Genomic DNA, 115,421 nt, shown 5'->3' on the forward strand with positions numbered 1-115,421 from the left:
AGGCCGACGCCAAGCTATGGTCAAGGGTTATTGTAAGGGGAACAGGTTCAACATAAAAAACAGCAACATCGCTGAATCTATTAATTCCGCACTGAAGCGAGCAAGAGGATTTCCGATTCCGTTCCTGCTGGAGTTCATAAGGCAGAAGTTAGGAAAAGGTATTGGAAAAGGAGACAAGATGCTTTGAGTCTCCCCACTGTACATAGCCGGGGTGTTGAATACTTGCTTGCGATTCGATCAGAGATAGCGGATCGATGACGGTCGAAACCAATTGATGGAGTGCGTTTCTTTGTCAAAGGTGGCAAAATGGACTGTGTGGTTGATTGGAACATGTAAAGTGTGATTGTGGTGTCTATGGAGTGGAGAAAATACCTTGCTCTCATGCTATAAGCAGCTGGACACACATGCTGGTGTGCATATCAGACACACTTGTATGTCCACTTTACTCAAAGGAATCATCTGTATGCAGGATACTCAGAGAATATATATCCTATCGTGTCACAACATATTGAGGAACGAGAATGCTTCTCCCAACGTAAAGCGTGGGTCCGGGAGAGCAGAAGAAATCAAGATGGCAATCTTGGTTGGAGCTAATCTAAGGATGAGAGGACACAAACCCAGGAAGAAACACAGGCACGGAGATGCTCAAACTGCAAGGAAACTGGCCATACGAAACCACAATGTACAACCCAGTTGACTAGTTGTCCAGACGATCTAAATTTAAGTCGTCCAGTCTTGATTACCCGTCCAGACGACTAATCTAAGTCGTCCCGTGTTTCGTCTACCTTCTACGAAGTCGTCAGTGTATTAGACTACCTTCTACTATCCCTTCAAGTATATTTTTTTTAGACGACCTTTTTACGAAGTCGTCCAGTGTATTTAAGTCGTCCAGTGTTTAGACTACCTTCTACTATCCCTTCAAGTGTAATTTTTTTAGACGACCTTTTACGAAGTCGTCCAGTGTATTTAAGTCGTCCAGTGTTTAGACTCCTTCTACTATCCCTTCAAGTGTATTTTTTTAGACGACCTTTTACGAAGTCGTCCAGTGTATTTAAGTCATCCAGTGTTTAGACTACCTGTACTATCCCTTCAAGTGTATTTTTTTTAGACGACCTTTTACGAAGTCGTCCAGTGTATTTAAGTCGTCCAGTGTTTAGACTACCTTCTACTATCCCTTTAAGTGTATTTTTTTTAGACGACCTTTTACGAAGTCGTCCAGTGTAATTTTATTTTTAGACTACCTATTTGTAAGTCGTCCAAACCTTCCAGACGACTTATTTGTAAGTCGTCCAGCTGGAAAACCTTCCAGACGACTTATTTGTAAGTCGTCCAGCTGAAAACCTTCCAGACGACTTATTTGTAAGTCGTCCAGCTGGAAAACCTTCCAAACGACTTATTTGTAAGTTAGAAAATCTATACAAGTTAGAAAATCAAATAAATCATACATGCCCCACAAACATACAAATAGATTTGTGTAAACAAATAGTTCAAATATACAAATAGATTTGTGTATACAAATAGTTCAAATATACAAATTGATTTGTGTATCTATACAAGTTAAAAAATCTATACAAGTTAAAAAATCTATACAAGTTAGATTTGTGTATCTAATCATACATGCCACAAAACATACCACCATCCTCATTATCTTCAGATGCTGATCAACAAGCTCCGTCCATATAACCAAAGCCATATTATCCCTCATAGTCTTCGCATTGGACCTAGCAAAGTCTTTAGGGCTAAAGGGGACCCCAAGAGCATGACATTCAATGTACTTTGCAGCGTACACGCCACAATCACCATTGTTGGCCGTGGGTACATCTTTCAGCAGTCTCTCATATGTGTATCGCTCCAACCCATGCATCTGGTCTCCGCACTCCACAATCAGATAAGGGACCATCTCGAGAAAGGCTCCATTATCTCATCCCATCTTCTGGTATGGTAGTTGAAGGTATGCTGTCCCAGACGACTATGTGCCTCTTAGGGATCGATATCCAAATAGCCACCCAATGTTTGTTGTCCAAAGTTCAGTGGCGCATAGATATCATCAATGTCCTCCCCCCACTTCTTGTTTGATTGGCAAAATGAAGGCATTGATCCGTCATACAAACTCGCCGCCCCCACTAGGTAGCATTTTTCCTAAACCATTGTGATCAGACGACGATGCTTTGAAGAACAGATACTGTTCTCCAAGACTGGTAAAGTTGTGATCCAGGAAGCACATTCGCTCCGCTCCGGAAACATTGTGGGTTCTCCTTATACCTCTGCCTCAGCACATTCATCCAAGCATCTATATGCTGCATATAAAATAATACAAGTTAGAACCTTCCAGACGACTTACAAATAAGTCGTCTGGAAGGTTTTCCAGCTGGACGTCCAGACGACTTATTTTGTAAGTCGTCCAACTGGAAAACCTTCCAGACGACTTATATATTTACAAATCTATACAAAGACAAGTTACCAGACGACTTATTTGTAAGTCGTCCAGCTGGAAAACCTTCCAAGACGACTTATATATTTACAAATCTATACAAAGACAAGTTACCAGACGACTTAAAGATAAGCAGAAGACTTACTACGTCTTCCAGCCATGCTTTGGATGTCCGGAGTTTTTGATACCACCAAGTTGGTGATGTACGTGGTTTGTCCTCTTCCTTAGTGAAATAATCACTGCAAACAAAAAGCAATCAGTTTTGGTAGACTAAATCAAGCTATTATGGGTAAAGCAATCACTTACGGATCAGTTTCAACCAATCAGCGAGCTCCTTCATCTTAGGTCTGTTTAGTGTGGGAAATGGATTATACTTTTCCCACTCTAAGGAGTTTCCTTCTCTCTGCCGTATAAGGAGATATCTGCGTGGGAGCAGGTTTTCTTCGTTCGTTCACTCCTTGCAGCGCACAGAAGCAGTGGGAGCTGTTTGGTCCAATACAACCAGGCTCGGTTCTGAAACTGGAACGCTTGGATCGGTGGAAGCGAAGCTCGGTTGTTGATCGTTGGAAGCGAAGCTCGGTTGGTCAGTGGAAGTGAGAGGAACAATCTCTTTGGAGGTGACACCATCTGTTTATCCTCCGGCAAGATCTTATATACCGAGATCGCCTCATCTGCTGTATCCTCCGGCAACAATCTCTGCAATAAAAGAGAACAAGTTAACCTGGACGACTTAAATAAAAGTTGGGAAGAGGATTTGATACTAACCTCTTTGGGCAGAGGAGAAGGCTGTTTCTTTTGAGGAGAAGGTTTTTTCGTTTGAGGAGCAGGCTGTTTCGTTTGAGGAGCAGGCTGTTTAGTTGAGGAGCAGGCTGTTTAGTTTGAGGAGCCAGGCTGTTTCGTTTGAGGAGTAGGCTTTGCCTTTTGAGGAGTAGGCAAAGCTAATCAAAGACAACAATAGAAGTCAGAACACAAGCTAAATCAATCACGCCTTAATTGTTACTCCAGACGACTTAGTAGACGACTTAAATATAAGTCGTCTAGAAAGTCGTCCAACTGGACGACTTAGTTGACGACTTATATTTAAGTCGTCTGGAAAGTCTTCCAAATGGACGTACTAAGTCGTCCAGGTTGAAGACTTTCCAGACGACTTACTTACAAGTCTTCCAGTAGAAAATTTCAAGCGGACCTGATTAGTCGCAGAAGGAGTTTGAGTACTCGTCATTGTGGTTATAGATCTGAAAAAAATAAACGTGAAACGGTGAGAATGAGTAAATTGAAAGAGACAACGTTTTATGTTCATCTTTTCCACGAGTTTGATGACTTACCGGCGTTAGGGTTTACAGAGAAACGGCGCTACGGTTTACAGAGAAGAAGCGGCGGCGCTAGGGTTTAGAAGAAGCGGCGGCGCTAGGGTTTAGAAGAAGCGGCGGTGCTAGCTAGTGTTTAGAGTAAGCGGCGGTGAGAACGTTGGTGAGCACGGTGGCGAGGGCGACGGTTTGTTCGGAAATAGTGGAAGCGGGGGCGCTAGGGTTTAGAGGAATCGGCGGCGCTAGGGTTAGAAGAAGCTGCGGCGACAACGGTGAGAATGAAGTGAGATAGATAGCCGACGTTGAGAACGATGGTTGTTCGGAAATAGTGGGAATTCGAATCGCCTTTGATATCGCCGGTGAGAGAGAACTGTTAGGGTTTCTGTTCGCGGAAAATGAAAAAAAAAAAAAAATCACCTTATATATTGGGTAAATAATCCGGTTAGCTTTAAAAGTACATTGGTAAACTTTAAGGTTTGGTCCGGTTTAGACGACTTATTCTGGCTGATAATGTACATCAGACGACCTAATATTTAGTCGTCTGGGAACAGAAGACTAAATATTAAGTCGTCCAATACCCTAAAATGAACCCCTAAACTAAAATGACTAAATTAACTTACTAACCACGTTATAAATCAAATTATACTTCAATAGTGTTTACTATACACAGAAATGAACACGCCTAGGTAATTTTAAAAATTTTCAAAAACGGTTTTAATGCTTTCCAAAATCTAACCCTAAGAACACATACAATACTACAACATATGTTGATGAAACATAAACTAAAGAATATCATGACTCACTACTTTCACTCATCTGGGCTGAAAACAATTGAAATTTGTTATATATTAATTTATATCTCTTAAGACATATGTTAATTACATAATTCCAATTTTTCACTTATCAAAATATTTTTTACAAAATTTTTAAATTATGTTTAAGAATAACTGTCCAGACGACTTAAATTAAAGTCGTCTGGACGACTTATTTTCAAGTCGTCTGTTTACAGACGACTTGCGAGGGGTAGAAACGTAAAAAAAAATCCGTTTTTTTGTTTGTTCACAAGGAGATAGTTGTAATTTCAATAGCCTTTTAGGTTAATTTTGCCTTTGACCCAAGTTGGGGTACTCTTTTGGGTTTGACTCCAAGTTTTGAGTCACAATTGGTAATTCTCCCTTAAAAGATTTCCCATTAGATAATAATATAACGCAAATCTAATATGTTATCTAAATACAATCTAATCAATAATAAATTATAAAATCATGAAAAAATAATTTACGAAAAAATGGTGCTACGTGATTCATACATTTGTGGGCGTGCCCAAAAGTTATAAAGCTATTGAGATTATAAAAACTTAAATAATTTCGATGGCTGTTGCTATAAGCATGTAATACAAGAACGACAACACCAACTACAAATAATTTGGATAAATTAATAGATAATTAATTTTAATTAAATGGGCATGCATTAGTTGGGTATTACATAAGACATGCACCACTTAGCAATAATTGAGCAATTATTACACCTAAAAGTTTCTCACATTTTATAATCGAATGATAGCATGTATATGTATATTTAAATGGGTTAGTTCCATGCAATATGAATGGGAAAATAATTTCAAGAATTCTAGCTAGAATATGATGATCCTATCTGGTAACATGTTCATCAAGGCATGTATACTTAATATGAAAGACTGGTTGAGCTTATTTTTTAGAAGTCTACATCTAATAGCCAATGCATAACAACTTGTATAAATCGTGAGAAAACCTTTGAGATAAGTAAATAATTTAACCAAAGGGATTTTGGGTTAGTGCCTTAGTGGTACTTAGAAACCTAATACGGTAATCCGCAGTTGGGTTTCCATTAGCCACCGGAAGATTAAAAATATCGGTATTATCGGGATTTATAGAGTAGTCGATTGGTTTGGCCTGCCAAATACTGTGATTAATTAGAAAAAGGATAAATAAATAATCATTTACTTTTGTGTGTTATTTCGCAAAAAGTATTGTCCAAAATAAATTTGTAAGTTCCAAAAGTATTAGAATAAGGTTTTAGGTTTAGAAAGATCTGCATCTATTTCTAAAAATGAAGAAAGTAAACATTCAAAAATCAAACAGAGAGATATGATTTCATTACCTGTTGTTTTATTCCATTCCATTTTGCTGTAAATTATAATATTATACTATTTTATTAGAAGAGTAGACACGTATAAACAAATTGAATTGGTATACCAATTCAAAAGCAGAACTACAATAGTAGAATTTAACTAAACTTTAGCTTGCATCAGTATTGGTAAATTTATTAAGAGCGGTCTGTCTGTACAGTGTACACAACTAAAATAAAATAAGTTAAAATATTACTCTAAAATGTTTTACTTGTTTCAAACTATAAAAATGTAAATATTACATAAAAATTAATTAAGGAAACTTTTCATATTTGCCATTTTTTTACATATCTCCCAAAAATAAAAATCTCAAATTCGCTTTTCAGTAAGGAATTAAAAGACAATTACTATTTTACTAAATTGTTTATTTAATAAAAATATATTAAAAATCCAAAATAATAAAATCAAAAATATTGTTTTAACTGTTTTTCGAATTAAAAAAATGTCTTTGAAATGTGTAGGTGTAGATAAACTTTATAAAATGTAACTTTTATGTATATCTAGGATGATAATCCTAAATATGTAAGATATCTTTCAAAACATTAGAAAATATCTTAACATTTACACCCAAAAAAAAAACATTAGAAAATATTTTCTAAATTATATATCTATAAAATTTGATATTCATTTATACAATATTTATGAATATTTTTATTTTTTAATGAAGATATATTATACATATTTAGAAATATTTTTTAAAATTTTAGAAAATGTTATATATTCAATAATGATTTCATAAACATGAAACACATGTCAAATACTGAACAAAAATTCCTAAAATTTAGAAATATGTTATAACATATTAAAAATAACTTAGTAAAATACATATAACTCAAATTTAGTAAGGTATATATATATATATATTATATTTATTTATAAATATATACTTATGAAGATCTTCCTGAACACACATTCATGAAAGTAATTTTAAATATACATTTTATGGAGGTTTTTCTAACTTTATGAAAATATTAAAAATATTTATCAGTAACTTCTTAAATCTTAGGTTGATATTAAAAGTATTCAGTAATTATTTTTAAAATATTTATACAACTAAAATTCAGAAAGATATCATATCTATTTAAGAAAGTATATATAAACGTTTTTTTAAAATCTAATTGCTTGGAAATAAATTTTCTGTATTTTTGAAATTTCTTAGAAATATTTAGAAAAATTTGAAATTTTGAAAAAAATCAAAAATAATTATTTAATATATTTGTAGGAAAGATGTAGAATTACCACAGTACAACTTTTACCCGTTTTCTTCCACAACTCTGTTATCAGCTGGTTGTCCTGATGCTCTTCTGTCGCCACAGGTGTCTCTGTGGGGGAAGATTGGGTATGTAGACGTAGAGCGTTCACATCGTTTTTTTTTATTTTGTAACAATGAATCCATGGACATGTACTTGATATTCTCCATCACTTAGTTTAGTTTGTTTGCTTGTAAAAGTGATCTGTGGAACAAGATAATATTGTAAATAACCTTTAGAAATGCTATTTTTAATGAAGTAAACAAACAAAGATATTTGTATTCATTAATTTTTAACTATAAATAATCCTTTAAATTCCATCAAAACTATTTTACAGATTCTACTAACAACATTTCTATTTTCTAATAAGATGGAAATTTTAAAATTTATAAAAATGATTGATTTAATAGACCTTGGTTTTCATATTACATACAATAAGGATAGATTTGAGATAAAAATGAATTTCTCAAATATCCAATAAGTAACTTAACTTGTTTCTACAAATATTTTAAATTTCCAACTAATAGTTTAAGTTTTTAACTGTTCAGATTAGAAAATATATTTTTAATCAATATAATCAGTGAGGATAAATTATTTTAAACAAAAATTTGACTTTTTCAACCTTAATGTATTAGTTAAACAAATGTAAAAATAAAATGCATGATCAATAAGTAAGCCATAGAGAAGTGTTGAAAACTTTCATAATTTTTTGAATCTTTTTGTTATTATTTATTTGTTGAAGTAGTACGAGATTTTAAATCGCTAGGTGTAGACACAAAACAACTCTATAAAAGGGTTATATATATATCCACAATATTTTGAAAACTAAATTTATTTTATAATTACGTATTTGAAAATCTATAGCTGTTAAACTGAACAAAAACCAAAATAAAAATAAATTAGATTCAATCAGCTAGACAAAAAAAAACTAACATTATTTTAAAATTAAAAATAACTTCAAATTTAAAATCCATTTATATTTTCCAATATTTTATATAACTTTAACTAAAACTGATAATAGTTTGAGCTCACTTGTTAATATTTATATGGATTTTTAAATCAATATTCTATATTTTCTGTATTTGTTTTTATTTTTTACTTTCAATTTATATAGTTTTGCTTAAATAATGATAAAATAATTTTATAGGTTTATGATACCGCTTGGTTCCTAGTGATCTTGTACTCATTATTTTCACCTCCATAAAACTGGCAACAACACATTTATCATATATGCAAGGCACAAAAAAAACTAAGTAACATGAGTGAACTTAAGAAGATCTTCCCATAGATCAAAATCTATCATTATATTATTGTAGTGATTCTTCCATTATATTTTTGTGAATTATAATATTATATTATATTATATTTTATTAGTAGAATATATACATGGTATAAATAAATCGAATTGGTATAACAAATCAAAAGTAGAAATAAGATTTAACTAAACTTTAGTGTGCATCTAATCTTTTACTAATTTAGATTCCTATTTTTATTTACTGATAAAAGGTTGTCATTTAAATTTTGGACCTATACATATCTATTTATTAAATAGTAATATTATTGAAATCTAATCTATTAATTTATAGTTCTATCTAAAATAACTCAATCTAATTAAGAATATTTGGAAACTAAAAAAATGACCTCCTAAACTACCTACTTAAATATCACATACTAATTATTGCTATTTATATTATGCTCACACATGGGGAAATTTAATAGAAAGGTTTGTTATACTATAGGAGTGAGTGTTTGACAAATGTTGAATCCATATCATATTTTTATCTATTCACTCTTCCATAATTTTATATGTACACTTATAGGAATGAATCCTACAATTTTGGTTAAGAATTTTCCTAAAACAATCCTAGAAAATACATTCAAAATATATGTAGGTTTTAAAATGTTACAAATTATATTGATAATGGAAAGTTAACGATTTTGAAAACTTTAGTATAAAAAATCTTAGAACATTATGTATATATATATATATAATATATATATATATATATATATATATATATATATATATATAATATATATATATATATATTCAAATATATAAACACGTAATTTATCCTATGAACTGATAAAAAATAAAAAATCTTGGCATCATTTCTATATAGACTTATTTGAAATAATAGATAGGACACTTTAAAAAATTGGTTCTTAACAACTACACAAAGTATAAGTTTAAGAAATAGTCTTTGTAACCACTAAAATGTATTTATTACTTTTATTAAATTTTGATAGTTTCGCATTCATTAGATAAGTAACAAAATCAGATATGATCGATCACTACATTAGTGACAAAAGTATAAACAACTAAACATCTAATCTATTGGTTTAACATTTAAAATAAGTCTATTTGCCGATTTTATAAATCAAACAACAAAAATAATATAATCCGCGTTTTATCGCGGGTCAAAATCTAGTTAGTCTTATTTAGAGCGTTCTATACTATATAAACACAGCTAAAATGAAATAACTTGAAAGTTACATTGTAAGACAATTTTAGATATCTTCAAACTATAAACATATATAAATATATACAACATATGTCTAAACTGTATTTATTACTTTTATTAAATTTTGGTAGTTTCGCGTTTATTAGGTAAGTAACAAAATTGGATATAATCGACCACTACGTTACTAACAAAATTCTAAACAACCAAACATATAATCTATTGGTTTAACATTTAAAATAAATCTCTTCGCCGGTTTTATAAATCAAACAACAAAAACAACATAATTTGTGTTTTATTGCGGGTCAAAATCTAGTTAGTACTATTTGTGAATTTATTTAGAACGTTCTATACTATATAAACACAGCTAAAATGAAATAACTTGAAAGTTACATTGTAAGACAATTTTAGATGTCTTCAAACTATAAACATATGTAAATACAACATAAAATTATATCTATAATTTATTAAAACTGGAACATTCTTAACTTTGACCCCTACTAACCATGTAATATTTATTCTTTTGTGCCATTGGACTTACCAACTAATATAAAATTATATGTACAACCGTTATTACTTTTTATTTATACTCTACTTTATATCCATAGTTATAGGAACCCACTTATTTGACAATCCTTCTATATATAAGGATGGTTATGTTTTTAAAAAATCATTTTCTGGTTTAATAAAAATCGTATGGTTGACATATCTATATTATTAAAACATAAGACTCTGTTTTGAGATTCTTTTCTGTTTTCAAAATACTTACAAGTGTACACCTCTATGGTTTCCTTAAAAATCTCATCAACCAAATCGTTTATCATTAATCTCCTATATATTAATAGATAATATTTTAAAAAATTGTAACTTTAAATTTGTATTAATAAAAAAAATAGCATTGCTTAGGTGTCGCCTAATTAGGATGTCAATTTGGCTTACGTGGCACCTTAAGTTAAGTTTAAGCGTACCCATTGGGATACAAGTTGGGTATTTTGAATTTTTGGTTCTAATTTTTATCACATCTTAGGTCTTATTCTGGTAAATTTTAAGCATGAATCAGATTCGAATATAAAACATCAGTATTGGTTCAAATTTGTATCACATCCTAAAATCTATAAAGTAACAATACATCGTTTGAATTTGGATTATATCGGTTTGATTCGGTTCAGATATATCCGAAGTTAAATCCAAATTTTAAAAGCAAAACCTAAGAAATAAATACTTACTAGATTTTGACCTGCATAACCGTGTGGATATTTATTTTCATGTTTATATATATTTGTTTAATTTAATTAGTATATACTTTTAAGATTATTCATATATTTAAATGTTTAAATCAATATTTCAACTACAATAATTTTATAGTTTTCATGCTGTTAATTAACTAATTATTTCAAATGATCACACATATATATTGATTCTTATTATGTATTTAATTTTTCCTATTGAATTTGATTTTGATGATTAAAAATGACATGCTTGAGAATTATTTTATATTTATTTTTTTTATAATCCCGACCTGTAACTCAAAGTGGTAGATTTCCTTGAGAAATTTGTTTTGTTTATTCAGTTTGTATAATAAACTATTGTATATATAAAAGTTTAAGAAAAGTTATTTTTTATACATGTATTATGTAGTATATTAATGTTAAACAATTCTACCAACATATTATATTTTTAGAATAAATATTTTATATTTATGAAAATAAAATATACTAACTTATCAATTTAAAATAATTTTATCATATTTAGTTCAATATAATAGTTTTAATTAAAATGATAGATTTGTTAGAAATGACATAGTTCATAATTATTTTGTATTTAATTTATTATGATCTCAACCCGTAATTCAAAGTTCTAGATTTCTTTTAGTAATTTGTTTTGTTTATTCAATTTTTATAATAGATTATTGTATATATAAAATTTTAAGATAAGTTAATTTTGTATACATGTTATATGATTAAACAGAAATGGATATTGCTTTCCAACAAAATCTTTTTAAAATATTTGTAAAATGTATTTTTGAAAAGTAATCATTTTAAATGGCTATTATCATTACAAAATTTATATAATTTTTTTTGTTTATAAATCAAAACTAAATTAATTTAAATATCTTATTATATTTTATGATAAATAAAATTTAAATTAATCAATTTTGAAAATAGATTTTGAAAATATTCTGAAAAGATTCTTCAAATATTTTGTTAGAATTTTCTTAAATTAATATTTATTTTTATTTTAAATAAAAATGAAGATATTAAATGATATTATATTTAAGTTATGTGTATTTTATAAATCTTCTAAATAATGGTCCAACTTAAAATATCACACATGAAATGAAGTTGTAACTTCTATTTTAATATAATAGATTTATATAGAATTGTTTATTTAAGATACTTATTTAAAATTTAAATACTTATTTTTAGATATCATTTCAAAATAAATATAAAATTTAATATTTGAAGAACATATTTTTATTTCAAATAATTATATTTGTGATTAGTTTAGATATTAGAATAATTGTTTTTGGATTTTTAGATTTTTTGGTTTTTCAGGTTACCCGTTCAGATTTGACTAATAATACATCAGGTTCAGATATGTTTTGTATCATCCTACAAGATCTATTCTGGTAGTTTTTAATATCAGACCCGTACGGATGAAGCTTTTAGGTCTTGGTTTGGACTTCAGGTTACAGATTGTATGCTCATGCCTACTTTAAATAAAGAGAACATGAGATTATGTAAATTTTCACAAAAAAAATTATTATGCGCTTAAAAATATAGTTCAGGTACAAATATTATTAATTATTTATGTTAATAACTAAAAATAAAAATAAATGAATAAAATATACCTTGGTATTTTTCAAACTTGATTACATATTTTAACATCTTATTGTCTCTATTTGTGTATCATTATAAAACATGATTACATATTCCATAATTGAAATTGTTACCATTAGAACATTTAACATATAATAATTTGCAAAAATATGTTTATTTTCTAATATTTGATTTAAATATTTTAATGAAAACTATAAATTTAATTTTTTCAGAAAATAAATCAATGTTTTGAAAGCACGGATCAAAATATAATAATTTATTAAAAAGAATCGTTATTAACTTTTACCTTTACATTATCCTGAAATATTACCTTTGTGACACTGAACTTACCTTTAAAAATATATATCCAATTATGTAACTATAACTACTTTTATACGCTGAATACATAGGGAGTAACCTCAATTATGGTTCTACACTAATCGGGACCGCTTCTCACAATATCTAAAAACTGTCGACTGACATTAATTTCATAGCGTACATTTTCATACAAGTTATAGTTTTCTATAGACCACAACATATATAACATATAATGCTATACCCTCCTATAATTCATTTTTTACTAAATCATATTCTTCATGTTTGATGCAACAATATATTATCACTAAATACATGAGGTTATTCACCTAACAATCCACTTTCAGTTTTATTCCTAACATATAAATATTTAATAATCAATACAAATAATTAGTTTTGCATAAACATAAAGTCTGTTCTGAGATGACTTTTCTTGGTTTTATAAATATCAAAGAGGTGAAACATGTAGAATTTTTTTAAAAATTTAAAAAAAAAATATTAAAAATTCTAAATATCACAAGTTTATTAAATTTATTTAATATTAAAAATACATGAATAATTTAATAATTTTACAAATATTTTCAATTTTGTGGTTTTTAACGGATCAATCAGTTTTGGATCATGGGTTAGTAACAGATTTTTGAGTTTTTTAATCAGATTTTTAATGAACAAATTTCTCATTGAATCCAAAGTGGACTATATACGGATCGCGAACCTACCAATTTGACAACTGGTTTGTATCAGATATGAAAATTGTTTTTAAAGATAGATTTCTCAGATCAATCAGTATCAGATTGCTGATTAGCAATGGGTTTTTGGGTTACAATCAGATTTTTAATTAAAATAACTTTTCATTAAATCCAAATTCCAGTCGCCAGATCTACGATCTGAGAATAGATCTGTGCAAATATGAAACACTACTTGAAACTCCAACATTATAATAGAATAATTTTTCAATTATTTGTTTTCTAATAAAATGTTATAAATACAAGCAAATTTTATCGAAATGATTAAATTAAATTTGCGCTTTGAAATTGCAGATCAAAATCTAGTTCATATAGTATAATCTATAAAATAATATTTATGTTTGTTTTATAAGGTTTTTTGTTAGGAAAATATGCACACTATAAAAGTGAAATTTCCACATAATAAGATAATAAAATAGTATATGAAAATAATATTAGTTCATATATAACTCTGCAAATAGTAATGAAAATAGTAAATGTTTTTAATTTATTGGTTTTATTTCATTCCAAAACTGTCGGTCATGTATTTATGCATATGTTCTGGATCACTAACAAGATCACCAGATCACTAAATCGACTGTAGTTAACGATGAATCACAAATATTGATTTACATAAATACAACTGAATATTTAAATTTTTGTTAAAATTTCATTTCTTATTTAACTAATTTTTTTAAAACAAGTTAAAAGTTATGGTAGAATTAAGATAATAAATAACCAAATAAAAATTATTATAAGATTAATGTAACATCTAGAATAAACCGAAAGGAAATATTGTATAAATTATCAGTATTGAAATATATTAATATTAATTTAAATCACATCAATTAATTTTAGTTCTTTAAATCATAATTATTTTTCAAGGATATAATAGAAGTTTTATGAAAATTCGAATAACCACAAATCAAGTTTAGTCATTGTTATGTACAACTAAATATGTATTTTAAATTCAATTTTTATTAAAACACTATAGAGTTTTATGGATTTCTAACCAGCTAACCAGTGCATGATAACAGATTGATGGCATGTTTTCTGAGTTTCAGCATATTTTTAGATAACATTTTTATTAAATTCAAACCAAATTATAGACAAATCACGAGTTTACGTAGTTGACTACAGATCAGACTCGCATATTTTAACATTGATTTCAATGATCTTAAAAATGTTAAGAAAATAATAACTACACTAAACACTGATTAAAGATGAAATGCGAATAAAAATAAATGAGAATATATAATCAAAACAATTATATATATGATTACATATATAATTAATAAAAAATTATGTATAAGTGTGTATTGACAAAACACAATTATACATTTTGAAAAATGAAATTTATACAATATTATATTTTTAATATGTATATGTTTGAAATATATTCCTGTATCTTTAAACCTAAATCAAAATTAGCTCTCTTATTAGGAAAAACCTGCATAGATGAAATATTAAAAATCTATAAAAATGATTAATTCTTGGATTTCATACTATTTTCAAAAAGAACTAAATACAATAAAAGATGAGAAAATTTGGAAAAATACATTTAGATAAGATGATATTCTGAAAACTGCACCATCTTTTTATTTTTTTGAAAAATATACTTCCTACATGTGAAATGACAAAATTATCCAATTTTAATTTGTACCTAGCTAATATCTAAATTAATAATATTAATTTAATACAGAAAACTAATAAGCTTTTAACAACAAATCAGTTTATTACTTTTCAAATAGTATTTTTGATATCAAAACACACATTTTCAGCTTATCATCGCAGTCCACTACATCCTTGTTTATAGAAATTTTTAATAAACAAAAGCAAGCAGTTAATGATACAAAAAGTCTTTGTTATGATTTGAGGATTTCTGTTTATAGGACGAACACACATGAAACAAACCCATACAAAAATATGAAAATCAAACAGTGTGTTGATTATTTCTTTTCTCTTTATCCAATTTTACTACCACCTTGATCAAGAATTCAAGATGAAGATGATATTTTGAAAACCTGTGCACATGGAGCACTAGGCCTGGGCATTCGGGTCGTCGGATCGGGTTCGGGCCGGGTCCTTTCGGGTCCGGGTCTTTCGGGTCTAGGAGTTTAGGACCCGATAGGGTAATTTCAAATTTTCGGTTCCGGATCGGTTCGGGCTGTACCGGGTCCGGGTCGGGTCGGGTCTTATATAGTTGGACCCATTCGGGTAACTAGAATTTATCGGTTCGGTTCTGGGTCGGGTTCGGGTCGGGTTCGGTTCGGGTTCAACCTAAAAAATACCTAAAAATACAAAAAAAAATCTGAAAATATTAATATATCCGAAAATATTTGACATTTTATTTAAAATTTGTGTTTTTATTATATTAAAATATGTATATATACTAAACTATGCGAGATAGAACAATAGTTGGTTGTCTCCTAATGGCTGACCCCTTTGCTATGTAGACAAATAACCCGTCTTCGACTCCCCATTGATTCATTTTATTTAATTTATATTATTAATTCGGGTACCCGCCGGGTTACGGGTTCGGGTCGGGTCGGGTCCAAGACCCGCGGGTCCTCTACAACAAGACCCGATAGGATAATTTGATCGGGTCGGTTCCTACCCGGACCGGGTTTTTTCGGGTCGGTTTCGGGTCGGGTCTTCGGGTCCGGGTAAAATGCCCAGGCCTATGGAGCACAGTCATAAAGAAATTGTTGGAAATAATTTTGATGTACTCTTTCATCATTCTTAAAATATAGGAATTGTCTTTTCTTTATATTGAGATTGACGAACTGCCAAAGCAAAGAAAACATCAAGTAATAATAAGTTGAACAATTGAAATAGCAGCAAAGATTAGGGAGAATAATCGAAAACAGAATTAATAATAATTTTATTAATTATACTTTCAAAGTATTAATTATTTACATTTGTAATTTTAGTAAAAATATAGATAAAATGTCTTATCACTTATGTAAAAGTGTAGTTTTCCAAAAAATAATTAAATAACTAGATTTCGACCTGCACAACTGTGCGGATATTGATTTTCATTTTATATACATAAATATTTGGATTGATGGTAAGGTAAAGAAAATCAAATGTTCAGAATTAGAATAATAGGATTACATGTAATAAGGAATCAAATAATAATAAAGAATCAAATATATTTTTTGAAAATTTTTATTTTTATATTTGAATTTTTTTTAAATTTCATTTGTTTAGTATTAATTTAATTTGATAGAATAATCTTTTAAATAAATTAAATATATAGTTATTTAAACTTAACATTTATCAATAGGTCATGTTCAATTTTTAATAGAATGGATACACATATTTAAATTTAATAGATGCCAAAAATATATCCATATTTACTGTTGATATTTAATCTATTAAGCATAAACCAAAAAAATATAAAAAATTAATTTCGTTCATTTTGCCAACCATCAAACTAATTAATGTTTCTAATGATGTACTATATAATTTAAAACATAATTATTTTTTATAATCTAGTAGCATTTGTAATGTTGGTACCACGAAGTTTATTTATAAAGTAACTAAACTCTGTTATCAGTCCAATAATTTTATAATGAAATGTTGTTAAGATCATCTATAAAACTATCAAACAACTCTTTATTAAGAAAATAAATTAATAGCAAACAACTATACATGAATTAATAAATTAATATATAATATATTAATATATAATAATATTTCATAACTAATTTCAAAATTAGTTAATATATTTACATATAATCTTTGAAAATTAAGATCTTGTTAAAATCTTTTAAAAGATTTTTTAGAATTTTAAAATATATATTTATATTTAAAATAAAAAGATATAAAAAAATATTATGATTAAAGTAGTTAAAAGATTATATATATTATTAGTCTTAGTAAAATACATTTAATAAAAATTAAAGGATTGTCAAAACTAAAAAAATCACACATGAAAGAAGTCATGATTTCTGTTTTAATATATAACTAGATTTCGACCTGCACAATCGTGCGGGTGTTGATTTTCATTTTATATAGATAAATATTTGGATTGATGGTAAGGTAAAAAAAAAAGCAAATGTTCAGAATTATAATAATAGGATTACATTTAATAAGAAAACAAATAATAATAAAGAATCAAATATTAGTTTGTTAACCAATCCGGTTTTGTATGAGTCGATGGTTATATTAGAAGTAATATTTATATGACCATATTATTAATAATAAATAAATGATAATTGATTTCATATGAATTGAAGTTGTGATTTCTGTTTTAATATATAAGATATTATTAATAATAAATGAATAATAATTGATTTCTAGTGAGGTCCATTTTTAAAAAAGTCACACATAAATTGAAGTTATGACTTCTGTTTTAATATATAAGAGATGTACTTTTCAAAATTTAAAACATAAAGATGGTATTTTTAACAAGAAGTACTAACTTGTTTTACAGATATTTTAAATTGCCAATGAATATTTTAACTGTTCTAGATTTGAAATAATTTAAAAATCAATATAGTCAATGGATATAAATTAATTTAAACATAAATTTGACTATTCCAACCTTCATGTATTAGCTTGGTTTAAAAAAGCGCTCGCTTTTGGCGCCATGGCGCTAAGCGAGGTCTGGCGATGTCCTGATCGCCTCAACACCTCAAGCCGTGGCCACTTACACAAAGCGAACGCTGTTCTACGCTTTCTTACTAAACCTAAGACTCCTAAAGCGACGCTTTATTGATCTTAAGTCAAAATGAATTAGTTTGCCAAATTTAAACTGTTAAACCGAATTAGATTTGTAGCACATCTTTGACGTCACATAAAAGCCCTTTGCAAACCCTAAGTTAATCTTATATACCCTAACCTAAGTCTAAAATTAGGGTTCCATGTGCTATTGTTCTTCTCTTTATTTCATGTCCTTGATGTTTGACGTTTTCCTCTTGTTTTTATTCACTAGTTAGAGTTCTGTTCTGTACTTTGGTTCTAAACTTCTATTCTATCTATACCTATGTTTTGCACTATAGTTTTTGCCTCCACACAAAGCGAGCGCTTTGTGTAGCCATGGCGCAATCGAGACACTCATCGCCTCACCTTGCCATGCGCCATTTTAAACCAAGTGTATTAGTTACACAAAATTCCCAGATAAAATGCATGATCAACAATGTCATATATGCTATGTTGAGTTACTAGTAAAGAAGCTAAATGGCTTCAAGAACAATGTCCTATAATTGCTTCCTTCTGTTCTACACCTCTTAATACTCTCTCACAAGAACATATATGGTTTCGCAGACAAAAATAACTTTTGTTGTTAAAGTCTTCAAGTCTGGATTCTGGACTACTGATTGCTTTAGTAGAAGAGACTAAATCTTACAGACCCTTCTAAGGTAAAGGAGATGTCGTCAGAGAATCTCTCGCCTTCTTAACGCATTACCGACTCCTTTACAAAGGAACGGCCGGCCGAGCTGCAAAAACCGCAAGATTTGAGCATTGGTAGGAACTCGGAAAAGTTGAAATGCGTAAAAGAGTGGGGTTTGGTTACTCACGTATATTCGAGGTGGATGTTCATGAACCTCCGGTTCTCTTTACTTTGAGAAAGAGTAACGGAACCTTCAATGACTTGGTCTTGCTCTACGTCTATCGGATCATAGAAATATACAATCGTCTGTACAAGAAAAAGTGGTTCAAATGGTCACAACGTGTAAGCTAACTTTTTCCATATCATAACCAGGGAGAGTTGAAGAAACTGGAAAAAACATGGACTTACTTGCTGCCAATGGGTTGGAGGAGCCTCAGGAGAAGTGGACAGCACGAGTGCATCACTCGGATTACTCCGCTTCTTCTGATTTCCTTCTCTAGAAGGACTTTTTGATGAAGAAGAACCATTAGCAACGCCTGTTGCACTAGTATTCTTGGCAGGCTCGCTGAACTCAACGTCAAACCAAAATGCAAAACCATGCATAGGAGCTACAACAAGAAAAGTTAAAAAACCTCAGCACAGAGAGGAAGGAAGAGTATCTCCCATCTAAAAATGAACACAGACACACTGATAGTTGATATAATGATATTGATATATATACCTCTCATCATTGACTTGAATTTATATCTTGCAGTAACTGAGTCTAGCTCTTGGATTTTTATTGTTTGACAGTCTATATGTTTAACCTGCATTTTAAATGCTCTACGTAAAAATATAGTGGGTAGTTTGGTCTATGATCATTTACTCAGTATAGCATAGCAGAGAGCTCAAAGATTTTTGCAGGTAACAAGCACTCAGAGAACAAAGGAAATACCACTTCGGGCCACGTTAGAACTGTCTCGCCTGATATGGACTCCACGCTAGGTTCTTCAAATGCACACTGTTTAGCTAATTGCATCATTGCAGACACTGCAAAGTGCAAAACCACATCAAACATCATTACTGAAAGCTTTCTGCGAGGTACTTCTTTATCACTTTATATAATTTGACTAATACATGTACCCCCAACGTGAAGATGAGTGAGAAGCAGACATTTAATTGAAACTTACGACTAAGTAATGCCACCTGTTTACTCCCTTAAGCAAAGGACCAGGACTATCAAAGTAAAAAATGCTATCACAGTGGCCTAATTTATCAATCTACTCTGTCTAGGAGATGACCTTTCCGCCTATAATGAAGGATATGGCAAAGCTCATATCATGTAATGCAATAAGAGCTTATCAAAACCATCACATTCACATAAAATTATGGAAATCCCAACTCGGTTTTAACTAAAATACCAATCAAATTTTGTCCCAAAGTAGAAGTTGATATAATACTTACTATCAATCCCATAAACGTTGCGCCAAAAATCAATGCTGTGACTGTATCTGTCAGGGTGTGAAATCGGTGCCATGTACAACTATCAACAGAAAGTAAATAACAACATATCATCAAATGTTGCATTGTTTCACAAAAGTATTAGAGCATACTGTGATATAATATTTGAAGAGATTCATAATCATACAGTTGCATGTGATGGAAGAATTAAACCTCCAGGCTTCAACCAGCGATCTCTAGCTGTAATAACACTTCCCAGCATGCTCTACACCACATCAACAAACAGTAATACGAGAATGAGAAGCCCGAGAGAGTTAAGAAACTTAATAATTCGGTAGGTTATCATTTGAACATCAACATAAAAGTTATAAGGAAACAACCTCATACAAGAGCATGTAACCCATCCACTCTGAAATTATAACATCAACCTCCTCGTCGATTTCAACATCCTGAAGAACGTTACAGCAAAAGAAGAAATTACTACAGAATGAGGGTTGGTTTGCACACAAACTTGGATGTTTGTTGCACCCAACCAATAAGAGTATCCCAAATTCTTCATCTAATTCATTTACTTTCTCATCTTTCTGTATACGATTTATCTTTTTTTGCAACTTATATGGACATCAACCTTAAGCATGTCTGACATATAAGACAAAACTTTTATCATAAAAAAAAAAGAATTTACCTCCACTCTTCCATGCAAAACAATGACCTTGTCAGATAATCCGTTGGCTTTTACAACTTCCATTGCCTGGTGGTATTAGGAGAAAAGAAAAAAAAAAGAATGAATAGAAGCCATTAGTAAGAATCACAAAAGCATTTCAGCTCTGATAGGTAACAAAAAAAAACAAATGAAAACCATATTCAGAGATAAAACACCAGACTCAGTAACAAACTCTTAGTTAGATCAACTTCACAGAGCCTAATATATCAGAAACATTCTCAAGATTTCTTTTATTGATCTGATTGATGTCAAGGGTGATACAAAACATGAAGCAACAAATAGAGTTAGATTAAAATACAAACAAATCTAAACATATGACAACTGGTTTTATTGAAGTGAAAAAAATCCCAACTATCTCAGTTGGAAAATTTTCCAAGCCATTAAAACATATGATGATGATAAGAAACGGCCAATCTCGTCACTTCACGAAAGTTGCACAAAAAAGAAGCTAAGGTGGAGAGCAATCCAAGTAACTGGATAATACCTGGACTGCAATATCACTTGCATCTACAGCATATACCTGCAAGGAAGTAAGAGACACATTAACAGTAATGGTGGTTAACCCCAGAGGTTTATGGAATATACAGACGCAGAGATACAAGCTTAAGTAATGCTACATTCTTCAAAAATATTAAATAACAAAGTTGTGTGCAGACACATACTCGTTTAGCACCCGCTTGAGCACAGAAGATTGAAAGGATGCCTGTTCCACAGCCAACGTCCACCACAACCTGTTACAAGCAATCGTTGCAGAAATAAACAAAATTGTTAACTACCACATAACAATTTTCCAAAGAAAGCCTTCACACAAAAGAATCGTATCTTGACACAGGCTAAGTAAAAAAAACTAAAGAAACAGTCCCAGTTTGAATCTTCTTCAACTTCATCATTTACCTTCCCTTGGATGAAGTTCTGATGCTGCATTATAGCTTCCCTATAAGTCTCCGTCCTTGCCCGGTCCTGTATCAACCGGATGACATTCAACAACGAAGTGAGATGGTCCCAAGGACCAAAGTCAACAGCAGAATGTTTTATCAAGATGAAGATGACACACAAAAACCTAATCTGATATATAACTGAATAATGAAGTTCACTTTTGAGGGGAACAGAGCTCAAGAACAAAGAACCATATACATCAAATCAAATCAACAAGAGGGTAACTTCCCCAAACCGAAAAGAATTCAACTTTTAACTTTCAATTTCAAGCTCTCAAGCAAAAAGCGTACCTTGATCATCTCTTCGTGAATACCAACGTGAGCATAGGAATGAAAATAGGCGACATCGAAGTCGGTGCAAGGAGGAGGAGGAGAGTCCTGAGACTCCAGTGGCTTCTGCTCGCCGAGCTGGTCTGAAACCCTAACCCCATTGGTGAGACCGCCTCTAGGGTCACGAGCGCGCCTCTTGGCTCTACCAAAGGAGCTGAGACAGGGGACTTGCTTGTCTACCCGTTCAAGTTCGCGGTGATCGTCGCCGTGGAAGCCGTTGGTGTAATCGCCGCCAGATTGCATAGTTTCTTTCAGTTACAACCACCAAAGACAACAACAGCGAGGAGGACTTTGTCTGACGCTTGACGACTGTTGTAAACAAAAGGAGCCTCCTTTTTTTTATTGTAATTAAACATCCCCTGAAGTGGTGTTTTTTTAAACACAGTAATTGTTTATACAGTTTTTTTAAAACATTTAACTCTGTTTTTGGGTCCTATAGTCTTCGGTATTATTAAGATAGAGGTACAAAATTAAATTAGCCCTAAATTTTTTATTTTATATACAATAATATACCATTGAAATATTAAATGAAGCTATATTTAAAGAGGTTTTGTATTTTCTTTATTTAAATAATGGATTTAAGTATTTAATGTGTTTTCTTAATTTAAATAATAGATTTCCTTAATCGAATTTTAACCAAAATAGATTTACTAATAGATTTTGTATTAATATTTTCAATATTTAGTAATAAGAAATAATAAATAAAAAATCACACATCAAAATCAATTTATATAACATATAAATAAAATATAAAATAATTTATTCATAAATTATTATTCTAACGATTTCATAATATAAGTCCAATTAGTTATAAATATTATATTTTTGTATGCTACACTATGATATAATAGATGACTAAAATCACAAAATATAATTATTCAAATTAATAAATAAAATTGTGGTGTTAAAATGTTATATTAACAATTATGTAATACATATTAATTTACAAAATATATATATATATATACATATATTATCATTAGTACAAAGAAAAATAATTTATTCATAAATTATTAGTATAACGCTTTCATAATATAAGTCCAAATATTAGATTTTTATATGTTACACTGTGATATAATAGACGATTAAAATCACAAAATATAATTATTCAAAGTAATAAATAAAATTGTTGTTTTAAAAATATTATACTAACAATTATGTAATACATATTAATTTTATATATATATATATATACACATATATTATCATTAGTACAAAGAAAAAAATTAAAGTGAGCAAATATTTATACGGCCACGCGTCAAGCTATAGAAATAAACAACAACAGTGCAAGATTATTTTTCCTTGACAAATTTATTTTAATAAGAAAATTTAAAATTTATATCAAAATATTTTTAAACTTTTAATTTTTATTATAACTACAAATTTTAATTTTAATCTAATTTATGTTTAAATATTACAAATATATCATTTAGTATAAACAGAAAAAATAAAAAAGTAAAATAAATACATGTCCGGTTGGAGGGGTCAAGATCTAGTTCAAATTAAAAGGATCGATATGCAAACTAAAACCCCTTTATAAGACCACAAAACATTTTTCATGATCAAAGAAAAAAAATAAAGAGAGAGAAAGTCTAGCATTTTTGTTTGAACAACCGTAAGACCATTGAAGACCATGGTTTCTTTTTTTTTGACAACAATAGAAAACTAAACCTATGATCTATACTCGTCCGATTCAGAAAACCAAGCTGGAGGCATAGAATCGGCATAGAACTATTTTTTACATTAAAATATAGTAATTCTATAATAGATTTGAAGTTTACTCTAATGATACTCTATTTTATAGTAGAAAATAGAATGATGAACAAATAACTCTATATAAGTAAACTTATTTTCAATCTATTATAGAGTAAGAAATATAGTACCATTGAAGCACTTTTACTATAAACTCTATTTTAAAATAAAAAATAGAGTGAGACTGGAGATGTTCTAAAAATGTGATTGACAAGTATTTTAGAAATGTCCAATAGCCCAATTTCTTTCTAAACTATAAACTCTCTCAACCATCTTTTACAGATTTTTTTTTTAAATTATAAATTTTTTTCTTATTTTTTAGCTATAGAAAGAAAATTTGCTAGAAAACTTATATTTAGCCTTAAAAATTCTACAAGTAAATCAGTAAATCTTTTCAAATTTACAGTCAAAATCTTATAGTTAAAATATATATATCGACAACACAAAAATATAAAACTACAACTCATTCCAATTAAACCCTGAAGCAAGGGATTTGCAATTCAACCCAATTGTGCCCCCCCCCCCCCCCCCAACACATCTCTATTCTTTTCACATTGATTACTATACTACTACAAATTATTAAAAACTATGTAAATGATTATTTGCCAAACAATTTCATTTATCTTATAAAAATTCAGGTATGACAGTTTTACTTTCATTACTCTAAACAATTTTACGAATATCAATGTTTAATAAATCTAATTGTATTTTGTTTTTCACCAAGTAATCTACAAATGATAAGTGAATCGTTGTTCAAGACTTGAAGGAAATACACTCATCAAAACTACTGAGCTAAAATATTTTATTTAAATAATTTTCCCTCCATTTATATTAAGAAAAATACTCATTTTCTTTTTTTTTTTAGAATTTTGAAGAAAGTGGCTCTTTCGTGCATTTTAAATGAAATTCACCTCTTTTATGTAGCGACTTTCGTTAAAATTTAGTTTCCTTTTTCTATTTTCCAGATCATGTATAATAAAAAAGGAAATATTCATATAATAACAACGTTTGAGAAAATAAATATACGAGAATGAAAAGATATTTATAAAAAGGAAAAATATATGTTGTGAAAATAAGTATATGAGAATGAAAATATATCTTATAATAATGTGATTCATAAAAAGGAAAGTTAAAAAAAAACATTTTTGATGTTTTATTGTAAAACATAATATATTTATTTTAAATAAAAAAAATTATTGATATCAATCTATTTTATCAGATTATTACAAATGTTAATTTAAGTAACGTATAATAAATATATTTGATGAACTAAAAATATTTTATAACTGCTACTATCGAGATCTTTTTTCACTTTTGCATTTTTCTTCTTTTGATAAATTTTAATTTTGTTTCATAGTAGTATATACTTGTTTAGCAAACTATATATAAAAATATATCAAAATTTAATCAAACATAATATACCACTAATTGTTTTTAATTCTTAATATATTTTTTTGTTTTTATATATTATACAACATAAGATACCTATAATAAGAATACAAAAAATGTGAGCATTTATGGTTAAGATTATTATAATATTTAGTTTTTCTTCTATACAACTAAAGTGTAAAGTTACTTAGAATTGACAAAACATTATTATTTACAAATCGATATCTATTCATGAGTTTGAAAATTGTTATCGATAATGTCCGTTTATAAAAATTGTGCATATCACACTTCAGTTTTATACTATTTTTACAAATGAAAAATATAAAATTAACTATGAAATTAAAATTACATATTTAAGATGAAATACTGAACTAAAGCAATAAATAAAACTTATCAAATTAGCTTAAGAGAAGCAAACGTAGTTATACTCAATTTCAAGAAACACGTGTAACTCAATATAACCCACAAGATAAGTAATTTACATAATAAAAATTTCTATATCAAAAATAAAAAGTATAAATACCAATAAACAAATTAATTAAAATTTTATTCTATTTCAGCACAAAAATACTATGGTTGTTGAACACATATTATGATTATATTTAAAGAAATAAATGCAATCTAATATACTCAAATAATAACCAAATCAACTAAATATTATATATCCAAATTACATATCTAAGTAAAATAAAATAATATTATTTAAAATAAATCATACATAAAATGAAAAACAATTTAATTAAAATTAGAATATAAATAATTTTATAATATATTTATTTTGTAATTATTTATATTTGTGCGCATAGCGGAAACACACAAAAAAACCTAGTGGGCTTGGGATAGGAACATCAAGCCCAATAAATAGAATTGGAAAGACGAAACAAGTGGATTTTAAAAATAGAAAGAGAGTTGGGAGGAGGAGGGGGAGGGGGATTACACAGTTGTATTCTTCATTCCATCAAAGGCAAGAAAATGTTTACGGGATTATCTTCTCCTTCTGCACTCAAATCCAATCCTCCCGCTAACTCCATCCGGCCAACAGACTCATCAAATACGCAGATCGAGGATCTATCCGCGATCACCGATCACAACCACCCAAACCTGTAGGAAAAGTCAAAAAACATTTCTCAAATGGGGAGGGTACTGGCGATGTTGACGGCGGCCGCGGCGGTCGTGGCTTGCTCGGTGGCGGCGGTGATGGTGAGAGGGAGGGTGAAGCGACGGAGGAAGTGGAGGAAGGTGGTTGGGTTACTGAAGGATCTGGAGGAATCGTTTGAGACGCCGTTGGGGAGGCTGAGGCAGATGGTGGATGCTGTGGCTGTGGAGATGCAAGCTGGTTTGGTCTCTGAAGGAGGTTCTAAGCTTAAGATGCTCCTCACTTTCGTCGATGATCTTCCCAATGGGTTAGAGACATATATATTCTTACATGTGCCAATGTTTGTTGGTTAAAGATAAATGACATAAAGGATCGATTTTTATGTAATGTATTTAATGTCAGGAGGGAGAGAGGAACTTATTACGCGCTTCATCTAGGAGGATCTTACTTTAGGATAATAAGGGTTCATTTGGGTGGAGAAAGGTCGAGTCTTGAAGTTGAAGATATCGAAAGACATAGCATACCCACATCTTTGTTGAATAGCACCAGCGAGGTAACTATGCTTGCCTCCTCGTGGTTGTCTTGTTCCATTCCAAGCTCGGTTTTTATAATATATACTACTTGTTTTATTTATTTTTTGTTGTTGATGTGCAGGTTCTCTTTGACTTTCTGGCATCATCCTTGCAGAAGTTTATTGAGAAAGAAGGAAAAGAGTCCAGTTCGTCGCAAGATGTGAAAAGGGAACTTGCGTTTACTTTTTCTTTCCCGGTCAAACAAACGTCTCTCTCTTCCGGTGTTCTCATCAAATGGACCAAAGGTTTCGCAATTAGTGAAATGGTTAGTTCAATTTGTTTCTGGGACTCTTTTTTACATGTCTGCCCTTATAAAGGTTAATTATAAGGCTTCATTACGTCATCTCAATCTGTGACGCAGTTAGGACAATGGTTGGATCAAATGAAACGTATAACCATCTCAATCCATATCATATTCTTCTTGCATTTTGAGTTCGGTTTGAGGGAAATGTAGTCCCCCTATTCTGCGTCAAGCGTTTGCGCACCATTTTTTCTCTTATGTTTCTTGACACGTTGATAATATTAGGCTGGGGAAGATATTGCTGAATGTTTACAAGGAGCGTTGGACAGGAGAGGGCTAGATATACACGTTGCTGCTCTTGTAAGTGCTTTTGTTACTGCAATAGACTCCTATCCTTGGGGAACTGCTCCTTCATCCATTATTACGATTCCTTTGAAGTTTCTCCGTTATGTTTCACACTCCGTTTACAAAATTCTATTCAAAAGGAAGTAGCATGAGAATTGGTTCTAATATTAGTAGTTTCACTGTTTGAGCAGGTGAATGATACAGTTGGGGCCCTGTCCTATGGGCATTATCATGACCCAGACACGATTGCCGCTGTTGTCTTTGGAACAGGTAGTAACGCATGTTACCTCGAACGAACTGATGCCATAATCAAGTGTCAGAATCCGCGCACAACTTCTGGAAGCATGGTATTCATCCCAAGAAACCTGCATTTTTAGATTCATGTGGGTTTAGTATAGAATATTTTCGTCTAATGATTTACTCTTTTTTTATGTGTTAGGTGGTGAACATGGAGTGGGGAAACTTTTGGTCATCTCGTCTGCCAAGAACTTTATATGACATTGAGTTGGATGCAGAGAGTTTAAACTCAAATGACATGGTAATGTTTTGCTAATTTCCCTTTTTCCTCCTCTTTTAGTTTCGTCTTGTTTTCGATGTTTATCATCAGGTAACCAATGAGCAGTGAAGATGAACAAGTGTGTGTGTTTTTCATATAGGGATTTGAGAAGATGATAGGAGGGATGTATCTTGGAGACATTGTCCGCAGAGTAATTCTTCGTATGTCACAAGAATCGGACATCTTTGGACCCATCTCTTCCATTTTATCGACGCCTTTCGTTCTAAGGTTCATTTCCTTCTGTATCTGTTTTATTTACGAAGTTATCACGAATTATATATGTGCTAAAAAGTCTCAGGTAATGGTAGCTAGTAGTTTGTATTTTGCGTAGTGTAGTCATCCGAGTTTATATATACATGTTTAAGTCCAATATATATTTTTCTAATCACAGAACAAACTCAGTGTCAGCAATGCACGAAGATGACACACCAGAGTTGCATGAAGTAGCAACAATCTTGAAACATTTAGGGGTAAATGTTTATGCTATTCCACAAATATCGAAAACAAATGAATGATGATATATATACAATCCCCATCACTTAAACGACCTATCTCCCTGGTTCATAACAACAGGTACCCAAGGTACAACTGAAGGTGAGGAAACTTGTAGTGAAGATATGCGATGTAGTGACACGCAGAGCAGCTAGGCTATCAGCAGCAGGAATCTCAGGAATCTTGAAGAAGGTAGGGAGAGATGGGAGCGGAGGAGGAGAAGGAAGAAGAAGAAGCATCGGTAAGCAGATGATGAGAAGAACGGTGATTGCAGTAGAAGGTGGTCTCTATTCGAATTACAAGATGTTTAGAGAATACATGGACGAAGCTTTGAGAGATATATTGGGAGACGACGTGGCTCGACATGTAGTGATTAAGGCCATGGAAGATGGCTCAAGCATCGGTTCTGCATTGTTGTTGGCTTCATCACATAGCGTTCGGACCATATCGAACATATGAATAGTTGCTTAGATTAAGAATGTATAGTTTAATTGTTTGTTTCAGACGCATGTAGGTAAATATTTTTGTCTCTTCTGTTCATATCCATAATTATATCACACTTAACTATTTAATAGAAAATTTTATCACTTGTTTCTAAAAACAACGAATTAAATTCTTGTTCAAATACACAATAAATCCAAAAAGAAAGATTAATTGAAGTAAAAAGCGAAAAACATAAACTGCTGTTTCAGAGATATGTCATTGTTACAGCTAGAAAAAGAAGCCGACAGAAACGCACACTAAAGATATGACAAACAAAGAGAAGCTTTGAGGATTGGTTACTCATCGCCTTGGCCATCTTCCTTCACCAGTTTGATCATGTCATCAATTCGCAGAATGGTAATGGCTGCCTCGGTTGCAAACTGGTCACAAGACAAAAGCTCGTTTAAGACAACTCGGTTTTATAATAAATCTGTTTGATGTGAAAAACTAAAGTCAAAAAGGCTTCACCTGAATAATTTTCACTTTGCTCATCGCTGGTTCGATCACTCCAGCTTCCAAATTGTTACGGATGGTTCCATTAACAAGATCAAGTCCCATGCTGCATTTGCGTTTTCCCAATAAGCATAAAGCCAATGAGCTAAACATTTTCAAGCGAGACCTCAAGAGGAGAAAGATATAGATAACAATATAGCTTGTTACCTTGAATAGTGCTTCTTATCAGCCTTGGTTTGTGCGGTGTGGTGGTATGCTCTCAGTTTAGCTACCAACTCGGTTGCATCCTTTGCAGCGTTTACTGCAAGCACCTACATGTGAATAAGGATGTGATAAGCATTGGACAATAAGACCATATTTAAAAGATCAGTTATATATATATGAAAAAGGATTTTAGGTCGCACCTTTGGTATAATCAATAGTGCATCTGCAAATTCAGCAATGGCCAATTGTTCGCGAGAGCCCAAGGTTGTAGCCAGGTGCTCCAGATAGACAGACAACGCTGATTCAACTGCACCTCCACCAGCAACCACCTGTTTGACACGAAACAGAGTGTTGCATAAAACCAGAAATGTGGTAATCGTCAGCAAATGAAACAAATGTCTCTTAACAGGTAGGAAAAGGATATTACCGTGTTGGACTCGAGGGTCCTCTTGACAATACATAAAGAATCGTGCAGTGCTCTCTCCATCTCATCAAGCATGTAGTCATTTGCACCTCTCAAGATCAAGGAGACCTAACAGACAAGAAACTTATGAAGTCATGACAAAGCTAGACTTAACTTTGGTAACTTTAAATAACTTGGGATAACTTTAAATAAAATATACGATGATATAGTAGTGTCAAGTCAACCATTAAGCATGAACTAGAGCAAAAAGCAAATGACATACCGCACTGCTCGTTTTGGTTCCCTTTATCAATACAACATCATCATCTGCGATTCTCTCCTCCACAACTTCTTCTGCAGTTCCAAGGTGTGCCGGATCAAATGTTTCTTCCCCCTCCATGTCAGCAAAAGTGGTGACCTGAAAGCAAAGAACAAGGATTTAGATATGATCTGAAGTTTCACAAACATATTTTAGTTTTTGTAAATTAGGTTCTAATGCTTTTAGTATTAAAAAGGAAGAATAACTGAGGAAGTACCAGGGTTGCTCCAGTTGCTTTGGCAACATGGCGCATGTCTTCTTTGCGGACACGCCTAACAGCAATAGCTCCAGCCTCTACAAAGTACTGAAATAAACGCAAACAAAGTGAGAACACAAGGATTTCAATACCTTTGATGAATAAACATAAAGGAAAGTAATACTCAAATACTTTGTAACTAAGTAATGGGTAAGGGTAGAGAAAAAAATCATTTGTCTTCAATCTTACTTTAAGTGCCATGTCGTCAATTCCCTTCGTGGTCAAAATGACATTGGCCCCAGCTTTAAGAAGTTTCTCTATCCGCTCTTTGGTCATGTCAGCTTCTCTGTAAAACAAAATATTCAGTAACATATTATTTGGAAAAAACTATATCTGAAAGATAGATAAAATAAGCAGTACAAGCGTATAAAATAGCTACAAATCTTAGGCTTTATTTATCCCAACAGGATTAAAAGAGCAAACTGAACATATGTAGAAGAAAACACTAAGTACTCTGAATGTAAGGAAGACAGTGAAAATTACCTTTGACGGATTTTTTCAAGTTCTCGTGGATCGTTAACAACAACTTGGACACCCAGCTGCATTTTCGTCTTCTGAAGATTGAAGTCGAGGCAAGCAATCTTCGCTGGAGAAACTCGCAATGGCATCCCCTGGGCAGCACGGCCAGTGTTGAGTGCATATCCATTCAACAAATAGCTGTCTTTTGCACTTTGTCCGTGAGCTTTCAGAATATTAATCCCCTACAACGTAGTAAGCAGAAGTGTTTTAAAATTAAATTATCATCCTCACACCAGATGCTATGTTTAAAACTTTGAGAGAAGAGCATAAACAGACCTTGATAGGGTATTTAATCTCCCCCCGCTGATTTGTCATCTTAACTGACAGAACTGCATCCACAACCTTGAAAAGAAAAATATGATTATAACAGTTGAAAAATGCAATGATCAGAGTCGTATTGCAAGAAATTATCAACGATTTAGGAAATTTCATGACAGACTTATGTAGAATAGAGTCTTCCAGATGAAACCGAAAGTAAACTAGTAATTACTAACACAATTTATAACCCAAATGGGTTTATAATAAAGCATGCAGTTCCACGTGATTGACAAAGAATAAGAACTGGAAGCAATACCAAATTGGCAAAGAAGTCGCTGTCACCAGAGATTAGTTTGGAGGACATGCTGGTTTTAGCACAGTTTATCAATGGAGCTTTCCCAAGCTTTTCGACCTATAAAAGCAATAGAAGTAGTTAATTAACGGGCAGACACATGCAATACCAACACAAACTCATGTATAGAAGTTACCAACATAAATTAAAGTTTCCTCACATGCTGTATACTAATTAAAAAAAAAATACAAAAATCAGAGCGCAAAATATAAACCATCACAACAGGACTAACCTTAGTGACCAATTTCTCTTCAATGTATTTGCAAGCTTCCCTCATCGCTAGCTGCCAACAGTAACACAGATTATGAACACAACGGAAACACTCGTGTAACACTACATAAGAAAACCAAAGTCGCAGCCTACTCTGTATCCACTGATAATCGAGGTAGGGTGTATTTTGTTCCTGACAAGATCATTTGCCCTCTGCAGATACACGCGTAAGACCATTAATCATCAAGAAGCAGCAGTTACCATGTGACAAAACCATGGAAAACATGAATAAAAATAAAAATAAAAACCTTGAGCAACTCAGCAGCAACAATAACAACAGATGTAGTCCCATCACCAACTTCTCTATCCTGGAGTTCAGCTAACTCAACGAGAACCTGTCACAACACACACAAAAAAGTAACTAATAAATTCGTATATCAGAGATAAACGTAAGTAGGTTGTAAATCAAATTAGTCACCTTAGCAGCAGGGTGTTCGACCTCCAGCATCCTAAGGATGGTAGCACCGTCATTTGTAATGGTCACATCACCAATATCATCCACCAGCATCTGATTTATATATATATATATATAATGCAAATCAGAAAACCAATAAAATAAATCTCAAAGCAGTAGAGCCAAGAGTACACACCTTGTCGAGTCCCACAGGACCAAGCGAGGTTTTAACAATGTTTGAAACGGCTTGACAAGCCATCACTGCAGATATATAATCAAATCCAATTCGAGTTTATATACTAACTAAATAAGAAGGAGAAAAAACCCTAGAGATCGAACACCGATGAGAATAGATTAGTAGAAAATGTGAGAGAAGAAGAAGAGTACCGTTCTGGGTACGAACATCTTGGCCGGATTGCCTTTCGCCGGAAATATCCGGATTTTGAGCGGAGATCGACATATCAAGTTAAGCGATGAACACAATAGATCAGAGATCTGAGCTCGCGAGGTGAGAGAGATTGTTCGCCTTCTTAAACAAAAGGAAAAAATGCTTCTGTGCTGGAGATGCGACAGTGAAGACTCCGGCGGGTTTTTATTCACTTTCCAAGGTTTCTTTCTCGAGTGTGTGCGGCCAGGGTATGAAACAAGCGACGTCGTTTTTATAACTTGGGCTGGAGATCTCGTATAAACTGAGGCCCATTTGCTTTACTAGGTCAATACATCTGCCTCTTGGGCCTTGAGGATATAGATTAAAGTTTTTGAGACATTTCCGCTACATTTTTGAACTTCCATTGATTGGGGAAAAAAAGAGTTTTGATCTGGTTGCACGGAAGATATTACTGGTTTTGATTGCTAAGACTGGCACGAATTGAGATTACAAAGTTTAATAAAAAAAAGTAGCATGATCTTTTGAATGCAGTGACACTCTTGCATCCAAGTTACAAGAGGCTTTTCAGAATCATGCGTTTAGAGGTTTGTAATTGAGATTACAAAGTTTAATAAAAAAAAGTAGCATGATCTTTTGAATGCAGTGACACTCTTGCATCCAAGTTACAAGAGGCTTTTCAGAATCATGCGTTTAGAGGTTTGTAGAGCTTCTCCACCATCTTCCTATACTCTGTACATCAGCAAACCAAATTTAAAAAAAAAAAAAACAGACATGAGAAGTACATTCACTATTGAATTTTTTTTAAAGTGGAGAAAACCAGAGATATGTTTATTATGACTGCAAATTACCTTCTTGGTTGCTCCAAAGCTGAGCTGCTTGGTTGTTCAATGGTGAGCTGATGTTCGGTTCTGATGAATCAAAACAACTAAACAAATCAGATATTGATCAAAACCAATTAAGAAAAGTAAGTGGTAGATTATATCAGGCCATAGGTGTTACCTCCAAGAAGGCTTTGAATCGAGAGTAATATCGTCCTCACATCATAGGCGGATGACCATTTATCCTACGAACAATGTGAAAACAGTTTTTCTTAAAGCTCCGTGAGATTGAGATTAACCACTACCACACAAAGTAGAAGAAGTAGGAGCAAAATGAATCTGTTTTGTACCTGAAGAATGTCCAAGCAAATATTGCCATAGAGATCGACATTAGGATGGAAGCAGCAAGTCTCAAACTTGATCTTGGGAGGTTTGAAAGGATAATCGTTGGAGAAAGCGAGTGAGAGTCTGTACTCAGTTCCTTCAAACACAGTATCTTTGCTTCCTGTGATAGTTCCTTTCCAGCAGAATATGTTGTCTTCCTCTGGGAAAGCCGATATCCCCGGATCACCTCCCATCTGAAAAAAAAACAAACATCAAAATCAAAAGACCAGGTTCAGTTTTGACTCTTCACGTAGAAAAGCAAAGGGAAGGGATGGATGGATGGATGGATAGGTTACCATTAAACCCATTAGTTCAGATTGCAACCTGCGTATTAAGGGAAGCACAATGGATTAGGAAAAAAATCGTGAATTTGCTTAACCAAGATAAGCCATGCTTTATTAGTTCTCACTCTAATCTGTCTCAAATCTATTATCTCTTATCCCGTTTCTTCAGCGACAGATAAGCCATGCTACTTATCAGAACAGTATATAAAAGAACTGAGATCTGATTCAGAACCAATCAGCAGGAGGAAGAAACCATAGTGAAATGTGATACGTATAAAATTTAATGAATCGTTTCTCTCAGAGGCATTCTAGCGAACAGTTGGTAGACAAACAAGGATAAAATCCACAAGGGAACAAGAGAAGTCACAATCAGTTTTTTGGATTCACCGACTATCTAAAAAGATAATCTAGAAGCATATGTACGACCCACAAGAGATGGATATGGTTGGAGTCAATTGCTAATCTAAAACATGAAACTCCATAAACAAAAAGAATTAATCAAATCGAAGCCAACAACGGAGATACAACGAAATTCCCTTTTTAATCGGAGGCGAGATATGCCAAGATCGGAAGAAAAGGGAAGAACCTTTTGAGAACGGATTGGCTATCGACGGTCTTAGTCGGAGGAGCAGGATGCTTCGATCCGGTGGCTGCCGGCGTTGTCTCCGCCGGAGTATTTCCTTGGTACCCATTCACCGCCGCCATCCCCTTTTTTCTGGCTTGACAGACCAGGAACGCGAAAATCGAAAATTTATGAAATTGAAATGGTTTGGATCTAAGGAGAAACAGATTCACGAATGATCCAAGTAAAAGAGAGAGAGATCAGAAAGAGCCTTCTTTTACTTTTTCTTTTCTTTCTCCGGAGAGAGAGAGAGAGAGAGAGAGAGAGAGAGTCTGGGTTATAAAACGTGTGCTATAGAAGAAACGATGCGAAAGAAATAGCCCAATAAGAAATAATTTTTTTTATTCTTTTCGGAAATGTTGAAAAGAGCGGTTCTTTGATGCATTTGAAATAAAATTCACCTAACTTATATGTAACTAGATTTTGACCCGCGCTTTGGAAGCGCGGAATATTTTACGATGAAAAATTTCACTAATAACTTAACAAATATTTTGGTAATTTTTAAAGAGTGTATATTTAAAATATTTTTGTATTTAAATCAGTGTTTCTAAATTCAACCCGATTGTAATTATACCGGTTAATCCGGAGATCTGACAATTCAATTTAGGTTTTTAAAATATTCATATTAAAAAAAATCACTAAAACCCGAGACTAACCGATTGAACTGATGGATGACCGATATGTAATCTAATTGGATTTAAATTGTAATAGTTTCATATTTTGTAGTCTTATAATCCAAATTTTAAAGTTCATTATTTTGCAATTTATGAAATTATAACGTTTCTACAAAATTTTAAAGAGAAAATGATAGATATAAAATAACTAAGATTAATTATTGTATTGTTTGGAAACATTGATAGTAGTATAAAAATATATTGTTTGGAAACATTGATAGTAGTATAAAGAAATAAATATATTGTTTGGAAACATGGATAGTAGTATAAAGAAAAGAATATTAGTGATTTAATGTAGGTTTAACTATAAAGTATAAATGTGTATTTAATTTAAAAACTTACAAAATAAATGTTAGGTCCAACACAATGTTTCTGTTTTAATAAGATAGATGTAACGGATACTTGCTTTCTACAATCTTATATAATATTTTTTTCTATAAGGAAAAAATGTCATATGTCCTCATAAAAATTATGGTGGGCCATAATCTATTTTAAAGTCTTATTCATTAATGTGATGCAATATTCACATAGAAGTCCAGTTAATCATCTACAAAATCCAATTCGTTTAATCAGTTACTTCAAGTAACTTGCTTGTTACCATTCACTGTCTTACACCAAATAAAGAATACAACTCCTCTGCAAATCCAGCATCGTCATGTCTCTAGCCAGCATTCAATCGATGTAGTTAATAATCTTATTCACATCACTTAAACCACTACAACTCATTCAACACCCCTTCCCTTCTTCATGGTTATAGAAGAAATCTTCTCCTATAAATAAGAATGTCACCTTTGATTGATCTCAACACTCATCAATCCGATGGGAAAGTGTTGGGTTTATCAAGGAATATAAACGTGTCTTTGATCGGGTAAATCTTTGTTCCTTATTCTTTTTGATTGGTTCATACTTCCTTTTTGTAAAGACTTATTTTGGTCATAATAAAAATGATTAATATATGATATTAAATATTGTATTTGAATCCAATAGATTATAACAAGTATATAGCGAACAAAAATGTCGCTTATGGTTTATACTTCCCAACATGTTTTATGGATTATTTATGTTTTGATGTGATTGGCTAGCTTGCACTGAACATATCCCTGCAAGGACTTGCACACTCAAAATAGATGAAGAAAGCATTTGCAAAATGTTCTTAGATATGTTCTTGTAGGTTTTTTCATTATTAAACAAAACAAAATAATAGAACGTGAAGAAAGAGAATGTAATGGTGTTCTAGCTTTTGAAACAATTTTATTATTTTAAGAGCAGTAATAGACATTTGTCAACTCTTAGTTAATCTAAAATTTAGTTCAAGATTAAAATAAGAGATTTCAAGTATATTACACTATTAATACTAATATTTTTGTTGGAAAATTCCATAAAAATACCCGAACTAAATTTTGTTAAGTTTTTTAATATCCAAACTTTTTTATTACCCAGTTTAATACCCCAACTAGTTATTTTGCTCATTTTAATACTCAAACTTTTAACATTGTACCCACTTGAATACCCAAACTTTATTTATTTAAATAAAAATACTAATAAGTTTCAAACCAAACTTAATAAAATCTCAAAAATCTAAGGAAAAAATATTAAAAATTCTAGTTTTATTTTAAGATTTAGAAAGTAGGTAGAAAACCATGGAAAATTTATTTTTTAAAAAATAAATGAATTTGAACGATAAAAATAATTTTCGTTTATTATTTCAGAAAACAAACTAAATACAATATTTAAAACTTAGAAATTTTATTACAAAAATTTAATATTTCACACTATTTAGTTATTTTTATTTCTCAAACACCAAAAAATTTAGAATTTTCTGAGTTTATTTTGTAAATTTTAAAGATTTTTAAAAATTTTATTTGAAACTTATTAGTATTTTTATTAAAATAAATAAAGTTCGGATATTAAAGTGGGCACAGTTTTAAAAGTTTAGATATTAAAATGGGCAAAATAATTAATTGGGGTATTAAACTGTATAATGAAAAAATTTGGATATTAAAAAGCTTAACAAAATTTAGTTCGGATATTTTTATAGAATTTTTCCTATTTTTGTTTAAGAACCGTTAAGTGTTCTCATGGATAATCAAGATCTAGGAGCACTTGTTACTCGAAGGAAGATGGTGAGGCAGAGAGAGAAGGGGTCTAGTTATCGAGTCATTTGCCTTGTTTAAGAAGATTTTCTTGGCAACATTGCTTCACAAGCCGCTCAAGAAGTTCAGAATCTCACTGTTCAAGAAGGATATAATGTGTGTTTCCGAGATTTGACGAGTTGCTTGAGAGGGTTCTACTGAAACATGGAGAAAAGAAGCCGAGTGAGCATCAAACTGAGATGAAAAGGCCGAGTATAAAATCACTAGGAACCATATTAAGAATTTTTCATTGCAAGTGTTCTTCCCCTCATTAAGAATTCAAAGTCATTATCTTGACTAAGAAGTGTTTTTTGTTAAACAAATGCAGGAATTTTTCATTTCAGGCACTGATAGTATGGGACAAACTACACAGTGGGCAACGGTTGAGCTGATGAACAAGAACAACCCCAACATTCTTGAGAGACTGAGAAAAGAAATTGAATCAGTTGTAGTGAAAACAAGTTTGATTCAAGAACAGATTTACCAAGCCTCCCTTATCTGCAAGCAATGGTCAAAGAAGTGCTTAGACTGCACCCACCAGCTCCACTCTTTGCAAGGACCTCAAGAGAGGAGTGTAGAATCAGAGGCTGCTACATATTGGAGAACACAACACTCTTAGTTAATGGTTACGCTGTGATGAGACATCCTGATTCCTTGGAAGATCCTAATGAGGTTAAGCCAGAAAGGTTTCTAGCTTCTTTAGGAACTGGGGAAGAGGATGATAGAAGAGAGCAAGCACACAAGTACATTCCTTTTGGGAGCGGAAGGAGAGGCTGTCCTGGAGCAAATCTAGCATACATCTTTGTAGGAACTGCAGTTGGGATGACGGTCCAATATTTTGACTGGAAAATCAAAGGGGTGAGGTTAAATTGGAAGAGGCTGCTGGAGAACTGAACCTGACTTTGGCTCATCCCCTTAAGTGCACTCCTGTAGCTCGAAACATAAAACCCTTTGGCTTCAAATAACCTGCAAATGGTACCTAGTTCGCAGGGGTTCTTGATGATGGGTTAGAGTAACAAGGAAGCCTCGGCTTTCAGATCTTATGTTCATCTTTTTTCAGAGACCTTTTGAGTAGAAATAGTATTGGAGCAAGAAATGTTTTGTGTATTTACATGTTTGACTGGATTAGATAATTTGTTTTGTAACAACTGATTAATTAAGTAGCGTTGTTGCTCTCAATGTACCTTTTCTGTACATACTGGCTTTTAAAGTGTTGAATCACACAAATGCACATTAAGATCAAAAAGTAAAGGGAACTTACAAGAGAGAAAAGGACAATTAAACATCTTGACACATTGAAAAGGATTACAATTAAGTCTTCATAACCAACGGCAAAGCTAAAAAGAGGGATACAAACATTTCTATAGACACAAGTAACTTCCCTACCCCTTTTTGACCTACTGATAAACACCAAACTAAGAAGAAGCCATTTAAAGATGATGGCCGAAGTTAAGGGAGGCAGATGTAGATACCGATCAATCCCGGGGCTTAATGACCCGAGAGACTCTTTCGAAGAAGACAGGAATCATACTCGTGCTAAACTTGATAACATCTCTCATCCATTCAGGCACAACTCTTTGAAACGTCCCCAATGACTCAACCTTGTAGAGCAGCTCATCTTCTTCTTCTTCTTCACCAGTTGAGTTATTTACCCAAGTCAAGGTGAATGACAATCCTGCCATAGTCAAAACGCCAAGAGAGAACGATTCAAAAACTGTTGGAAGGTTCATTTTTAGAACTCAAGTAAATGAATTGACAGAAATTACCGCTTGACGGATGGGAGGCAACAATGCAGTCTCGTCCGCCGTCATTATTAGTCGACAGTTTCATTCCTATCAAGTGCTCGCCCAGAGCTTGATATGGACAACGAGCAGAGTTGCTTGATCCACAGCTTTGGGGTTGAGAAACCAAGAGAGTTTCCTTGGAAACAAGAACAAGAAAAAAAGTAAAAGTTAGCAAAAGAAATTTGATGATTCAGCTTAGAATTGGAAACCGATGCAAGGCAAAATTTGTTAATACCGTAGTTGATTCACGAGGTATGGTAATGTGAGGTGGTGATACCACGATATCCTCTGTCAGCCTGCTACGTCTCCTCGAGCTCCTCGTGGGTGATACCGTGTCTGTTTCCACCATACTATCATCTGACTGCCTTGTACGTTTCCTCATGCTCCTCGTTGTAACTTGAGGAGATTCAGGAGTCTTTCGTTTTGTTCCACTTTGATCTTTGTGGTTGTGAGGAGGAACTCCCTCTGAGATAAGCTCTTTAAGTTTCTCAACTTGGTAGGAAAGTGCCTTGTCTGTCAAAGAAAAAAAAAAGGGTATGCTCAGTTAGGAGAAAACAAGAAAGGGTCGAGAAGAACAGAACAGTCTCGTCAAAATCTTACTCTTTAGTTCTTCTTCCAAAAGACGCTTTTGAAGCTCAAGACGCTCCTCGTCCCTGGTGGATCTGTGGACCAAAGAAGACACCCATTTGATTTTACATTATATCCAGGGTGAAGAAGATTAACAGAGTCAGTGATGATAAGTGTTACATGCCTGATTTCAGTGTTCTCATCCCTCAAATTCTGGTTTTCGCTTCTCAAATGCTGCGTCAACGCCTCTGAGGCTACAAAAGAGCAAAACAGAGAGAAGGACAGACTAAGAACAATCTTTCAAAACAAGGCCTCGGAGTGGAGGCATTGATGCTCTCTACTGTCTTAACAAATTAGCAAATCTAAACCCTAACGAGAGAGAAGCAAGCGAAGAGAGTGTTGAAGTCAAAGGAAGAGACTTTCGAAGAAGAATGGTACCTTTAACAAAGTTAAGGAACTTCTCTTCTTGTTCCCTATTGATCTCATCCAGTTCCGAAAACTTCCTCGTCTGAGGACGAAAACAACAAATCGAATTGAGAGTTTTGTAAACTTCGAAATCCCTAGAAATTAAAAATGAGGGAAATTAAAACCTTGAGGGTGGTGTATTTGTCGTAGAGCTTGGCGTAGAGAGCTTCCATCTCCTACTGAAGAAAAAAAAAATCAAGAAATTAACAATTTGGGGGAAATAGCGACCCGAAGAAGACGAAGCAATATCCAAGGAAGAGAGAGAGAGAGCTTACATTTTTACGAGCAGCAGCAACAGCACCCGATTTGATTGTGAGGGACAGACGACGAGAATAAAATGGATTCAAAATTTTCCAGAGTGACCGCTTTTTTTTTTGTCAACCGAGAGTGACATCTTGAAACTAGGGCTGGGCAAATAAACCGAATCCGAAAATCCGAACCGAACCCGATCCGATAAAAATGACTCCGAACCGATCCGAACCCGACATAAATACCGAATGGATCTTGTTTTTTGGTATTTCGGGTTATGGATATTACCCGAACCGAACCCGAATTTAAATGGATATCCGATAGGATCCGAAATATTCAAAACCCCAAAAAGATCTATACCAAACATAATCTCAATTCATAATACGTATTCAAAATATATTAAGATATATTGAACATCTGAAATATTTATCTATTACATAAAGGTTGATGGTTTTAATACACGAAGATTGATGATTAAAAGTTGCTGTTGAATTTTGAAATATTTAGATTTAGACTTAGATTTTGTTTTCAGTAAAAAATGTTTCTCATTTCATGAGGTCGTAGTTTTCGTTTTATGATTTCCCTTTTGTTTTATTTTGAATGATCATGGTTGATGTTTCTTTCTTATTTTTAAATCCATTTTATTTATGTTTTGGTTACAAAACTGTACAAATTAGGTATTCGAAACCAAAACAAACCAATTTTATTTATGTTTTAGTTACAAAGTAGGTATAAATCAGATATTTTTAAACCGAAGAACCGATTGGGACCCGAACCCGAAAGTACATTGGATTGTACCGGTTCTTGGAAGATTTACTAACCCCGACCCGAACCCGATAGAATCCGAACCGGTCCCGAACCGAACTTTTAAATAATCCAAATGGGGCTAATTTTGATAAACCCGAAAAACCGAAACCCGATTGGATAAAACCGAAACCCAATTGGGACTCCGAATGCCCACGCCTACTTGAAACCAAAAAAAAAACCTAACACGAACCAAGAAAATTATTAATTAGACTACTTACAATGGCCTATTGAAACTTGGGTGAATTGGGGTAATAGCCATATTTTGGAGTGTAATAGAAGGAATGAACATGATTTTGACATAATTTAGCAACTGTCTTTTTGCCTTCAATCTAGCCGGTAATACCCTTGTGAGGGAAAGGTTTCCGGTTTCCTTCACATAAAGGAAGAACGTGTTTCATTTGTGAGTCACAGTTACAATCACGGAAACATCGAAGCGCGTGGAATGAAAATCAAAGAAAAAAAATGTTGTGGGGTGGGAATAGAGAAATTTTCTAAGTGTTGAATAACGTTAGACAAACATAGTGTACTAGATTCATATTTCCAAACTATATATCATGGATACTATATAGCATGAATAGAGTATTATCTGTCCAAATATAGAATGACGTGACCCGTTACACTTTATGTACTAGAAGTGTAAGTTACTTATACAAGAAAAGATGAGCCGTAAACCGAGAATAAGAAGGAGAACGTACAATTTAGGTGTAAGCATGTGTAATGGACAGGGAAGTTGAAGTCCGGCAGGGAGAAACGAAAACTTGTAATGAGACAGTATGATTATAAGGTTACATTTTATGTGACATTATATTACATTCCACATGAACAAAATAGAATAGCGTGCCGTTTACTAAATTAGTAATGGCACGCTATTACATTCCACATGAACAAACTTGTAACCGTGACTCATTGGGAAAGCTTTCCAATATGAAACATTGGGGGAAGCTTTCCGGTTTGCTCATAACTAGGGTTTGACATCCTATAAGATAGTATCATAGATCCTGTAGGAAACCATTATTACGGTTAATCAGAGTCTGTGTCTGGATAGGAATTTGAGGAATAGAATTTAGGGTTTGGGCGTTCCCGGGTTGTTGCCGTCATGGCTTTTTGAATTTGAATTGTTTCATGTAGTTGTAAAATATGTGGGGTAGTAAGTCATACTAAAGTTGTGTAGTATTTTATAAATTGGAATTGTTTGTTTAAACATAGTATGGAATTTTAGTTCTGGTTTCCATTTGGAATGAAATAGTTTTCAATTACCTGTGAACTATGTGTTGTAGTATGAAAATATTTTCATTATTAGTCTTCATAGAATTAGTAGATGTGTGTGGTTTCATTGTTTTTACTACCAAGAGGAGGATTTGGTCGACTGCTTTATATGCAATTGGTAGTATTAACCACTGCGAAGGGTAACTGATGCATTTTGTTGCTAAATACACACATAAGTGGAGTAATGCCATTTAAGGATGTGTTTGTGATGTAGCTAGTAAGGTGACCCTGTAATATTAAACATCAGGTGTGTTTAACGGAAAACCCTGTAACCTTTTATTTTTGTAATATTAAATGATGCTAGATGACAATATATGTGTGTTAAAAGCTGAAATCACATTTAGAATGTATCATCCGGGATTAGTTATATTCCTTATAATAGGATTACTAGGTTCTATTTAGTCATACTACTATTCCACTTAACATAAAGCAATTTAATTACATATTAGGTACATATGATGTCATGAAATATTTAAGTAATATAATAGGGAGGATTAGAGATAGAGAGACAAGTCTAATGCGACATATGAAATAAAAACCTAACGGAACAGTTCATAGAACATTTCAAAGTAATCACTAAACCCTAGTTTGAGAATTTCAACCCAAATCCATTGAGAAACCAAAACTTTCTAAAACAAAATACAAGTGCAATAACAGAAAGAGGAATGTAATTAATGTCTTCATTACGCATATGAACTTCATATTAATGGCCATGGTGATAGGAAATTTGTCTGTGAACACTAAACCCAAGTTAAGGAACTATAAACCCAAATACATGTGTAAAACATTTTACCATATCTAATACCTGATATATGATTCACCTAAACCCAAACTTCCAAAACACAAATAGAAATATATAAAGCCATGGAGTAGTAGTAAAAGTATTCCATTCCATTTAACAAATTAGAAATAGAAAAGCCACCAAAGTTCGAAATCCTTCTCTGTTACCAACTGGCGTGAAAGGATGTAATGAAGAAACATAACGGAGAAGGTATGGGACCCCATCCTCATGACTTGGCCAAACTGTGATGCATTCAACAACGCAAGGTCCTCATCCTCCAGTGCTCCCTTTATTGTTTCAATCCAACGGAGATGGAAGTAGTTGTTAACCATTTTCCTGCCAGTGGGTTCAAAGCCCGTCTCAAACAATCTACTTGGAAGCTCTAACTCTTCCATACCAATCCTGCATAATGAAAACAAGGAGAAAGAGTGAGAATGATTGACAGTGGGATATTGAATATAAAAATGAATAACAAAAATACAGTCGGACATCACATGGCACATATATACTATTCCACACCAGATGGAATATAATTATTAGCATTCTATTCTGTTTGATTGTGACTACCTAATACTCCTCTTGGTAGTAAAAACAATGAAAGCACACGCATGTACTAATTTTATGAAGACTAATAACGAAAATATTTTCAGACTGCAACAGACTGTATTCATAGGTAACTGAAAACTATTTCATTCCAAATGAAAACCAGAACAAAAATTACATACTATTCTGTTTGGTTTCGAATCACTAATACGCCTCTTGGTAGTAAAAACAATGAAACCACACACATCAACCAATTATAAGAACAATAATTACGAAAAGAATTACATACTACAACACATAGTTCATAGGTAACTTAAAACTATTTCATTCCAAATGGAAACCAGAACTAAAAATCCATACTACTCTGTTTGGTTTCGAGTACAAAATCCTCCTCTTGGTAGTAAAAACAATAAAACCACACGCATCTACCAATTCTATGAAGACTAATAATGAAAATATTTTCATACTACAACACATAGTTCACAGGTAACTAAAAACTATTTCATTCTAAATGGAAACCAGAACTAAAATTTCATACTATGTTTAAACAAACCATTCCAAATTTATAAAATACTACACAGCTTTAGTATGACTTACTACCCCACATATTTTACAGCTACATGAAACAATTCAAATTCAAAAAGCCATGACGGCAACAACCCGGGAACGCCCAAACCCTAATTCTATTCCTCAAATTCCTATCCAGACACAGACTCTGATTAACCGTAATAATGGTTTCCTACAGGATCTATGATACTATCTAATAGGATGTCAAACCCTAGTTATGAGCAAATCGGAAAATTGGAATCCAACAAACAGAGGTGAAAGAGAGAACGGCAATAGCTTACAGAGGGGGGAGAGGTAAGCGGCAGAAAGCAACTATAAAGGAGTACACAACCACCGGCGGTATTATTCCCCTCCGCCGAGACCGTAACAAAAAGGATAACCAGGCGATTGGAAGAGAGACGGACTGAGATAGAGCAGACTTTGAGTAGATGCACCGTCGAACTGATTGTGGAGGAGCTATAGCGGAATTGCGGATGGAGATTTCTGAGAGGGAGAGACGGGGAGGATGAAAGCAAAGAGAGACTTTCTGTGGAAGGGGAAAAGACACGAGTTACTTTGCAGGTAAAATTTTTAATTTTTTTTTTATTTCTATCAAGTCACCCGGTAATTTATCAAGGATAGCATAGAAATATTATGTATTAAAACGCCGTATATCGTTTCGTTAGGTTAAAAGGCTATTCTTCTAATTAGTGTTTTTTTCATGGCTATAGCTCCTAATTCTCCTTGAAACTTTTGGTTCAATAGTTGAAAAGCTCCAGTGGGGTATTGAAAAAAAAAATTGAAACCTACGTGTATTCAACTCTATTGAATCAATTCAACATTGTTGAATCGCTGAAGGAAGAGATAAAGTGGACCCTCCAAAATCATTTGTCCTTGATACATTGGTCACTGAAATTTCTGATTTGTTTTTTTCCTCTCAATTATTCAAGATCAATTATTTCTTAAACTTTTATTTTAAAAAAATATATTTTTACATCAAAATTTTGTTTTTCATACTCTATGAATAAAGACTTATTTCATTTGATTTGGACACAAAAAACCATCTCTTTCTACTATATTTTTTCTATCACTCTACAAAAAATTATTGCTTTTTCTTTCATGTGAAATGAATCCTAATAATAATCCATTTAACACCCAAAATTCTAATTTAAGACATACTTACAAAGGATATTGTAATTTGAAACAAAATTATTTAAAACATTTTTCATGTAAAAAATAAAATTATTTAAAATATTGTAATTTGATTATAAAATATTAGCTCAATCCTTTTTCATGTAAAAAAATAAAATTATTTAAAATATTTTTTGACTATAAAATATTGTAATTTGATTTTATTCAATAATAGTTAATATATAATTACACAAATATATAAGAAAAGTATTTTAAAAACAATTGTAGGATAGAGTATTGAATAAAATTCAACAAACCATTGTAAGTGGTGAGTGTTGAATTATTAGATAGAAGAAAGAGAAGATGATGTGGAAGAGGTCTTGAATTTGTGAACCATTGTTGATAGCCTTAGTGATTGTTTTGAAAGGGAGAATAGGTTATACTTATTATTCTATAGGTAATGGTATATATATATATATACTGATACAAAAACTGAGTATTAGAATCCTCTAGAATATGGGTTTATGGGTCTAATGGACATCTAGATAATTAATTCATAACAATTTCTTTAGATGTTCATTAAAAACATATTTCCTAAAATGCATAAAAGACTGCTTCATTAAAAATCTTACTAGAAAAATTCCGTGGGAAAAAGAGTGCAGCGTACATCTACTTCCCCTGACCCTTAATGAAAATATAACTTGAAATATCTGATAAGACATAATCCAATGTGATGAATTAACTCATTAGTTTTGTGCTTAGACTGGTTCATTTCTCTTGGCAGATTTGACATTCCTCATTGAAACTTGAATATCTTGATGATTATAGGACAAAAAATGACTTTAAACCATTTGAAAATCTAAACTAACATCCATGTCTAATTTTATGTACCGATCTAGCACTGTTAAAATAGGAATATCGAGCAATATTTGGGATATCAGATGATATTAGGTATTCTGAAACAACATGTACATATCTCACAGAAATGTTCATATCTCAAGTTATATCATCAAAAATGACTTAATTCAAATTAGAAACGAAAATATAGTTTTCAAAAAATTATTATATCATTTTTTATTTTATTTTTATTTAGTTATTAATTAATATAGACTAAAAGATCTTTCTCTCGACACCAAGTACATATAAGCATATTCTTATTTAATTATTTCAAATTTAGAGTTTTGCAAACTTTAGAATTCTTTTGGAGATGTTTTTATGTAATAGATATTTGTGGTGGACACATGTTCGACGCAAGTGAATGATTCAACTTCGCATACAGAAGAAATAATTGAGTGTAACGGATTAAAAACTATACGAAGAAAAAAAAACTATACGAAGAAGGAAAGATACTTGTCGGCGCGATAAGATGCACGCAAGTTACTGAGTTGTGTAAAAGTCATAGACAGATGCGAGTGCTTGCCTAAGTTTTTTGTTTTCTTATAGAATGCTTACCTTATCGAATTACTAGCATTTTAAATGTAAACGTATGATTATGGATAAGAGTAGTTGTTTACTCGTGTCTTAATTTTGAAGTCAAGCTACAAAAAGACATAAGTGGTAGTTAAAGGATTCTAATCCAAACAAAAATCATCTGGTTTGTAAGCAAGGCCGTCTATAGTACTTACATGGACTAATTTACTTGTTTATTATGGAAGTGAAGTGATTTAAATTTCTTTGCACAGTAAAACGGCATATTAATTTGGTATCGGATTTTTGAAACTAATATAAATATGGGTTAAAAATTGTAAATTATTCATTCACATTATTAATATACACTTTATCTCTATTTTTTTTTCGATATCAATTTGCTAACTACTAGTGGTTTCTACTAGAAGAAGAGTTGTCTTGTTCGTCAAGGTAAAGAATTGATTATTCTCTAGTACAAAATTATTAGTTATACATGTAGCCACGTGAATATGGATTTGTTGCTTACGGTCCATTTAATTACCCAGAAAAAGTTTATATGTAAAGTACATTCCCCACCTGAAAATTAGATCTATGTCTTTAATAGATTAAGTTTAACCTACACCTCTCATCTGAAAGTTAGGTCTATATCTTTAATAGATCAAGTTTAACTCTTTTCATTTTAGTATTTTACAATAGAAAATATTCGCATCCATTCACAATAGTTGTTCCGGTCTCCAGTCCATGTAGACGTACGGCGTTAGAACATGTTTATTGGAGGACTTTTAGGGTAGGGTTCTTAGCGGATTATAAGAACCCGAAAGTTTAATCCGCTAAGAACCAACCCCTTTATAATCCGCTAAGAACCAACCCCCAATAAACCACCCAATAAACATGCTCTTACTATATCACTACTTGGCAACTTGCTTTCACGTGTTCTGACTTCATTACGGCGTACGACGTCCCCACTCCATTACTTTCACGTGTTCTGACTTCTAAAAGAACCTTTCATCCGCTGGTCTGGTCTCTATAATAAGCAGAGCGTGTTCGATCCTTGAACAAACAACGAACACCTCTTGTTTCATTTTCGTTTTATTCACTTTGAGCAACAATGATCAAAGTCGAGTTTCAGAACTTTTTCATAATGATTCTCCTATGCCTATTCTCACTCCTCTGTTTCTTTACCTTCTTCGTCAAGAAACCAAAAGATAGCTCTGATTTGCCTCCAAGCCCTCCTTCATGCCAATTATTGGTCATCTTCACCTTCTTCTCTCTTCTTTAATCCACAAATCTTTCCAGAAAATCTCATCCAACTACGGTCCTCTCCTCCATCTCCGCATCTTTAACGTCCCTATACTCCTCGTCTCCTCTGCTTCAGTGGCTAACGAGATATTCAAGACCCATGAAGTTAACATCTCCTCTCGAGGTCTCCCTCCCATCGACGAGTCCCTCTTTTTCGGATCTTCAGGTTTCTTCTCTGCTCCACATGGAGATTACTGGAAGTTCATGAAGAAGATCGTTGTCGCCAAGCTTCTTGGACCGCAAGCAATCGAGCGGTCAAGAGCCCTCCGTGCGGAGGAGCTAGAGAGGTTTTACTTTGATCTGCTCGAGAAAGCGATGAAGAAAGAGACCGTTGAGATACGTAGAGAAGCGATGAAGTTCACTAACAACAGCACATGCAAGATGATTATTGGGAGGAGGTGTTTGGAAGAGAATGGTGAAGGTGAGAGAGTCAGGGGATTGATTACTGAATCCATTGCCTTGACGAAGAATGTTTTATTTGCAACCTTGTTGCGCAAGCCACTTGAGAAGCTAGGGATCCCACTTTTCAAGAAGGAGATAATGGATATTTCCAGCAGGTACAACGAGGTGCTTGAGAGGTTTCTTGTGGAGCACGAAGAGAAGCACCATCATCAACATCAAGGTAAGGATCTGATGGACGTGTTGTTAGAAGCTAAAGAAGACGAAAACGCAGAGTATAAGATCACTAGAGATCACATCAAGTCCTTGTTTGTGGTAATTAAAAATCTTCCTCACATCACATATATGTTGATAATTGATTAGTTCATATATCTCACTGAGAAACGTTTATAAACTTGCAGGAGCTTTTCCTTGGAGGCACTGACACATCAAAGCAAACAATACAGTGGACAATGGCCCAAATCATTAACAACCCTAAAGTTATTGAGAGATTAAGAGAAGAGATGGATTCCGTAGTAGGGAAGTCAAGATTGATACAAGAAACTGACTTACCAAACCTGCCTTACTTGCAAGCTGTAGTCAAGGAAGGGCTAAGGATGTATCCACCGGTACCTCTCTTTGGAAGGAGGCTACAAGAAGGATGTACGATGGGAGGGTTCTATGTCGCGGAGAAGACAACCCTTGTAGTTAATGGTTATGCTATCATGAGAGATCCTAATTACTGGGAAGATCCTGATGAGTTTAAGCCAGAGAGGTTCCTAGAAAAGCAAGGGGACGAGATAAGAGAGCAAGTACTGAAGTACCTGTCTTTCGGGAGCGGTCGGAGAGGATGTCCTGGATCAAATCTAGCTTATATATTTCTAGAAACAGCTATTGGAATGATGATTCAGTGCTTCGATTGGAGAATCAAAGGTGTTGAGGTTAACATGGAAGAGACTTTTTCAGGAATGGTCTTGACAATGGCTCATCCCCTTAAGTGCACTCCTGTTTCTCGAATCTGTAGCTTCCCTGTTCATCACTAAGCTCTCATACCTATAGTTAAAGTGTCTGTTTGATTGTTAAGGACTAGTAGTATACTAGTAGTAATATAAATAAGGAAGCTCTGTTAAGTGTCCCTTGTTCACTTTGGTCTAATATAGTTTGGTTTACTTTATAGTCCAAAGGTTGAATAACCCAATGACTAGAGACTGTTCCAATGTTAAGTGTCCCGGTTCATTGGTACATGATCTGTGTATTTCACATGCACATTTTGACCAGAAGACAACAAAAGTAAATGCTTACTGAAAAAAGAAGAAGTAAATGCTTATTAATTGAAATATCTTTGCCCCATGCTCATAACATCCACGTGGAACCCCAGTTGTCACCGTAGAGGTGAGGTTTTTTTATACAGTTATTGAATGGTTCTTATGATCACGTCTGTCTCAAGGGACTCCATATATATTTATATATAAAAGGAACACTTAAGCTCCGGATTAGATAAGTAAGAGGATGCTTTGTCTCATGATCTGCCTCTTCACTTTGAGCAACAATGGTAGGTAACTTTCAAGACTATTTGATCTTAATCATCGCATGCTTATTTGCACTCTTATGTTACTCCATCTTCTTCAAGAAACCAAAGGATGGTTTTAAATTGCCTCCAAGCCCTCCTTCTCTGCCAATCATTGGGAATCTCCACCTTCTCCTCTTTGGTTCTACTCACAAGTCCTTACAGAAACTCTCCTCCAAGTATGGGCCTCTCTTCCATCTTAACATCTTCACTGTCCCGGTTATATTTGTTTCCTCGGCCTCAGTGGCCTACGAGATCTTCAGGGCACACGATCTGAACTTCTCGTTTCGTGGAACCCCTCCTATCCATGAGTCTCTCTTGGTCGGATCTTCTGGCTTTTTCACCGCTCCTTATGGAGATTACTGGAAGTTCATGAAAAAGCTAATGGTCACAAAATTACTCGGACCGCAAGCACTCGAGCGGTCACCGAGGTATCAGGGACTATGAGGGAGAACGGTTTTACGCTAGCCTGCTTGATAAGGCAGTGAAGAATGAGAGAGTTGAGATTGGTAAGGAAGCAATGAAATTTACAAACAACATCATCTGCAAGATGATCATGGGAAGGAGTTGTAATGAGGAGAATGGTGAGGCGGAGAGAGTCAGAGTCTTAGTGACAGAGTCCACTGCCTTGACCATGAAGATTTTTTTGGCAAACATGTTTCACAAGCCTCTCAAGAAGCTCGGAATATCACTGTTTAGGAAGGAGGTAATGAGTGTTTCTTGTAGATTCGATGAGGTGCTAGAGAGGATTCTTGAGGAGCACGAAAAGAAAAAAGATGACGATCAAGATATGGACTTGATGGACGTGTTGCTGGAATCTTGTAGAGACGAAACCGCAGAGTATAGGATCACTAGGAACCACATAAAGTCCTTGTTTGTGGTAAATGTCTAGAATTTCAAAAAGAACATCATTTAGTTATCTTGTAGTCTGAAAACCTTTTTTTGCAAGTGCAGGATCTTGTCATTGCAGGCAGTGACACTTCAAGACATGGAACACAATGGACAATGGCAGAGATCATTAAAAGTCCTAATGTTCTTGAAAGACTAAGAGAAGAGATTGGTTCCGTTGTTGGGGAAACAAGGTTGGTTCAAGAAACGGATCTGCAGAACCTCCCTTACTTGCAGGCGACTGTTAAGGAAGGACTGAGACTGCACCCTCCAGGAGCTCTCTTTGCAAGGAGCTCTCGCAAAGGGTGTAAGATTAGAGGCTTTTATGTACCAGAGAACACACCACTTGTTGTCAATGCTTATGCTGTGATGAGAGATCCTGACTCTTGGGAAGATCCTAATGAGTTTAAGCCAGAGAGGTTTCTAGGTTCTCCAAGATCAGGAGAAGAAGATGACAGAGAGCATGCACTTAAGTACATTCCATTTGGAAGTGGAAGGAGAGGCTGTCCTGGATCAAATCTAGCTTATATTATTGTTGGAATTGCAATAGGAGTGATGGTGCAGTGTTTTGACTGGAAGATAAAAGAAGATAAGGTTGACATGGAAGAAGCTCCTAGAGCACTGGTGTTGACCATGGCTCGACCCCTTAGGTGCATTCCTGTTGTTCGAACTCTCAGACATAATTCTTAAGGTGATTAGGAAAGCTTGTGATGCACTCAGTTGTTCGGTTAATTGATTTATTTTGGGGATTACTGGTTTGTCTTAGCATGGAAATGAAAATCAGTTGTACAGTTTAGAATTTATATTTGAAATACAAAAGGGAATTGTCTTCACTTTTGTCTTCTTTTATCCAACTTTTTGAGGGGTTCTTTTACTTATAGTTTGCTTTCTTATTATGTGTAGCAAATAGGTTTTGAATGAGGAAGAGAAAGAACGTATTGCATCATTGCAAGAAAGCAATAGTGACGGATTTTGCTTACACTCTCTGTTACTTAATCTTTAATCGTGCTTAGTTGTTTTCTCAGCCTGGGAGGATGTGGCCTCATCTTTTAATCCTTGATGCTATCAGTTTGTCTATGAGTGTGTATTATTTAGGGAAACAAGGTTCTAACGGTCCATTATTTCACGTTCTTCCCAAGCGAACGCATTATTTTAAGTAAGAAACGATGCATGTTTGATCATACTTTATTTATAGGAACAATTAGATGTACTTAAAAATATGATCTACAGTATGAGATATGAGCTAAGTGCACATGAGATAACATATCATAAATTTACTACAATATTTTAGGCATGAATTGCCAACATTACTCTCAAGCCATTAGTTTTTTTTTTTTTTGACGGCAAAGGGTTATTCTATTACTCAAACTTTGAGGTGGTCTGGGTAACCAGACTAGAATAGAACAACCAATAAAATGTAACTTCCTATGCAAAGATCTAGCTGTCTTACCTAAAAAATCTGAAATCTGATTACGCGCTGTAGAAACATAAAAAATCTTGAAATCTGGAAAGCATATGAGCAGTGTCTCTATCTTCTCTAGTTCCGTAGTAAAATTTGGTCAAACATGAGGTTCCTTAATCATAGCAATCAAATCCTTGCAGTCTGTTCCAAGCCATTAGGTAACTTTCCCTGGAACTATATATTTCACATACTCATGACTAGTCTGACAGTTTTTTGAATCTGACACGGACAGTTTTGAGTATTTAATAAATTTGGAATCAGAAATATTTCATTGATGAGATATCAACGAGTTTTTTTTTCTAAATTGGCAATTTTTTTAAAACGGACAACTTTTTTTTAAAAAAAGCTTTCGGTTGTTTTAAAACGGGAATCTCAAGTATTTTCATTGGCGAGATATTAGGAAGTATTTCTTTAATATAATTTATTATAAATATTTTAATATAACTAAAGATAAGGAAAAATTCTATAAAAATGTTCCAACTAAATTTTGTTAAATCTTTTAATACCTGAATTATTTTATTATCCAGTTTAATACTCAAACTAATTATCTAATTCATTTTAATTTTTAAAATATGCTAATTTTAATATCTAAATTATGCTCATTTTAATAAGTTGTTTCAAACAAAACTTCAAAAATCTTAAATTTTTTTAAAAAAATCTTAAAGATTTCAAGTTTTCTTTTAACTATTAAGAATGAAAGTAACCAATTTTGTATAATATTTTAAGACTTTAAAAAAAATTAATTATGAATTAAATTAATTATTTTTAAACTTCATAAACAAATTAAATTTGAAACTAAAACTAAACATATTTTTTACCTAAAACCAAAAATAATTTAATTTTTAAATCATCCAAAATTTAGTTAATTTTATTTTTAAACTTAAAATAAAATTTGAAAATTTTAAGATTTATTTTTGAATCTTAGAGATTTTTTAGTTTCTTTTGAACTTACTAATATTTTTAACTACAATTAGCATACTTTGAATATTAACGTGCACAGTTTTAAATTTAGTGTATTAAAATAAACAAAATAATTAATTTAGGTATTAAATAGAATAGTAAAAAATTTTGGGTGTTAAAATTTTTTAAAAATTTAACCGGGGTATATTTATGGAATTTTCTCAAATATAATTATAAGAGATACGTGTTAAAGAGTATAGAAAGTTTTGAAAGCTTTTAAATAAAAAGCATATCTCCAATTATCTATCATGAAAATATCTATGGAAAAAGGGGAATTTTCAAAAATACCACTTTCAAGATACCATTATTCATTTTTACCACCAGTAAAGATACATTTTCAAAAATACCTTATTTATTAAAATGGTAAAGACTCTTACATCTTTGTTTTTATATGATTTTCAAAATTCTAATCCAAAATTCTAAATCCTAAACTTCCAATTCTAAACCCTAAACCAAAAATCTTCAACTCTAAACCCTAAACCCTAAACTATATACCCTAAATTCAATATCCTAAACCCTAAACCCTAAAGTCTAAACTATAAACCCTAAATCCTCAACTCTAAACCTTAAATCCTCAACTCTAAACCCTAAACTATATACCTTAAACCCTAAAACATCAAATCTAAACCCTAAATCCTAAACATTCAAATCTAAACCCTTTATTAAAAGTAGTGGTAAAAGTGGTTAGTGTAAACATGAAAAGTGGTACTATGAAAATGGTATTTTTGGCAATTTCTCATGGAAAAACTGGTAATGGAGGTGTTCTTTTTTTTTTTGGACAAAGTAATGGAGGTGTTCTAGACACGTTATTGTCGAGGTTAATGACTCATAGCTGTCACTTTATTGGATGAAAATAATACCTTTATTAAGCTGATCACGAGATTGTTTTATCTTCATACTCTTTAAGAAGACATGCCTCATACGCTTTTGAGCAACAATGGCAGCAATGATCAGCGGTGACTTTCTTGACTGTTTCATCTTCATTCTCCTCTGCTTCTTTTCACTCTTTTGTTATTCTCTTTTCTTTAAGAAAACAAAGGACTCACGAGTTGGTTGTGATCTGCCTCCGAGCCCTCCCTCTCTTCCAGTCATTGGTCATCTTCACCTTCTTCTCTCTACCCTAGTTCACAAGTCTTTACACAAAATATCTTCCAGCTATGGATCTTTCCTCCACCTCCGGATCTTTAATACACCCATCATTCTCGTCTCCTCAGCCTCTGTGGCCTACGAGATATTCAGAGCCCATGACGTGAACGTCTCCTCTCGGGGTGTTCCTGCCATCGATGAGTCCCTCTTGTTTGGATCATCTGGCGTGATCAACGCTCCTTGTGACGATTACTGGAAGTTCATGAAGAAGCTAATGGTCACAAAGCTTCTCGGACCACAAGCGCAAGAGCAGTCGCGAGGCATCCGTGCAGATGAGATAAACCGTTTTTACAGGAAGTTGCTTGATAAGGCGAGGAAGAAGGAGAGTGTTGAGGTGGGTAAGGAAGCATTGAAGCTTGTTAACAACATCATGTGTAGGATGAGCATGGGAAGGAGGTTTTCAGAGGAGGATGGTGAAGAAGCAGAGAGGCTTAAGGGTTTGGTTACCGAGTGGAGCGGCTTGATAAAGAGAATGTTCTTGGCAGTCTTGTTCCGTAGACAGCTAGAGAAGCTTGGAATCTCACTATTCAAGAATGAAATAATGAGGGTTTCCAACAGATGTGATGAAATGCTAGAAAGGGTTCTAGTGGAACACAAAGAGGAACAACCAGACAAGGAGGATCAAGGAACAGATATGATGGATGTGTTGTTGGCAGCAGCTTATGAAGACAAAAATGCTGAGTACAAGATCACTAGGAACCACATCAAGGCGTTTTTTGTGGTACATGTTCCTTTCATAACGGGAATTTGTTGAAAATCATGTCAAAATAAGAAACATGTTTTTTAATGGCAGGAGCTTTTGTTTGGAGCCATTGACACCTCTTCAACAACAATAATGTGGGCAATGGCTGAGATCATCAACAACCCCAACGTCCTTGAGAAAATGAGAGAAGAACTCGATTCCGTTGTAGGGAAAACAAGGTTGATTCAAGAAACAGATATACCAAACCTCCCTTATTTGCAAGCGGTCGTCAAGGAAACACTAAGGCTGCACCCGCCTGGGCCTCTCTTGCCAAGAGAATTTCAAAAAGAGTGTGAGATCGGAGGATTCTATATACCGGAGAAGACAAGACTTGTAGTTAATGTTTATGATATAATGAGAGATCCTGATCTTTGGGTAGATCCTCTTAAATTTATGCCAGAGAGGTTTCTAGCTTCTTCAAAATCAGGCAAAGAAGATGAGAGAAAAGAGAAAGTACTAAAGTACCTTCCCTTTGGTAGCGGAAGGAGAGGATGCCCTGGCTCAGCTCTAGGTTATGTCGTAGTGGGAACCGCAATAGGAGTTATAGTGCATGGCTTTGAGTGGAGAATTGATGGAGATAAAGTCAATATGGAAGAGGTTATGGAAGGGGTCATCCTAACCATGGCTCATCCTCTTAAGTTCACTCCCGTTACTCGATATGTACCATTGCCTTAGAAATGAAACTGAATCCCATATATTATAAGGGTCTAGCTGATCCTTAAAAGTAATAAAGAGAGCTTGTTGTTTTTGTTCATGTTCATATTCTATATGAAATTGATGGAAACATCCAAAAAACACAACTCTAACAAAAAGAAAGATTAATTAAGGGCTTCTTTGATCGCACACTGTTTTGGTTCCATACCAAAGCGTCTGAAGAAATCACTCTACTAATCTAGATGCACCTTATCTTGATTCTCTTGTTCGGCAAGAAACTAAGTAGTATAGTAAAAGATCAAGTGATATTTTTTTTTAAAAAAAGATAATCTATTTTTTGGCCACTGATATTTAAAAAAAGAATAGATACTTGAAAGTTCTAATTGAATTGAAAGTTCTGAATCCGAAAACCTGTGTATTTTTTTTTATCGCTGGATTGTATTATTAAGCCTTCAAGGCAAAGAGTTCTAAACAATGAGAACCAACAAAACAACATAGAAAAAGAATACACCAATAGTGATCCAAAATAAACTAACACATCTATTTTGCGTATGGATAACTAAAGATTTTTTATATAAAAGCTTTATATTTGCTTCTAGAATAGATGAATTTCAAAGGAGATCTTCGTATTAATCCAAAAGCACCAGACTTCAGAGTGAGTTGAAAATGATTGTCATTCTCTTTTTACTACTCCAGTAAGAGCCACCGAGATAAGACAACTCTTTATTTTTCTCTATTAGCAGAATCAAAGAGATTACCGTTCCATAGAACTTCATGCTGCCTTTCGAAGTAACCATAGTTTGCAGCAAGAACTCCATCACCATCGAATGAAAAACCATCAACGATTGAAGCCGGTAAGACTCGTCGCCATCATCCGCAGTAGATTTGTCAATTATCTTTTCTAAACAGTTCAACTGAACCCAAAGTTTTGTCTTTCCAAACCAATTGGAAAAAGCCATACAGAAGAACAAAAAACCTTGCCAGATTCAAAATAAATTGGCAATAAAACAACAACTGGAAACAAAACAGATCAAAGAAAGAGAAGCAAAACAAATTAAATAAGCCGATGTCAGAGCTGGAGAAGCCTCCGATCATCGGCCTAAAACTATGAAAATTTTTTTTTTTCTCTCTTAACGGCTAGAAAACCTGTGTATTTCTCTACAGAGAAATCTAAACCACATTAAATTAATTATTTGTAGGAGAATACACCCCTCCCAACAAAAACTCTAATAGATAGTTGCAATAAAAGTGCTCTAGATTGTTATTCTAGGCTCTGTTCGGAACTACTCTAAGCGCTAGTCGGACGAAATTCTGGGCTAGCGAATTGCCGAAAGATCGGGGATTAAATGGAGTATATACAGAAACTAATTTTTATTATTTTAATTATAACTATATATTAATAGGAGTGAAAACTAGACGAAGAAACAACTTAGGCCAGTGGTTCGAGATTCATTTGCTGCAGCAAGAGGTACAATTCTCCTCTGGTGCAACATTTCTTTTGTTTTAAAATGCGCAAGTCAGGAAAAAGAAAATTAAAAACCAACTGAATTTGTCCCAGTCAATGTAGTCAAATTGTGGCAGTTCTTCACTGTCCTAAAATACTATTTATAACATCTATTCACTTCACATATATAGTGAATACATTTTTAACAGTAAAGTAACATTAGTAATCTTTATAAATTGAGTCATTCTTAATTTTCCCTCTCTTTCATTTTTTTGTCCTTTTATCTTTTGTTTATACCATCGAGTTTTAAATCTAAACTAGTTATAGACCCGTTTTTGAAAACGTGGATTTATTTTCGAAATCAAATAAATTATTTTAAGTTACTTTCTATGTATGATAGTATATAGATTTGGGTATATTTATTCAGAACCGTGAACCAAACCATACCAAATTAAAAAAAACGAAACCAAAAAACTAATTTTATAAATAACCGAGCAAAGCATATATCTCTTGAACCAAAAAATAAAACAACACCGAGAACCAAATGAGTACCTAAATATTAAAAATAAAAATTATATATTTACAAATATTTAATTATATTTAATTCCTAAATAACCAATCCTAAAATACTATTTATAAAACAAAATTACCCTGAAAACCAAATTAGCTGGATACTTTTCTCCAAAAATAATAAATTATCTGAATTATCCGATACTTTATCCAAATAACCCAAATTACTCGATTTTTAAACTAAAAACTCCCAATTATTCGATACTTTATCTATAAATCCGTATTTACCCAAAAACCAGAATAACCCGAAACTGAATTGGACCCACTTTTTGCAAAAAAAAAAACAAAATAAACCAACTGAAACGAAACCGAAGTTTATAAATACTTGAACGGTTCCTAAATTTCTAGAACCAAAAAACAAAATACTCGAACGAAAACAAAATTCTAAGGACTAATAGTGCATCTACATTTAGATGGTCTGAAGAAAGAATTCTATTTTTAAAAATTATTTAACTTCATTTAGTGGGGGTATATATGTGATTTATAGAAAAATTAAAATATTAAAAATTTGTTATATCTGATCATGATCCGCGGTCGAACTAGTAAATTCGGTGGCTGTATACAATAGGAACTGGTTTATGTTCTTCATGTAGAATTCTATAGAATTCTATTAGAGGTTCTACCAACTGATATGTTTCCACAAAATTTGGATTTAATGAAAACCTATTCATTAAAAATATGATAAAATCCAAAAACCCATCATTAAACCGACACGGTTGATCTGGAAAACCCCCAGAAAATCTTATAATGTGTTTTTTTAAATTGATTAAAGATCCGCTATAATTTATAATAGTACATAAAACTGAATAAACTATTTAATTTGTCAAAAACAAATGCATCATATTTATGTCATTCATTTTAATTTATAGGTTTTGTAATGGTCAATAGTATTACATTTTTAATGTGGATAATTTATTTCTTTTGTTTAGAAACATACAATGGGGTTAGACCTCTTAATAAATTTCTATTTATGATTGCTGGAATGAGCTTTCTTAATGAGTCATAGATGCAAAGAATTCAATTAATGGGCATTTAAGCCAAAAAACAAAACACAAAATTGCCATTAATGAGAATAAATTTTTCTTTTCAAATTGTATGATTATTATTGGAAAATTTGACATTTTTATTAAAGAAAACAGAATTTTTTTTGTTTTAATAGTATATATATATATTATAATAATATAATTTATCAAAATAGCACATAATTTTTTATAATACTTTAAAAATTAACATTAATCTATATAATATTATTCTACTAATTACAAAATTAATTTATTTATCAGTAAATTATATTTTTACTTTTATTTTGATAGATTTTTTTTCACAATATATTTTCGTATAAATAAAAATAAAAATAAAATTTATAGTTAACATTGTATTTTATAAATATATTTTTAATTATTAAGATTTTTTTTTTGAAAATTTATACATTTGATTGATTAACGTAAATAATTAAATATATCAAATTTAATAATAAATTAAATTTTTATGCAATGAATTTTTAAGAGTAGAGATAAATAGTGACTGTATTTTAATAGAATAAACTAGTTGTGATATAAGTTTTTTTTTTGACAACAGTTGTGACATAAATAGATATGTCATCTTGATGAAATTATAGGTAAATAAATGCTTCTGGCAATCTATTTTATATCAAAATCATTAGTAATAACGATGTCTATATAGTAGTATACCAAGAATGTGTTATATCTGGCTATGCATAGTCATGTAAAATGATAACTAACGATTTCTATAGTATGTTTGTTAAAACCAATGTATAATAAATGATTATAATATGGTGCTAGTCTAAATAATATAATTGATAACTAAATCATATCAACAATTCCTTCAAGTTAATAGAATTTATTACAGGAGACAACAAAATTAAAACGAAAAAAGATTAGTAAACGTTGGTTTGATAAAAGTCATTATATATTGTCTACCACATTTCTGATTTGTTCACATAGATGAGCACAAACTTATGTACTTTTCAGAATAGTAGTACCTAACTTAATTTGGTTGATATAATAGAATTAAGTTATGAACATTAAATGTAGATAATGGATTAGGTCTAATTAATAGATCCAACAACATTTCACAGCAGATTATTAGAATAATTCTCTTTTAATAGTATAGATAATTAATCAAGAGTTATTAACACTCTAAGTCACTTATTGAGTTTTTATGACATACCAAGTCACTTTCTGCTCTTCAAGCACTTTTGCACAGCTTTCAACATACACAAAGTCCATTCTATCATTTTCTCTATCATCTCTTCGTAAACCATTGATTTCTAATTATATTTTTTTTTTCAATTTTCTTTCTTTTAGTTTTAGTTCACTATATTTTTTTCTGCCAATAGAATCTCCAAACCACAAGCCAATGAAGATGAATCAAAGTCAAATCCTAGCAAAACAGATTCTGGAGATCGGAGTCGAGTCCTTCTGAAACGGGATCTGGAGATTGGAGTCGAGTGCTCGATTGCCTCACGATTTGAAAACTATTTTTTTTGTTTTGACTATAATCGGTTAATCATGGAAAAATCTTGTGGGTTTGTTTGTGTTTTGACTATTATCGGTTTATCTATACAACATCTGTTAATCTATACAACATCTGTAAGCCAAAAAAATAAAAATTTCATGAAGAAAATCAATTGCGGCTCGCAGATGAGTTGCAGAAATCGTTGGAAGCCCTAATTTGAAGAAGGCGAGTTAATTACAAAATTGCCATTCTTCTAAAAAATATTAAAATTTAGCATAAATGAAGTGTACATGTGTACAAAACCGTTTTAGTGTACATGTGTACATTATCTTTAAATATGTGCATCTTAAATGGTGGACTGCACACATGACCAATGTACATAGATGTCGACATGTGCACTTGCTCATTTATGTACACATGTACACTTAGTTCGTATAAAGAAAGATTAGTATGGTTTCAGTTGTATCATCTTGCCAATTTGGATTATTTTCCAATGTCATTAAAAACAGATGTAGGGAATTGGTTTTGGTGAAATCAAAATTTTGAGAATATGAGTAGTCATTGCAGGTAGAAGAGAGTGCCTTATATGTACACATATTCACGTTATCCACATGTACATCAAAAAAACTATGTATATGCTATGTTTCGTATCCACATGTACATGCCACAAATGACCAGTGCAAAAAAATTGAAACTTTGTAACAAGTTAATAACATTTCAAAGAAAGATTGAAACTTTGGGAAGTAGATGCAAGTCCTTTTCCTTTGTCTTCCTTGGTCGCTCTTCCACGGGCTCTCTCCATTGTGTCCTACAAAACAAAGACTTGGAAAGTGTGTGAGTTTCATGAGGATTTTTCATCACACATAAACTAATTTATCAAGCATAGATCAGTAAACACCAATCGTCTAGCAAGAATTAACCATTCAAGAGTCTTTTGAAGTACAAACAATTTTTTTCCCCAAAAATTTCGAAAATCTCAATTCTCAAGAACCCTAACTTTTGAAATTTTAATTCAAGACAATTAAACTCGTTTTTCATCAACCCAATTCATCAATCAAGCTAATGGAAGCATAGATAACGATTTTAGAACAGGAAATCGAGCAAATCCCAATTTTAAAAATTTGAACTTTTTCAACCAAGAAAAATCAACTCGAAATCTCAGTACCTTAGCTTGCTTTGAGGAAAACCGAGATTATAAGGAGAAAGAGATAGGGATTTCGAATTCTCAGCAACAAGAATCACAAAATTTCGTTGAGAATTGAGGAAATTATGCTCTTGAGCTCTTGAGAGAGTTTGAGAACTTGAAGAAATCAGGAAGGAGAGAGAGAGAGAGACGAAGAATTCAGTGGTGGGAAGAGGAAGAAAAAGAAAAAAGGATAGAATAGAGATTTCATGTTTTTTTTTTTTGGTATAAAGGAAGGTTTGGACAAAATGTCCCGGTAACAACAAGTGACTTTTTATGATATTATAGAGATGAAAAGTGACTTGGAGTGTAATTGTTTCATTAATCAATGCATATCAGATCAGATGCTTATATATATGTATATAACATGGACTTGACAATGAAACCGCGAGACTTCAATTTGGTTAAAACATTTGATCTGAAGGATATATAAAAAGGACGTCTTATTTGCCTATAGGGGTAGACAGATTTTGTTTTGTGTGAAACATATTAGGCCAACTATTTAAAAAAACATAGTAGGACACTATAAGCATGCAATCAAGAATTTAAGGCAACTAGATAAATCAATTATAAAATTTCTTCAAAAAGAACTAAATTTGTTTTTTTTTAACATCAAAAACAACTAGATAAAAATTGAAATATAAATAATGAATAACTGACGTAATGATCCAAAACAGGATTGTGGTAGTTGAGCGGTATGCGAACTATCACCACTCATCATATACATCATAATTAATTTTCCGGATCCATCCCTAGATTATCTCACGTGAAACACATGAGTGGTCCATGATGTTTGGATTCAATCTCTTTCGATCCAGACTATTAACATTCCCATTCTTCATTCATCCATCTCTGAATAATAAACAGATTTGAAGAGCTTTTGATATCCCAACATTTTAGGTGATTCACGGTCGTTCTACATGCAACACTGCAACTTTATTTAATTCATCCACTCAAATATCAAAGTTTTTAAATCATTAGAAACTCAGTTTATCCTTCTTTCTTATCCTTACATGTCTCCACCATTATCTTTAGACCATCTCAAATAATTTACCTTATTTTTTACTCTAAAATAGAATAATTCTATAATAGAGTAGTGATAAACTCTAGTAGTACTCTATTTTAGAGTGAAAAATAGACTGATGAACAAAAAATAAACAACTTACTCTATATATAGGATAAACCCATTTTACTCTATTAGAAAGTGATAAAATAGTATACCAAAAATGTGTTATATCTATTTTATATCAAAATCATTAGTAATAACGATGTCTATATAGTAGTATACCAAGAATGTGTTATATATGACTATGAATAGTCACTTAAAATGATGATTAACGATTTCTATAGGTATGTTAGTAGAAATTGATGTATAAATGATTATAATATGGTGCTAGTCTAAATAATATAATTAATACCTAAATCATATCAACAAATCCTTCAAATTAATAGAATTTATTATCTTATAAAATTATCTACGGACATGTAGTCGATTCATGTTACAGGAGACAGCAAAATTATAACATAAAAAGATTAGTAAACGTTGGTCTGATAAAAATCATTATTTATTGTCTACCACATTTCTGATTTGTTCACATAGATGAGTACAAACTAATGTACATTTCAGAATAATAGTAACTAACTTTGGTTGATATAATAGAGTTAAGCTATGAACATTAATTGTATATAATAGATTAAGTCTAATTAATTGATCCAACAACATTTTACCGCAGATTTTTAGAATAATTATCTTTTAATAATATAGATGATTAATCAATGCATATGGGATCAGATGCCTATATATGTATATAACAAGGACTTGACAATAAAACCACAAGACTTCAATTTGGTTAAAACATACAGTATGATCTTAAGGATACATAAAAAAGGATATCTTTTGTTCCTAGGGGTAGAAAGATTTTGTTTAGTGTGAAACATATTAGGCCAACATGCTTAAAAAAACATATTAGGACACTATGCGCATGCAATCAAGAATTTAAGGCAACTAGATAAATCAATTATAAAATTTCTTTTAAAAAAACCAGATCTGTTTTTTTTAACATCAAAAACAACTAGATAAAAATTTAAACGCTAATATAATAATGAATAACTGATGGAGTGATCCAAGATAAAGTTGTGCTAGTTTGGCGGTAGGCGAACTAGCACCGGTCATCGTATACATCATAATTTATTTTTTTGATCCATCTCTAGATTATCCCATGTGAAACACATGAGTGGTCTTTGATGTTTGGATTCGATCTCTTTCGATCCAAACTATTAACATTTTCATTCTTCATTCATCATCCATCTTTGAATAATAAGCAGATTTGAAGAGTTTTTGATATCCCAACCGTTTTAGGTGATTCATAGTTGTTCTACATGCAACGCAGCAATTTTATTTAATTCATTCACTCAAATCTCAAAGTTCTTAAATCATTAGAAACTCAGTTTATCCTTCGTTCTTATTTTTACATGTTTCCACCATTATCTAAGATCATCTCCAATAGTTCACCTAATTTTGTACTTTAAACTATAATAATTCTATATTAAAATTGTGATATATTTTAATAGTACTCTACTTTAGAAACAAAAATAAAATGATGAACAAAAACAAACAATTTACTTTATTTATTGGATAAACCAATTTTTATTCTATTAGAAAGTGAAAATAGTATATCATTGGAATATTTTTAGTCTCAATTATATTTTAGAATAGAAAATAAAATGTGGTTGAGGATGGCCTTATCCAATCCCATTTAACTTTTATTGATCACCCGTTTTGGGGTCAACAACATTTATGTCTGATAGTTGAATTTGTTAAATAGCAAATGACAAAAGACATGATTGTGATGGCTAAAAACTATACAATAATAACATATGTTGTCAAAAGTGGACGTAGAATAGAAAAGTCATGTTTGTAAGACTTGAATGCAAACAAATAATTCAATTTTGTAGGGAATAAAACTTTGAAAATGTTTTTTATATTTTCTTGAAACTTTTTGATGCATTAATTTACTAGTGGTGACTTTTTTTCTTTGGGTTAAAACCAAAAACAAATAAATAATTTTAAATTAAAAATAAAACCTCTCTGAATATTAAAAATCGAAAATTTTATTTTATTTTAAAATTAGAAATAATCATTAGAGTAAAATTTATTTCTTTTCTTATGAAAATATTTTCAAAAATATAAACTACAATAAACCATTTAAATGAATAAACTCGATTAAACTTAAAGTCTATAAACAACAAAATATCTTAGGATATGAATCATGATTGATGGTTTTTATGTGTTTTCAAAATAAAATAGATAAATAAATAAAAGAAAGATAAGAAAGAGAAAGTAAAAAAAACAAGAATGAGATATTGTTTAAAATGTTTTTTTGTAAGTGTAAGAGACTAATATGTTATATGTATCTTTTGTGTGGTGCATTTTAGATATAAATTTAATTACATAAATAAATTATTTATTTATTTTTTATATATCTAAAAATAAAACTATTTAAATTATTATATAAAGATGTCTTGGAATTCTATTTAAAAACTCATCAGATATTTTTTCTATATATTTTTCTTTGTAAATATGATATCGTTTAAAAATTTCATACAAACAAAAAGTAATTAAATATTTAATTTAATTATTATTTGAATATCAAAAATATGTAAAATAAATTTATTTTAATAAAATAAAATATATAAATTTATTAAAATTATATTAAAATCATAAAATGATATTTAATTTGAATTGAAAGGAATAGATGATTGTGACATAATTAAAATATTTTTGTCTTAGCCGTATAGGCGTTTCTTACAAGGGTTGTTTAAGCTAATTATGATTTAAAAAATAATAAAAATACCTTTTAATAGAAGATACGTTTCTTCATTAAGCGACGAAAGAGGCGTCTCTTATGGACACGCGTCGCACATTCATCCCTACCTCTCTCTCTCTCATCTCTACTCAATCGGTTTCGATGCTGAAACTCCGTGATCGATCTCTCCGTATCTGGATGAATCAGGCGTCGATTCCGGTTCATACGCCTTTTGTGGCCTTTCACATCTCTCTCGATGCTCTTCACTCTCTTCTACGCCAGCGTCTTTGTCACTGAGAGAAACTCTTTTGAGAAGCTCCACTTGCAGTCTTAGATCATACCCAGATATAATCTGCAGATCCTCATCATCTTCAGCTTAATTTCTTTTGACTCTTTTGCCAATTTATTAGCGGTATACGTAGTATAGGTTGGTTTACTGATGCACTGAGACCTGATTCATGCAGTACTTGTTAAAATGGAGGAAAGAGGCGATCAATAACATGATTGAGAAAGCTACTAGAGGCAAACAAAAAAAAGGAGTGAAGGTGCTTAGCCTGGGTCTCATGAACCAAGTACAGAAACAAGCTTCCACTGTTTTGGTTTTTACTTAGATGAAATGTCATGTCAGCATAATATTAAAACTGTGGTGGGCTGGAACAGGGGGAGGAGCAAAACAGGAATGGAGAGGTGTTATCTTGCAAATGATATCTGCAGGTATCGACTCTATTACCAGAAGAGTATGAGAAACTACAATCATTTGTTCCACAAGAAACCAGAGACAAAGAACAACGCTCCTCCTGTTGCTTCTTCTTCCGATGTGAATCTAAAGAGCAACAACAATGGAGTCTTCACTCCTTATGAAGCATTACCAAGTTTCAAAGACGCCCCCAACACCGAGCGAGTTAGAGAGAGTGGACGATTCGCTCTGAGATCAGTGGCGGCACCAATCCTGGTCCCATTCTTCAGCCTTGTGCTGATTCTGACGGTGGAGTTCAGGTTTGTCTTTCTTTTATGGTTGTGATTTTAATTGTTTAGCTGTTACATACAACAATGAGGTTACGGGTGTTGTGTTAGGTTTGTGAGTGTTGTTTGTTGTCGTTGTGGTCATGGGTTTGTGAGTGTTGTTTGTTGTCGTTGTGGTCATGGGTTTGTGGGTGTTGTTTGTTGTCGTTGTGGTCACGAGTCTGTTGTCTTTTGAATATTTTGCTTCTTGTTGTTGTAAAAAATATTGTCACCAAGAATTGTGATCATAATCTCAATCAATTCTTCTTATCTTCTTTCGTAATCTCTTCTTTCATAATCTCAATCAATTTCTCATAAGATACTATCAATAAACCATTATAATTAAGTGTTTCTTAACAAAGTCTCTTATTTTAATTTTATTAGTTAAAAATTTAATATACCCCACTTAAGAACCACTCAAGGGTTTTAGACCATCTTTATTGGTGAGATTTGGAGAGTCCTTTAGGGGGAGGGGAACCACAAAACGCAGGGACCGAGGAAGAAAGAGAAGGGAAAATCCCTTAATTAAAGGACATCCCTTAACCGTTTCCCAACCAAAAAAAAAAAAAAAAAAGCTTAAGTTTCTCCCTTTCAAGGGAGGGACTTCCCCAAGTCAATCCAATAATGATGCTCTTACCTATAAACATCCTCTAACACAACATGTGGAACATAGTCCTACCAATAAGTCAATAAGCAGTCACATCCTTCTGACACAGAAATTAACTAGTAGGGACAACTAGTCCTACATAGAAATCAAATTTTGTCGCAGTAGCACCCTTAAGTTACTGATTAAAGTCTAAAAGCTTGGGGTTCGATCCTATACAATGCATTTTTTTTAGATTATTACAAAATGCAAAACTTACCAGAGACTTTAGAGTATTGCAGAATGCAGACAGAACTGTTTGGTTAGCTGCTGAGGAGAGAGAATGTTTTACATGCATAATCATCGATCGATCTAAGTGTTTCACACAGAGATTTATCGTGGAATTGTTTTTTTTTTTGAGAAAGATTTATCGTGGAATTGTTCATCAGTATCACATACGTTGATCATGCTATATTCATATACGTTGTAGGTAACCGATTGTGCTATATAATATAATTAGAGATTATATAATGTTGTAATTTTTATCCAAAATTAAGAAAGTTCTGATCTGACTATACTTTAGGAATAAAATTCTTTTGCTTTCCATCATTTCAGTATTTTTTTGTGGTTTATAAACCAATTATGTTTCAAAATATAAACAAAGTTCAAAATTGTTATTTTTCAAGAATATCATTTTTATTTTTTATAAAAAATGTTGTAAAATGTTTTAGACTATATACAGATACACAAATATATCTTTGTATTTGATTAGAATTTTCTATGCAGAATCGGCCCTGATATTTTAAAGGCTATAAATAATTTAGTAAACGTTTTTATATAAAAAGTTTGTATAATTTGAATACCTATTTATATGTGAATTACTTTTTACATTTTTCTATGTAAAATATTTTTAACTTTTAAATTTATAGACCATTATTTCACTTTGCTATGTTTAGGTGGTAAATCTATATAAAGTCTTAAATAACATAGGGAAGGTATTGTGCTCTACTTAGTATACACAACTCGGTTGATCACATAATATTTAGTAAGTACAAAATTTTCATGCAAATGTGAAACAGTTTATATTTTGAAATAGAAAAATATTCTAAAAAAATTATAGCATAAAACATATGAAATATTTTCAAAATGATAATAACAAATAAATGTTTAGATAATAATTGTTATCAAATTTTTATAAAGTTACGTTAAAATGCACAAACTTATAGAAATTGTATAAATCTAGTTTTAAATTGATATAAAATACTGTAACTTAATTTTATGATCTTAGATTTTAAAATAGTGATATTCTTTATTTTCCGAATGTTCCAAAAATTGATAAGGTCAATTTTATCAATATCTTAATACCTTCCAACAAGATCATATGTGATAAACACATGCATAAAAATTAGATTAATTTCAAATTATCAGTTTTATACCTAGCAATTAGGTCATCAGTAACGTTTATATTTAATTGTCGTATTGTGGTGTTATCATCAGCCTTTTATATAGCGTTTTATATCCAGCCTTTGTGGAATCAATGATTTTTTGACTAAAAGCGTGAATCAATGATGTTAATATTCAACCGTATGGTTATTCAAATAGTAAGAGATAAAAACATCTGATTACGATTTTTAGAAGATAGTCGCAGAATAAATTTTGAACTTTTTTGAATAATATACTCCTCCGTTTTTTTATATTTGACGTTTTACATACTTTCACATAGGGCTGGGCAAATAATCCGAACCCGAAAAACCGAACCGAACCCGATCCGAAAAAGTAGCACCGAACCCAAACCAAAATTAATTAAATATCCGAATGGGTTCAAAATTTCGGTATTTAAAGAATCGAAACCGAACCCGATCCGAACCGAAGTATTTTGGGTACCCAAATGTATCCGAAATAAATTTATACATTTAAATATATACATTATTTTTATATATAATGTATATTAAAATATTAAAAATTTATAATACCTTTAAGTTTTCCAAAATACTCAAAAAATATATGCAAATAGTCAAAAATAAATGTTTAAAATAGCTAAAGTATACTGAAAATACCAAAAATAGTTAAATATCTATTGATTATTTATCCAAATATTCAAAGAAAACCAATTTATATGTTAAATTAAGGTATTTTGACATATATGTTATGAAAATTTATATGTAATATATTATCTTTCTTATAGATTTAAAAAATTTAAAGTATATAATGAATTTTGAAAATTTAAAAACATTTTAAATGGGTTATCCGAATCCGAATCGAACCCGCAAAGATCCGAACCGAACCCGAACCGAAATTTAGAAATATCTGAATAGGGCTGAAATTTTTGACCCCGAAAACCCGAAACCCGAATGGACTGAACCGAAACCTGAATGGGTACCCGAACGCCAAGCGCTACTTTCACCAAACAAGAAATGTTGTACAATACCTTTCCTAGCCTCATTCATTAATTAATGCAAACATTTCTATTCGTTAAAAAGAATAATATGAAGGGTAAGTGAAGTCATTACCACTATATTTCACCTAGTTTTTTTGGAAAACGTCAGGTATATTGGTACAAAAGAACAGTTCTAAAACATCATTTATATATTATATCCGAAAAGAGGGAGTATAACATTTTATTTACAAAATTATTTTCTAACTTTCATATATTTTATTATAATAATAACGATATATTTTAGTTATATATAAAATATTTATTAACAATACTAGTTATATATTTTAAAAATATTACAAATTTTGAAATGCAACCATATAGTTATATATTTTATAGCATAGTAAGCTTGTTGATCTTAAGATTTATGTTTGTGATTGAAACATATGCACAACTAAATAACTAATTCAATCTTACTAGAATTTAAGTTTTGAAATAAAATTTTGTTTTCTTCCTAGTCTTATGCATAATTATATAATAAAAATAATTGAAATACAAGTTTGTTTCAAACATATGCATAATTCTTACTTTGAATTTGAAAATGGTTGAAAAGTTTTCTTTGGCTAAAGCAGAAAAAAGGGTACAGTTTGTATATTTCTTAATGAAGGTTTTAAATAGTTATTTAAAGTAAAATATAGATAATTGTTGGAATAAATTTCCTTTTTATTTTTATATTACTCTATTTTGAATTATTAAGAGAGAAACCATTAAAGATAGAGTTATTTTTGGGTTCACCCCTGGTGAACCTTTAGATTCATCAACCAATAGGAATCAAGTATTTCATAATCAATATCTTTTTAAAAAGGAAACAAAATATTGTCAAATTATATTATGTTTTTAAAATAAATAAAATAAAAACAAATAAAAATAATAGTAGTTACAAAAAATAATTTAAAAATATATTTTTAACATCGTAAAAGAAAACACTAAACCCTAAACTCTAAATCCTAAACCCTAAACCTTGGGTATATCCTAAAACCTTGGGTACACGCTAAACCATTGGATAATCTTAAACTCTAAACTCTAGTATATGCAAAAAATAGATATTTTAATGTCGTCATCGAAATAATAAACCCTAAACCCCAAACTATAAATCTTAAACCCTTGGGTAAACCCTAAACACTTGGATAATCCTAAATTTTAAATCAAAAACATTAAACACTAAAACACTAAATCTTAAAAATACTAAACCCTTAATCATAAACTCTTTTTATGATTAAGGATTTGGTATTTTTTAAGATTTAGTGTTTAATATTTTTAATTTAGAGTTTAGTATTTATCCAAGGGTTTTAGGATTTAAAGTTTAGGGTTTAGGGTTTAGTATTTAAATGACGGAGTTAAAATATTTTTAGTTTTTTTTTTGCATATATTACTATTTTTATTTATTTTTAACATTTTTTATTTAAAAATATAATATAACTCAATAATATTTTGTTTCCTTTCTAAAAGATATCAATTGTAAAATGACTGATTTATATTGGTTGGGTTAACCTAGAAGTTCACTTTAAGGGTGAACCCAAAATAAGTCGATAACATAAACCATTAATATTAAATGTTGGATGACTAACATAATTTAATACTCATTGCCATAAAAGAATTCCAATACATGTTGAACATAGTGCCACCAATAAGATAATATATTCTGTATCTTCAATTCCACTCCATATTTTATTACAAAATAAAATAATAAATAAAAATTTACTCTAAATAAACTAAGTTTTTATTTTTTTGTTCATCAGTCAATTTTAAATATGGAGTATAATTGAAAATGCTCTAAGAAAGTAACACACATTTAATTTATGCAACTCGCATGGCTGTGAGGTTCCCACGGAGTATGTGTCATTATGGCCCATCCTTTTCAGTAGAAAAGGCGGATCGTTTGCATTATTATTGAGGGTTTCCACTTTCCAAGTTACCGCTTGAAGCTAAGAATGGGAGGCGTATATTTAGCGGTTCTCACGTCCAAGTGGAGGCTCCACAACTTAATCACCCATTCAATAAAATTATTAATTTTGATGCATTTGGCAGAGGACACACCATAAACAGTAAGACAGTCCTTATCATGAAGAAAAATCAAGAACCACAAGTGGATCAAAGTATACTTGCTATTTGAAGTGTAACAAGTGGTCCATTATTTTTTTTCTAAGAAAAACAACATATAATGATAACAATACTAATTAATGTAATTACATTAAGTAAATATAATTTATAGTAATTTTGTTTGTCAGGAACATAAATCATTTATAGTAATAAAATATTAAAATAATATCTTCACACTAAATGTAACTTGATATTACTATTTACATTTTAAGTTTAACGTATTTAAGTTTAAAACTCAAAATCTCTCTATATATATATGTTTAAACTAATATCCTATAATATTAATAAAAATAAATTTATTACATTTATAAGTTATTTATCGATTTTGATATGTAACTCATTTACTGAGTAAATATCATATAAGTCCATCTTAATTTTTTATTGTCTTTTGATTTTCTTTGAACGTTGAGTATTGTATTTACGATGTTATCAAAAATATTCTTTTCGATATACATCATATCAAAATTGTGGCGTAGAAAATATTATTTCAATATGGTAACTCTCAAAATATATTTCTATCGTGTAAATTGTATGAATCCCATAATCATCAGGAATATTCTCATTATTTTAAAATGTTTTTAAGAGAAAATTTCTCTTCTCTCATAAATTTTTTGAAAATTACATGTGTTTTATGAAAAAAATTGTTCTCGTAAAATTATTTTGACTGTACGACGAATTTGTTTCTTTAGGTAAACGTCTTGTTATGTCTTCATAAAATTATGAAACCATAATTCCTTGTAAATGTTCCTCATTTTACAGATGCTTTCTTGTAGTGATTATTTGAAATAAAAACTTCATATCACTTAATTTATAACTTATAAGCTGTCTATTTCACTTATATGATCTTCTTTTAATTTGTTTGGGTTTTGGTCTTGAATGTATTAATTTATACACTTACATCTTTTAATTTTGACTTAGACTAGTATATTTCGAATATTAAACATATTGTATGACTTGGTTAACAAATAATTTCTAAGAATTTTGAAATTTTATAAATAATCAAGTGAATTTTTTATTATTTTAAAATAATTAAAAAAATATTTGCTATTTATATCAGATTAAATTATATTTTGTTAGATCCCATTGTCTTACTCATGCCTAATGCATTTCCCAAACACATGTATTATCAGACTTTTCTTTACAAAATAGGGGGAACTTTTCTTTTCACATGGGTCATATGACCGCCCTGGTTCTATGCTAGCTCCCCCACTGTGTATTTTATCAAGCATTTGCCAAACATGTTTTAATGATGTCTTTAAATATTTTTGTAATAAAAACTTCATATCACTTAATTTATAACTTATAAGCTGTCTATTTCACTTATATGATCTTCTTTTAATTTGTCTGGGTTATGGTCTTGAATGTATTAATTTATACACTTACATCTTTTAAATTATATTAAATATGAAATACTATTTTAACATATAATATAATTTATATAATTAAATTATATTTTAAATGTGAAATACTATTTTTTAAAAATAGAGATCTCTATTATAGAAGAAGAAATATAGGTGGGTTGGAGTAATTTCACCTCTAAATGCTATTATAGAGGTGAAAATAACAATGGGTTGGGGATGCTATTAGACTAGTATATTTCGAATATTAAACATATTGTATGACTTGGATAACAAATAATTTCTAAGAATTTCGAAATTTTATAAATAATCAAGTGAAATTTTTATTTTAAACTAATTTGAAAAAAAACATTTTCTATTTATATCGAATTAATTTATAATTTGTTAGATCCCATTGTCTGACTCATGCCTAATGCATTTCCCAAACACATGTATTATCAGACTTTTCTTTACAAAATAGGGGGAACTTTTCTTTTCACATGGGTCATATGACCACCCTGGTTCTATGCTAGCTCCCCCACTGTGTATTTTATCAAGCATTTGCCACATCTGTTCAAAAATCTAGTTACGAAGTTATTTGAATCGTAATTGGTGAGCACGTAGGAGAATACTGATAGCATATAATTAATATGTGGAGGCTGAGGATCGGAGCGGTGGCTAGAGATGAACATCACTTGTTTAGCACCAACAACTACGTGGGCAGACAGACTTGGGAGTTCGATGCAGAAGCAGGCTCTCCCGAAGAACTAGCTGGGATGGAACAGGCTCGCCGGAATTTTACGCTCAACCGGTCACGTTTCAAAACCAGTAGCGATCTCCTATGGCGTATGCAGGTGAGTGAGGTAGTCAATTTTTTAATTGTAAGCATATACTACTAGTAATACTAATATTTTGACTTTATTTGGACAAGTTTTTGAGTGAGAAGAAGTTTGAGCAAAAGATCCCGCGAGTGAGAATAGAGGACGCGGAGAAAATAACGTATGAAGATGCCAAGAAGACGATGAGAAGAGGAATACTCTATCTTGCGGCGTTGCAGGCTAAAGATGGACACTGGCCTGCTGAGAACTCTGGTATCATGTTCTTGAACTCCCCATTTGTAAGCTCATGCTCTTTCTCCAACAGTTTATAAGGTTTCAATTTTACACATGATTATAGACCTTTTTTTGGAATACAACTTGCATTAAACTAAAAGGTTCAAATTCCTCTAGAGGGAGCATGATTACAACAGACGCATCTAATAGGACCTGCTTTGCCAAAGCATTCCTTTATTGTTATTTGTACGTAGAATCCAAGAAATAGAAAAGAACACAGATTATAGACCTTTGTTTTTTTTTGGAACACAGATTATATATGAACAAAACTTAGGGTGAACCTCTAGACTGATCCCCTAAGGTGAACTTCTAGATTCACCCACCAATCATCATATATACTATTATTTGCGAAGTAATTTTTCGCAACGGAACTCTCACGTTAAAAGTTAGAGCGGCTAATATCGTTTATACCTTTAATGAATAAAATATATCAATAATATAAAAAATAAAGGAAAACGAAAATAAATTTATTTGATTAGATAATTGATTAAAATTAATGATAGTAAGAATTATCCAAAATCTAAAAATATATTTGAAAATAAAAAGATAAGTATATATATTGTGTTGTTATCTGAAAAAAATCTCTTAATAAAAAGTTTTAAAACATAACTAAATATTAATTTCATATATTATTAGTGAGTTTTAAAATTTATTTCTATAATAAAATTAAGATATAAAATAATTAAATATTATTATAATATATAAAAATAAAAAAAACTGGAAGATTTATAACATAGTATAATTTTTTATACTGATAGTATATTTATTAATAAGTATCTATAAAAAAAATTAAGCATGCATGTGCGGGCAAAATCTAATTAGCCACAAAACATAAAACCAATTTTCATTTTTTTGATTAGATAAATTATTAAAATTAATATTAATTATAATTATCCAAAATCTAAAAAAATATATATAAAAATTAAACGAATTTATATTAATCATATTTTTTTTGAAAAAATAAGATAATTATTATATATTGTGTTGTTATCTTAAAATAATTATTTCTATTAGAAAAGTTAAAAACATGATGTAAAACAATTTATCTGAATCTGTATTGTTATTTTCAAATTTAATATATAATTAAAAACGAATTTATATTTATAATTAAATATTTGAAAATAAGATTATTCTTATACATTATATTGTTATCTTAAAATAGTTATTTCTATCATAAAATTTTTAAAATATATAAAAAAATCTATCTATATCTATACTATTATTTATGTGTTTATTAATTAATGAAAACGAATTTATATTAATAATATTAATTATTTTTAAATAATATACTTCTTATATATTGTGTTATTATCTTAAAATAATTGTTTCTATTATAAAACTTTTAAAATTGAGATATAAAATAATTTATAATTAAATAATAATCAAACAAAAATATTTGTAAAATATTTCCTAAAATATTTCTAATATGTTAGTGTTTTCAAAAATTTTAATACAATAATAAGCATATATATTTTAATAAAACATATAAATTAATAAATATTCGTAAGACAATTATGCCCGCATATGCGGGCAACACACCTAGTAGGATTTAGTTATTTGAGATTTAATATCTCTTAGAAAAAGAAACAAAATAATAAGAATTTAGTGAAAAAATTATGATTTTAGATAAATAAAAATAGCAAAAATTATCAAAAAATATATTTTTTACTATTGATAAATCCGTCGGCAAATACTAAACTATAAACCCTAAATTCTAAATACTAAATCTTAAACCATTGGAAAACGCCTGAATCCTTGGGCAAATCCAATACCCTAAACCATTAATCCTAAACCCTAAAAAAACTCTAAACCCTTAATCATAAACCATAATATTAAACCCTAAATTCTAAGCACGAAACCCTAAACCCTAAACTCATGTACAAATATTAAATCTTAAACCCTTAATCCTAAACCATAAACCATTTTTGAATTTAAAATTTAGGATTTAGTATTAGGGGTCATGATTTAGGGTTTAGGGCTTAGGATTTAGTTTATGATTTAGGGTTTGGTTTAAATTTAAGGGTTTAGGATATAGGATTTGCCCAAGGGTTCAGTCTTTCCCTAAGGGTTTAGGGTTTAGTATTTAGAATTTAGGATTTAATATTTGCCGACATATTTATAAATATTAAAAAAATCTCTTTTTGATAATTACTACTATTTTTTATCTAAAACATAATTTTGTTTCACTACATTCTTATTATTTAGTTTTTTTTAAAGATATCAAATCTCAAATAATTAAATTCTATTGGTGGTGAATGTAGAGGTTCACCTAGGGAGTGAACTAAGTTTTGTTTATATATATATAGAGGAATACTTGGGTTCACCGCTAGAGTGAACTTTTAAGTTCATCCAACCAATAAGATTTTGTTATTTCATATTCAGTATCTTTTAAAAAAAGAAACAAAATATTGTCAAGTTTTATTATGTTTTTAAAATAAAAATAAATAGAAAATAATAGTAGTCGCAAATTTTTTTTTTATATTTAAAATACCATCATCAAAACACTAAACCCTAAACTCTAAACCCTAAATCATAAACCTTAAATCCATGGTAAACCCTTGGATAAATCTTAAATCTTTGGATTTTTTTCTAAAAATATTTTTAACACAATCAGCAAAACACTAAACCCTAAACCCTAAATACTAAACCATAAACCCTTGGGTAAATCATAAACCCTTGGGTAAATCATAAACCCTTGGATAAATTCTAAACCGTAGGATTTCGAATTTATCCAAGCATTTTGGATTTACCAAGGTTTAGGGTTTACCAAAGGGTTTAGGGTTTAGGATTTAGGGTTTAGGGTTTAGTATTTGACTGACGGTATTAAAAATATATTTTTCTAAAACGTATTTTGTTTGCAACTAATATTAATTTTATTAATTTTTATTTTTTAGTTTAAAAATATTAATATAATTTGACAATATTTTGTTTCATTTTTTAAAAGATACTGAATATGAAATAACGAAATCATATTGGTTGGGTGAACCTAAATGTTCACTATAGGGGTGAACCTAAGAATTTCTCATATATATATGGACCTTTATTTTCACTGAGACTTCTTATTAAATGTGGAAACATTTATTGGACTGGCAAATCATCTAATTCCGTAAATACACGTATATTAAAATTTTCTATTCAACTTTTTAATTCACTAATATTAAAAATTAAAAATTTATGTTTTATCATTATTTAAAATAATATTTTTAATTTTGTTATTTAATGAGTTAAAAGACTAAAAGTAAAATTTCTAATGATGTTGGTGTTTTTCCATGAACGTGGAAAAAACAATAGTTCATATGCTTATACATAACTGGACACCTGGAAGAAATCTTCACTGTGGAGCATCGCAAAGAGTTTCTACGTTGCATGTACAACCATCAGGTATCCATTTGTGCACTACACATTTAACCAATCAAACATATTGTAAGACTATGAATTTCCAATTTTAAAATTAACTAGATTTCGATCTGCACAATCGTTCGGGTATTATTTTTATTTTATATACATAAATATTTAGATTGATGGTAAGATAAAGAAAATCAAATGTTTAGAACAAGAATAATAGATTATATTTAATAAAAAATTAAATAATAATAAAGAATTAAAAATCGATTTGTTAACTAATCCGGTTTGTAGGAATCGATAGTTATATTACGAGTAATATATTATTAAACCATATTATTAATAATAAATAAATGATAATTGATTTCTACTGAAAATTCATATTTTAAAAAAGCACACATAAATTAAAGTTGTTGTGACTTCTGTTTTAATATATAAGATTAGTATTAACTATAAACATCTATATCATTTATATATTATTGTTGAATCATCTGCCAAAAAATGCAAGAAAGTTCAACCTAACTTATTGTATTTGCTTTTATGTGTAATAGGAACCTTCAAACAAATTTCAAACATGTTACCGTTTCTCTGTCTCTCTGTCGTAGATCATGGACTTCATTAGTTTGACCCAAAAACCGTCTCTCTGTCGATCATGTTACCGTTTCTTACTCTCAATGGAAAATGTTGATGCAGTATAGATTTAAGATAAATATGAATTATTTCTGTTTTGATTATTATATTTATTTGTATCATATTTTGGTTATTTAGATAGAGGTTTTTAAATTTATCATTAGGTGTTTGGTATTTTATCTAATTGTAGGAGTTTTCATCTATAAAATGTTTTTGTAATCTTATTTCTTATTCAATTATATTGATACTAATATTTTATTAAGAACTTTTTAAGAACTGAGAAGAAGATTCTCGATCATTGTTTTTGGTAGCTTCTTTGGTAGATTGGTGAATCCCGTAAGACATTAATTCTTAGGTATCACAGACTATATAAGATTCACTGCATTTATCTAGATTCCGCTAGTTCAAATGTCCTATCAGTTTTACCACAAATTAAACAAATATATATTAGAATTGTCAATAACGATGTTTGAACAAGAAAATTGTAGGATGTTTTTCTGAAACCCAAATTTCAAATACATATTGCCTGAGAAGCGTATGGTGGCCTAGTGATTCCTGGAATTCTTCTCACACACGACTACTCGAGGTCGTCAGTTCGATACTCGGAGACAGCAGGATGGTACTAGATTAACTAAAAATTTTTTGAGTGAATTTGCTCAAAATCCTAAAAAAAGTTGGATATTAGGGATTTGCCATAGGAGGGGGGGGGGAAATGGTAGTGATGGGGGAAGAAAATTTGGGGGATTTAGTGTGTGGAATGCAAATAGGGTGAGTTTGGTGGATAGGGAGTGCAATTATTCAATTTTTTTTAGGAGATTTCTGGCGAAATAGCCTTTCAGGGTGAGTCCAGTCACTATAAAAAGTTCAACCTACACAGTTTTATTATTTAACATTTTACAAAAAAAAACAAGAAAATTGTAGGATGTTTTTCTGAAACCCAAATTTCAAATACATATTGTAGATGGTTGCGCATCAATGTGTCAAGAACCAGATCTGATCTTCATAACAGAGTTTGGAAGCGAACCTAAACACAATATAGTTATATTAAAAATATTTGGTATTTTGATCAAAAAATATAAAACATAGTTGCTAAAATCAAGGTGATATAACATTCACTTTAGTTTTCAATTTATGTTTAAAAGGTTTTCTTAAGGTTTTTATTTTTTTATTGAAATATGTTGTCTTTTAATGATTATGAGGTTTAGGTTTAGGTATTTATTTGTTTTGTTGGAGTATGCATACACCTTTAATTTTGTTACAAAGAAAGTGAAATGATTCAGGTTGGGTTCTTTTCACAAATATCCCAATCATATCCACTTTAACTCAGAATATCCCAATACATATGCTTGAATATAGACATATTACATATATACTATACATGACTATAGTAGGATTTTGTAGAACGTAGATGGTGGGTGGGGAATAGACATAGAGAGCGACAGTTGTATGCTAAGCACGGTCCTCAACTACATCTGCCTACGGATTCTAGGAGTAGAACCAGAACAAGGAAGCACTTGTGCAATGGCTCGTAAATGGATTCTCGACCACGGTGGTGCTACTTACACCCCCTTGTTTGGAAAAGTTTGGCTTTCGGTACACTTACTGAACTAAATCACCAAAAGATATTTATCATCATCGAGATTTGCCCTTATTAAGAAAGTTGTTATGATTGAAAATTACTTTCTCAAATTGGAAAAGATGATACAGAGTTGCTTATATACATACGATGCAATTGGTTTAGTGATAGGAAGCTAAACCAATGCTAAACCAAATGATTAAAATACAGACACTTAACCACCGGTTCAATCTAAGTTAACCATACTCTAATACACCCCCCTCAAACCGAAGTCGATGATGGTGAGAAGAGGTTTGAAATGGAAAAACGACGAAGGAGGGAGTGAAATGGACCGGGATGAAGTGGCTTCGTCAAGAGATCTGCGTGCTGATTACTGGAACCAACATGAAAGAGACGAAGGAAACCATTCTTGAGCTGATCACGGATGGTATGACAATCGATTTCCACATGTTTCGTTCGCTCATGGAAGACAGGATTATGAGCTATGTGAATAGCAGATTTGTTGTCGCAGAAGAGCTTTGCTGAAGTAGAAACTGTAACCTTCAAGTCCTTGAGCAGTTGATGAAGCCAAAGTAGCTCACAAGTAGCTAAAGCCATACTGCGATACTCCGCTTCAGTGCTACTACGACTCACCGTCTGCTGCTTCTTTGATTTCCAGTTGATCAAAGAACGACCAAGATAGACACAGAAACCAGAAATGGAACGTCTCGAATCAGGGCAAGTTGCCCAATCTGCATCAGCAAAGGCGTTCAAGCAGATCTCAGAGTCAACAGAATAGAAGAGACCTTGACCTGGATTACCCTTGAGATACCGCAAGACGCGATGAGCAGCTTGAAGATGAACATCAGTAGGACAGGAGAGAAACTGGCTCAAGTAATTCACCGCAAAGGTGATATCAGGACGAGTGATGGTAAGGTAAAGAAGACGACCAATCAACTCTCTGTATGGTTTGGCCGAAGGCAACAAAGTACCAGACTCCTTACGAAGATGAACAGAGGGATCCATTGGAACCGAAGCCGGTTTGCAAGCTAGCATTCCAGTCGAGGAAAGAATATCCAATGCGTATTTCCTCTGACAGATGGAGATACCAGTAGCATTGCGTGCAATTTCCAAGCCTAAGAAGAAGCGAGGAGCTCCCATATCTTTGATGTCAAACGCACGATGTAAAGCTGTTTTCAACAATTCCAGAGCTTCATCATTATTAGACGCAATCATTATGTCGTCAACATAGACTAACAGAGCAGTGAAAGAGTTAGATGTCTGGCGAATGAACAGAGTATTATCCACCGGAGATTGGACAAAACCAGAATCCATCACCACTTTAGAGAAGCAATGATACCATTGCCGTGATGCTTGCTTGAGGCCGTACAAGGATTTGCGAAGCTTACAGACTGGATTAGGAGGTAAAGGAGCTCCATTAGAAGGCGTATAACCAAGAGGCAAGCTCATGTAGATTTCTTCATCAAGGTCTCCATGAAGAAAAGCATTGGTAACATCCATCTGAGTAAGCTTCCATCCTAAGCAAGCAGCTAATCCCAAAATCAACTTAACACTCGCAAGCTTTGCCACCGGAGAGAAGGTGTCAATATAGTCTATCCCTTCCTGCTGCGTATAACCTTTGGCAACCAACCGAGCTTTATACTTCAGGATAGTGCCATCAGGATTATACTTTATGGTGAACACCCATTTGCAGCCGATGACATGCTTCCCCGGAGGAAGAGACACAATTAGCCAAGTGCCTTTGTACTCTAAAGCTGTAATCTCAACACCCATGGCATCATTCCAAACTTTATGTTTCACAGCCTCTTTAAAAGAATGCGGCTCAGTTTCAATTGTACAAGAAAGAACAAAAGATTCATATTGAGGGTGAAGTTTAGAGTAGGTAAGAACAGAGGCAAGAGAAAAAGGGGTGTCATTATGAAAGGTTTTAGAAATGTGTGGTGTTTGAGGAGAAGGATGAAGTAAAAGATTACAATGATAGTCAGAAAGCCAACCTGGTGCCTTAGTCTGTCGTTGTGGCCGAGAACAAATCAATGAAGTCTCTCCAGGAGCAGGCACAACAGTCTCTTGTTGTGATGGAACACTAGGAGGTACAATAGCCGCTTGGGAAGACGAGGACAGTATATCAGGAATCTCAGAACCAGAAGATGCAGGAATATCTAATGCAACAGAGATTGGCATAGGCAAGATAGTAGGACCAAACAAATCGATAACAGGATCAGAAGAAGGCATTGTAGTATAAGGAAAAGTATCTTCATGAAAAACAACATTCCTAGAGATACTAATAACCTGAGAATCTAAATCAAGAACCTTATAGCCTTTATAACCAGTAGCATAACCGAGAAAAACACAAGCACTAGCACGAGGACTAAACTTGTTTCGATCCTTAAGATGAGTGGACACATAGCATAAGCAGCCAAAGGAGCGAAGAAAAGAAAAATCCGGTTGCCTTTTGTAAAGAATTTCATAAGGAGAGAGCTTGTTTAGCAACATAGAAGGAGTTCGATTGATAAGAAAAACCGCAGTGAGAATGCATTCAGACCAGTAAACAAGAGGAACCTTGGATTGAAACAAGAGAGCTCGAGCAACATTTAGCAAATGTTGATGTTTGCGTTCAACTACAGAATTTTGCTGAGGCGTATATGCGCATGAAAACTGATGAATGATACCTTTTGAATGAAACAAATCAGTAAACGCAAGCTCAGGAGCATTATCACTTCGAACCTTTTTGATAACAGTATGAAATTGCGTTTGAATATGAGTAAGAAAGGCAGGAAAGATTGCTTTAACATCACTTTTATTACGCATCAGATAGATCCAGGTTACACGAGTACAGTCATCAACGATTGTAAGAAAATATCTAAAACCCTCTACAGACTCGACTGAGAAAGGTCCCCAAGTATCTATATGAACTAAGTCAAACGGTTTTGCAGACAACTCGTGATTAGAAACGAATGGTAAGCTACGCTGTTTGGCAAGAGGACAGACATTACAAGGGGTGGAATTCACTTTTGATGACAAAGGTATACCAGGAATGTGATGCAGTTTAGCAAAAGAAGGATGACCTAAGCGTCGATGCCACAAAGAACCATCAATCATTGATCCACAGAAAGAGTTGGATATAGAATGCGCAAGAGGCTTCAAAATGTAAAGACCATGCATAAGCAACCCTCTACCAATCGTCAAGTCCCGAATATGGTCCTGTATAAAACAAGAATCATGATACACATGAGCAGACAAATCACGTTTCTGTAACAATGAGCTAACACTAAGCAAGTTGAACTTAAACGTGTTAACATGGAGAACATCATAAAGAATAAGATCATCTGATATACGAACTGTCCCCGTGTGGCTGATAGGTACACTAGTGCCATTAGGCAAAGAGACTGTTACACCTGAAATGGGACAAACTTCACTGAACAAATTCAGGTCAGAACAAACGTGACTAGTGGCACCACTATCAACAATCCAACAACCAAGGGGTAATATCGAGTATAGAGATGAAAGGCAATGATGTTGAAAAGTGAATGTATGATTTTCAAAGCGAAGGTTAGGAGAAGGAAAAACAATTGAAACGTTACCAGCAGTAGAAGTAGAGGCCATGAAACCGTGTTCAGTAATAGTGCCAGTAGGTAATTGAGAAGACGACTTATCAGCAGTACGAGTTTGAGCTAGCAACTGGTTCAATAGACTCTGAACTTGATCAGAAGTAAAGTTGTTAATGTCAAGAGAAGCACCAGACGAAGAAACCGCATTGGCAGTAGCAGGAGAATACTGCTGAAACTGACTTTGAGGAGGAAACTGTGGTTTGGAGGAAGGTTGAGATTGGTTCTGAGAAGGATTAGTAGGCTTATGCTGCTGATGGAGTCGATGACCAGGAGGAAAACCGTGAAGTTTGAAGCACTTCTGAACGGTATGACCAGTACGACGACAATGAGTACATACAGGTTTCTGTGAGTATCTATTGCCTTGTATAGCAGCCGCATAAGCATTGTTATCAAAACCAGCTTCCTGAGTAGGAACAGAGGAACCATCCACAGAAGTAGTATTCTGAAAAGCCACATTGTCAAGCCTAGTAGATGGCTTAATCATCTTCTGTCGTTCATCTTGAGCGACCATATTGAAAACATCTTCAATGTCTGGTATTGGCTTGAGCATTAGGATATGACGCCGTGTACTCTCATAAGCCTCATTGAGACCCATAAGGAACTTGGTAACACGGCTCTTCTGTTGCATTTTCTCCCATAGTAGAGCAGCATTACATTCACAACGGCCACAAGTACAAACCGGGATCTCCACATAATTCTTGTGCTCCTCCCATAGTGTAACCAGTTCCGTATAGTAGGTACTGATATCCATCGAGCCCTGTTGAATAGTACTCAGTCTCTGCTCTATCTCATAGACACGAGGAGCATCATCCTGCTTAAAACGAGCCAACAAATTCTTCCAAATAGACTCAGCAGTAGACATGAACAATAAGCTTTGACCGATCTTTTTAGAAACAGAGTTCATTAACCAAGTCGCCACCATATCGTTACAACGAGACCATGAACCAGAATCACGATGATCAGGAGGAGGTTTAGGAATAGTACCATCAATGAATCCCAATTTGTTTCGAACATTCAAAGCCATACGGATCGAACGACGCCATGAGTGGAACTCCGATCCCGAAGTCAAACGATCAGTGACCAAGACTAATCCAGCGTGATCCGTGGAGTGGAGATAGTACGGATTCTCATATTGATCATTCATCGAGCGAGAGGAATCAGAAACTGGTTGTTGCTGAGTCGCGAAGCTCATTGAATCCAAAAGATGACGAAAGAGAGTCAATCAAGATGAATCAATAACAGCTCCAAAAGAAAGAAAACCAGCAAGAAGCAGCTCCGAGAAGTATCGAGATCAAGATGAATCAACACCGATGAGAGATCCAAGCTCAGAACAACTCAACGATCAAGACGAGCAAAAGAAAAGCGATTCTCGAGAAAAGTTCAAGCAAATCAAAGAGAAGACGAGCGCAGAGATCGAAAGTGAGATCACGAATCGATAAGCTCATCGTTAAAGAGATTTGATTTGAAGAAACGAAGGAGAATCAATGGCGGAAGCTTTGTGTGTGTGCTCTGATACCATATTAAGAAAGTTGTTATGATTGAAAATTACTTTCTCAAATTGGAAAAGATGATACAGAGTTGCTTATATACATACGATGCAATTGGTTTAGTGATAGGAAGCTAAACCAATGCTAAACCAAATGATTAAAATACAGACACTTAACCACCGGTTCAATCTAAGTTAACCATACTCTAATAGCCCTTAATCTTGCTAGTTTAATAGGTTCTTGGAGTGTACGATTGGTCTGGCTGCAAATCTATACCACCCGAGTTCTGGATGCTCCCTTCTTTTTCTCCTATTAATGGAGGTTGAATTTTTAGGCGGCTTTATTTTTTTCTTCATATGGTGAGATTGGCTCGCAGTTTGTTTGATGTTTATGTGCAGGCACCGTGTGGATTTATTTTCGGGAGAGTTTTATGGCATTGTCATACCTGTACGGTAAAAAGTTTGTAGGTTCACCAAAACCTCTCATTCTACAGCTACGTGAAGAGCTTTATCTGCACCCTTATGCCCAAATCGTTTGGAGCCAAGCCCAAAACCTATGCGCAAAGGTTAGTCTTTTGTCAAACATACCATGAAATAACATGTGATGGTGCAAATGTTAGTTTATAAGTACTGTATATAGAAAATGCTTAGAGCATCTCTAACTCCACTCCATATTTTATTACAAAATAGAATAGGAAATAGAGTAATGACCAAAGAAAAAAGTGATTACTCCATATATAGAATAATGGCTTTTTCGTTTGGTCATTACTTCTTTTTACTCAATTTTACAGTAAAATATAGAGTGGTGTTGGAAATACTTTATTTTCAACTCTATTTTAGAGTAAAAAGAAAAATAATGCATATCTCATGGATCAAACGCATACTTTATTTAGAATACAAATCTTTCTTTCCTAGTTAACTACATCCAAACACAATGCCGGTTAATTTTTGAAAACATTTTATTGATTTGTTGGTGTAAATGATTGCAGGAAGACAAATACAATCAACAATCATATCTACAAGATTTGTTTTGGAAAAGTGTTAACATGTTCTCTGAGAACATCCTAAACCGTTGGCCTTTCAACAAAATCATAAGGCAAAGAGCTCTTCAAACCACAATGAAACTCATTCACTACCATGAAGAATCTACCCGATACCTTACCACTGGATGTGTGCCAAAGGTTGCACTCTTAAAATAATCTCTCTTCAGAATTTATCCCTTTTTCCATTTAATTTGGCCATATTCTTATGTCTGATTTTTATATTTAATCGAGAAGAAACATAAAATATCCAGCCTGTAACCAATTTTGTGGTCATATTTGAAAGGTGCTTTGTATGCTTGCATGTTGGGTAGAAGAACCAGAGGGTGATTACTTCAAGAAACATCTTGCTCGACTCCACGATTTTGTATGGATTGGTGATGATGGTCTAAAATTCCAGGTTAGTTATTTTTGGATGGCAATATGTCAATGTCATCATATATAAATAGATGAGATGATCCGTTAACTGAATTCCAATATATTTGAATGTGGCTGTGGTTATTTGTGACTGTGGCGGGCTCAGATTAACATATGACTTGTTGTGAGAGACGTGACATGTGCCCACAGTCACATTTATCGTAATTTTTATATTAATTCAAAAAATAATTGAATTATAATAATTTTAAAAGATTTTTCAATAAAATATCAAGTATGATTTGTTTTCAACTTCTGAGAGACAAAACTTGAACCCCCTAAATAATTAATGCCGTTATGTATAAAAAATCTCAGTAGTATGTCATATATTTGATGATTCATCCATAGCAATTTAAGCTTGATGTTTTACATGAGCAGATTTGTGGTAGTCAAATATGGGATACAGCCTTCTCGCTCCAAGTCCTTTTAGCTGCAGATGACGATGATGAGATTATTCGGTCGACGCTGATCAAAGGATACGACTTTTTGAAGAAATCTCAGGTAACAGAAAACCCACCTGGTGACCATCTCAAAATGTTTAGGCACATTACAAAAGGTGGTTGGAATTTTCCTGACAAAGATCAAGGATTGCCTGATTCAGATTGTACTGCTGAAAGTTTAGAGGTGGCTTCTCTTAATTGATCATGAATTGATCCTTATTTAGTTTACAGTTACACGTTGAGGCTAATTATATATATGGATGTCTAGTGCTGCCTAATGTACGAAACCATGCCGCAAGAGTTCATTGGTGAGAAAATGGATGTAAAGCGGCTCTACGATGCTGTCAATTTGATTCTCCATTTTCAGGTTATATATATAAACATAGCTTATTAATTAATATGCTTAAATAATTGCTATTGATCAACATTTTCATTCTATTCAAATTTATAGAGCAAGAATGGAGGTGTAACCGCGTGGGAACCAGCGCCTGGGAAAACTTGGCTAGAGGTAGCTTATATATCATTTTTTTCTATGTTTTCAAGATCATTCACTAATTGTGTTTAACAAATGCCTAAACATAATCAATCAAATGCAGTGGTTTAGTCCAGTGGAGTTTATGAAAGACGCAGTTGTGGAGCATGAGTAATATATTTCTTAAGTATCAATATATATATATATATATAATCACACTTTTCCTTGTAAATATATTACTTATGGCATAAACCGTCTTCAGGTTTGTTGAATGCACTGGGTCGGCACTAGTAGCAATAGCTCGGTTCATGAAACAGTTTCCTGAATACAAAAGAGAACAAGTCAAAGATTTTATAAAGAATGGGGTGAAATACTTGGAGAATCTTCAAACGTCGGATGGTTCGTGGTATGGAAGCTGGGGAGTGTGTTTCATTTATGGAACCTTCTTTGCGGTGAGAGGTCTAGTGGCTGCCGGTAAGACTTATAAAGACAGTGAGGCTATCCGTAGAGCGGTTCGGTTCCTTCTTGAGACACAAAATGAGGAAGGTGGTTGGGGGGAGAGTTAACTCTCTTGTTCGAAAAGGAAATATGTTCCACTCAGTGGAAGAAAGAAGACAAATCTTGTGAATACAGGCCAAGCGCTTATAAGTTTAATTTTGGGTGGTCAGATGGAGAGAGATCCACGTCCGGTTAATCGTGCTGCCAAAGTCTTGATCAATTCACAGTTGGAAAACGGGGATTACCCACAAGAGGTGATCTATATTATTGGGAGTGTTTTTCTTTTGACGCATCTTACATATAAACCATTATAGATTTAGAATTTTTTCATATCATAAATTATGATTTACGTTTGAGAGACTTATTAATTACTTAAATATCTGGTCTTCTCTCTTTTTTTCAGGAAATGAGTGGAGTGTTAAGTGTAAATCTGAAGCTCCATTATCCTATGTATAGGAACATTTTCACTCTTTGGGCACTCACACATTACACGCAGGCTCTACGTATGTTCCAGTGAGCACTTCACTATTGATTCTATATATGCTTTTCTTTATGTAAGCGTTTTTTTTCTCTTGGAATATTGGTCTTAAAGTCAAACATTCTTAGTTTATGTAAACATATCATTCCTATCTCTATGTTCTATGTATATAATAATGGGGCGCAACAATTTTATTTTCTACTTCGAAATATATAATATATAAAAGGTAATAACAATTCAATATGAATAATTTAAATCATTATTTCAGTAGATATATCAGAATCCAAAGTTTGCTATTGCATGAGTTTAGTCATAATTATTTGGGAATTAAACTTGTGACGTTGGTGTGTATTTGTAAGGGAAAAAGGTTTACACCATTCAAAAGAGAAAATATTTTTTTTCAAAAAAAGAAAAGAGAAAATATTTGTATACAAGCCACCAAAACTATTGAAATCATTAAAATGTGAAAATATTTGTAAACAAGCCACCAAAACTATGTGAAAATCAATTCTCAAAAAAAAAAAAACTATACTACGTGAAATCATTAAAATGTCCCAAGTCCTTGTTTCCCCTTTCTTGAATATGCACGGCTCTGCTCTCAGCACGATATACAATGTCTTGTGAAAGCTCGTCCTTTTTTGTCGGGTAATATGTCCATGCCTAGTAGGCCTGGACATAAAATCCGGATCCGAGGATCCAAACCGGAACCGACTCGAAAAATCAGAATATCAGGTTTATTCGGTTTTTCAGAAATAAATGTTTGGGTTTTAAACTGTTGTATCCGAAGAATCGGTATCCAATCCGACCCGAACCGAAAACCGAATAGGTATCCGAAGATATCCGAAATAAATATATATTTCAAAATATTATTTATAATTATATGTATAATTATTTTAATTTTAATTATAAATTTAATATATTAGTTATTTTCAATAATTTTGTGTATTTTCGGATCAAATATTATAGTTTAGATAGAAGTACTTAAACAAAACGGTGTCAAATGAGTATTTTTGGTTATTTTTTGGTACATCTGAGTAGTTTGGATACAAAATATCCGAATCGAATCGCGTAATATGGTTATTTTGAGTACTATTATACGAACCCGTTACAGATACATTGGTTATTTGGTTATTTTCAGATTCGAACTCATCCAAACTCGGAAAGACCCGACTCGAATCCGATCCGAAATTTTATAATACCCGAATGGGTTTTAATTTCCAAACCCGAAAACCCGATATCCGAAAGAACCAACCCATACCTGAATGGGTACCCGAATGCCGCCTAGTTTGCCGATAGAAGTTTTGGTGAATGATCTTTAAAATCGAGTTCTAATGATAACAACAACAAACACACAAAAATGGTAAAGGATGTAGATATAGATGAACAAACACTTGTAAAAGACGACTGGAATCAGTTATTTTTTCTATGACCATGACTGTAAATTGGGAAGTCAACGTCTCAAATGTTACAGGTCTAGAATCAAATCATGTCAGATTTTCACACACATTGGGTGAGTCAGTCGGGCCGGTTACACATTAAACCTGTAAGTAAGAAGACACCAAAGCCCACATTCCTATTTCTATTTTCATGGTCCGTACGTAGATAGACGTGAGTGAGAATCTCCATTCTCATTTCCTTTCAAGTTTTTCGTCCCATCTGAAGGTTCTTCAGAAATGGAAAGTAGTCAAAACCCAGATTGGGAAACCGAGTTCAACCGCTTCGAACAAGCCATCTCATCTTCCCCCGCTCCGATTCGTGTAAAATCCGTTATAAGGCTATCAGCTTTGGCTAATCAATCACCGGAGAGCATTCTCTCCCGCGCAATCCCGATCCTCGCGGGTCTCCTCCGCGTCTCCTCCGACGATCCCGACCGCTCCGTCCAAGCCGCAGCCGCGCATTGCCTGAAACGCATCGCCTGCCGCGGCGGCGAATTCGCGGCGAGGATGGGGAGGTGCGGCGCGATCGCCAGCTTGTTAGGGCTCTTACTCGAGGCGGCAACGAACGATAACGGCATTTCCCTCCGAACGATCTGGGTGAAGTGTCTGTGGAGTTTGGTTACCTTCGGATCTTCGATTCGGATCGGGTTAGCTAGGTTAGGCGGTGTAGAGATCGTGACACGTGAGTTGAACACGTGCGAAGATGATGATGATGATTCGAGTAATAGACGCTACTTGCTAGAGATCCTCACCGCCTTGGCGACGATACCAGAGAGCAGACGCGTTCCTGTTCTGGAGCTATTTCTCAGTTGTGTTACAACGTGAACGACCGCGAGGCTTTGTCTGAGTCTGGTATGATACCGATTCTGATTGAATGGCTGGGGGATGAGTCTGAAGAGCTTAGGGATAATGCAGCTGAGGCGCTTATTAATTTCTCTGAAGACCAAGATGATTATGGTGGAGTGCGTGAGGCTCTAAGCCATCCTGTGATTCAGAGTATGCAGGGCAGACTTGCTAGAATCAGAGCCTCTCATGAACATTTGGTTAGGTCAATGCGAAGGGTTACAATCGATCCTTATTTTCCCTGATGAGCAAATCCAACCTGTTTTGATGTATATGTTTATAATATAATTTCGAATTTTTGTGACTTTTGTTTCCTTCAGATGTTTGTATACATGTACCAGTAGATATTTGACTTTGAATGAATATAGATTACCACATCATTGATCTTCCTTTACATGATTGTGCATCCAATGGTTGGACCATACGAATCATAGACTACTACTTCATACATGTCAGGGTGTGGATGCTCATAGCAAATTCTGGAGCATTCAGCTAAGCAGCAATGTGCTGGAACGTTTTGATCTGTACCGTTGTTATCATCATCAGCAGTCTCCATGTTCTTGGAATTGTCGGTATCATCCTCTTCTTGTGGCTTCTTCTCCACCTGATCATCATCTGGGTTAAACTCTTCAAGAGTCTCTAACATGGCGTAGCAAGCTTTCTTCCTCAAGGTGTCAACCAAACAAGCTGCATCAATTCCATCTCCGACCACTACAAGCTCATCCTCGAGTTCCCCTTCAATGGCCACAGAGATTACACCTGCAAGCAAGGTACATAGTTTTCATCCTTTAATTAGAAAACAGTTATGGTATTCTCTTTGTTATAACTGGAATATTTCACCCTTTGCATTGACTGCTACTTCCATTGCTTTCCTCCTGCATCTGTCGCAATTCACTGACAATTTGATACACATCTTCTTCTGCAAAATGCTCCAATAAAACCAAAATAGAGAAACAGGTTAAGAGTAGCTGTAAGCAAAACGAAAGATGATGCAACAAGGCTGTTGGCAAGAGTCAGAGACCTTCATTTTCTTCTGACGGGGAAGCTCTGTTTTGGCCAAAGTGGAGGATTGAAGAAAAAACTATCACTGGGCTTGCGAAATGTACTTTGTTTCGAAAGCTATGTTTTGTGCTGAGCACGAAGAGCTAAGGGAGCAAAGTGAGACTTCTTCAAATGAAATGAGAGAAAGTCAAGATAATGTTTTTTTTCTTTGTAATCAAACACATCATATAAATCTTGTGGATAGAAAATATCTTTTCCTTTTTCTGTTTGTCTGATGATATAACTCGATAGCACATCATCTCGAGTACCATTTCATATACTCACAAGCATACATCTTCTAAGGAAGCATTGTATAACAAAACGAAAAGAATGTAAAATGGTTAAGGTAAGATCTCTTTAAATTCTTGACATGTTCGTCTTTGAAGCAGTGATCACGACGTATATTTTATAGGGGATAGTCTATTTTATAGGGGATAGTCTTTCCTCTTTTATGGGTTTGAGACTAGAAAAAATGCTTTGTCTCAGCTAAACATTATGTGGATCAAAAAAAAAAAAAAACATTGGATCAACCTGGAATGGATTGGCCAACAAGGCTAAAGATTATACAAGGAGTGGCTAAGGGCAGCTTTGTAATTCTGGGTTTCTTAGTTGTTTATTTGGTAAATGAAAACATAAATAAACGGCTAGATTTAGCTTTTTGCACACTGTATAAAATCTCTGAAGTGTCAAATCAACAAATTCACTTCGTCTGCAAGAAAAAACAAATGTCAAATTTTGTTTGCAAATTAAAGAAACTTTGAGAGAAGATAGCAAAAGCAAACAAAGAACACTCTCTCTCCTAACTGGTTCTGTCTATAAACAAACCCTCTAAGAGGGAAGAAGAAGAAGAGACACTACACTGGCTCTTGCTTTCTGGAAAAAATAGTAAAAAAATGTTGACTACTTCTGTCGTATCTTATCGGCACCACCACCAACCAAGCTTCTTTGCAGTCAGAGATATCTCTTTCGAGCAGCGTCGAAAACGTTCTGAAGAGAATCTACCGGAAACACAATCATCCTACCGTAATAAAGGCGGAGACAAGACGGAGACTTTCTTCGATTCCCCAAAAAGTGGCTTTGGAAACACTCAGTAAAGTTTTCAATGCGAGACGTCTTAAAAGAACCCTTGATGGGTTCATCATCTATCTTCTTGACCATTCCGTTTCTGCTTATGGCTCTCCACCCCCGTCCACTCCTGCTCCGGTACTGTCTCCTACAACTCCTGGGACAAAAAGTTGCAGCCTTTTTCAAGGTCAGTAGATGATGATATCTGTCCAAATCTGTTAAAGACTGAAACTTTCTTATGCACAAGAGTTTACTTTGGTCCATTGTAGCAAAGATGTCTCTTCTTGATTCTCAAGTTCCTTCTCCTCACTCTTGGAAACTACAAGGCAATGATTGGATTCAACCTGAGCTCTTGGCTTTGGGTGAACTTGAGTTTAGAAAGGCCTTTATGTTGCTTAGCTATATTCCAGGGTATGTTTATGCTGTCAAAGCTTCTATCTTTTTTTTTTTTTAATCTGTTTTAAAGTGATGGGTTTTGTTGAAAATTACTTTGTTTGAATGTTCTGCAGGCAATCTCTGAGCCAAGTTATAACTGCTGATGAGATCAGACAATGGAAGAATTTGCCTATGGTTGAATACGAAGTTGCAGTTTGGAACCGCTTAGGCTGGCGTTATTGTTCCTCTAAAGACGGAAGAGTTGTATGTCTTCTGTTCCTTTATGTTTTTTTTTCTTGCATGTCTTGAATTGAGAAGAAATGTAGAGAGACTTGTTTGTTGGAAACTAGACATTCCTTTGTACTTTATGACTTTGTTATTGTATTGTACTAACTGCTTCATCTTTATATGCTTCTTCTATTTTCCCCAGCCGCTTGAATGGGACAGCGGGAATACACACTATTATCAGTGTCTTGTTTCTCCCTATTAGAGTACACAAGACAAGCCCAAGACAAGCCCATTACTATGTTATAAATCCATGTGTGTTAGGGTTCCTTTGCAAGTAAGTTAGCAGTATAAATAGGATTGTAATGTGTTAGAGAAAGCAACTTTGGCTGCGGTTTCTAGCAGCCTCTCTTCTCATTTTATGAATCATTATTACAACTCTTGAATCTCTTGGAGACAACTAAAGTCTTTCTCATTCTGTTCTTTATATTTCAATAAAGCTCTTAAGAGCTATCTCTTTATCTATGTTGTTTCTGTGTCAATAAAGTCACTTGCTTTGGTTTATCTTCATGGTATCAGAGCTTTTGTGAACCTTAACAGGTGAAAACAATGGCCGATAACCCAAATCCTTATGCTTTTCCAAGCAACGTTCACATCCTGAGCTCAGTTACTTTGAAGCTCAACGACAGCAACTACTTGCTATGGAAGACTCAGATGGAGTCACTCTTGTCTAGCCAAAAGCTTCTCGGTTTCGTCAATGGTGCGGCTGCTGCTCCGACACCGACTCGTCAGGTGACTCAAGGTGAAGCTCAAATCGAAGAGCCAAACCCTCAACACGAAGCTTGGTTCTGTTCTGACCAACTCGTTCGGTCTTGGATCTACGGGACTCTCTCTGAAGAGGTCCTAGGAACTGTTCACACGCTTGCTACATCGAAGGAAGTCTGGGATTCGCTTGCTGAAAACTTCAACAAGAGCTCTCTTGCCCGAGAGTTCTCCTTACGTCGCAGTCTTCAACTACTCAGCAAAAAGGACAAAACTTTAGCTGTTTACTGCAGAGATTTCAAGAGCATCTGTGATTCCCTTAGCGCCATTGGTAAACCCATTGAGGAATCGATGAAAATCTTTGGCTTTCTCAATGGTTTGACAAGGGAATACGATCCAATCTCTACTGTGATTCAAAGCTCTCTCTCGAAGTTTCCAGCTCCCACCTTCAATGACGTGATATCAGAGGTTCAAGGTTTTGATGCTAAGCTCAAGTCTTATGAAGAACAAGCTCCTGTCACTCCACACCTAGCCTTCTCTACTCAACAACAACAACCTCAAGAGTACAGAAACACAGCGCCTTCCTACAACCCCAACTATCGTGGAAGAGGTCGCTCCAACTACAACAGGGGAAGGGGTGGTTACTCAACTCGTGGTCGTGGCTTCTCCCAGCATCAGACGACAACAGGTGCTTCTGGCGAACGTCCTGTCTGTCAGATCTGTAGCAAAACCGGCCACACCGCTCTCAAGTGTCACAACCGTTTCAACAACAATTACCAGAGCAACGCTGCCTTCAGTTCTCTGCGTGTTGTTGATGAAACAGGTCGTGAATGGTTCCCTGACTCTGGAGCAACCGCTCATGTCACTCCCAGTGCAGCACAACTTCAAGATGTTCATCCTTATGAAGGTGACGATGCGATTATGGTCGGTGACGGAGCTTATCTTCCAATAACACACACTGGATCTGCTACCATTAACTCAGCGTCAGGTACACTTCTTCTCTCAGATGTTCTTGTGTGTCCTGATATAAAGAAGCAATTGTTGTCTGTTTCGAAACTCTGTGATGATCAGAACTGTGGGGTCTTTTTTGATGCTCACAACATATATGTGATTGATCTCAATAAGCTGAAGGTGGTAGCAAAGGGTCCGCGCAGTAAGGGTCTCTATCAGTTGGGAAGTACAAAGGTGGAAGTGAACTTCTCAGACAGGCATGTTGCAGCATCTGAAGCAGTTTGGCACCAACGTCTTGGTCACTCCAATCTTCGTCTTCTCAAACAACTCAGTAGCAGCAAGGATATCATCATCAATAAGAGCACCACTACCTCTGTTTGTGAGCCTTGCCAAATGGGGAAGAGTAGCAGATTTCAATTTTTTCCTTCTCTTTCTAGTGTAGCTAAGCCCCTTGATCGGTTACATTGTGATTTATGGGGTCCCTCTCCTGTTATTTCCAATCAAGGTTTTCGATACTATGCTGTCTTTGTGGATGAATTCTCAAGACATTCGTGGTTCTATCCAATGAAAAACAAATCAGATTTCTTCTCTGTTTTTGTTGCATTCAAAAGCCTTGTTGAAAATCAGTTTACTCACAAGATAAAAGAGTTTCAAACTGATGGAGGGGGAGAGTTTACAAGTACGAAAATGAGAGAGTTTCTGTCTAGTAATGGCATTCAGCATCGCTTGTCTTGCCCCTACACTCCCCAGCAAAACGGGGTGGCAGAGAGAAAGCATAGACACCTGGTGGAGCTTGGTCTTGCGATGATGTTTCAGTCACATCTTCCTCTTCACCACTGGGTTGAGGCGTTTCATACTGCTGCCTACATTAGCAATCTGCTACCTACGGTTACTACAGATGATACAAAGAAAAGTCCCTATGAGCTCTTGCTGGGAACAAAGCCCGTCTACTCCTCTCTACGAGCCTTTGGCTCTGCTTGTTTTCCCTGTCTCAGACCCCAAACTGCTCACAAGTTTGAGCCAAGATCCTTGAAATGTGTTTTCCTTGGCTATTCTTCTCAGTATAAAGGTTATCGATGCCTTTACCCTCCCACTGGCAAAGTCTACATCACGAGACACGCCGTGTTTGACGAAGAATGCTTCCCATTCAAGACAGACTACAAATCTTTTGTTCCACGTTACAAGACTGATCTTCTAAGAGCTTGGCAACTGGCAACTGATTCATCAGAAGTAGCAGCTCCTCCTGCCTCTCAAGTTTCGAGATTTCTCACTCCTCCTCTTGTGCAGGCACCTCCACCTGCAACTCCTGTTCAACATGCTGCGGACGAGCCTGTTCTACCCCACGTTCCCCTGCAAGCTGATGCTGATCATGTCAATCAAGCTCCTGTTCAAGCAGCAGTACCACAGGGTAACACTCACTCCATGCAAACTCGAGGCAAAGCGGGCATACACAAACCAAATACACGCTATGTTCTACTTGCCCCGAAGTATGATATCTCCACACCGAAGAACATCGCTGCTGCTATGGCTCATCCAGGTTGGAATGGTGCAGTATCAGAGGAAATGGAGACGATTCACATGCTCCATACTTGGACTTTAGTTCCTTACACAGAAGATATGAATGTGTTAAGCAGCAAATGGGTATTTACAGTGAAATTCAACCCTGATGGAACTGTGAGGAAACTAAAGGCTCGGTTGGTCACGAAAGGCTATGAACAGGAGGAAGGGCTTGATTATCTGGAGACCTTCAGTCCAGTGGTTCGTACTGCAACGATTCGCATTGTGTTGAATGTTGCAGTTGCAAAAGCGTGGAAAATAAAGCAGTTGGATGTGACCAGTGCCTTCTTACATGGTGAGTTACAGGAGCCAGTATACATGTATCAACCTGCAGGCTTTGTGGATCCGGAAAGACCCAATCATGTATGTAAACTGACAAAAGCTCTTTATGGACTCAAGCAGGCGCCCCGAGCTTGGTTTGACACTTTCAGCACCTTCCTCATTGACTTTGGCTTCTCCTGTAGTAAGTCGGACCCATCCCTATTCACTTATCATCGACAAGGACAAACAATGGTTCTTTTGCTTTACGTCGATGATATCTTACTTACTGGCAATGATGATGATCTGCTGCAACGTCTGTTGGAAACGCTTAACAAGCGTTTCAAGATGAAGGACCTCGGGCCGCCTCGCTACTTCTTGGGTATTGAAATCAAAGAACACTCTGAGGGTCTGTTTATGCACCAGAAAGCTTATGCTGAAGACATCTTACATCAAGCAGCAATGAGCGATTGCAACCCTATGCCCACACCTCTCCCACAACGCATTGAGCAGCTCAACACTGATCCCTTCCCTGAGCCGACTTACTTTCGGAGCCTAGCTGGCAAACTTCAATATCTCACCATAACTCGGCCTGACATCCAGTATGCTGTGAATTATGTTTGCCAGCGTATGCATCAACCGACGATCACTGACTTTGGGCTGCTCAAACGTATCCTGCGCTACGTTAAGGGGACTTTGCATCTCGGCCTGCACTTGAGAAAAGATCCTTGTTTGACTCTCTCAGCCTACTGTGACAGCGACTGGGCTGGCTGTCACGAAACACGCCGCTCTACGACAGGATTCTGTACGTTGCTTGGTCCGAATCTGATATCCTGGTCCGCAAAACGTCAACCGACAGTTTCTCGGTCGTCTACGGAAGCTGAGTACCGTGCACTGGGAGCTACGGCTCAAGAAATAGCTTGGATCTCTTGCCTTCTTCGTGATCTGAACATCTCTCAACCGATGTCAACACTCTTGCTTTGTGACAACCTCTCTGCCGTTTACTTGAGCGCCAATCCTGCTCTCCACAACAGGTCGAAACACTTCGACACTGATTACCATTATATACGAGAGCAGGTTGCCCTTGGTCTGATTGAGACAAGACACATACCAGCTGCTCTTCAAACTGCTGACATATTCACAAAATCACTACCAAAGAAACCGTTCTTGGAGTTGCGAAGCAAACTTGGTGTCGATGAACCTCCGCCAAGTTTGAGGGGGAATGATAGTGATAACCACACTTTGGGCCTTGATAACTCGACCCAAACTCAAGCCCATCTTGTGAATCAACTACAGTCCAACCAACGTCTCTCTGGTTCAAATAACAGAGTAAAAGCAGAGAGTACGGCAAAGCTAGGAAGGCGACTGGAGAACCGTTTTCTACCACTACTATCTATCTGTCTTGAGTGATCTCTTTTACAGCTGTATAGATAAGACTAGAGTCTCTAGATCATTCTCTTCTGCTCTATTTAAAGCTACTGTAAAACCCTAATGTAATTAACGAGAAAGATATCTAAAGTTCATCTTCTTCTCTGTTCTCTAAACACTCTCATGGTATCAGAGCTTCAGTCGGTTCATGGGAGTCACTCTTATCTTTTTCTAGCTTCCGCTTGCTAACCATTTTGAAGTCATCACCTTTGCTGCTGTTTCTGTTATCTACGGCTGAAACCCAATCTTGTCAAAGATTAAACAAGCTTCATCCTTTATGTTTCATACATCTTTCTCTCAGTCATGGAGTTTTCCAACAGTCGAGAGCTTGTGTTCGATGAGAAACTCTGCAAGTGAAGCTTGATTTGTTCGTTGTTCTTCATTTGCTCGTTTTACTGAAGTCAGAAAGGATGGAGCTTGCCGTTGGTTAAGAGTCTTAAGACCAGACAGCACAGCACAAGCCACTGTCAGAGTACTACGAGGACAACATTGAAATGGTTCCAGTCCGTGTCCATACTGTCCTGCTCTCAACTTTGCAAACCGCACCTGCCCTCAAGGAGCACGTCAAATCTGTTTATCTATGGTATGCATCTGTTCTTTTCTCTGCGACAGAACAAGTGAATGTCCGTTTGATAGATTGAGAATGATGTTAGCTGGCTGGTTTTAGATAAGGAATCGTGAGGTTGATTAAATTAGTAGGTTGCGGTTAGTTTCAATGATGGGGTTGTTACTGCAAGTTGGTGTTTTTGATTGGTGCACACAAGATGTTTGATACAATGCCAAAGAGAAAGTCAGAAGGTCATACACAGAGTTTAGTTGATTATTGGTGGACGATAGATAGTGGGAAGGATCTAAGTTGTTATGGGAAGGTCACTTTTGTTATCAGAAAAATTTGATGAGTTACTTGGGTCACAACAGAACCCGGGCTCTTTGTGAGAAAGAAAGGTCACAATGTACATCTGAGTGAGATTGACTAAGCTCTCCAAGTTCAAGAGAAACCTCTGAGTGAAGCCATGCAATACTCACCAAGTATAGACCAACAATCTCTTCTATGTGTTAAATTGAAGACTACACCTATAGCTCCTTGTGACCATGCTTCCACTACTTACTCCACCAAGCCATTTGTTTTCTGTGGTTCAAACTCAGCATCTTGCTTTCATCCGACGCTCAGTTTGCGGGGGAGTATTAGAGTACACAAGACAAGCCCAAGACAAGCCCATTACTATGTTATAAATCCATGTGTGTTAGGGTTCCTTTGCAAGTAAGTTAGCAGTATAAATAGGATTGTAATGTGTTAGAGAAAGCAACTTTGGCTGCGGTTTCTAGCAGCCTCTCTTCTCATTTTATGAATCATTATTACAACTCTTGAATCTCTTGGAGACAACTAAAGTCTTTCTCATTCTGTTCTTTATATTTCAATAAAGCTCTTAAGAGCTATCTCTTTATCTATGTTGTTTCTGTGTCAATAAAGTCACTTGCTTTGGTTTATCTTCACTCCCGACGGTAGCTACAGACTCAAGGTTTAAACAACTCTCCAAGCACCATCTTTCATCGTCTCTGAGTTCAGGGTCTACTTCAGAGGCCATTGCCATAAGTTGTTATCATATGTCTATCGAACATGTGCATCCCAAGTCCTTGATTGTGACTAAATAAGCTGTTGCTTATGTGCTTGCTCATAGGGCCCTCTTGTGGAGAGCACTGGAACACACCTTCACAAGGTTTTGGGTGATGATAATGTTTTAACTGTCAAATTCGCCGACGTTCCAGGCCATGAATTGTACTATTCTACATATAGAGAACTTGCGAAGATTGGTATCATGATTGGTTTACGCCGTTATCAGTTTTTTGGTGGGTATATAATTTTTCTTTATTGCACATACAACAGTTTTCATTGTAGAGGTGCTAATGCCATGTCTAGCAACATATCATAAAAGTTATATAGCTTGTTTGTTTACCTTACTTTTTAATACAGTTTTCAAAGATGGAGGAAAAGAAGAGAAGAAGAAAGATTTTGCTACCAAGGGAGTGAAATGTTACTTTATACGCACAAATTCTACAGCTTCGTATGATATGAGAAACCCCTATTATATCTTCTCTGGAAAGTCAATTCATGAAGCACGTATGCATTTTATGCACGTCCTTTGCCCAAATATATGGCAAGGTACACTCTTGTTTTGTCTCTATGGGAGGCATATAATGAATGATATTCTACTTTCTCATCTTTAAAACTCTTGTAGAGATGTTCTCCTTTTCTTCCTTTGATGCTTCTTCAGGTTTTCCTTAATTCTCTCAAAGACTAAGAAGCTTCAAGTTGACATGAATGGGATTACATTCCAGCAAATCCATGATATACACTGCCATGTACTTCTTCCTTAACTCGTCTTGCGTTTCCTTTTTTAATTGGGCTTGACGTATTGTATTTACTAATGTGCTTTGACCTTCTTCTTTTTTTCCGTCTCTTCCAATTTGCAGGATCAAAATGGGAATGATGTTCTTGATAAGAATGGAAAACCTTGTATCCATTCAGATGGAACTGGCTACATCTCTGAGGACCTCGCTCGGATGTGTCCAACAGATCTTTTTAAAGGAAAACGCATCAGAAATTATGATAAGCAGGTCTTTCTTCTGCTTCCACACAACTTTATAGTTACTTCTGTTCCCTCTTGTTCTCTTATCATGTTTGTTCATCGTTTGTTTTACAGCACAGGCAACCAGTGTTGAAGATCCGGTATGTTGTCTACACTCGATTCTCTATCACTTAACACAAGTAGTAACAATACTGTTTTTTACAAACAGCCTCTGCTAATCCAGTTTCGGATGTTTCACTCTGGATATGCTGTTAAAGGGACTTTTCTCTTAAACAAAAAAAGTAAGTTAGCCTCTCTTTCATGTCAGAAATTCAGGCTATTCCTAATTTTTATCTTCTGCATTATTTGCCAGCTTCCTCCTCGGACAGTCCAGGTTCGTCCTTCTATGGTCAAGGTGTCCAAAGATCAAGCCTTGTCTGATTTTAGCACCTTTAACTCCCTGGAGGTTGTCACTACAAGGTAGGTGTCTCTCTCTCGAGGGTCTTTTGTTATTTATTTGAAGCTGAACTTCTTTCTTAAGGTTCTTAAATTGATGTTTCCATTCCATCTTCCAGTAACCCACCAAGAAGAACTAAGCTATCGAGGAACTTGGTCGCGCTTCTGAGCTATGGTGGAGTTCCTGATGACTTCTTTTTGGATATAGTGCGCAACACGTTGGAAGAGTCGAGAACAATATTCGAAAACAAACGTGCTGCTGTGAATGGTACTTAAAGAAACACCCTCAAAAGTTACACTATAGGAAGTAGAAGGAAACTCTCAATGAAGGTAGAGTTCGTTTGTGCATGCAGCTGCTCGTAATTATGGGGATATGGACGACTATAAAGCTTATGAAATGATCATGTCGCGTATCCCACTTGACGAACCACACTTGAAGGATCATCTGTCTATTCTTCTAAAGACAGAAAAGAATGATCTGAAAGCAGGAAAGCTTCTTGTTACCGAGTCATACTATCTCATGGGCACGGTTGATCCCACCGGAAAGCTCAAGCAAAACGAAGTCTGCGTCATCCTGTATGCTCTACTCAGTTACTCCTTGAGTGCATATATATATATGCTTACCTTGGTATAATACTACTTTCTTTGTTGTGGGTTTTGTGTAGGGAGACTGGGCAAATATCAGGGAAAGTGCTAGTTTACAGGAACCCTGGGCTACATTTTGGAGACATACATGTACTTAAGGCTACATATGTTCAAGCCTTGGAAGAGTATGTAGGAAACTCCAAGTATGGTGTGTTCTTCCCTCAGAAAGGTCCAAGATCTTTGGGTGATGAGATTGCAGGTGGTGACTTTGATGGTGATATGTATTTCATATCCAGAAATCCCAAGGTAACCACCAATTTTTAAAGTAAAATTATTCAACGCTTGAGACCTGTAATATTTTCTTGTTTAGCTACTGGAACACTTCAAGCCCTGTGTAGTACCATGGGTTAGCTCTTCTCCTCCTAGTAGAATTTATACTGGTCCAGCGCCAAGTGAACTTACACCAGAAATGCTGGAAGAAAAGCTTTTCAGTATGTTTTTGGAGGCAAGATTTAATTCCAGGTGCACAAATATAATTCGAAGTGTACTCTCGTTTTTTTATGTATTTTTTTGGGTTAAAATATGTCTCGTTTTCTCGGTTTAAAGCAACGTTGTAGGGGCAGCTGCTGATAGCTGGCTAAGCATAATGGACCGTTTCCTCACGTTAGGAGATGAGAGAGCTAAGGAAAAAGCTGGGAGGAAGAAACAAATTCTGAAGGCTATTGATGTATACTATGATGCTCTTGATGCACCAAAAAACGGTGCCAGGGTCGAACTCCCATTAGACTTAAGACTCGTGGATTTTCCACATTACATGGAGAATAAGCATAAGAAAAGTTTCAACTCCACTTCTATTCTTGGATTGATCTATGACACCGTAGTATCTCAGAATGAAGAGGAACCCCCTCCATGTGGTACACATCTTGTTACTTGTCAATAGTAAGGGTACACACATTTTTAAAAACATTTTTTAACTCTCTGTTACGATTCAGAAATCAAGAAACTCCCGTGCTTTGAAGATGAGATGGTCCTTGATTCTTACATGGAGAAATATAGACGCTGGTACCAGGGATATAAAAGTGAAATGAACCAGGCGATGGGAACCGATGAAAATAATAATAAGAAGGAATCAGCCAGTGAAGTCATCCAGAAATACAAGCAGGTAAGCTCCTCCTATACCCATTAACAACGATTTTTTGTTAATACAATTCAATAAGAATCGATCTAATGCGTTATAAAAACAAACTCACCGGTGGAAAGATTTCTTCTTCTCTGTATCAGGACTTCTATGGTGCTGCAGGGTTTGAAGACAGCAATAAAAGCTTTGAAGAGCTCTATCAACAAGCCTTGGCACTTTACAACATCGTTTACGATTATGCCATCATAAAGAACAAAGTTCGTTACTGCGGGTTTGTCTGGAAGGTTGCAGGACCAGTCCTGTGCAAATTCTACCTTAAGAAAAAGAAGGAGAAGTCAGTCTTCTCTGCTGTTTCAATGCACAAAGAGCTCTATGGTTGAACTCTTACTTGTCATGTTCTATTCTGGTAAAAATAAGCATTCTGTAGTCTTCATGTCTCATAAGATGTGTGTTAAAGCAAATATGTAACCAAGTAACCTGACTAATAGGCTAAGCTATGTGGTGAAGTGCCTTATGTATTAGTTATAATCCTTAGATGTGCCCTCTAATGTACATGTTTGTGTGTATATTTGCTTATGAAATAAAAGAATAAACATGTTAAATAAGACTCGGCTTGTGTTCTATTTTCAACTAGCTGTACACATGGCGACTTATGGAGCCCATACGGTGTACAGAGCTGTCTTCAAGCTTCCATTTCGATCTAAAATCTTTTCAATAAAATGAAAATATGTAGACCTGTGCCACTTTTAATTGTTAAGGGCAGTGTGAGTGTGTGACTTTGTAAGAAACATACGTTTCTAACAGATATGCCAGACTTGAGACACATCTTTGAGGAACAAGTAGTTGAAGTAGTAGAGTTTGTTGCTCTCCTTGCTCCCGAACTATTTTAACCTCAACATTTCCTAGAGGCAAAACCAGCCACTGACTGAAGTTTCTGAAGGGCAACACATTCAATGTCAAAATCTTCTACCATGATTATGAAGAAGATTTTACAAGTTTTCAGAGTTTTAAAGATGTAAAATATAGTTCGGTGGATATTGGAATAGGACTTCACAAGAAAGAAAAGAAAATTCTTGTTCTTTAATGTTTGTTGTCCTTTTTTCATAAATTTTTTTTTTAAACGTGAATGTTTGAGTATTCTGCAAGTGGCCCTTCATCAAAAGTATATTCTTTTAATGTCCGTCAATGATTATTTTCTATTGTTGATCACCTAATTAATTATTTTATCAACTATCTGACTTGTATTTTTTTGCTAATTGACTATTTCAGTTGACTTTTTTTTAATTGTTAACAGAAGTGTTTTTTTAAATCACGTTCACTTGAATAACGTCCATTTGACCTATTTTTCCAATTGTCCTTTTAACTAAAAGTATTTTTTTAAATAAGTGTCCGCCAATGATTATTTTCTGCAACAATCAATTATTCATCACCTAATTAGCTGTTTTTTGCAAACATATCTGACTTTTTTTTGTTAATTGACTGTTTCATCCTAAGAAGTCATGTCATCTAAATTTTTAACGGTTACGTGTGGGCTGGATATGCGCCTTACTGCAATGTCCTTGGACCTCGGCTACATTCGTGTTGTCAAACATTGTTATTCATTAGTATTGTTTTTCTTAAAAAAAAGTTGAATGATTAAATGACGTCTTGTTATTTGTTTTATTTTTGTGGATCGTCTTGTTAATTGTTATTTTTTACCCGTCCATGAAAATTTTCTTTTGTGAGTGTTTATATAATCGTCAAACAAGATGGATATCCAAAAACGCAATGAGAGACAAGGGGTTTATTGAACTATGGGTTTCACAAAGTTTTGGGGGGTTTTAAATATAGAAAGATTTAGTGAAAATGAAAATAAAACTAAAAGTATTTGTTGAATTATGATATGTACAAAACTTGAGAAGAAAATACAAGACTTGAGAAAATACAAGACTTGAGAAGAAAGCACAAGACTTGAGAAACTGATTATGAGCAATTTGGTTATGATTGGCTGGACTTTATTATGGTCGAAAGTCCATTAATAATTAGATTTAGGGAGACATTTATATAGTCTCTAAACCTAATTTTTTGCCTTCTAACACTTATTTGACTTAAAGAGAGAGGCAAAAAGCAAGAGTAAATAGAAGAATTTGAAGAAGTATCTACAAGAAGAAGGCAAGGGAGATCCGGTCAAGAGTCTCAGGCTGTTTCTTCTCCAAAGACAATGGGGTTTCATCTCTTATACACACATGTTCAGTGAGCTTAAGTCTTTAGCTCATTCTTATGTTGTCTCTAGGTGGATAGAAAGACACAAAGGTTGTTGTGTAAAGAAAGCTCTTGTGAACACTTGATACTGGTGAATCGTTGAGAGTGCCGTCCTCTCCCCAGATGTACCGAAAGAGAACTGGGTCAAAAAATCTCTTGTGTCTTTAACAACCTCAAACAACATCAAAGGAGTGTGCTAGGTTAAATTAGTCAGGAGAGAATTAACCGGTTAATTGGTCCAGAAGGTTTTTTTCAACAATATTCAATAAAAAGTTTTAAATTGAAATAATAAAAATTGTAAAATGTATACATATTATATTTTAATTTATATTAGAAAAAATTAAAACAAAAATATTTTATATATTTTTTAAAAATTAATAGTATGATTTTATATATATAATTTTATATTTATTAAAATAGTATGATTTTAATACTTTTATAGTTATATAAAATGTAGATACTATAAATTTATGATTTAATAGATGTTGCATTTAATAGTTAACCAGTCATAAGAGTCTCGCTAACTCTTCCATTTCTAACCGATGTACTAGTCATACAAATCTCTAAAAATGTTTGAAATTACAACTATTTGTATTCGCAAATTCTCGCAACCACTGCAATTAGTGTAACCAGGCCCTTAACTGAGTACGTTTTGGTGCAATAGCTTTTTTATTACCATGGAAGATTGGTTCAATAGTTGAACCCAATTATCTACTAAAATATGATTTGACGTATATAAAACCGCGCCACGGTTTCATTACTTCACGGCACTTAGCTAAAAACAGAAACAATTAAAAATGAAGAGACATCTCATTCTTAACAACCTCGTCTCAGCCTTTCTCGTCGTTGTTCTGGCCGCGGAGTTGGGGAAGGGACAGAATACGACAACGCAAGTTATTAATGTTGGTGTTGTGACTGATGTCGGAACGACTGCGTCGAACTTGAGCTTGATCGCCATTAACATGTCCCTCTCAGATTTTTACTCTGCTCGTCCAGGATCTCGGACCAGGCTTCTTCTTAACTTTGGCGACTCCAGGGATGATGTTGTTGGCGCCGCAGCCGCTGGTATGATCTTCATACACATTTATTTGTGTATTTTCGTAATTTAAAATCAATGAACTAACAATTATATCATATCAAGCAAATTTTTTACTAGCTAATTGAAAATATAAAGTCGAATACAATGGAAAGAAAATTTTCCGTTTGCTTTGCAATTCACAAAAAATGAATTATATAAATTATTTAAGTCATGTTTCAAGAAAATTTAATTTTTTGACTTAATTTTATTTTATTCGTGTAAGCACAAACTCAACTATTGTTTTCGAAATAATTGAGGCAAAAGATTTGACAATCTTATATATCTCCAATGATCTTTTTTCCTTTATAATACATGAATCAATAATAGAGGTAAGGTTTAGTATAATATATGTTTTTAAGAATTTAAGGTGTTCATCCTTAATAATGTAAAGATAGAAATATAAAGGAATTCTATGAAGAAGAAAAATATGATGAGGTGTAGTTGCATGATTAGTTTAACTTATTTAAAATTACTTTCTGTTGGCAAGTTATTTACAGCTATGCGATTTTACTATGGAAAATGAAATAGATTGAATTTAAAATTTAGTATGACAAAAAGATATCATGAATTTCTTGAGTCGAAAACTCATGATTTCCAAAAACTTATTTAAAGCAGAAATATATATATTAATCTTTCTTTATCATTTTGGAAATGGCCCTAAATTCGAGACAACTCTATTTACAACAGTCATGTTTCCATCTGGCTTGGCTGTCACGTTACTCATTTAAGCTAACATTATCCATGTTTCCACAGCTCTTGATCTTATAAAGAATAAGGAAGTGAAAGCAATACTGGGACCAAGAACTTCGATGCAAGCTTCTTTTATGATAGAGGTAGGCCAAAAATCTCAGGTGCCAATTATTTCATTTTCTGCAACGAGCCCTTTCCTTGATTCAGGCCGTAGTCCATATTTCTTTCGCTCTACTTACGATGACTCATCTCAAGTGCAAGCCATAAGTGAGATCATCAAGGTGTTTGGTTGGAGAGAGGTGGTGCCTGTGTATGAGGACAATGCTTTTGGTGAAGGTATAATGCCAGATCTTACTGATGCATTACAAGCTATCAACATCCGGATACCTTATAGGACTGTGATTTCACCTAATGCAACTGATGATGAAATATCTGCGGAACTTCTTACACTGATGACCAAACCAACTAGAGTGTTTGTGGTTCATATGAACCGGTTCCTTGCTTCAAGATTGTTTCCAAAAGCCATGGAAACAGGTTTAATGAAAGAAGGGTATGCTTGGATCCTCACTAATGGAGTTATAGATAATCTTGGTTTGATGAATGAAACCGATATTAAAGCAATGCAAGGGGTCTTAGGGATAAGGACCCATTTTCCTATATCTGAAGAGCTCAAAACATTTAGATCAAGATTGGCAAAGGCGTTTCCTGTTTCCGACTTGAATGTCTATGGAGTGAGAGCTTATGATACAACCACAGCGTTGGCTATGGCTGTTGAAGAAGCAGGAACAAGTAACTTGACTTTCAGTGAGACGGATGGTAGAAACATATCTGACCTGGAAGCACTTAGTGTCTCACAATATGGTCCAAGGCTTATCCGTGCCCTCTCGGAGATTAAGTTCAGAGGACTTGCTGGTGATTATCATTTCATTGATAGACAATTGCAAGTACCAGTGTTCGAGATTGTCAACGTGGTCGGAAGTGGAGAAATGGTGGTCGGATTCTGGACGCAGGAGAAAGGACTGGTAAGAGATTTGAGTCCAAGTTCAAGAAGTACACGAACTTTCTCTACATGGAAAGATCATCTGAACCCAATCATATGGCCTGGGATTACCACTACTGTTCCAAGAGGATGGGAGATACCAACAAACGGGAAGAAGCTGCAGATTGGTGTTCCTGTTGATACTTTCCCTCAGTTTGTGAAAGTTAAGAAGGACCCTATAACACATGAAACCATAGTTACAGGTTTCTCCATTGATTTCTTTGAAGCTGTTATTCAAGCCATGCCTTATGATGTCTCCCATAGATACATTCCTTTTGGAGATCAAGATGGCAAACCTTACGGTAACTTCAACGACTTGATAAACCAAGTCTATCTCGGGGTGAGCCATGAGACCAACCTGCTTCTTATTATTTTTTTTCTGGTCTGAATCATAAATGTAATACTCTTCCATGCATGTCTATGAGGTAGGTATATGATGCTGTGGTTGGTGATACAACAATACTGGCAAATAGATCCTCCTATGTAGATTTCACTTTGCCATACACAACATCGGGTGTAGGCATGGTTGTTCCTCTAAAAGACAGCGTGACAAGAAGTAGCTTCATCTTCTTTACACCTTTGACATGGGAACTTTGGGTCACAACACTTGCTTCTTTTTTTGTTCTTGGTTTTGTTGTGTGGATTCTTGAACATAGAGTGAACACAGACTTTACTGGACCTTGGCAGTACCAGATCAGCACTATGTTCTGGTTTTCCTTCTCCATTATGGTTTTTGCACCCAGTATGTTCCCCCCTCTTAAACCAATCAATAAACGAAGAGACTGTTTTGTGTAAAAGTGTTAATCTTTGTTTTATTAGGAGAAAGAGTGTTGAGCTTCTCAGCAAGGGTTGTGGTTATCTCCTGGTACTTCATTGTTCTTGTGCTAACTCAGAGTTACACTGCTAGTTTGTCATCGCTTCTTACGACACAACAGCTTAATCCAACTGAAACGAGCATGAAGAACTTGCTTGCAAAAGGGGGACATGTTGGATACCAGAGAGATTCCTACATCTCGGGGAAACTAAGAGAATCAGGTTTCCCAAACTCTAGACTCGTGCCGTTTAACTCTGCAGAAGAATGTGAGGAGCTTCTGAGAAAGGGCCCCTCAAAAGGTGGCGTTTCTGCAGCTTTCATGGAGGTACCATACGTGAAAGTCTTTCTTGGACAATACTGCAAGAAGTATAGAATGGTGGAAGTTTCATTTGATGTCGACGGGTTTGGCTTTGTAAGTTCCCATCACTTTGTGGTGGCTTCTCAACACTCTATATGTATAACTAAGTACCGGTACTTTTTTGTAGGTATTTCCAATAGGATCACCTCTAGTGGCTGATGTATCAAGGGCCATTTTGAAAGTGGCTGAGTCTAACAAAGCAACTCAACTTGAAGATGCGTGGTTCAAGAACATCGACGAAACTTGTCCTGATCCAATCACTAATCCTGATCCAAACCCCACAGTCACCTTTCGCAAGCTAGGCCTTGATAGTTTCTGGGTTCTGTTTGCTGCTGCTGCTGTCGTCTGGTTCATTGCCTTGTTGAGATTTGTGGTTTATTTCTTCATGAATAATAGGGATATACTGAGAGAAGATGGAACCCATCGAGAAAGAATGCAGAGTATGTGGCGAAGATTCATTGCCCCTGTAGTAACACCACCCGGGGAGCAGAACCCTGGTCATGGTCCGGGAAACAACTAAAAAGTTTTTTAAAATTTTTCTTTAGCCACAGTTATCTTTGTATTATTGTATATCACCAACGTACAACTATGTTGTCACTAGGAGCGAATTAATGTCTGAACCCATCAAAACTTTGGATGCTTCTTCAACCATTTTCTATTAGTATACCTCGAAAGCTTAACGTTACAAGATCTCCATGCAAAGTGTTCACTGAGAGGAACCATGTTTTTTTTCAGATTTCCAAAAATGATAAAAGATCATGGGTTCTCCTTTTGCATACAAGCGTCACAACTAGCATCACCCTCATCTATTCAGCAAAATTATGATGACTACAAAACCAAGATATTTATAGTAGATCATGCTAGAAGAATATTCAGTCACAGATTGTTTCAAAATTAGCGGTCATCGTGGTCTCATTTGTAATCTTGATTTAAATTCATTTTGCATAGTTTCACAAAGTTCACTCATTTGTCTCCATTTGATTATCTAAATATGTATTTCTGCTTTTCAATACTATATAATATATAAGACACGAATCCATGCGTAATAACATGATTTTGGGTTTCAAACTTTTTCTTGAGATATGTAAAAAAGATTTGAAATTTAAGCCTAAACTGTATTTTCAAGGCTATACTAATTACCATAGCGGAGAATCCGCGAGGACCCGAAGCTGTCGGAGAGAGATACGGAGACACAAAGATGACGACGAGACAGAGAAAACGAGCGGTGGTAACGAAACCAATGTTTTTCAGTCAACCACTGAATCTCAGTTTCCTAATTTAGACAATTCTCCAAAACCCTAAATTTAGGAAATACCGCAGGTTTCTTTAGGTCTTTGAGAATGGAAACCCTCCAAGAAGATAGAGGCAAAGGTTCTTGGAAGAGGCTCGTAAAGCTACTTTTGTAATCGATGAAGTCACAAAAGGGTAACGTGAAGAAGAAGAATGCGAATTCAGGGTTGGTCGCCGTAGCAGTTGATAAAGATAAAGGGAGCCAACATGCTCTCAAATGGGCAGCTGATCATCTCGTCTCCAAAGGAGAAACCATCATCCTCCTCCATGTTATCCATCGATCCTCATCTGATTCAGGTCTCTGAGGAGGAATGCTCTTCTTATATTACCAAACCCATCTTGTTCTGTATTCTTGTTGTTGCTGTCTGAGTTTTCAAGATTCTGTAGAAACTGATGTTGTTTTGGTGCAAATGGGGTTTGTAGTTGAGGTTAATGCAGAGAAACATAAACAGGCTGAAAACCTTTTCGTCACGTTTCATTGCTACTGCAGTCGAAAAGAGGTACAAACAGCGATATAAGATAATTACTCTTGTCCTTTCTTGATTGGTCTTAATATTGTATATCTCTGTTGTTGCTGCTAGATACAATGCCTTGACGTCACGCTTGAGGATGACAGCATAGTCAAGTCCCTTGCGGAATACGTTTCCTCTGGTGTGATTGAGAATCTGGTTCTTGGTGCTCCTTCCAGGCATGGATTCATGAGGTATTAATAGATATGAATCTCCTCCTTTTAATCGATAAGAATCGTCACTCTTTTCTTCTTCTTATGTTTGTTTTATACCCTTAAGAAGAAAATTCAAGATGTCTGATACACCGAGCAATGTAGCCAAAGCAGCACCTGATTTCTGTACAGTTTACATCATTTCAAAAGGGAAGATATCATCTGTTCGTCACGCCACGCGAGATGCTCCTTATCAGTCTCCCCTTATGGCTCAGATTGAGGATCATTCTGCAATGACTAACTACGAAAAGTTCAGGAACACCATGAGCTTTAGAGGTAAAGATTGTTAAACTACTTCTTTGAGGCTTTAACCACATGAATCTTGAAACTGTACTTTTGATGCTACAAACAGATAGGGCTCCACCGCCAAGGTCTTCGGTCTCAAGCTCTATCGAAGACTTTGGAAAGTAATGTTTCCTCTTTACCAAGAAACTAATCTGGTTTTGAAAGGTTAAACTTAGCATTCGTTTCAACAGGTCACCTATGGCAAGGACATCAAACTACGCAAACTCATTCTATGATTTGTCGGACACGGACAACGACATATCATTTGTTTCATCAGGCAGGCCAAGCATCACGAGCCCAGGCCGGAGAAGTATCGCAAGCTCAGGAAGGCCGAGTACAAGCACTAACGAAAGGTCTGACATATCTTTTGTGAGCTCAGGCAGGCCGAGTACTAGCACTACAGGAAGCCCTTCCTTCATCTATGAGTTCCCTGATTCTGGTTTAACTCCGAGAATGTCTACGGGCTCTGGACAAAGCGTTGGCTCTATGCGTCTAGGGATCAATATCCAACATGACTTCTCATTCGTCTCACAAGATAGTGGCCGCTCTTCTTGTTCTTGTTCACCACAAAACTTGGTAAGACGAGTTGGATTGGTTATAGACAGTGAAGTATGGTTTTGAGTAGCACTGCGGTTTCAGATACTTCCGGTATTTTTGATTCAAGTTTATTCGGTTCGACCACAATTCTATCGAAGTGAACCGAAAAAATATCAGTTTGGTTTTCGCTTAAATTTGGTTTTTATTTTATTTCCGAATCAACCAATTTTTTCCGTTAGATTTCAGTAAGGTCAGATATTTTCGGATAAATTTTGTTATATTTGGTTATTTCTATTTATTTGGTTCGATTTTTCGGTTATTTTAGCTTTTAACATTTAAAAAAAGAACGAACCAATATTCAAAACCCTACCGAACCCAAAACCAAAAGTTTCAGTTCGGTTCGGCGCTTGATCGTTTCTGACAAAAGCCACAAGGCTAGTTTTGAAAATGGTTAGTATATATACGTTTCTTGGAATGTACAGGAAGACGTGGAAGCTGAGATGCGGAGACTGAAACTGGAACTGAAACACACTATGGCCTTGTATGGATCAGCTTGCAGAGAAGCACTAGCAGCAAAGCAAGAGGTAAACTAATATTACATGACACCTTGTGCAGTGTTGACTAGACTGAAAGAGATTTTTAACTTTTTGGTTGTAAAGGCAAAGGAGCTCCAGCGTCAGAAAATGGAAGAGGAAGGATGGGTGCAAGAAGGACAGTTATCAGAGAAATCAACAAAGCTGATAGCTGAAAAAGAAAGAGCAAACAAAGCTGCAATGGATGCTTCTGAAACAGCAAACAAGATAGCAGATCTTGAAACACAGAGAAGAGCCATAGAATCTGGAGATGCTTTCTCTGATTCCAACTTAAGGTACCGGAGGTATGTTATCGGTGAGATTGAAGAAGCTACAAACTCATTCGACAAGGCTAATAAAATTGGTGAAGGTGGATACGGTCCCGTTTTCAAGGGTCACCTTGATCATACCCCTGTTGCTATTAAGGTTTTGAGACCAGATGCAGCTCAAGGAAGATCTCAGTTTCAAAGAGAGGTAAGCTAACCTAAGACAGATTTTATCTTAGATGTGAACTAACAACTATTGAGTATTGTTACAGGTGGAGGTTCTTAGCTGCATAAGACATCCACATATGGTTCTACTCATTGGAGCATGTCCAGAGTATGGAGTGCTTGTTTATGAGTATATGGCTAAAGGGAGTTTAGCTGATAGGCTCTATAGGAGCGGTAACACGCCACCGCTCTCGTGGGAGCTCAGGTTCAGAATTGCAGCTGAAGTTGCTACTGGTCTGCTCTTCCTTCACCAGACCAAACCTGAGCCTATAGTGCACCGTGATCTGAAGCCAGGGAACATCTTGATCGACCAGAACTACGTGAGCAAAATCGGGGACGTTGGATTAGCAAGACTAGTCCCTGCAGTTGCGGAAAACGTGACGCAGTGCCACGTCACGTCAACCGCAGGGACGTTCTGTTACATTGACCCGGAGTACCAACAAACAGGAATGCTTGGTGTGAAGTCAGATGTCTACTCCTTCGGTATCTTGCTTCTCGAGCTGCTTACAGCGAAGAAGCCTACGGGTTTGTCTTATACTGTTGAGCAAGCGATAGAGAAAGGGACGTTCAAGGATATGTTGGATCCGGCAGTGCATAACTGGCCGGTGGAAGAGGCTTTGTCTTTGGCAAAGGTTGCGCTTAGATGTGCACAGCTGAGAAGGAAAGACAGACCAGACCTTGGGAAAGAGGTGTTGCCGGAGCTCAACAGACTGAGAGCTCTTGGTGATGCTAATATGGAGTGGATTATGTTCAACTATAGCAGAGGTCCATCACCAAAACATAGCGTAATCTCCTTGCCAACAGTTGTGAGTACTAAAGAAAATGCTCTTAGAAGTTTTCAACAGTTTGGTTTTATCCTCAACTGTAAAATGAAAAATGATTCCATTGCAGGATGAAATGAGTGTAACCTCAGATGGCTCGAATACACATTCAAGTACTCTATCAGACATGGAGAAGAACTTAGGTGCATTATTACTCAGCATTTTTATAAGACATTATCATGTGTGTTGCTAATCAAGATGTCACTGTTTCTCATCTATGCTACTTTACTTTCTTTTTTGTTTCAGACGATGAAGAGGATTAGCATTCTTGTTTGGTGATGGAATGAAGCCATTCTTGTGTCTTTAGTTTTGCTCAAGCTATTTTATTAATGAATATAGTGTGTATACATTCTTGTTTGTATTCGTAAAGAGGAAACAATGATTAAGTTTGTGCTAATTCCTCTACTAGATGTAAATTCTGTTTTTGAATATGTAATAAGACGAGATTTAGACCGCACTAATTACTGATTGCTAATTTGGTGATTCTAATATCTATGTGTTGAGATTGTGAAAGGCCAAGTCCAACTCTATTTATCCGATTAGTACGATATTGTCCACTTTGGGTCCGAAGGCAAAGCCCGCATGGATTTGTTTCTGGGACTCCTTCCCAAAAGGGCTCGTACTAATCAGAGTTGGACATCCCTTTATATACTAGACATGATTTGTCTAAACTTCCAATGTGGGACTTTGTTTGCATTCCCAACAAACCTCCTCTCAAACCAAGTACCACATCAACCCTTGGTTTCCAACTTCCAGCGAAACCTGACACACTTCTTGTACCGCCGTAATCACCAACGGGACTCTTCACCTAACTCTTGTTACACCATTAGGATTTATCCACCTAACCCTTACTGCACCATTAGGACATTCACCATCTAATCCTTGCAGCACCGTTAAGAATATCCACCTAATCTTGTATTGTTGTTAGGGAGAGACTTTCGATATAAGTCTCCGGCACCACTTAATCGCGAAGTCACCTTGAAAATTCTCTTCCCACAACCGAAGCTTCCAGGATCTTTGACTGGTCTCTGCTACGCATCCGCCCTTCCCATCGAAGTGGAGGCTCTTCGAACTTGAAGGGTATTTTGGTCTTCTTGCAGATGTTCGTCATCCCGGCTCTGATACCAATTGTTGAGATTGTGAAAGCCCATGTCCAACTCTATTTATCCGATTAGTACGATATTGTCCACTTTGGACCCGAAGGCAAAGCCCGCATGGATTTG

At 34.0% G+C, this 115,421-nt stretch overlaps 13 protein-coding genes, 2 long non-coding RNA genes and 2 pseudogenes across 18 annotated transcripts; 11 read left to right on the forward strand and 6 right to left on the reverse strand.

The window, feature by feature from the left end:
• Positions 1–18,606: 18,606 nt before the first annotated feature.
• Positions 18,607–22,565, reverse strand: LOC108857450 (probable protein arginine N-methyltransferase 6). Its single transcript, XM_018631438.2, has 13 exons — positions 22,205–22,565; positions 21,873–21,938; positions 21,641–21,709; positions 21,463–21,498; positions 20,940–21,005; positions 20,635–20,703; positions 20,442–20,519; positions 20,258–20,336; positions 19,749–19,843; positions 19,536–19,620; positions 19,223–19,422; positions 19,002–19,120; positions 18,607–18,920 (listed from the first exon to the last, which is right to left on the reverse strand). The coding sequence occupies exons 1-13, from the start codon at positions 22,484–22,486 to the stop codon at positions 18,878–18,880; spliced, it is 1,287 nt and encodes a 428-aa protein (XP_018486940.2). The 5' UTR covers positions 22,487–22,565; the 3' UTR covers positions 18,607–18,877.
• A 3,736-nt stretch (positions 22,566–26,301) lies between these two features.
• On the forward strand, positions 26,302–29,273 carry LOC108862834 (hexokinase-4). Its single transcript, XM_018637087.2, has 9 exons — positions 26,302–26,787; positions 26,883–27,033; positions 27,135–27,317; positions 27,579–27,653; positions 27,830–27,985; positions 28,078–28,176; positions 28,295–28,422; positions 28,586–28,664; positions 28,768–29,273. The coding sequence occupies exons 1-9, from the start codon at positions 26,516–26,518 to the stop codon at positions 29,143–29,145; spliced, it is 1,521 nt and encodes a 506-aa protein (XP_018492589.2). The 5' UTR covers positions 26,302–26,515; the 3' UTR covers positions 29,146–29,273.
• Positions 29,254–33,229, reverse strand: LOC108862833 (T-complex protein 1 subunit alpha). Its single transcript, XM_018637086.2, has 17 exons — positions 32,985–33,229; positions 32,794–32,858; positions 32,622–32,711; positions 32,452–32,538; positions 32,297–32,356; positions 32,166–32,216; positions 31,898–31,993; positions 31,600–31,665; positions 31,288–31,505; positions 30,994–31,090; positions 30,766–30,852; positions 30,513–30,647; positions 30,254–30,358; positions 30,027–30,155; positions 29,830–29,933; positions 29,638–29,728; positions 29,254–29,549 (listed from the first exon to the last, which is right to left on the reverse strand). Exons 1-17 carry the CDS (start codon positions 33,055–33,057, stop codon positions 29,466–29,468), a joined length of 1,638 nt encoding a protein of 545 aa, XP_018492588.1. The 5' UTR covers positions 33,058–33,229; the 3' UTR covers positions 29,254–29,465.
• Positions 33,230–33,465: 236 nt separating this feature from the next.
• On the reverse strand, positions 33,466–35,374 carry LOC108857539 (ubiquitin-conjugating enzyme E2 19). The gene is made up of 6 exons (XM_018631528.2): positions 35,058–35,374; positions 34,484–34,511; positions 34,154–34,381; positions 33,985–34,048; positions 33,834–33,893; positions 33,466–33,714 (listed from the first exon to the last, which is right to left on the reverse strand). The coding sequence occupies exons 1-6, from the start codon at positions 35,174–35,176 to the stop codon at positions 33,668–33,670; spliced, it is 546 nt and encodes a 181-aa protein (XP_018487030.1). The 5' UTR covers positions 35,177–35,374; the 3' UTR covers positions 33,466–33,667.
• A 2,494-nt stretch (positions 35,375–37,868) lies between these two features.
• LOC108838596 (cytochrome P450 705A22-like) lies at positions 37,869–39,040 on the forward strand (annotated as a pseudogene).
• A 130-nt stretch (positions 39,041–39,170) lies between these two features.
• LOC108834381 (uncharacterized) lies at positions 39,171–41,103 on the reverse strand. Of its 2 annotated transcripts, none has more exons than XM_057010438.1 (8): positions 40,991–41,103; positions 40,841–40,894; positions 40,689–40,758; positions 40,435–40,504; positions 40,284–40,345; positions 39,919–40,196; positions 39,666–39,819; positions 39,171–39,574 (listed from the first exon to the last, which is right to left on the reverse strand). In XM_057010438.1, exons 2-8 carry the CDS (start codon positions 40,886–40,888, stop codon positions 39,375–39,377), a joined length of 882 nt encoding a protein of 293 aa, XP_056866418.1. In that variant the 5' UTR covers positions 40,889–40,894; positions 40,991–41,103; the 3' UTR covers positions 39,171–39,374. The 2 variants fall into 2 exon arrangements, with proteins under 2 accessions (XP_056866418.1, XP_056866419.1); XM_057010439.1 differs by having other exon boundaries at positions 40,841–40,891; positions 40,991–41,069.
• A 7,229-nt stretch (positions 41,104–48,332) lies between these two features.
• On the forward strand, positions 48,333–50,305 carry LOC108857536 (cytochrome P450 705A22-like). Its single transcript, XM_057010676.1, is given in 3 exon segments — positions 48,333–48,677; positions 48,680–49,458; positions 49,545–50,305. Coding segments are annotated over 3 exon segments (1,524 nt in total). The 5' UTR covers positions 48,333–48,553; the 3' UTR covers positions 50,166–50,305.
• A 159-nt stretch (positions 50,306–50,464) lies between these two features.
• LOC108857537 (cytochrome P450 705A5-like) lies at positions 50,465–52,708 on the forward strand (annotated as a pseudogene).
• A 2,146-nt stretch (positions 52,709–54,854) lies between these two features.
• On the forward strand, positions 54,855–56,649 carry LOC108860101 (cytochrome P450 705A22). Its single transcript, XM_018634012.2, has 2 exons — positions 54,855–55,866; positions 55,939–56,649. The coding sequence occupies exons 1-2, from the start codon at positions 54,937–54,939 to the stop codon at positions 56,560–56,562; spliced, it is 1,554 nt and encodes a 517-aa protein (XP_018489514.1). The 5' UTR covers positions 54,855–54,936; the 3' UTR covers positions 56,563–56,649.
• Positions 56,650–61,573: 4,924 nt separating this feature from the next.
• LOC108856418 (uncharacterized) lies at positions 61,574–66,211 on the reverse strand. 2 transcript variants are annotated; one of them, XR_001950198.2, is made up of 3 exons: positions 66,071–66,211; positions 62,199–63,144; positions 61,574–61,841 (listed from the first exon to the last, which is right to left on the reverse strand). It is a non-coding gene; the product is annotated as an uncharacterized LOC108856418 (long non-coding RNA). The 2 variants fall into 2 exon arrangements; XR_001950199.2 differs by having other exon boundaries at positions 62,199–63,068; positions 66,071–66,209.
• LOC108856417 (uncharacterized) lies at positions 66,096–67,299 on the forward strand. The gene is made up of 2 exons (XR_001950197.2): positions 66,096–66,594; positions 66,683–67,299. It is a non-coding gene; the product is annotated as an uncharacterized LOC108856417 (long non-coding RNA).
• Positions 67,300–73,911: 6,612 nt separating this feature from the next.
• On the forward strand, positions 73,912–88,775 carry LOC108857179 (seco-amyrin synthase). Its single transcript, XM_056986734.1, has 14 exons — positions 73,912–74,332; positions 74,410–74,595; positions 77,882–77,971; positions 79,964–80,155; positions 85,470–85,554; positions 85,632–85,798; positions 86,222–86,413; positions 86,559–86,672; positions 87,065–87,310; positions 87,395–87,493; positions 87,578–87,634; positions 87,723–87,769; positions 87,861–88,350; positions 88,500–88,775. Exons 1-13 carry the CDS (start codon positions 74,129–74,131, stop codon positions 88,162–88,164), a joined length of 1,983 nt encoding a protein of 660 aa, XP_056842714.1. The 5' UTR covers positions 73,912–74,128; the 3' UTR covers positions 88,165–88,350; positions 88,500–88,775.
• Positions 88,776–90,017: 1,242 nt separating this feature from the next.
• Positions 90,018–92,258, forward strand: LOC108860997 (uncharacterized). Of its 2 annotated transcripts, XM_057010757.1 has the most exons (3): positions 90,018–91,122; positions 91,310–91,623; positions 91,803–92,258. In XM_057010757.1, the coding sequence occupies exon 1, from the start codon at positions 90,248–90,250 to the stop codon at positions 90,833–90,835; it is 588 nt and encodes a 195-aa protein (XP_056866737.1). In that variant the 5' UTR covers positions 90,018–90,247; the 3' UTR covers positions 90,836–91,122; positions 91,310–91,623; positions 91,803–92,258. The 2 variants fall into 2 exon arrangements, with proteins under 2 accessions (XP_056866737.1, XP_056866736.1); XM_057010756.1 differs by having other exon boundaries at positions 90,018–91,623.
• LOC108860996 (heavy metal-associated isoprenylated plant protein 47) lies at positions 91,245–91,781 on the reverse strand. Its single transcript, XM_018634829.2, has 2 exons — positions 91,694–91,781; positions 91,245–91,612 (listed from the first exon to the last, which is right to left on the reverse strand). The coding sequence occupies exons 1-2, from the start codon at positions 91,764–91,766 to the stop codon at positions 91,245–91,247; spliced, it is 441 nt and encodes a 146-aa protein (XP_018490331.2). The 5' UTR covers positions 91,767–91,781.
• A 539-nt stretch (positions 92,259–92,797) lies between the features above and the next one.
• Positions 92,798–103,868, forward strand: LOC108832413 (probable RNA-dependent RNA polymerase 3; the record flags this gene model as incomplete). The annotated part of the gene is given in 20 exon segments (XM_056985627.1): positions 92,798–93,146; positions 93,229–93,370; positions 93,469–93,598; positions 93,765–93,813; positions 100,010–100,035; positions 100,195–100,363; positions 100,488–100,652; positions 100,655–100,676; positions 100,789–100,876; positions 100,988–101,131; positions 101,223–101,243; positions 101,312–101,383; positions 101,456–101,562; positions 101,658–101,806; positions 101,892–102,114; positions 102,204–102,429; positions 102,494–102,645; positions 102,730–103,037; positions 103,116–103,285; positions 103,405–103,868. Coding segments are annotated over 20 exon segments (2,949 nt in total), but the record flags the coding sequence as incomplete, so codon positions are not given.
• A 2,431-nt stretch (positions 103,869–106,299) lies between these two features.
• LOC108860500 (glutamate receptor 2.4) lies at positions 106,300–110,097 on the forward strand. The gene is made up of 5 exons (XM_018634369.2): positions 106,300–106,567; positions 107,334–108,637; positions 108,739–109,051; positions 109,129–109,535; positions 109,609–110,097. Exons 1-5 carry the CDS (start codon positions 106,300–106,302, stop codon positions 109,999–110,001), a joined length of 2,685 nt encoding a protein of 894 aa, XP_018489871.2. The 3' UTR covers positions 110,002–110,097.
• Positions 110,098–110,851: 754 nt separating this feature from the next.
• On the forward strand, positions 110,852–114,461 carry LOC108860433 (U-box domain-containing protein 35). The gene is made up of 11 exons (XM_018634317.2): positions 110,852–111,068; positions 111,195–111,271; positions 111,353–111,474; positions 111,563–111,768; positions 111,845–111,899; positions 111,969–112,353; positions 112,797–112,898; positions 112,974–113,360; positions 113,425–114,183; positions 114,269–114,341; positions 114,445–114,461. The coding sequence occupies exons 1-11, from the start codon at positions 110,891–110,893 to the stop codon at positions 114,459–114,461; spliced, it is 2,361 nt and encodes a 786-aa protein (XP_018489819.2). The 5' UTR covers positions 110,852–110,890.
• The last annotated feature ends 960 nt before the right edge of the window (positions 114,462–115,421 follow it).

This window comes from Raphanus sativus, chromosome 5, assembly GCF_000801105.2.
Source record: "Raphanus sativus cultivar WK10039 chromosome 5, ASM80110v3, whole genome shotgun sequence".
NCBI classification, from domain to species: domain Eukaryota; kingdom Viridiplantae; phylum Streptophyta; class Magnoliopsida; order Brassicales; family Brassicaceae; genus Raphanus; species Raphanus sativus.

Excerpts from the sequence above, each read along its gene's own strand:
- LOC108857450 (XM_018631438.2), bottom strand. The coding sequence starts at position 22,486 with ATGCAATCTGGCGGCGATTACACCAACGGCTTCCACGGCGACGATCAC. Across the intron at positions 21,710-21,872 it reads AGAACTTCATCCAAGGGAAG|GTTGTGGTGGACGTTGGCTG; the intron begins GTAAATGATGAA and ends TGCTTGTAACAG. Across the intron at positions 21,499-21,640 it reads CTCAAGCGGGTGCTAAACGA|GTATATGCTGTAGATGCAAG; the intron begins GTATGTGTCTGC and ends ACTTCCTTGCAG.
- LOC108862834 (XM_018637087.2), top strand. The coding sequence starts at position 26,516 with ATGGGGAGGGTACTGGCGATGTTGACGGCGGCCGCGGCGGTCGTGGCT. Across the intron at positions 27,034-27,134 it reads TGTTGAATAGCACCAGCGAG|GTTCTCTTTGACTTTCTGGC; the intron begins GTAACTATGCTT and ends GTTGATGTGCAG. Across the intron at positions 27,654-27,829 it reads ATATACACGTTGCTGCTCTT|GTGAATGATACAGTTGGGGC; the intron begins GTAAGTGCTTTT and ends CTGTTTGAGCAG.
- LOC108862833 (XM_018637086.2), bottom strand. The coding sequence starts at position 33,057 with ATGTCGATCTCCGCTCAAAATCCGGATATTTCCGGCGAAAGGCAATCC. Across the intron at positions 31,506-31,599 it reads AGATTAAATACCCTATCAAG|GGGATTAATATTCTGAAAGC; the intron begins GTCTGTTTATGC and ends ACTACGTTGTAG. Across the intron at positions 30,359-30,512 it reads GAACCAAAACGAGCAGTGCG|GTCTCCTTGATCTTGAGAGG; the intron begins GTATGTCATTTG and ends CTTGTCTGTTAG.
- LOC108857539 (XM_018631528.2), bottom strand. The coding sequence starts at position 35,176 with ATGGCGGCGGTGAATGGGTACCAAGGAAATACTCCGGCGGAGACAACG. Across the intron at positions 34,049-34,153 it reads TTTGCTTGGACATTCTTCAG|GATAAATGGTCATCCGCCTA; the intron begins GTACAAAACAGA and ends CATTGTTCGTAG. Across the intron at positions 33,894-33,984 it reads GATTCAAAGCCTTCTTGGAG|AACCGAACATCAGCTCACCA; the intron begins GTAACACCTATG and ends TTGATTCATCAG.
- LOC108834381 (XM_057010438.1), bottom strand. The coding sequence starts at position 40,888 with ATGGAAGCTCTCTACGCCAAGCTCTACGACAAATACACCACCCTCAAG. Across the intron at positions 40,346-40,434 it reads GATGAGAACACTGAAATCAG|ATCCACCAGGGACGAGGAGC; the intron begins GCATGTAACACT and ends TTTGGTCCACAG. Across the intron at positions 40,197-40,283 it reads TTTGGAAGAAGAACTAAAGA|ACAAGGCACTTTCCTACCAA; the intron begins GTAAGATTTTGA and ends TTTCTTTGACAG.
- LOC108860101 (XM_018634012.2), top strand. The coding sequence starts at position 54,937 with ATGGCAGCAATGATCAGCGGTGACTTTCTTGACTGTTTCATCTTCATT. Across the intron at positions 55,867-55,938 it reads ACATCAAGGCGTTTTTTGTG|GAGCTTTTGTTTGGAGCCAT; the intron begins GTACATGTTCCT and ends TTTTAATGGCAG.
- LOC108857179 (XM_056986734.1), top strand. The coding sequence starts at position 74,129 with ATGTGGAGGCTGAGGATCGGAGCGGTGGCTAGAGATGAACATCACTTG. Across the intron at positions 87,635-87,722 it reads CTGGGAAAACTTGGCTAGAG|TGGTTTAGTCCAGTGGAGTT; the intron begins GTAGCTTATATA and ends AATCAAATGCAG. Across the intron at positions 87,770-87,860 it reads GACGCAGTTGTGGAGCATGA|GTTTGTTGAATGCACTGGGT; the intron begins GTAATATATTTC and ends AACCGTCTTCAG.
- LOC108860997 (XM_057010756.1), top strand. The coding sequence starts at position 90,248 with ATGGAAAGTAGTCAAAACCCAGATTGGGAAACCGAGTTCAACCGCTTC.
- LOC108860996 (XM_018634829.2), bottom strand. The coding sequence starts at position 91,766 with ATGTGTATCAAATTGTCAGTGAATTGCGACAGATGCAGGAGGAAAGCA. Across the intron at positions 91,613-91,693 it reads AGTAGCAGTCAATGCAAAGG|GTGTAATCTCTGTGGCCATT; the intron begins GTGAAATATTCC and ends CCTTGCTTGCAG.
- LOC108860500 (XM_018634369.2), top strand. The coding sequence starts at position 106,300 with ATGAAGAGACATCTCATTCTTAACAACCTCGTCTCAGCCTTTCTCGTC. Across the intron at positions 109,052-109,128 it reads CATTATGGTTTTTGCACCCA|GAGAAAGAGTGTTGAGCTTC; the intron begins GTATGTTCCCCC and ends TTGTTTTATTAG. Across the intron at positions 109,536-109,608 it reads ATGTCGACGGGTTTGGCTTT|GTATTTCCAATAGGATCACC; the intron begins GTAAGTTCCCAT and ends ACTTTTTTGTAG.
- LOC108860433 (XM_018634317.2), top strand. The coding sequence starts at position 110,891 with ATGAAGTCACAAAAGGGTAACGTGAAGAAGAAGAATGCGAATTCAGGG. Across the intron at positions 111,069-111,194 it reads TCGATCCTCATCTGATTCAG|TTGAGGTTAATGCAGAGAAA; the intron begins GTCTCTGAGGAG and ends TGGGGTTTGTAG. Across the intron at positions 114,184-114,268 it reads TAATCTCCTTGCCAACAGTT|GATGAAATGAGTGTAACCTC; the intron begins GTGAGTACTAAA and ends ATTCCATTGCAG.